This window comes from Lepidochelys olivacea (assembly GCF_965140295.1).
Source record: "Lepidochelys olivacea isolate rLepOli2 genome assembly, chromosome: 7".
Taxonomy (NCBI): Eukaryota; Metazoa; Chordata; order Testudines; family Cheloniidae; genus Lepidochelys; species Lepidochelys olivacea.
The window spans coordinates 24,162,510-24,299,674 of NC_140417.1; the positions used below are offsets into that span (position 1 = coordinate 24,162,510).

General features: G+C 56.1%; 1 protein-coding gene across 1 annotated transcript; it reads right to left on the reverse strand.

Annotated features, from left to right (window-relative positions):
* Positions 1–2,102: 2,102 nt before the first annotated feature.
* Positions 2,103–116,651, reverse strand: COL7A1 (collagen type VII alpha 1 chain). Its single transcript, XM_084634206.1, has 122 exons — positions 116,466–116,651; positions 105,669–105,750; positions 102,819–102,999; positions 102,055–102,214; positions 101,462–101,555; positions 100,769–100,924; positions 99,989–100,152; positions 99,478–99,607; positions 98,532–98,651; positions 96,718–96,867; positions 95,633–95,752; positions 94,068–94,214; positions 87,666–87,782; positions 87,232–87,381; positions 86,524–86,652; positions 84,425–84,571; positions 83,777–83,899; positions 83,183–83,329; positions 82,778–82,903; positions 81,537–81,680; positions 81,305–81,430; positions 80,774–80,920; positions 80,147–80,278; positions 79,922–80,068; positions 79,398–79,517; positions 78,643–78,789; positions 78,073–78,209; positions 77,712–77,838; positions 77,192–77,335; positions 75,849–76,021; positions 74,601–74,630; positions 73,927–73,953; positions 73,722–73,766; positions 73,073–73,165; positions 71,201–71,272; positions 70,745–70,780; positions 70,611–70,664; positions 69,802–69,870; positions 68,813–68,926; positions 67,714–67,740; positions 67,299–67,352; positions 66,923–66,985; positions 66,535–66,594; positions 65,750–65,785; positions 64,974–65,018; positions 64,259–64,294; positions 63,665–63,709; positions 63,148–63,183; positions 61,850–61,885; positions 61,351–61,383; positions 60,159–60,230; positions 59,502–59,561; positions 58,918–58,953; positions 58,411–58,491; positions 57,722–57,757; positions 57,577–57,621; positions 56,937–57,008; positions 56,799–56,843; positions 55,873–55,899; positions 55,740–55,784; positions 55,291–55,371; positions 54,751–54,786; positions 54,573–54,608; positions 54,034–54,114; positions 53,113–53,148; positions 52,586–52,657; positions 51,864–51,908; positions 51,181–51,216; positions 50,697–50,732; positions 49,714–49,818; positions 49,035–49,070; positions 48,329–48,364; positions 47,137–47,184; positions 46,866–46,901; positions 45,959–46,090; positions 44,860–45,069; positions 44,331–44,366; positions 43,484–43,528; positions 42,304–42,375; positions 41,323–41,367; positions 40,386–40,448; positions 40,034–40,078; positions 39,005–39,040; positions 38,196–38,231; positions 37,616–37,660; positions 36,619–36,651; positions 36,267–36,329; positions 36,088–36,123; positions 35,673–35,753; positions 35,025–35,093; positions 34,475–34,510; positions 33,954–33,995; positions 33,822–33,866; positions 33,640–33,684; positions 33,196–33,231; positions 32,348–32,407; positions 31,098–31,223; positions 30,231–30,302; positions 29,219–29,254; positions 28,123–28,182; positions 27,535–27,579; positions 27,405–27,440; positions 26,822–26,857; positions 26,204–26,260; positions 25,318–25,389; positions 24,558–24,629; positions 24,336–24,371; positions 24,169–24,249; positions 23,683–23,736; positions 22,780–22,833; positions 22,632–22,694; positions 21,803–21,865; positions 20,641–20,757; positions 19,357–19,434; positions 19,083–19,136; positions 18,699–18,747; positions 18,286–18,318; positions 15,875–15,964; positions 14,794–14,889; positions 13,274–13,390; positions 6,093–6,272; positions 2,103–5,901 (listed from the first exon to the last, which is right to left on the reverse strand). The coding sequence occupies exons 1-122, from the start codon at positions 116,559–116,561 to the stop codon at positions 5,852–5,854; spliced, it is 9,471 nt and encodes a 3,156-aa protein (XP_084490332.1). The 5' UTR covers positions 116,562–116,651; the 3' UTR covers positions 2,103–5,851.
* Between the last annotated feature and the right edge of the window lie 20,514 nt (positions 116,652–137,165).

Consider the following 137,165-nt stretch of genomic DNA (forward strand, 5'->3'; position numbering starts at 1 on the left):
GTTATACTGCCATCTCTGATATTGCCCCCTTCTGTGGCTCTGGGCAAGTTACTTTCCCTTTCTATGCCTCGGTTTCCTCTTCTATAACAAGGGACAGCAGATACCTGTGGATGCCTCACAGTCGGGTGTTAGGGGCAATTTGTTCATGTCTGTAAAGTGCTCTGAAGATTAAGTCTACTATAGACTCAACCATTTGGTTGCAGAGTAAGCACTGCACAGAGGCCACGGAGTGGCTGGACTGGGGGAATTGTAGGGTAAGAGACCAGAACCTCACTCTGCTCCCATATGGGTTAAAGACTCTGCTGGAAGCACAGGGCAATGGGTGGATTCTTCCTTGGTGTGTCCAGGAACTGTTTGGGACCCTGTTTCATCCTTTGCACAGGCTGCTTTCCAGCTCTCCTCCCATTCTCAGTGCTGAGCCCAACACAGAAACCTGCCTCGTTGATGCCTCTCACCTCTGCAGGTAATAGAGAATCTTGTGTTGTCGCTTACAGGGTCTGTCATGGTCCTATGGCTTTCATTGTTGGCCTTTAGCGAGGGCTGGATTCATTTATGTACCAACAGCCTGTCCTGCTTTACTAGCTGAAGCCACAAAGAGGGCAGGAGAAAGAATGCAGGGAACAGAGGCCTTCCTTATCAAGTGAAATCTGCCTGCCAGCTCGTCAGAGCAGCTGAAATTAGACTGAAGGCATGGATTCATATAAAGCATCGGGAACATTATGCAGAGCCACAATCGCAGTGACACAGCATGTGCTGGACACATTAGCATTGTAGCTCTCATGCCCTAGCCCTTGCTGATGACTAAGTTGCTGATGCGGGCAGAGTGTCACCCAGGAAGTCACATGCTTGGTCATGTGAGTGAGGTGCGCAGCACTGCTGAGTGGGGCCAGAGCGCAATACTAACCTTAGTGGGCTAGTTTCTGTAATTAGCTGGCTGCGACTGTAAAGACACGCCAAAGAGGCAGAAATGACCATCATCCACTCGACAGTTTGCTGGGTGAATGTCATTTGGCATGGCACCCGCTCTGGATTCCTCAGCAATAAACCCCACATGACAAGGGTCATGTCCTCACAGCCTTGGGGCCAAAGTGTGTGCACCAGGGAGGAGGTTACCAAGTGCAGCCTTCTCGGAGCTGCAGCGAAAGACCCTGCTTTTGCTCAGAAGATAAGACTGCACGAGTCTCACTACTGACTGCACCCTGGGCACCAGAAAATGAGTGGGGAGAGCTGGCACATTTTTCTGTTATTGTAGGGTTGCTCCCAGATGCTAGACTGCATTTACTGGTCAGTTATTGAAGGGAAAATTGCAAGAGTTGGATCATCTTAGTAGAGTTGCATGTGAGCACCAGGCACTTATGTTGGTTTGCTATCATCAGGTCACTTATGAGTCATGGCTTTTTATATAACAAGGAAAAAACAAATTTAAGTTTGTTTTTTTCAAAGAAATAAAAACAGAGCAACAAAGATTTAGATGGACTTTGTAAACAGACTTAAGAACAAAGATTAGGCGTATTTTGGGCCAACAAAACTTCAGTGGTTACTCTTTCAAAAATAATTTCAGCCTTGGTGAAAGGCCTTGAAAGAGAGCAGATCCTCTCCCATTTAGTTAACTTAAAATGGGGATGCTCGCCAGCAAAATGGACAATTAGCATTTGATTCTGGTGCTGTAATGCCCACTCCCTGGCCTGGGCATACTCCATGGAACTCTGAGGGATGACAGGCTATGTTGATCATTTCATTGCAGCTGACTGATGACAAGTGTATACTCCTGAACCCAGACAGATGGGTTTTGCTTCTTTTCAGCCAGTCACAGTAGCAAGTTTAGGCTTGTGCATCAAATTGGGAACAATCCTCACATACTCTCTGTGGGGCTCTTTAATGGCAGCTGAGAGTCTTGGCACCAACTTGCTCCTCTCTATTAGAGGCCAGAAAGCAAAAGGGCTGGATAAAGTGATGGAGAGAGACACAAACATTTCTAAAGGCCCCAAAATTCCAGTAAGTGAAAAGTGCAGATACAGTGTGACGTAGCGATGAGCAAGAGGTTCTGGGGTGGGTAGGGAGAGGCACAGCATTAACAGACAGACTGGTAAGCCCAACAGAAATGAGGTATCACAAACTTTTATTTGCCAGATTTTGAGTTTTTGCACCATGTCACGAGAGGCACTTGACAGAAAAACAACAACCAAACATGACTTGCATCTAGATTCTGCAGGACCAGTTCAACATCAGGCTCAAGGACAAGCCTTGTACAGTGTGTACCTGAGCAACTGGAGTGACACAATGTAACACGCTCTGGATGGTGCTGCGAGCTGCCTGCTTTGCTTACATCGCAAGCAGATTGAGCAGCTACAAAAGCAACAGAGGGTGGGAGGCTGCGATTGTAGTGACCCTTCTCTGAATCTATCCAGACAAATCTTCCTAAAGTCACTGCCAGGCAGGGTGGTATTTTTGCCTCTTTCACAGCTGTTGAGAGGTGACACGGAAGTGAAACTTACCACTGGATGCTGACAAACACGTCCCCAAAAAAGATGCAGGGAACATGCTGATAAGTTAAGTTTATCTTTAGTAATGATCTACAGCAAGGCCACGCGGGCCCAGATGTAAGGAGGATGGTGGTTCTCCATTTCCAAGGGACCTTTATGGAAAAGCTGTAAGATTGTGCAAGAACGACAATGGAAACATTGCACAGTGCTGTGAAAGCACTGGGCACTGACTCAGGCATCCCACGGGAGTGAGCAATCCATGCAGGCTGGGAGAAGGTCTGTCCTCAACCGAGTCAGATGTTTTAGTGCCCATTACTGTAACAGGGGGCTTCTCACTCACACCCATGCTTTGAAGATCTAAGCCTGACAACTTCAGAGGAAGTTGCTGGAAGCATCACAGCACAATTCCGGCCAGCTGGGCAGGTGACATGACACGTCAGCAACTCTAAGATATTGCCGATTACTTAGGGCTGCGTCAGGAGCCAAGACCTCAGAACTGTACTCTCTTATTAAAAGAATATCACAAATAATGCCCTCACCAAGCCAATTGGTATTAGCATCACTAGGGTATATGGGCCATTACCAGAAAACACAGTAGTAGTAGTCGTCTTTAGAGAGGATCTGAACTGTAATCAAAATGGAGATCTACAGTCAATGCACTGAGATCACAACAGTGCTGCACACACACACATCTTCCCAGGCATAGTTCTTACTTTGTACTGTTCAACAGCAAGTCTCTCCCGCCACACGAAGCCAGGCACTTGAAACACCAGTCACATTTCCCTCAGCTACACCTGTTGCAAGCCACGCCACAGGAACATGACCCGATGACTACAGAAACAATCTTTTAGAGCCACAATGTGGCTCCCTAACTTCTGTCCAGCCAGTGAAATCTCTCTGTGCCTGTGTCTTAGCCCAGGATGTTTCCTCACTAGCGATCATTACAATAACTGCATCAGATTCAAATTACCGCAACTTTAAATGACACCTCCTTTGCATTCAGACACACAGACACATGTTGTATACATATATACACACACACACACACACACACTGCAGCAATATATAGATATCATATATACACCCACCCATTGGCATGGTTTCAGATGTGACGGTTACCCTCATTTCCCTTTTCAGAACAGCTGTGTAAAGATGGGAGGTTTGTATTGGCACTTTACATAACTGAAAGAGAGTGCGAGTATGTCCAACTGTGGGCACAGTGTTTTGGGTGGGGAAAAGGGCAATGGTATAAAACCGGGATTGCAAACAGTCTTTACAAAGCTTTTTAAAATGCCGTATGATGGCAGGAACTTACAAGAGCATAGCACCATCCTCAGTGTTTCCCTGATTATTCTCATAACAAGGTTCAGCACCACTGGGTTAAAGAAAAGCATTGTTAAAATGGGTGTGGATCAATGTGCATCATACAGACAAATCCACACACACACGTAGACTTAAACACGCTCTGGCCTTTGTTTAGGTTTCTCCCAGTGCTGTCACTCTTGCTTGAGAATATTGGTTACTGTTCAGGATTAAGGTGAAACTTTTTCAAATGAAATTTATTTTGGGCGGAGGCGGGGAATGTTTCCTTTAACGGGTCTGTTGCTCTTTCACAGCTGCCTATGCCTCCCCCAGTGGCATAACAAGCACAGACGTTACAGCCTTTACCGCTGTGAAGCCCCCGCCTGGAACCTGAGAGGTTAAGTCAATTAGTAATTAAATAAAAATCATGATTTTCCAAATCCCAAGTCTCTACATGATGTCAACTTTGCAAATGGTCCCGACTAGAGTTTTTCTGGAATCCAAAATTAAATTTTTTCAACATCCTGATTTCTTTTCTTTAATCGGAGGTCTTGGATATTCCCAGGGACCTCTGTAAAATCACCTTTGCCTGGGTACAAAATTGCACTGGCGGTCCAGGCCAGGTGTGAATTGCATTTCCCAGCTGTTTTATACCAACTGAATGTTTGCAGGCATCAAGCAGTACACAGTGCAGGGGAGCAGCGCACGGGAGATGTAGCTAACATCCAGGATTTGGTGGAGGCCAGCAGGAAAGTGCCTTGAACAAGCCCCACCCATCACCCTTAGTTACTATAAAATGGTTTGTTTTGATGATGGCGAATGGAGTGTGCAAACAGTCTGGTCCTACCGGAGCATGGAGGTCTGAGATACCAACCAGGTCCTTTCCTTTGGCAAATGCTGTTCTGGAGCAGAACAGATTTCTTGGGGATCCAGAGGGAAATGCATGGACCAGGAGAGAGAGGCTGATCTCCGCTGCCAAGCCGTAAGCCACATTTTGCTATTTGCCACGTGCTTGTCTGTGAGGGCTTCTGAGCATGGAGCTAAGAGAAGAGTTATGCTGAGAATGGTGGAATTGCCTAGAGAGAAGGTCCCTTCTGGCTCAGGCTCTCGCTGGGGCTCGAGGAGAACTGACACCTGGCCAGTTTCTTCCAAGCCATGAGATCACATCTCTAAGATTCAAGGGCTGCCCAACTGGGTTGTGTTTCCTCCTCTCTGATACAGTCCAATTGCCTGGGATATGCCAGGAGAGGAGGGCAGCCTGTATGTTCTGTTCCTTTGGCAGCCCCAAGGGCGGAATTGCCAACAGCCCAACGAGTCCCCCCAAAAGACAAACAGCAAGAGAAAAGAAAGCACAACGCTACAAACCACGAAGAAGTATTTCCAGTGCCTGGGGGATGGGAGGGGACAGTTTCCAGGCAGAAACCAAGAAGATTTTATCCTTTGGAGAATTGACATCATGCAAACTTTGGCACTGAATCCAGGGGCTTTGTGCCTTTATGCTGCCATTCACAGCTGTGCTCACTGAGTGAGTGGGTCGCCAATTCCACAGGAGCAGTTTGGCTAGGAGACAGTCAAGCTGGCTAGTCCATTTCACAAGCAGTGGCCCACAGGCCTGTGAACCAGAAATAAAGCAAGTGGCAATACGAACAGGTTTGGTCTGGCTAATGCATTCTGTGTGTTCTTAGTCAGCATCAAATAAATTAAAAAGCTCTAATTCAGAACTGTTGGCTTTTTAAAGAGGTTACAGCTATTTTTTTCCATTTGATAAAAATTTCACCTTAATTTAAAAATAATAAAAAAAAGTAAAACCACGAGCAACACAAATACTCATTATGAAATAGCACCAGGTCTCTGCTCCGGCAAGCTGGCATGCGGGGCAATGCTGCAGGGAGCAGAGATGGCAACAAGGAGAGTCTCAGACCAAACACACCATGTGTGGCCAGGACCTGGGGCAGGCCCAGGGTAGGTTCCCCTGTAAGAGTCTTTCACTCAGAGGGCAGGTGGGGTCTTCTCTCCCTTTGGTCAGTTTCCCCCCGGACGGGAAAACCCCACTAAAACAGGGCAGTTTATGCATTCCTCTTTCCATCAGACGTGTTGTCAGCAGCAATTTGGACATCTGCAGAAAAAGAGGAAAGAGTGGTGAAAGCAGACGACTGGGAGTCAGGACCCCTACACCCCAGCATCTAGACACACTGGTGTTACAGCCTGCCCGTTTTCACCGACATTCTGGGCTGAATCAGCACAAAGGGACATTTACTGTCCTAGATTTATTGGCAATGGAGAGGAGCGGCACTGCTGGTCCCCTACCTGAATCTGCCTGGTGCCTGCATTGGAGATCACAGTCCTCCTTGGTGTAGAAACGGTTGAGGTTCCCCCTGCAGCCGCTGTAGATGAAAGGCCGGCACTCTGCCACTTTTTGGTTATAATACCACCTGAGTGTGAATCTGCTGCAGTCTCCCTCGTCCAGGGGCAAGCTGCATGGATCAGCTGGGAGGGGAAAAAAGTGAGCAGAGTTGCTGGTTAGGTTCCCTGGGGCTGAGGGAAAAAAGAGATCAATGCTTAAAAATCTGCTCTGACATCATACCTAGCAAAACATCATCAGAAGACATTAGGATGCCTCTTGCCCTTCAGAACCCAAGGCGAACCCCCAGTAAGGTACCGCTAGAGAGAAATGGAAAGGAGCCAGATGGGATTGGCAGTTTTATATGTGAATGGAAGACACTTAAACATTTTGCATTGGTCAGACCTCTGTGGAAAGGAAAACGGAGGCATACCACCTCACTGATTTAATGGCTGAATGCCAAACTGATTCAACTCTGGAAAGCAATGGTATCTGCACTGTGTTCACACCCGCTGAAAGGGAAGACGTGTTGTCTGTGCTGCAAAACCACAATGTATTTTCTAACAAGCCACGAAAGTCACCCTTGGCTGACTCAAAATCATTACAGAAAGACCACAGCCACCTCCCAGCAGAGCTACAGGGCCACTGGCAAGGTTCAGGAACAAACTTGTACAGAAATACAAAGCATGTTAGACCTGGGAGTAATTAAAGAGTCTGACAGCTTTTGGGTACCACCTGTGGTCTTGGTCCCTAAGAAAGATATCACTGTAAGGTTTTGTGTTGATTACAGATAACTCAGGGTGGGCACAGTACTAGATGCTTATCCTATGTCTAGAATAGGTGATATGCTAGATATCTTAAGCAAAGCTAAAAGATCTCAGCTTTTTTGATTTGGCAGAGATTATTGAAATATTCCCTTAAATGAGGCTGCACAGAAGAACGCCACTTTCATCACTGACAGGGCTCTCTGAGTTCACAATGTTACCATTTGGGATAATTAATGCAGGGGCCACCTTTCAGAGGCTTTCAGCCAAGTGTTAAATGGTTCAGAGGTTTGCAAGGGCCTATGTCAATGACATTGCAGTGTTTGGCAACATTTGTGCTGAACACAAAAAACACTTACAAATGGTGCTGCCAAAGCTCAAAAAGGGAGGTCTACCCATAAAAGCCTCTTAAGTGTCAAATTGGAGCAGCCAGAATTCCTTATTTGGGACACTGGGTAGGGAGAAGACAAATATCTCCTGAACCCTTGAAAGTTGAAACCACAGTAAATTGGTCTGTACCCAAACCAAAAAACAGGTTCAATCTTTCATAGGTCTGGTAAACTATTACAGAAGGTTTGTGTATCTGCAATCACAGGCCTATGTAAAAAGACAAAGCCTAACAAAGTTGTATGGACAAAGGCAGGTAAGAGAATTTTGATAAGCTAAAGAAAGTCTTGTCTGAAAAAGCCCCTTCTAGCTAGTCCAGATTTTGATAAAATGTTTGAACTGTGCACAGATGCATCAGACCCTGGGTTAAGGCCTATCCTGATGCAGACAGGGTAAACAACAAGAAACACCCCATTGCTTTCTTAAGCAAGAAATTATTCTGTCATAAAGAAAGTATGTTATGCAATTGTGTGAACAGTCAAGCAGTTTAGGCCCTATCTTCTTAACAGGAAGTTCAGAGTTTTAAGGAATCATTATCTGTTGATCTGGTTAAACAAAATTAAGGCTCAAATTCCAAGCTTCTGCACTAGAGATTTATACTACAAGAACTTGATATGAAGATTGTGCATACCAAGGGAGAAGAAAACATGGTGGTAGATGCCCTGTCCGGGAAAGAGGGCCCTGACCTGCTGCCTCCAGGTCAGTCAGTGGCTAACCCTACTGCAGCTTTGTAAGGATGGAGGTCTGATGAAATACACCCCTGTATTCACACCCTATGCACTATTGTAATCATCTTTGTATAAGGTATGCCTTGTAAGGTATCATTTCAAAACTCAATTTGCTGGTCAGTACTGTCCAGATAAAATATGTGTGGAAACACTGTATGTGAAGTTGTAAGTGTTACACTACACCCTATATTTGTCATAGTAATATTATGATGATACGATTATGGCATAATTATGATGCATTTTGTAAAAGATGGGTCATGTAAGGTGTCATTGGAAAAGTTATAATTTGCTGGTTATGATTATCCTATTTGTATGCATGTATCATTTTTGTATCTGAAGTGATGAATACTGACTATGGATCCGAATTTCAAATGGGATTACTCTGGAAGACACCCACAGCCAGCCTTTCAGGTACAACAATGAAGAAACATGACAGTTAATAGGTCATCAGCAAAGACAATGGGCTGTGGAATAGCTTAACCTTCCTGTGGATGTTTCAGCCAACCTGTAAGTAATGGCTGCTATGACTCTGCAAGGGCATGTGACCAGACCACATTTCTCTAGACTCCATTTTGGGTGCCTGTATTTTTCCACAAACTGGGCTGGGAACTGTTTTTGGCACAAAGGGTTCCTGCCATATGGAATAGCTATATAAGGCAGGGAGTGACATCATCTGTTGTTCTTCACTCCCCCACAACTCAATACCTGAGAGAAGCTCCAAAAGAAAAGGACTTGGAGCGGGGGTGGGGATCCCACGCTGCAAAGCAAGTGCAGCTTGTGCCTTGAGAATCTGTAAGACTGCTTGTATCATCAGTCAAGGTGAGAAATTGTTAATTCAAATCCTATTCTTCTAGTATGTTAATCTTAATTTGCTATAATTTATACGCACTTAAAATCTATCTTTTTGTAGTTAATAAACTTGTTTTATATTTTAACCTAAACCAGTGTGCCTTTAAGTGTCTGGGGGAAAACCTCCGCTTAGTTACCACAAGTGTGCATACTCCTCTCCCTACTGAGTGAGAGGCGAACTGAGTAATAAATTCATATTGGTCGGGATTTTGGTCTGGGCAGAACAGCTCCTTCGTTCGAGGCTGGGAGAAATCTTGGCTGTAGCCTTTCTATTGTTGGTTCATGCAATGGCTGGTCAAAGCCTGCATGTAACTGCGGCTGGGTGTGTCCCTGCCTGTGGAAGTGTAAGACCCGGAGTTGTCTAGAGCTTGTCACAGCAGCAGTGTGAGAGGGAGCCCAGGCTGATCAGTCAGAGGGCTCAGTGGTACCCCAGTTCCAGGTGGCACTCTGGGGGGAACCCATCACAATAAGGTTCCCCTGTATCATGTTAAGAGTGCATGTTCAAGACCCACGTAGCAGCAAACTGGTCAAACAGGCCTGCTGGGAACAAATAAGTGTATGTTTGCCTTAATTTGCATTTAAGCAGTAAACAGAGTCATCAAGCAGGAAGGGAAAACAAAGGAAGCTTAAACATATAGGAAAAACAGCAGGGAACATCCTGCCCCACAGATGCCGTCTCCTACTTCTCACCTGGAAAATGTTTTTCAAGAGAGGGACAAACTATAAAAAGAAGGGTCAAACACCCCAGGACACCACCTCTTTCTCTCTCCCTCCGTCTGTCTCTAGCATTGCTCCTAAGATGACCAAAAAAACCAGCTGTTGGACTCTGGGGGTGGGGCATGTTAACATTGCTGGAAGCATGTGGTGAGAAATTTTGCTTGAATCTAATATAGTTTGTTAAGTTAGGCACTAGTAGGCGTTTTATCTTTATTTCTCTGGTAACCATTTCTGACTTTTATGACTCAATAGTTGTACTCACTTAAAATCTATCCCTTTGTAGTTTATAATCTTGATTTACTGTTTTATCTAATCCAGTGTGTTTAAATTGAAGTGTCTGGGTAACTCTATTTAAGATAATAAGCCAATATATTATTCCCTTAAAGGAATAACGGACTTAAAATATTTGTACAGTCCAGGAGAGGGTGGGCAGTACAGGACATACATTTATGGGGGGAAATCCAGGACTGAGGGCACGTTGGGGTCACTCCGCAGTAGAAGCAAAGCTGATGAGAGCCAGGGTGTAACTGGCAAGGTGTGGCTTGCATGCAGTTTGTGAGCAGCCCAGGTGGGAGCTACTTCAGCAAGGTATTGTAAGGCACGCAAGGTTGCATGGCAAGGATGACGCAGGCCCTCACTGGTCTGAATCGTTCCCCGATATGTCACAATACCGTCTCACCTAAACCTGAAGGTCAGTACCTGGATCCTATGGTGACTCGCACTACGTCAGCACTTTGGATAGCTTTCTCAGCCCTGAACCCTGATACTAAGATTCGCATCTGCTGGATAAACCACCAGCTCTTGAAAGCCTATGTGATCCATCCCTATGCTTCAAACCTTGTACTGGATTGGTAGCCAAAGCACTGTCAGAGAACCAAATGCAACTGCTGATCACCCTCACCTTTACTGTGGCTCTAAAACAGGGACAGGCAAACTTTTTGGCCCGAGGGCCACATCTGGATATGGAAATTGTACAGCGGACCACGAATGCTCACGAAATTGGGGCTTGGGGTCAGAAATGAGGAGTTCAGGATGCAGGTGGGGGCTCTGGGCTGGGGCAGAGGGTTCGGATGCAGGTGGAGGGTGAGGGCTCTGGCTGGGGATGCAGGCTCTGGGGTGCAGGAGGATGGGACAAAGGGGTTTGGAGGGCAGGAGGGGGATCAGGGCTGGGGTGCTGGAGGGGGTCAGGGGTGCAGACTCCGGGCAGCGTTTACCTCAAGCAGCTCCTGGAAGCAGTGGCATATCCCCACTCCGGCTCCTATGTGGCGGTGCGGCCAGGTGCGCACTGCCCCATCCACAGGCGCTGCCCCTGCAGCTCCCATTGGCCGCGGTTGCCAGCCAATGGGAGCTGCGGGGCGGTGCTTGGGGCAGGGTCAACATGCGGAGCCCCCTGGCTGCTCCTATGCATAGGAGCCGGAGAGCGCACATGCCGCTGCTTCCGGGAGCCGCGCAGAGCCATGGCACACGTGGAATGGGGCAAGCCATGAACTCCGCTCACCGGCAGGAACTCAAGGGCCAGAATAAAATGTCTGGAGGGCCGGATGTGGCCCCTAGGCAGTAGTTTGCCCACGTCTGCTCTAACAGATGCCACAATGCAGTGCTGTGATCTGGATATTTGAAGCATTGCAGTTTGGGACCTGTAGTCTCTCTCTGGGTGGCTGCTATCTGCTCCATTTCATGCAAATTAAAAGAAACATTGCTTTTAGCAACGTGCCAATATGATCTTTGCTGTACTGTACTAGATGCTTAGTATTTAGGGCATTGCTGTTTCTGGGAGGGGTAAGAATCCTCTATAGAATCCTCATTAACAACATGGCAGGGCACAGAGACTATAAGAGGAGGATCTTTGTTTTCCACCCAAAGATTTCCTTTTTCTTCCTTCCTTCTGCACAGTACAAAGAGTTTTATTCACTCAGCCATGATTGGACACTTAACAGTTGGGAGACCGGCACCATCTCCTCCCTGCAAAAAAAATGCCAGATCTCTACCACACTACTCAGGGGTCACTGTTAGCACAGACCACTAAACTTATTAGTCACTTTACTGGGAGGTGGGAGAAAAAAATCAGATGAACAGTTTCAAAAGAGGGTGGAGGGGGAGAGTGGTGGCTCCCCCTTGTGATAGGAGAGTTATCAGGCAGGTCTGCTTCTTACCTGCCTCAGAGGTCTCTCTCCTCTGCTGGCCGTGCTCAGGAGCTGCCCTGGGGATGATCACTTTTACAAACAGAAGTAAAGTACTTGTTTAGGAAGTCCTTGTTTGCCAGAGGAGAAGCCTCCTAAACCTGACTTCCCATATGTGAAGAAGAAGTGGAAAGGCTAATGGATGGACTGTGGGTTCAGGAAAACCTCTGGGTTTATTTCACAGAGGCAGTGCAAGATAGGAGGATGAGTGGGTCATATTCCAGAGCTGGCTTGCCCACAAGTATCAGGAATGAAAGGCGGAAGATGCTGGCTCCCCTGAACTGTAACAAAGCCCTCTCCCTGGCCACACCATGCACAGGTCACCTGCCCTTTCACCTCAAGATCAGAAGTCACAAAAATGGGGTCCCAACTTGCATGGGGACAAATCGCAACACGTAAGCAGCAGAGTTGCTTGAAAATCCTTCAGAACTTAACTATTGTACATCATTACTATGCTATCTCCTCTCTTGGTGGCAACCTTGTGGTCCTCCTTTTTGCTGGAGCTTTCTGTTGGAATCTACTTTTCATGAGACAGGGAAGTCCTGGAACCCTTGTGAAATACCTTCAGGGACCAAATTTCCACACCCAAATAGCCTTAGAGAATATCAGCAGCTTCAGACCTTAGAGAGAAGTCTTTTTCTCCTGATTATCCAACACCATTCAGTGAGGTCTCCATAAATGGCAGTTTCAGAGTCATCACGCTTCCCATCAGATGTGGCATCTACAGTCCATGCCAAAATTATGGCTAAGTCCTGGGCTCATCTACAAGAATCTAGGCAACTAGCTCTTAAATCATATTTCTAACGTGTCCCAAAGCAGGGCATAAAGGCTTCCTTTCTTCCTCTTTCAGGTTACAAGGACTTCTTTTCTGCCCCATTGATTTGGGAGGTGTCCACCTTGTTGCTGTATTACAAGAGTTGATTTTACTAAATAGCAATTACAATGCACGCGGGTTTTGAATTTTAAATGCAGGATACATAAGCTAAGGTTTCACATAAAATACTACCACCGAGCATATTTAACAGGAGGATCCCGCCTTTTTTTCTGAAGAGGCCACTTCTGTTGTGCCTGAGAAGGAGTTCGGCCTCCATGGCCCAATGAGCCCTTGGCTTCTCCGTCACAAGTGAGATCAAGCTGGAAAATGTTTGCAGCTGTGCTGTGATTTTGTTTTGTGGATGCTTGTCCACTAAGAACTGGACAGAGATCCACCCACTCCTTTCACATAGGCTGCCAAACACCCTTCAGATGGTAACAACTTCCACTGGGCAGGCTGGGCACAGTGACTGAGAGGTGAAAGGCTCCGTATCCTGTTCCCACCTCACATGCCAGCCAGCCTCACTGCAGGAAGCAGTCACGCACATCGACTTTACCGACCCCTAATGACTAGGTTAGAAAGGCAGAGGACCACATAAAACCAAGTCTGCTTCTTTTTCTCTGCTCCCCCCTCCACCCCCACCCCCACCCCGAGAGTGCTGGAGGGTCTCATTTTCCTCAGAGCTGTCGGAAGGTTAAGGAAACTCACCATCACTCAGCATGGTGCTCTCTGTCCCATCAGCTTCCAGGCTCTCTTCATAGTCCTCCATTGCGTAGACATGCTCGTACTCAGGGTCATTTGTGTTCACAACACGCACCTCGTGCCCTGGAAAATAACACCGGCCATATCAGAAGGGCCACAGGACAGGAAAGTGCAGGGTGGGAAGGGCAGGTGGATGAGGTCACTGGGCTAGTTGCCCGAGCCATGTGGGAATTCATCCCTCATCATTCCTAGGATGACGACAATTAGCCTGCAGCTTTGATCCTGGGAGCAGATTCAGTAACAGGCCTGGTCAACATGCCACTGAGTTGCCTGGCTGGTGCACTGGCTTGTTTGCACAAAGGTAGCCGGAGGGAGAGGAGTTGGCTGCACTGCTCAGTAACTAACCGTGCCACAGGGGTCACTTCCCTGAAGGTGCAGTGTCACAGCACAGGGACCGGTGTGGCTACAGCTACACTAGAACATGTTGTGCTCATTTTACTGGGATGGACACTATGCCTGGAAAACAGATACAAAATGTTCTAGAGCAGACAAGGGGTGTGTGGGGGCAGGACACAGGGAAGCGAAGAGGCTGTCACTGAAAATGCTAACAATTAAATAAATGGGGAATGAACACCCTCTCTGGAGACTTATCTCTGCAAATCTCTCTGTGCCCTATCTCAACGGGACAACAGAGAAGCTGGAAAAGGAGCTAGAGGGAGGATTTGTGCCACCTTCACTTACTACTGGATGCAATTCAGGTTTAGATGTTTACCCACCAACCTATGCTGCTTTACCAGCCATGCTGTAGCATCTGGCCAATCAATCCTTCCAGTCATTCTACACACTTGCCTTCACATTCCCATCATTCTTCAGACATTCCCTCTTCCCATTCCTTTCACCCCCTCTACCTATGAGCCCATCCATTCATCTACTCTCCATCCATATTCACTCATCCACGCACCCGTCATCCTGGACATTCACACACCCATTACATTCACATACCCTTCCATAAGCCATGTGACCATCCTGCAGTATCTATCCAAGCCATACACTTACTCCTCTACTCAGTCACTGTTTATCTTTCCATGAACCTACCCATTGATCCTGAGCACCTTGTGCACTCCAGCTGTTTGATAAACAACACTCCCTTCATTCTGCACATCACTCTCACTCGCCTGTCCCTCTGATCAGTTGATCCAAAGGTGGTTGGGGTTTGACATCATAGCAAAGACATCCCTATATGTTCTGTGTCATTGTGAGAATGCAGATGCCCTTCATTAAGTCATAATACAATGGCCCATATCTAGGTGCATCTTAGCATTAAGGTAATAAATAGCCAGAACTCTACTTTTAAATGGCCTGCAGCTGCCTTAGGTTCTCTGAGTTACTGTTACAGAAGGTGGGTATTGCAATCCCTTGGTACCCGCAAGTGAAGGACATTGTAATGGCAGAGCTTCCATGCAGGACTCACAAAGTCAGCACTGGAGAACGATTATGATGACAGGGCACAAAGAGACAAGACTCACCCTCCTCTTCTTCAGCGTGTGACAACTTAAGCACAGGGACTAGATGAGCATTAACAGACAGGAATGGTTGGGTGGATGGATAGTTGGGGAGAAGACCTAAGAGAGGCAAGGACACAGCACAGACATCAAACAGGACATAAGAATGACTGACATGGCTCCCCTCCCCCCGACAAGTCACGGGCTAATGCTCAAGAGCAGCATCAGTACTGTCCACTTCCAAGACTGCTAACAGCCAGACAGACATGGTGCAAAACTAGCATTGCGTTGGAGACCTAAGGGAAGAAATAGGCATTATGGAGAGAAGCACCATAGACGGGCAGGTCTGGACCACCTCTTGCGGCTCGCCATTGGACACTGAACAGCAGCACTTTGTTTGCATCAGCCCTGGCCTGTGGCATAATCTATGTAATTGTATCCTCCTGCCTCTGATGGGACAGGACCTCCTGGGACAGAGGCTAAATAGAAAAATTCACCCTACTGACTTCACTGCAAGGTGATGGCAATATAGATGCTGGAAATACCAGCAGAAAGAGACCTATAGGCAGGATGCATGCACAAAGGGAGATATATTCTCTTCAGATTCCCTTCATCCTAATCCACCCAATCCCCTCAGCAGAACTGGGCTTCCTGGAGCGGGCAGACATGCTCTTGAACACAGCCCTTGGTGAGTTAGAGTTTGAACAATATACAAAAACAACAAGGCAGCTGTCAAACACCAGTGGAGGACAAGACAGGACACAGACGAGCACAGCAAAGGTCTTCCCAGATATGAGGCAGGCTCACTCATGGCTCTGGATGAGGCATGTGGTCACAGATTCTACACACAAATAGGAAGGTACTACAGGAATGCTGAGAAGCCTATGAACACTGTGCCCTGTACGAATGATGCCTCCAATACTAAACTCAGCCTTTCCCCAGCTTGGTACAGCCTGCTGGGTCTGGCTGGAAACAGTGTGGAATTATCTACTAGAAGATAATCTCTCTCACTCTCTCTTGCCATTCAAGGATGGAGTCTGCTTGGCTCTGCTCTGGACCGGTTTGGCATGGGTGGTTTAGAAAGATGCTCTGCTTTCTCAATCACCTGTTCTGCCGTGATCCTGATTTCCTCTGGTATTTCTTCTTCCTCTCCTGGAAGATTTATGTCTGTTCCTTGCATGTGTCCCCCATCCTCCTTTGAGAACAATCAGGCAAATAATTCATTTCATGTTTGCCCAAACATTACCTACCTCTGCGTCATAGCTCCTCCTTGCCAGGCTTACACTGCTGGCTGCCCTGCTGGCCTCCTCTTCCCTACAATCTTCAGCTGTTTTTTTACCATTTCTGGGAACCTGCTATGAAACCCTCCTTCCTCCTTCCCCTTCGCTTTCCTCACCAGCCCTCTCTTCCCTTCTCTTCCCTTCCCTTCCCCCACTCACCTCTCTCTTCCTCCCCTGATCCACACCAGGCTCAGCCCTTGTGCAGGAACAGATCTTACCCCGGATGAGTCTGTCAATGTCCTTGTCCCATCTTATTCTCCTTACTCTAGTGCAGGGGTCGGCAACCTTTCAGAAGTGATGTGCCGAGTCTTCATTTATTCACTTTCATTTAAGGTTTCACGTGCCGGTAATACATTTTAACGTTTTTTAGAAAGTCTCTCTCTGTAAGTCTATATATTATATTACTAAACTATTGTCGTATTGTAAAGTAAACAAGGTTTTCAAAATGTTTAAGAAGCTTCATTTAAAATTAAATTAAAATGTTGACCTTATGCTGCCGGCCAGCTCAGCCTGCTGATGGTCTGGGGTTCTGTTCACCTAGGCCAGCAGCGGGCTCAGGGGGGCTGGTGGCCGGGACCCCAGCTGGCAAGGGGCCGGCAGCCAGAACCCTAGACCGGCAGTGGGCTGAGTGTCTCAGCCCGCTGCCACTCAGGGGTTCCATCCGCTGGCTCCTGCCAGCCGGGATCCCAGCTGCAGGACCTGCTCAGCCTGCTGCCGGTCTGGGGTCCCGGCCCTGCCCACATACAGTGGGTACCTACCTTCTCCCTGGTTCTGGCCATTCTCTTCCTCTCTCTCTGCACTGAGCTGAGGGTGGGAGTGAAGGAGCAGGCTGGGGGTTGGGGTGTAGGGTCTGGCCAGGTGCTAGAATGAGGAAGGGGGCTCAGGGTTGGGGCAGGAGGTTTGGGTGTGGAGCACTTACCTGGACAGCTCCCATTTGGTGCGAGGGATGCAGGTGGGAATGTGGGGGGTGGGGAAGGTGCAGGAGCTCCCATTTGGTGCTCAGGGTGGGAATGTGGGGGTGCAAGAGTCAGGATGTGGGGGGGTGCATTGGGTGTGGGGGGCCTGGGTATGGGGGGGTACAAGAATCAGGGCATGGGGTGTGGGGGGCTTGGGTATGTGTGGGGGTGCCAGAGTTAGGGCTGGGGTTGTGGGGGGTGGATGAAGGAGTCAAGCAGAGGGCTGGGAGAGAGGGGCAGGAAGCCAGCACACTGCGGAAAGAGACAGGGGAGCTGGCAGGACCAAGCTTCTGCCCCCTGCCCCCGTGGGATGGGGTGGGGAGCAGAGAAGAGCGGGCCAGGCAGGGCCAGGCCGAATTGGATTTTTAATGGCACGCGTGCCATACGTTGCCGACCCCTGCTCTAGTGTATTTGCTATAGTGATTCCTCAGTCCTGGCTTGCACAATAATTGTTCTTTTACAGGCTTGTTACCATGTATTTGGTGCCTTGGTATCACAAGTATTGGCTTCTCCAGGCACGACTACCCATAAGTTACTCTGCCCACTGGCAGTCTGTTCAAAGTGAGTCGGGGAGAGCCGCATTAGACCCTGGGTCCAGAGAAGGGATGGCTGCTGTGACTCTCTGTTTGCTAATCTTGGCGTAGCATGTCAGATGCTGTCTCAGGTTGGTTGGGGACGCCCAGTGCAGCACTCTCCTTTTGCCATCAGATGCTTGGCCACGCATTCCTGTCCGGCCTCTGAAGCTCGGCTTTGAAACTGCCCTATTGGCAGTTCTAGGCTTGGAGTCTACTGAGTCCTCCTTGCCTATAGAGATTCGCTCCCTGGTGCTACCCCCTCAGAATCCCCACCGCACTCACTGACACCCCGAGTGCTGCCAGACGTGAGACCTTGCTGAGGAATGTTTCAAACTGCAGCATGTCACTCATCACCTCTTCTGCCCTTGCTACCCCAGTTTCCATTATCTCCTGCTCCTGGCCTAGTCAGTCACCCTCAAGGACAGCTCCCCTACCAACCCAGCCACTCTCGCCAAATCTCCTAGGGCTCAATGCCAAACCAGCATCTCCACAGGGCTGCCTCTTCTGTTGGCAATCTGCCAACGTGGCTGGTGCTACAGGGCTGAGCTAGCTGCATGTGACCTTCCAGGACGGGCCATGGCCCGTTCGTGAAACCTGCTACATATCTGGGAGAATGGACCTGCTCGTCAATGACAGGGCTGCTGCTCAGCACTGCAAACTGTGCATCCTTTAATCCCAAAGGGGTTACAAGAAATCAGTGCTCACGTGGTTCAGAAGAGGAGAACTGCCCGCCGCAAGCTGTGTGGAGAGAAAGAGAGAAAAGAGGAGGTTAATCCATGGGGAAAGCCTTCTCTAGCATCCTGGCACTTGGCACAGACCTGCCCCACCACCAGGTATCAGGAAAGGGACATACTAGATTGATAGGCCCCTAACACTTGCACGGGGCTTGCACATTGTACTCTGAACACCTCCAGATGTGGGAGTCATGGTACATGCAACTTAACCAAAAGAAGGAGAGAGGAAGGAACAAAGGGACAGAGGGCAGAGTAGGAGACAGTGAAGGAGACAATTTTGTTTACCAGTTTCTGCCCAAGGAGCCCTGGTAGTGATAAGAGATCAGAGCCGGGGTGCTGCTGAGAAGTCAGTCAGCCCCAAGTGGAAGGTGAAGCCTCACTTACCGCAGTGCTGACTCATTTCCTGCCTGACAAATGCACGGATCTCTTGTTCCTGCAGAGAAAACCAAGGGAATGAAGAGAGGGAAGAGATGCCTTCCGGCCCCCCCCAGCCCATCATGAGCCTGCCTCAGCTGCTTTGGGGATCACAGGGAAAAGAGCAGTCTCCCCCCACTCCAACAATCCAACATTTGAGCCAGACCTGGAGGGAAACCGTAAAGGGGAAAAAGGCCTCAAGCCTGCCATGCAGGAAGGCAGAACTCAAGGGCCAGTCCCAGCCCCTGGGAGAGGGAAGTATCCCACTTCTCTGACTGACTGCACAGTAGCACGGATGTGTTGTCATTGTGGGTCAGGGCTTTGCTCCAAGACCTCAGGGAGCTCTCTTCTCACCGTCATGCCAGGGTCCCCCTTCTCTCCTCTCGAGCCTTCGAGTCCTGGATTCCCCTGAAAACAAGCCAAATGGGAAATCAAGAGGCGTGCTACATGGTCAGCAACTCCCTGAGCCAGGAGACACCCACCCTCTGCAGAACCCTGTCAACCCCCTAGGAAGCTCTCCTCTTCACCTGACGGGGGCGGGGTTCAAGGTACAGCGAATACATCCAGGCAGAGCCAAGCATTCAGCCAGGCAATGCACATCCAATGGGTCAGAAACATGCTTACACACCTGATCTCCTCTCTCTCCTGGAATCCCAGGGACACCTCGGGTCCCTACAGTCGACTCCCCTGGGGGGCCTCTTTCACCCTGCAGCAGGAAAATACACACTGAGACACTGGCCGGCAAGGGGAGTTCTAGGATTGGGCCATCCAGAGAAGGGCAGTAACTACCATCCCCCACACGCCCCAGAGCTCCCTCTTGCAGGGAATGGGGCTGTTCCCTAGACGCAGCTCTAAACGAGCTGGTACACATGACAGTCTCACTTATTTCGAGAGAGATTTCTCAGCCGCTTCCAAAACATTAGACTCTTCTGCTTTCATCTCCCTATCCCCAGTGAGAAGCCCTCAAAGGCTGGTCCCCGTGCCCTTGTAGGTGAGAACTGTCCCCTAGGGGAGCAATCCAGCCTGATCAAAGATGCAGCTCTGGGGAGAGACATCACGCATGGTGACCTCGGGCTGGGTTCAGGGCAGCCCTGAAGCTGATCTTGTGGGTGAATGGGAGGTCATGAAATAGCAGTGCTCCAGAATACAGCCAGAATGAACACACTGCACCCCCACGGGGCACTTCCATCTCAGGGTCGGAGGCATGCTGCTAGCATTCATTAATGAACCCCACCGGCCCTGGGAGGCAAGGAAATCATCCCAGAGATACAGAGAGAGGTTACGAGACTGACCTGAGTCAACGCGTGAGCCAGTGACAGAGCTGGGAATAGACCTCAGGAGTCTGACTCCCAGCTCCCTGCTCTAACCAGTGAGTAACACTGCCGTCTAACCAGTGAGTAACACTGCCTGTCACTCTAACAGCCTCTGCACATCACTCGCGTGGCACCGTTCATCAATTCAGAAGGTGGATGGAGCTGATCCTGCTTGAACAGAGTCTAACTACCACCTCCTTGCTGCCTGCTAACTGCAGGCAGGTCCGGGACCTGCTCACTGCCCTGGGATGGGGATATGACCAGGCAGAACTGAAACAGACGGGAGGGGAAGGGGAACTGCTTCCTCCATCCTGTGCCTGCCAAGGGACCCCTGCAAGCTCACTCTCGCCCTTCATGTGGTCTCTTGTTCCTGAATACTGCACGGAAAAGGGGTGGTTGCTCCCTCTCAGACACTGGTGCCTTTGCTGCCAGGGCTGGGAGTGCACTGGGGTTTGTCATCCAGTTTTGGTTTCCTTGTGGAGTTCCGGGGACAGGAGCTCGCCACCTGCTGGCCATTCAAGGGCAACACTGTCCTGGTCTGGAGGGGTGGGTAGAAGCTGTAGGGAAATGGCCATGCAGAGTGGGGAAGAGGTTCTTACCTTCTGCCCTTGAATCCCCTCAGGGCCCTTAGGGCCAACGCTACCTGGTGGGCCGGGTGGGCCAGGTGCTCCATCATTGCCCCTAGGGCCTGGGGAGCCAATAATGCCTCGAGCACCCTGAGAAAAGAGGCAGGGGTTAGGAAGGGCATGACCCACACTGGGCAGTACAAACTGGGAGTGTGACAGACTGGCACCTTGGCCCACGCCGAGTCAATCTCCCGCAGCACTGACCTGCTCTATACCCTTTGAGATAGGCGTCGTCTATTGACAGAGAAGTGTGGCCAACACTCACAACGTCATCACAAGACCCAGCATATCTGAGGGTTTTCTTAGAACCCCAGCTCCTGACATTCTGTGATTACGTGAGAATTTCAACTTGCTTTTTAAAAAGAGTGAGGGCCTCGCCCTCCTGGTTGCAGAGAGAAGCTGAAGAAGGTGTCCTGAGTGCGTCCTTAAGGCCCCCCAAACCAGAAGGTAAAGAACCCAACATTTAGTCATTTAAAAAAAAGCCAGTTTTTCAGCCAATCTTGGAATTTTTTTACGGCTTGACGCCTGATTTTTGAACCCTTGGGGATGGCCATACAGCATAGATGCTCTACCCCCACCCCCATCACCCCCGCCCCCCAAGCTGCAGGACAGCCATGGATCTGTGGGGAGGCACCAGACGGTGCCAGTTGTCAGTGGGAGAATTGCAGCTATTCTCCATCAGGCCTGTGACTGCTCTCACCAGCTGGGAGTTCTAACAGTGAACTGACCTTGTTCCACTCCCACTTTTGCTACAGCCTGAAGCACCGGTTCTGCTGTGCCAGAATCCTCTGGAAGGGAGGATGTTGAGGAGTTTCAAGTCAGTGCTGAGACCCGTGTCTTGGTTAGAGAATCACGGTTCCCCAGCTGGCCAGGCATATCCTTACACCCTACTGGACACGTCAGTGTCCAGCTCTAGTTAACAGGCAACGAGCTACTGATGGTCAGCGTCTGAAAACTGTCCAGCAATTAGCAAGTCGGGGCACCAGAGCTTTGCCATCATGCTGGGGTTTGCCGCAGCAGCAGAGGGCTCCTGTGGGGAAGTTTCCAAACTCCTAAGCATTTAGGTATAAGCCCTGATCCCACCAACACAAGCTTCAAGGGCACTGAGTTTGGCCCTTAGTAAAGCACAACTCACCCGGTCTCCTTTCTCTCCCTGGTCTCCTTTGGCTCCCTGCTGACCATCAAATCCCCTGTCACCCTGGGAAGGCAAAGAACAAGGTGTTTTTTCTAGCGAGATTTGGGGTAGGGACACTGGCGGATTACAGTTTTGTGGGGCCAGAGCAGGGCACCATTTCTGGGACACTGCCCTGGGGAGCAGGGTCGGGGCCCAGGGGCTTGCCCCACTCTGCCAGCCTGATGCTCCAGCCGGGGAGTGGGGTCAGGGCTCAGGGGCTTACCCCGCTCCACCTGCCTGGCGCCCCAGCTAGGGAGTGCTGTCAGGGCACGGAGGCTTGCCCCACTCCGCAGGAGCGCTGGATGGGCAAAGCGGGTTGGGGCACAGGGTTGCTCATTTTCCAGGGCCCCCCAGTTGGCTGGGGTCCCTGGGATCAGGCCCCGTGGGCCCAGTGGCTAACCCACAACTGGGTAGAGGTGCCATTGTCAGGTGATCTTGGGCCCCAAATGTCAGGTTTGTACAGAGTCTAACAGCAGTTAGGTTAGAAACATTATGTCCCAGCATCTAATTACTTCCCAATGCTCACTGAGTGCACTGGAAAGGGCTGCAGGGTCATCTTAATGCAGAGCCTCTGGCCGCTTTGGAGCCTCTATTAGCAGCACTGGAGAAATCCCACTGTCTGCACATAACATGGGCACGTGCTGTGGCGTGCTATTAACCAACAGTCAGTGAGGCAGCTCTGGCCAAGGAAGGCCATGATCTGAAGAGAGTGATCAGCAAGCCCCACAGCAGCCCCTCATCCACAGGCCTCACTCCACCACCCCAAACATTATTGCTCTTTAATCCCTACCTTGGGTCCCATGAGACCTTCTTTCCCGGGGATTCCTGGGGTTCCAGGCATGCCCAGCTCTCCCTAGGAAAACAAACCAGATGTTCATTCTGGCCAGTCCAGATGTGCTCGCATCACATTGCCCTTGGAGCCAGCTGGGTGCACTTACCAGTTCGCCCTTCCTTCCTGGAAGTCCCATTCGGCCTGGAATCCCTGGATCCCCCTAGAGCAGACAGAAGGAGACACAGGTCAGTGGGAGACAGCAGTGTAATGGAGAACCAGACTGGACAGTGCCCTAGCCCCTCCATACTGGGCTCATGTCTAGAGCACAGACTGCTTTACTGAGGGAGTTATATCTAGCCCGTGGCTTCCTGGCCCTCCTCTACTCCAAAGGAAGCCAGTCCACTGAGCAGTGCTCTGGGCGATGCCACACAGCTCCGCCCGCCCATGGACTCGCCCCTCCTGGGGTTCAGTTCCGGTTGGGGGTTGCTGCACCGTACAACCCCAGGGCTCCAAAGGGGTGGGGTTGAGGGTCCCCCCGCCTTCCTCAATCTCCTCAGTAGCCTCCACAGCATCCCGGGGGCCCTCCAGTGCTGCAGGGCAGGGCTGATACTTGGGGCTTCTCAAAGACCCCTCCCTCGTCGGCTACACAGACCCCCGCTGGTGGCTCAGAGGGCCAGTGCTGGTCTAACAGAGCTCAGTTCCATAGCACCCCAGCCCCTCAGCCAAGTGACACGACCATGCTGCCCTGGGGCTGAGACTGGGCCCAGAATTAGCTCCACTGGGTTCTACCAGATGGGGATTGAACTGTCACCACTTCCCATAAGCCTCTTGGCCCCCAGGGCAGCCTTTATTCCCTTGGAAGCCCTTAAGCATCAGTCATTTCCCCAGGGATCCATTCAGCTCCGCAGGGAGCACAGGGCTCTTGGGCGGCTCCACTGGCAAGTCCCAACGCACTGTCGTCCCACCTTCCATTAGCGTGGTGGCTCTGCCGCCTCTGGAACCAAGCGTCCCCACCTCTGCTGTCTGGCTGGAGAAGGGGAGTCACCTGTGCAGACCCGTGAACACTCACCTTCTCCCCCTTATCTCCATCCTGGCCACAGGCGCCTTTCGGTCCCCGATCCCCCTGCAGTGAAGAGAGACGTCACAACACCGCTCCATGACCCGCTTCGACACTAACCCCTGGGGCAGTGGGCTGGTTTTGCAGACAGGGTCTATGCTGGGTGTCGGGTATCGGGGGGAGAAATTCAGGCTATCAAGGCCATCAATGTCTTGCAGCTGATGCCACTGAACCCATTCTTGGGAGGCTACGCTGCCCCCTTGGAAAGACCCCACTGCATCCGAGCCCATTCCCAGGGGCCAATTGGTGGCCTGGGGGTTCCCTGACATTGATCCTGAATGCACACGGGGGGTTCCTCTCTCCCCAAGGTGCTTGGTCCCAAGACACTGCCATGAGTGGGCTCAGCGTCCCTCTGGTCTGCCCTAGGGCTACGTTTGGCCCAGGCAGGCAGGCTCTCTCAGGGTCACAGGAGGACAGACAGACACAGGAAATGCCCACCTTAGGGCCTCGCATTCCCAGTGGCCCTATGTCCCCTTTCTCCCCTCTTGTTCCTGGGATTCCATCCTTTCCTGGCAGGCCCTGGAGAAAGAGGAAAACACAGAGTGACTCTCGGGCTTTACTCTTGGACAATGGGCAAGAAACAGCAGCAAAGGACAGTTCCTCACCGACTCTCCGGGGTCTCCCGATTCGCCAACTTCACCCTGGAAAGGCAAGCACACCAGGTCAGGGATGGAGGGGCTGAGTGCCTGAGTGACGCCCACGTGTACATGCCAGGATGGGGACAGCAGATGTTCTGGCAGGCCTGTGTGCACACGCACTTGCCAGCACACCTACATCTGCGCACAAGTGGCACATGCAGGGCTGTGCACACCTGTGGCTATTCTTACCTTCTGGCCCCCAGGGCCGCGTGCTCCTGGGAAGCCTGTAGAGCCCTTCTCCCCTTGCTCGCCTCTTCCTCCCTGCGGGTGAAAGCACACATCAGTGCACAGCCTGAGGAAAACTCCCCCTGCTCACAGCAGGCAGCTGGAGTGACAGAACCAGCTTTTGAAATTATATTAGGTTCTAAAAAAAGGTCCCCAAATGAGAGAAATAAAACGTCCCTGATTTGCTTCCCCCACCACAGTGACTCACTAGCCAACTCCCCTCCTGGTCAGACTGATGCACCTCCAGGAAAGCAGGTGTCCAGAGGCCACTCTCTGCTGAGCACCCCACCACTGCCAGTGGGATCGGGGAGCTGGCGCTGGCCAGTACAGGGTGCCCCGAGCCATCAGCAGAGTATAATGCAGGTTGGGACCAAGCCTGTTCCGTCACATCTCGGCCCGTTCCCCTGTAGTCTCCAGTGACACGCCCCTCTCTCGTTCTCCTCCTTGCCAGTCTCCATTCCATAACCAGGGCCTGCAGCTCCCACTGCCGCCAGCCCAAAGCCCCTTCTCTCTCAGTGGCTGCGCTCACAGCAAGCAAAGGGCACAAAGCATCCAGCTCCTAGCTCCTGGGGCCAGCTGTGCTCCACAGTGCCCAGTCATCACAGCACCTGCTCTCAGTCCTGCCAAGCCTTCAGTGCTCTGTGGCTTCTCCCAAGCCTCTGGGACAGCTTTCAGACAGGCATGCTCCCATACCTGCCTGTCCTCCAGCTGCTCGCTCACGTACCTTCTCTCCTGGGAGGCCCGGGTCACCCTTGTCACCTTTCTCCCCTTCCATCCCCTTCAGGCCACGGTCTCCCTGGGCAGGGAAAAGAGCGGAGGGTGCAGGGAGTCAGCCCCCTGACAGCACAGGGAGGATGACCCATAGGTGGGATTCAGAGAACAGCAAGGCACACATTGGGACTGGAGGGGAGATTCCTGGGGTGGAGTCTGGTCTGTCTGGCTAAAGCGACATGAAGACTTGGGGGAGGAGGTACACAGGGGAAGTGTCTGCTGAGATCTGGGGTGTGAACCCCAAGGCAGGGGCAGGTCACGTGCAGTGCGGACTGAACCCCAAGGCAAGAGAGGATCATGGCAGGGGGATGCGAAGGGACGGACCTAGCAGCTACAGGTTCAATAGCAGGAAATACCTCCAGGCTGATGAATCTCAAAGCATCCTGGGAACAGCCCACTCTGGCCCCTGGGCAATGGGCCCCTTCAGTGGTTTTCAAACTTTCTGAGCCAACCCGCACTTGGAGTTATAATTTTTGGTTGCACCCCGCCAACCCAGACAAAAATAGTCACAATGCATGCCCCTCCCCACGAGGGTTTTCAGGGTGGGGGAAGGCTCATGTGATGGTCTCTGGGGGCAGAGCCAGCGCTGGGCACAGAGGCTGCTGGGAACAGAAATCAGCGCAGCCGCGGTGGATGTTGACACTGACCTGTAGGCTGGGTGGCTCGCTGAGGTGCGTCAGGGGGTGGAGATGGTGTGGGGCTGGCTTGAGCCCCACTGTGCAGGGCTGACCCAAGCCGCCTGGCGTCGCTGCTCACCCCCCCAAAACGTTCCTCCACACCCCCCTAGGGGGTGCACCCCACAGTTTGAAAACCTCTGCTCTATGGGGTAGGGCTCTTACCGGCTCCCCCTTGTTCCCCCGGACTCCAGCCGGCCCCTCCACAATGACAGTATCACCCTGCACATGGGGAAAAACAAACAAACCACACGGTAGCCAATGAGAGGTCAAAATAAACCACAGACCCATGCTGCAGTTTGCAATCCCATGGGTTTAAACAGGCTCATGTGCCCAAGGGCCATCAGCTGCTGCCCTCAAGCCAGTCAAGAGTCCAGCTCACACCCTACACGCACCACTGCGGTGCATGGCAGACGGCTTCCCACGCCGCCGGAGACCAAGGACCTACACAGCCCAGCAGTGAGAAACCCAGGGTTACGGGAGCAGCCCCAGGGCTAAGGACTGTCCAGTCAGGGCAAAGCCAAAGCTGGCCACTAGCACTGGAAGGGTTCATGTAGGTGGACCTGCTGTGGCAGCATTTGGGCAGGAGCACCTGGTGTGCAGGCGGCAGATGGAAAAGCTCTGTGCACTGCAGCTTTGCCAGCACAGAATTACTTTTTCACCTTCCTCTGGGGACTGGCTCAGACAGTCCCAGGTCTGAAGGCAAGTGGGCCTTTCTGGTGTGGCAGTTGGGGCTAGAGGTCAGCCAATGAGCCCCTAGCAGCATGTAAATGGGGAACTCACCTTGTCTCCTTTGGGCCCCATAGCTCCAATGTCTCCCTAGAAGGGAAGAGAGCGTTGGTGAGAAACATGCCTCGCACAGGGACATGTGGGTCTCACGACTGTCAGGCCACTACCAAACCCGAGGGCCTCCCTCAGAGCATCAGGGAGACCAGCCAGAACCCAGACCCTCAGAGGGGAGGAGAGTGGTTGGAAGGAGCCCCAAACCTGGGGCCTTGGGGACCCCAAACCTAGGGAAGTTCATGGGGTCCTGAGAGGCATGAGTGGAGGGCTCAGGATCAGAGAGAAACGGGTTCATACCTGACTTTATTAGAACTAGGAACTGGGAGAAATGAGAGCAAGAGGGAGAACAGGCCATGAGCTCCCCTGGAGAGGAGACAGCCCCTGGTCAGGCAGCAGCCCAAGCAGGCTGGGGGGTGAAATCCAGGGGCAGCTCTGGGCAATACCCTGCCTGACCCCATCCCATCAGCGTGGGATTGTACCCCATGGGCAGGTGCTTGTACTTCAATAGCAGCCTGATGGAGGGGTAGGTGGGAGAAGACTCCCCTCCCCCGGCCCCACCGCTCCCCACCAGTAGGTTGCTTACTTTGTCACCTCGCTCCCCTCGGTTTCCGGGAGGCCCCTAAAGGGAAAAGAGAAGGGGAATCACTGGCGAGCGGGAGCCAATCCCAGCCCCTGGTTAAAGAGCAAGGCAAAGGGAGGAGGAAGGTATTTACCGCAGGCCCACGATCTCCCTCCAGCCCTGGGCGCCCGTCTTCACCCTGCCGAGGAGGAAAAGAGCACAGTGAGACAGAGCACAGGGCCGGGAATGGGAGAGCTGGGCCCTGAGGGCACAGCGGGTCAATTCCATAGCCTGCTATCCTGATCCATGGTGAGGGGGGTGAGAGGCAAAGCCCCAGAGCAGTGACCTCGGCCTTGGGGAGGGTCCTGGGCACAGGATGCCTCCAGGGTACCCATTTGTGGGCTTTCCGCAGCCCCAGCCAGGGTGTGCGCCAAGGGGGCGCTCTCCTCAGGGAGATGGGCTCATAAGTGTCTTCTCCATCTCTAACCTCCAAGACTGCTCCACATACCCCTGGCCCATGAAGAGCCGTGTCAGTATCCCAAAGACACAAGGCCTGGTAGAGTCCTCAGTGCTGAAGGGGAGCACAGGCCGTGCTCCCCACTGCTGTACCGCAGGCTGGAAAGTCTTTCTGGCCCCATGGGATCGATGCGCTTGTCCCCTCACACACAGCAGTGCTGGGGAGAGGGGTGGGTTAGCGTGGTCTGCACTCACAGCTGGGGGAGGCTATAAGGGAGATACGTACCCGTGGCCCTGGGTCTCCTCGCTCACCTCTAGGGCCCGGCTGTCCAGCCCCCACGTTCCCCTACAGGGCAGAGAGACAGAGCATTAGTGATGCTGTAGCTAACAAGAGCATTCTCTGAATGAGCTGAGGTAAGCAGCAATCCTGCACACCTTGCCCAAAAGGCCAAGTCAGGCACTACCCGGGCCCTGCTGGATCCAGCCACTGGCTGCCCCTTTCCACGCCCTCTGCCTGCTCACTTTGTCCCAGCTCTGGGAATCTTCAGCATTATGGTCCATGGGACACTGCCCTGCACTAGGGTTGCCAACCCTCCAGGATTGGCCGGGAGTCTCCAGGAATTAAAGATGAATCTTTAATTAAAGATTATGCCATGTGATGAAACCTCCAGGAATACATCCAACCAAAATTGGCCACTCTACCCTGCACATACATGAGATTGCATGTCTTGACAATCAGACATGTGGCGAAGCCGGAAAGCCATGGCCTCTCCTTGCTGCTCCCTTGGTGCTCAGAGGTTTCCATGTGCGGGGCAGGATCCTCATCCCTGCACCCCTAGGGATGCTGCTGTCTGTTGGCTGCTTGAAGGGGATCCGGCTCTGCTTGCCCATGCCCTCAAACTGGGAAGTCAGGTCATGCAACAGGACAGGAGCTCATTTGCTCCTTGGTACCTGTACTGTAACAGCATTGCCAGCCCCAGGATCAACCGATGGGGCCTGGCACCACAGTCACACCCTACAACAGGCTTCTTCAGAGAAAAGCGACTGCACCAGAGGCCAGAGGAAGAGAGAAGAACGGCCTTTGCAAATGGGTCAGAGATACACTTGGCCCCAAGGACTCCCCCTGTAGGTAGCTCTGAGATGTCCCTGTACCTCCGTCTATCAACATCACAAGCCCAGAAGCCGCACTGGGGGAGAAAAGTCTGGATTCCTCCAGAGACCCATCCCCCAAAGGGGGACAGGTGTTATTTGAAGGCAATAGGGAACATCCACCAAGCAAGAAAAAGAACACTCTAGCTGTGGCTCTTGGAGAATACATGCCCTTCTCCCGCACTCCAGGAGCCACAGAAGGCTGGCGCAGTAAGGGTTAAAGCAGAGCCTACCTTGTCACCCTTCAGTCCTGGGATGCCTTGTGCCCCCTGAAACAAGAGAGACAGATCAGTGGACCAGGCCCAGCCTGGGGGCCTCTGAAGCAATCCCCGCGGGCTTGCTATATCACAGGATACAGAGATCAGCGCTGCCCTGGTCTAGGTGCCAACCACAATTACACCAAGGAGAGGGGTCAGACCTTGGCCATGTCACTTGTACGACTCACCTCACTTCCCTTTCATTTGTCTGGCCCTGGGTAGCACTAGTGGAACAGGAGGTTAACACAAGAGAACAAGCAGATGGAGGGAGTTTTAGTTGAAGAAATGCAGATAGTCATCTGTCCAGCCATCCCTCCCCAACCCCAACCCACTCAAGGGAATAGTTCAATGATACTCATGTAGGCCTCTCACCCAGCTCTGAATCTGGATGCAAAGCTGCTCTGGCTCCAGTCCACAGGGAGACCCCTAAGGGTGTCTGCACTGGGATAAGCAAGAGATTTTTCTGTCACCCAAAGGTGAACCCCATGCTTGGAGGTGAGGGCTGGAAGATCTCACACAATCCTTGGGACTGTGTGTGCAAGTGATGAGCAAGAGTCACAGCTATATGCGTAAGCTGACATCGTGCCCACACTGTGGCAGTGGCCCAGGTGAATTAGACACCCAGCCTGCCTGCTTTTGGGCACTTGACCTTTTAAATCCCTCCCTTTGCAGCTGTGCAAAGTGGCATTGGCTTGGGTTTCAGTGGCCTCTCTCCTGGCCCAGGGCAGCTGCCTGTCACCTCCTACACTGTTCATTTGCTCCCCGGAAAGCTTGGCAGTTTGACTTCTCTTGCCTGCTGCTCTGTCAGGGCAGCAGGCTCTTTCCAGCACCCTGCCCAGTTCTCCCTCCCCGAGGCTGTGCAGGGCACCTTCAGAAAGACACAGGCAGAGGCTTAGTTAGGGGGAGCAATAGCTGCACCTCCTGGAAACCATCTTCCTCCTCCTGGCTACACACCCAGCACTCTAGGCCCCAGGTGCCCAACACTCACCGCTGGCCCTGGGGGCCCTGGGGGCCCTGGTGATCCAGAGGTACCATCTCTTCCAGGGAAACCAATCAAACCCTAGCAAGAAAAATACATCAGTCAAGAGAGGCCTTGGCCATGATGAGGCCCCACTTCACAGCTAGCGAAGGCCCAGGAGTGGCCTTGGCTGTAAAGGGAGCACAGTTAAGGCCTCTCCATGGCAGAGGTCAAGCCCCAGGGCCCTGGGGCATCTCTCTTCACCGACCCCCGCCATGGCAGAGTTCACACTCAGGGCACCAGGCAACTGCAAGTGCTCTCGTGGGAGGGGAACTGTGCAGCTCAGGGTAAACTCCGAGGTCCTGCCAGGAAAGAGAGCCCAGTTCAGTGCAGGGAGGAGTGAGTGGAGAAAGGACATTTAATTCTTCAAGGGGGGTGCTGCAGACTCTCTGCACGTCGCAGGAGGGAGCTGATGGAAGCTGCTTTGCTGAAGCATACTTCACACTGGGTCGGAGAAAGCGCTGCAGGGAAAAGTCTGTTGGGGGTAGCCAGGATGGTCCTACATGGGCTTTTCCCTTGCTTCTTTCATCGACCCCTTGCACTCCGGCAGCAGGAGGCCCTGCCTGCTGGCACCAAGGAGTCCAGGACAGGAAGCCTCAGGGCTCTGGAACATCTCATGGACTCACCCAGTGGCCTCCCTTTGTAATCTGGCTCCCCTGCATGAACCTCCAGGGCCAGGCCCAGGGAAGAAGCTGAGGCAGCTGGACAGTCATGCTGCTGCACTGGCCCTTGGTGCTGAGCAGTACGTGCTGTTGGGGCGAGTGGTCCAAGTGGCTGTGCTTTAGCAGGGGTCAGATGGGCCAGAGCTCAGGGCCGGATGGTAACTGCACCTCTTACCCTCTCTCCTGTAGGTCCTGGTGGGCCTGGCTGTCCATTTTCTGCCCTCAGACCTGGCTGGCCGGGGGTCCCTGCAATGCCTGGCAAGCCCAGGGATCCTGGTGGGCCAGGTAAGCCAGTGTCGCCCTGGAGGGGAGAGAGAAGTGCTGCTGAGCCTGCTGCTGGGGAAGGACTCCCCCAATGCCAGACTGATGAGAAAGGAGCAGTGGGATGGGGCCCACACTCCTCAGGGGACTTCAATTTCAGTCTGGAGGGAAATGCAGTACTCTAGCAGGGCAGAGCACTCAGCCCTGGGGGGAAGGAATGAAATGGAGGTGGGCTCAGCCAAACACCCACATGCTGAGGGTGGGCAGAAGCAGGGAAAAGGATCTCAGGCCTATACAGGTAGGCAGCACAAAAGTGAGGGGGTCAGGCCTGTATATGGAGGATGGCTGGCGTTGGAGTGGAGACATACTGATCCCAGCACTTGCCCACTCTGCGGTTACACTGGGGTAGCTGGCTTTCCCTGGGTGTGCATAGCGGAGGGAGAGGCAGGTAATTTTCATTGGTAACTGGGCGCTGAAGATCTCTGCTGGGGGATTGGTTTGGAACCAGGAGTAGAGTGTCCCAGCTCTTCAGGGTCTCCAGGAGGAGCTGTCCAGCACCCATGGTGCTGATGCCAAATGAGCTCTGTAAGCACCCGTGTCTCTCAGCCCTGAAGCTGTGAGGGGCAAGGTAGGCGGGGGGAGTGGGGGGATCCAGCCCTTCCTGTCCTGCTTCTAGAGTGGCTCCTGCCACCTCCCCATCTAGAGCTGTCCTGTGACTCACTCAAAGGGCTTGGAGAATCTACCAAATAATCAATTTCTCATGAAGGGGGAGATTATGGGCGTCTTGCTCGTGTTCACAGTATTCACAGTATTTCCTGGCTTGGCTGCGAGTCTGTGGGCTGGACAGGTCACACACAGCAGGAGACAGCAACGCTGAGCAGGGAGAAGTGCCAAGGCCAGCATGTGGCGTTTCACTCCATGTTTTAAGTTGATAACAATAATAATATGCACCTTCCAAGCAGGTGTTTAACAACAGAGGGCAAGTGTCATTAACCCCATTATACAAAAAGGGAGACAGGCACAGAGCCAGGGAAGAGGCTTGGCCCAAGTCACTCAGCAAGCCAGAAGCAGAAGCAGGAAGAGAACCCAGGAGTTCTGATTCCCAGACTCCCCGTATGACTAAGGAGAGATTCTCTGTGCTAACAAAGTCTTAGGAGATGTTACCTTCAAACCTTGAGGCCCATCTTGTCCAGGGGGTCCCTGCAGGCCAATGCCAACTGAACCCTGAATGGTGCAGATGGAATAGAAATGGTAAGTCATGCCCCATGGAGGGGCAGAGGGGTGGATACATAGGGACATACAGGAGTTAGGAGTGGATGGGAATGGGACAGAATTATCCTCCAGTTAGCTATGCCCAAGCTGGTGACTAAGCACGGTTGCAATCTATGGCTGTTCACTGGGAGGCCTCAGTCAGTCCCTAGTGGGAAAGTGGCCACATCACAAGAACCTCACCAGCACACCCTGTCAGTCACAGAACAGGGTGCGTTCAGCTTGTGGTCCCTGGAGAATAAACTCCCCTCTCAGCCTTGGGGGGGTCCCGCCAGGACAGGAATGAGACACACACACTGTGACAGCCATTTCCACAGCCATGAACACTACAGTCACTGTTAAACAATGCAAGAAGAGCTCTGATTAGCCCATTTACATCAGCCTTTCACCCAGCCAAACACCAAGCAGAGCAGGCCAGCTCGTCCCAGTAATTCTGAACACACAGCTGGCGGCTGCTCCTGCTCCCAAGAGCTCTCTCCCTGTCTCGTGCTGACTCAGAGACCTGCCCTTCTCACTGCTGCCACAATCTTCCCTGCTCCTCAGCCACCAGCACATGACAATCAAACTGCAAGGGAGATACCTCAGGTATATGAACCCGAATGCCATATGGAAGGTAACGAGTGACAGATGGGTGTTTGAGCCACCAAGTACTGCTAAACGCATCCCGTTCTGGGACTGACAGGGCATACCAGTGAGTTCTAGGCTCAGTACACTGGAGCCCAAGTACCGGGGCTGCTACTTACCTTTTCCCCTTTGACTCCAGGGGATCCTCTGGCTCCCTGTTAAAATACAAGCACAGGAAACAATGAAGAAAAACCATGCTCTGCTCACGTACACATTTGAGGGCATGCACACACGCTGTATACCATTTTTCAGAACTAGATTACAATACACCAAGGTAGCTTTTCCCTGGAGCCAGATCTCAGACACGCTGGAGCTGCCCCATGCTCAGAGGTTTACTATGGTAAAGGCCAGGGCTTCCCATTCAGGTGGGGCAATGAAACAAATCAAAACCGCTCATATACTCCAGTGCTGGGCCCAGGACAAGAACCTGAACAGTACCAAGCGGGGGTTGAGCAGGTGGGCAGGGGAAGAGCCTCCCCCAGCCTCTAACACTGGGCCTGGACTCAGCATTCCTACAGTGGGGATCCCAGCCATTCCCAACACCCCATCTACGTGGTACTTACATCTTCCCCAGGGTCTCCAGGCTCCCCCTGTCTTCCGGGCTCCCCCTGGCAGGAAGAAAGAGAGTGAGACTCACCAATGGGGATTGAAATGGATCAGGTCACAAAGGCACCATGAGCCATCACAGGAAGGTGGCTAAGAGTGGAAGCCCCTCCCTGCACTGGGGTGTGAGGAAGTTCCTCACCTTCTCTCCCCTGGGGCCCGGTAAGCCTCGCTCGCCCTTGGCACCCTGCAGGTAGAGAGCAGAGTTAGTGTTTGGCTTTGGGCACAGAGTCTGAGATATAACAGTGGGAAGGAACATGAAAGGCCAACTTACCGGTTCACCCAGCAGGTTCCCTTCAATCCCTCCGGGGGCGCCCTATACAGCAACACACAAAGGCTCAGCACGTCAGGCATCCCTCCTGTGCTCCCTGCATCCCAACCCCTTTCCCATCCTGAGCTAACATCTGGCCTCCCTTCTTCCACTGATCCTGGTCACCCCAAACCATCACTCCTGGTGCAGCCTGGGATCCCTGTGCTCCTGCTCAGACACTGGAGTGGCTGAAGAGACACCGGGAAAGCTGGCACTGGACAAGCCAGAGCAGATGCAGCTCATGGCGCATGGGCAGCATGGCACTGAGAAAGCCCTGCACCAAAGGGCTGGTCACTCACTCCAGGCTGTTCCAGCCCCACCCTCTCCCTTTGTAGCTTTTACTGGGCTCTAACAACATTATTAGTAATGCAATTTCTGGGTCAGAGTTGGAAAAAGAACCCAGAAGTCCTGGCTCCTAGTCCCCACACTCCCCCTCTGAAGCTTTCTGTGCAGATTTCTCCTGAGCTAACCCCCAAGCCTCTTACCTTCTCGCCTTTCATCCCAGGAGGACCGACAATCGCCTAGAGACAGGGAAGGGGAAATATGGACATTTAACAAAAGAGTGACATCAGGGACTGAGGGAAGTTTCTCACTTCAAGGGCCAGGGTAGGAAGTGAGTGAATCACACAAAGGAGGACAGCAAGACAGCACAATGATAAGCATCGTTGCTTGGTCTATGGCTTAGGCAGGGGGATACAGACTCCCTACCCCCGTGTGGAAGGGCTGTCCAGCCCTGCTGAACCCCGGCTGCTGTCACCATTTCCTCACTGGGTAAGCTATAAAGTGATTAAAGGTCCCGACACCATCCCCGTATGGGACCTGCGTTCAGAATTCCGGCAGCAGGGGATGTTGGGGTTGGGGGGGGCCTCTCCACAGCCCTGGAGAGGGGCCAGCTCAGCCCACCCCACCCAGCAGAGCTGGGCTTTGAATGCGTTACTCCCACCTTCAGAAGGAAAATCCACTGAAAGGAGCTAGTAACCTACCACAGCTGGCTCAGAAAATGAGCCAAGGGAGATAGGAGAATGTCTCACACACCTGTCCTGGGAGCCCGGCGTCCCCTGGCTCTCCTTTAGGTCCGGCAGGGCCTGCGGGTCCTGGCACACCCTGTCATGCAATCAACACAGCTGTTAGGCTTGGCCTGAGATGGACATGATGGGTGCTGCTCTGCCCCAACTCCATGCTCCCTTGGCTGCTCTGCCATCACCAGCTCCCTCAGGAGGTGGGGCCATCACAGAGGTAACCTGGCAGATCATACACGGCTGCTGACTTAGCTCTCTTCCATACCACACTCCCAGGGGTTGAATTTAACGTACTCTTCCACACACCATGCTGCCATGGAAAATCTAAACCATGCTGAATTCAAAGCCAAGCTTTCAGTGCCGATCAGAGGTGCCACATCCCCTGGAATTTGTGGTTTGATGAGACCTCCTGTGTCATCCAAACTGGGCTAGAGTCACTGGGGCATCCAGCTGCACAGACAGATGTAGAACAACTCCTGATCCACATGGTCTCCAGTGCCAGACACACAATGGGAGGGAAGGGCAGAGAGGCTCAGTGCAGCAGGATTGTGGCATTTCTAACTCCTCTGTCACCCAAGTATCTGGGGAATGCTGCCATTCCCCTTCCTGCTGGAGCTCACTGTAGCAGACACACATGCCCTGCCAGCGCCTGTGTGGGACATACCATTTTCCCAGGCAGCCCTGGTTCTCCCTCCTTCCCTGGCACTCCATCTCTCCCCGGCACTCCAGGCTTTCCAGTCTCACCCTAGAAAACAGGAATGGAACAGCTGGAATTATCACAGGGAGAGAGAAGTAGACAGCACTGCTGACAATCCACTCCACAGCTAGCATCTCTATCGGACTCCTCCTGCCACTTCCAGGCCTCGGAGAAGGGCTACCTGGATCCTGCCCACTCAGCTAAGGGAGGCCCAGCTCTGCCAAATGAATGTGTACACAAAGGCAAAAGTTGCCAAGAGAAGAGATGCCAGTGGCAGGACATTGGAAGGGCCATACGCAAAGCCAGGCAGGTTGGGAAAGGCAATTCATACCCCCCATGGCAGCAAGGGAGTTATCGGGCACTGTGAACAAGCAATGCTCACCACTTGTCCTGGCAATCCTTGGGTGCCCTGCGGCCCCTGTTGGAAAACAAACACAATCAGGAATCAAAGGCAATGAAGGAGGAATTGCAAATCTCCCACCCTGGGCAGCAGCACAGAGACCATTCAAACTCTGCTCCCTGATGGCACCCAAATGGGAGAGAACCACACCAACTACCTACCACAAGGCCAGGGGGGCCTGAGGGGCCTGGGAGGCCGACGCTTCCCTGGGGCCCAGGCAAGCCCTGCAATGGAACAAAGAGGCATGTGTTAGAGACCAGGGGAAGCCTCTCCCTAGGATAGTGGGTCTCCCACTGACAGCATCAACCCCCAGGCAGTCACTCTGCAGGCTCCCAGGCCTTGGCCTGACACGGAATCAGGACACACCAGTTGTCCCCTGAGGAAAGGGGCCAGCACTCCCTTTAGGGCAGGTGTGTACACACTGGGTAAGGTCCCAGAAGTGCCTAAGATCAGGCCAGAGCCAGCCTGACTGGGGACGGGGCACAGAGGGCAGGGCATGGCAGAGCTACTCACTCGAATGCCGGAGCCAGGCTCACCCACATCTCCCTGCAATAAGAGAGTCTGTTACAAACCCGCACTGGACAGGTAAAACAATCCCAGATTCAGCTGCAGGTGTCCATGAGGCCTCAAGCCAGCGTGCACGGGCATGTGGGTAAGTGGGTAGACGCCCACCCACGGACGGGGGCAGGTACCCCCCAGGGTGCTCTCTGCAAAGACACACTCAGTGTCTCCCAGCCCTGGACTGCTGCTCTTTCCCTTCCATGGGCTTTGTCCTCGCCATTACTTTCCTACATTCAGCCCTGGGCTCACTGCGCTGACTCCAGGAACATGTCCCAAGGTGAATTTGGTCCATTACTGTGACTCACGCTCCCCTCACCTACTTGGCTGGAGAAGTGGAGCCTCCCCTGCTGTCACCCCTTCCCCATGTCCCTTGTGCTATGGAGTGCCCAAAGGCTCCATCCAGTCTCTCCTGCAAGCCTCCCCCTCACTCTTTCCATAATGTGGGACAACGCCATGTAGGCCTTCCAAACATGTGGCAACCCTTTAAGGGGACAGCCTGCATCTCACACACACTGTGACCACAGTGGCCAGGGGATGGTGTAACCCATAGGTGTGCAGTACTTGACCTGGAATCAGATCCTTGCAATCCCGGGTCTAAGCGGGGTAGCAAAGCCCTCCAGCTAGCACAGCATTCTGCATGCTCTGCAGCTCCACCCCCTCTGGCTTGCTCAGGGATGTGGCTATCACCCAAGCCTCATGCGTGGCCCTCTCTCAGCCCACATGCAGCTCTGCATGGAACCTGGTGCTCCCGGCAGCTGGAGGCCTTCCCCAGTGGATGCACAAGCCACGCTTGCGGGTTTCGTATCGATTCATTGATTTGCAGTGCTTCCTCCAGCTAACTCAGCCTCCTGGAGTCCCGAAGCCGAGCAAAGGCAGCAGGACTCCAGCTTCCTCTGGCCAGAGGTTCCAGCCTCCAGTGGGTTGGAAGCTGCTGCTGTCTGGGATGTACCTTTATTCCAGGTGGGCCCTGAGCGCCTGGTGCTCCAACAAGCCCCTGCAAGGAAAGAGAAGATGGTTATCCCAGGTACAGCTAGAGCTCAGCAGTGCAACTGAGCCGGTTCTGGAGCGCAGCACGAACAGCACTGAGGTGTTTCCTGTTTGGTTCACTGCCTTGTAATCTGCCACACACACAAAAGCCCTGTTTAACATCCTGGGCTCAGGGCTCCGCATCTCCCTAGCCCTGTAATACCACAGAGGGCTGTACCTCCGGCTCTGCAGGACATCATCTCTTGCAGGCCCCGTGGGGAGGGTTGGCAGGGAGGTGAATACTGAAAGAAAATGCTTTGTGTGCCTCTGGCAGCTCCAATGGATGTCACTGGGATTCTATTTTCTGTTCCCCTTTCCCAGTATAAGCTCTGTGCTGGGCTGACATCTCATGCCAGCAGGTTTCAGCCTCCAGGAACCATCTGGACTCTACTATGCATGTTGGGGTTGAGGCACTGGCAGATTCCCCCACGCCACCCGAGATGTGGCTCTGATACACACACGGCCATAGACAACAGAAGGTACAGCAGGCTGGTGTTACTTACAGCTGTGCCTGGTGGCCCTGGATCTCCCTGGTTGCCCTGCAGGACAGGAGAGAGATTGTTAGTGCTGGATGGGGGCTCTGATCACCTCTTGCCATTGCAGAGGCTAGATAGGCCAACTGACTTCTGGGTTTAACTGAGTTTTGGTTGGATCAGTATTCTTTAAAAAGGGTTGAGCTCTGGACTGAGTTATCCTCATGTGAAGTGTCCCTGCCACCATACCATAGCCCCCTCTCACGGCCCTGCCAAAGGAGGGAAGTTGCACTCAGCGGGCGACAGGGTTGCACCCACACTCTCCACACGCTGTTGTGCATGTCACACCGTGTCTGGGACGATATGGGCAGCAGTGCAAACCCAGCCTGCTTTAGGTGATTTACAACCAGGGCCAGGCACAGACAGACAGGATTTTAATCCTCTCACTTTATCTGCTGTCGGCACTTCTTAACCAGCTGTGCGCTACATAGTCCGTCATTCTGGGCCTTGCTCTAGCACCATTATCCAATGATCGCTGAGCTCTTTACACCTGTGAGGAGCCTCAGAGTCACTAGCCCCATTTTACAGATGGGGCAACTGAGGGCCAGGAGAGAGTAAGTGACTTGCCCGAAGTTGTGAGTCAGAACCAGGACTAGAACCCATATTTCTGGAATCCCAGTCCCTGCTCTAACCTCCAGATTCCCGATCTCTGCCTCCCTGTGAAAAGATTACAATGCAGACTGCTCCTGAAAGCAGAAACGCCCCAGACTCTGCAGGAGAAGGATGTACTTGCTACATGCAGAAGGGGCCCAAGACAAGAGGGGAAGGCAATCACCTACCGGTCGGCCTAGAATTCCGGGAAAGCCTGGCATACCCTGCAAAGAGGCAATTCAAAGCCGGAGAATTAGCGAAACCACAGCAGCCCCTGAAGCAGCCCCAGTTCGGGCCTGGCCTTCTACACAATATGATGCCAAGACAGAGCTGCTGCACAGGATAGACAGAGAGCTGGGGAAGCCAACCTCAGCCAGGGCCCAGAACCAAGGCCTACCATGAAGGGTTACTTACAGCTGGGCCGGGAGGCCCTCTAAAGCCCTGCGGGCCCTGGATGGAAGGGAAGGACACAAAATGACAACACGTGAGCTGGCAGCAAAACGTCACAGTGGGGAATGCTGCTCATGGGGGTGCAAAGGGACTGGAACAGCGATGCTGGCACCTTGTGCAGGAGGGTTTGCTGCACAGCTAGTGTCTCCCGCTGGTTAATGCCGGCAGACGTGTCCCAAGAACAAACTGGGGGCTGTCCGGGGTCCCCCACCAGCTCGATCACAGTCAGCACCGGGTACCTGTTCCAAACCCTCCCGGCACCGAGAGCACCAAGATACAGCACGACAAACAGAACAAAGGCAGCTGGTTTGGGGGCCCTTAGACATGTGCTGAGCCCTAGTCTCTCCTCCCTGCCTGAATCACATCCTGTCTCCCTGTGCTGGCAAAGGGCACCTCACCCACCTGCACGTGGGCCAGTGATGGTCTCAGCCATGCCCGCTCAGTATCCTGAATCCCTGCCGGCCCAGGGAATTGTCCCACAAACGTTCCAGAGAGCCCAGCTGTGGCACTGGGGAACTGGCAGTGTACTGGGGTGCTGGCATGTCTCGCGAGAGCCGCCCTGTGTCTGCAGCTGGGAATGACAACCTCCGCCCGCTAAACCCCCCGACACAGGGACTCTGGCTCCTGAGAAAACCCCAAGTGACCAACTCACTCCTCTCTGAGCAGCCTCCCAGCCAGCCTGTCACACACTCCTCCGGCCTCCCCATTTCCATGCGCTCCCTCCCACACCCCGCACTCCCAGGCTGACGCTTCCTTCCTTTACTCACCGGTTTCCCTTCCGGCCCAGCAAGGCCTCTTTCTCCTGGGAGGCCCTAAAGCAAACAAGGCAAGGAACAGACAGTAAAAAACAGGCACCGAGGGGTTAAAACTCTTGGAAGCACTGAGCCCCCAGCTCTGCTGAAGCACCTCATTCTAGCCCTGGCTGATCCAGCCTTAACACCACCCCCAGCCCTGCCAATGCACATTAACCCCCCCTGTGCTAGACCAGCCTCGCCCCCCCAGCTCTGCCAACACACGCCAGCCTGTCAGTGCAGCCTCGCCCCCCCGAGCTCTGCCAATGAACCTCAGTCCCAGCCCTGCTGCTGCTCCAGTGGTTCTGGTCCCACTAGCGGTACTCACCGGGCTGCCATCCCTGCCTTTCTCGCCAGCTTCTCCTCTCTCCCCCTTCTGCCCAGGTTCACCCTGCAATTGGGACATGCAGCACGTCACAAAGACCGGCAGGAAATCACCATGACCCATCCCAACCCAAGATCCTCTCCGGTCCAGGGCAGGGGGAGGCTCACCCGCTGGAATATTGATCTGTTTGCTCCCTGAGGGGAGGCCAGAGTCCCCCCATCTCCCTAGTGCTGCCCAGCTCTTTGGGGAGGGGGACCTCACATGGGGACATAAGGTCTCAGCACAGCCCAGCCTTGGGCATTTATTGGAAATCGGCAGGGGAACTAGCTCCTATGGCTGCATAGGGAGTGGGGCTCATGCCATAGTAAAGCGCAGGGTAACAGAAGCGCTCATGCTCCTTTGTTTATATGTAGGGCCTACAGGATAATGTGGACTTTTCCTTCTTTTTGAAAGAATAAATCCAGCATGATTGTGTGTGGAAGCTGCTGGCTTGACAGCCCTGGGGCTGAAGTCCACTGTTTATATGCTGAACAGGCAGTGGCCAGGCCAGCTTCCCCCGCACACCATCACCTGCTGACATGCTTTACACTTGCCCTGGAGGGCCCCCCTCGGGAGATGCAAGTTCTCTCTCCATGGACCACTCAGACTTAGCCTGAGGAGCTGCCATTGCCAGGAAAGAACCATTCCAATGGGATGATGAGCCACCAGTAATGCCTTGGCAGGGCACTGGAGCCTGGATTCCAACACAGAAGGGCCAGCTCCAGAGACCTGGGCCTGCTGAGCAGTGGTGCAGCCAGACAAAAGGATAGCGAGAGAGAAGCTGAGGGATCAAAGACAGAGTCAAGTGCCCCAGGCAGAGGAGATCCCCCGATGTGAGCGAGACAGAGTCAGAGAGGAAGCTGGTGAAGTGCAGGTGCCAGAAGACTTACTATACTCAGACCTTATCTCCTTTGGGTCCTCTCTCGCCATCCACAGCGGGCTCTCCCTGCACAGGAGAGAAGTTAGTATCAGAAAGCCCTGGCTCAAACCACAGACAGTCAGTCACCCGGCTCTAACCGTTGGACACACGCCCTCACAGAGCAGGGAATAGAACCCTGGAGCCTTGGCTCCAGACCACTCTCTCCCTACATCTCTCCTGAGTGGCAGCTGCCACCTCCTTCCCCAATCCAGAAGTACACAGCATTGCTGCCTCTGCTCCAAGCCCCACCATTGTTCCCACTTCGTGTTTCATTCACATTTTGTCCCATTTCACATTTTGTCCCATTTGCTGCTTTGTTCCCTTGAAAGTACATTGATGGTTGTGGCACCAATGATGTCACCAGGGTGGGCTGAGCTCACCGTACCACAGTGTCCGTTTCCAAACTGGGCTGAAGGGAGACCCTGGTTTGGGAAATAAGGAGCTTATGGGGTGATCCCTATAACATTATAAACAGGGATCATTTCACCCACCACTGAAATGCAGCCACCTCTGGGCCAGGGGGGCTGCTGAATATCACACAGCACATTCACAAGAGTCTATGAAGGAGAATCTCTTAGCCAACTGGAAGTACAGGAGGAATCTAGGCACGCCCTGCTCCACACAGGAGTCTGGCCAGGACACAACGGTTAAACCCACGCTTGTGCGGTAAGTGCCATTAGCTCTCTGACGACCACAAAGGACCTCGAACATCCCACCGGAAACGCAGCAACGCAGCACCTCTTAGCACCATGCTGGGGCACTGGGCCAAATTCAGGGAGAGGGAAGAGTTACCAGCTCCATGTCCTGCAGCACCCTGGGAGATCTGGGGAGACAGGGGTACTGTGCGGTGCTGGGTGAAGTTGGTGATGGTGACAGACAGAGGGTCTCGTGGTTCCTTTGGGCCTTAAACTCTGACTGAGACATGGGTACAGACAGGGCTCCTCTCTCCTCCTTGGCACTAACCTTGGCTCCCTTGGGTCCTGTGGGTCCACGCTCTCCCGGAAGACCAGAGAGGCTCCCTTCCACCACATCTGCCTGGAGACACAAGAGCACAGTGAGAGGCAGCAGCCCAGGGCCAGCAACTCTGCTGCCAACAGCACTGGGAACCCTCCATGGGAACCTGGTTTCTTACAGGGCACCTGCCAACCCCTCTCCCCACATGCCCTGGGTAAGATTCCTGTTTGTCCCCTGGAGCCACAGGAACTGCCAAACCAGATCGGACTGATGGGTCCTTCTTGTCCACGGGCCAATGGCCAGACCCAGCTGCTTCAGAGGAAGGTACAAGAAACCCCATAATGGGCAGCTCTGGAAGAACCTACCCAGCCTCTTCCAGCCCTGGGCATGGAGTGGCTGGCTGATGCTGTGAAGCAGCAGGGCTCGTACCTCCTCTATGTTCTGTACTAGATTAATAGACCTGGGTGCCCCTTAGACCCACTGGGTCTGGAACGTCCCTTTCGGGGCCACATCCAGAGTTCAGAGCTGACTGTCACTGGTGGCCTCCTCTAGAACCCATGCAGAGATGTGCTGATCCTGTTAGATGGGTCTGAGGGAGACCAATCCTGCCAGGTCTCAGGGGTCTTCCCATGGCACCTGCTAGCTAAAAGGACAGGTCCTGGGGCAATTTGCCCCAGCTGCTGTCTCCTAGTTCAACTGGGGCTGCGCAATGGCGAGGCCCCTGCTAAACAGAGTGATGTTAGTCACCTGGTTGCTGCCTGCAGTGGCTTCCCGACACCTGTGTCTGAGCTGCCTGAAGAGCAGGACCCCATGATAACACGGGACAGTAGGGACTCAAAGGCCCAAGGCCTGGGGAGGGTGGGGGTTGCATAGGAGCTGCCCTGTGTCACAGTGGCTCTGTCTCAGTTCTGGCCAAAGAGCGATGGACAAGGCTGTCTAGACCCAAGCATCTCCCAGGGGCAGGAGGCTGTGGGGCAGCATGGGGCACTCCCTTTCCCAACAGCTCAGCATATGGCCTTCACAGCTCTCCCGTCCCGGTCAGCCCAAGGAGCAGGGGAGTCAGGTCCTTTGCAGATGGCCCAGAGCCAAACAAGTCAAGAGGGTCATGTGCCACAACCTCCACGCACCCAAACCCCTCTGGTTCCAGTGGGCAGACCTGGACGACACTGCCAGGTGGGGACTTACTCACCTTGGGTCCTGGGGGCCCTGGAGGACCCTGCACACCATCTCTGCCCTGAGACAAGACAAACAGGACATGGATCAAAGTCCCAGATGATCCCCCAGAGGGCAGAGCGGAAGCCATCCCCGGGGGGAGACAGCCCCTCGCCCACAGTTCCAAGAGAAGGCAGCCCCTGTACACTGACCCTGCAGCAACACCCCAAGGGGGAAGGGTTGGGAGGAGGTGAAGGACTGTCCTTTATGCACCTCTTGGCCCGTTCTCCCCACCCTAGTTTGGGCCCAAGATCACAGGGACCTTCCATTCTGTGCCCCACAGTCAGTGCTGGGGCCTCCTCCCTTCAGGGCCGTGGGCACTGTCTCTGATCCCAGCCCTCCCAGGCGCCACCTGCTAGCCCAAAGCACAACACGTGTGGACGATGGTACTGCAGCACTGTCAAACACCTTCCCTGCTGGTGCACGTGCCAGCCAGCTGGGGGCTTCTCTGTGTGCCCTGCGGATTCCTGCTGGATTTAGGGTGGGGCTACACGAGGAGCCACTGGACTTTGAATCATCAGTAATATGCGTGGGGGGGTACAGAAGACAGCACCCCTGCCCCATGTCTTTGGAATCTAGCCCCATGGCCACAGGCTACATGCAACCGATGGCCTCTGTACCCCAATGGAATAATCCTGAGCCCCCTAAGTCAGAGGGTCAGTTTCCCCTACTGGCAATCTTGCATGCACGTGCAGGCACGGGCAGTAATAGCTGCCTCTGATCCCACAGAGATACAGATCGTGGCATGTTTTCCAGCTGTGGAGAGTGCATGATATGGAAAGGTGCAGCAGGCTGCGTGCCTGGTGGGTCCAGGCCTCACTCACCGGCTCTCCCCGATCGCCCTTCTCGCCCCGATCGCCCTGCAAAGCAAAGGTGGGGCCAGGTCAGCAGTGCTGTCTCAGGAGTTCGGTTCTGCTCCCTCCTCCCCTCCCCAGCAAGGGTCAGTAAATGCCACAGGAGGGCCCCAGCTGACAGCTTTCAGAGCAGTCTCACCGGGAGCCTGAGACAGGACTAGGGGCCCTCAAGCAGCTGAGGTCCTCGCCTGGAAACCAATAGTCTGGTCACTGTGCAGCAGAGTCCTCTCAAAAGGATCCTTTCCCCCTGCACAACCTCCTCAAAAAGGCTCCTAAATCCCTGGGCTGCTCCCACCCACAGAGGCACCAGTTGAGCCTGAGAGAACAGCCATGGCAGGCAGGTGTCGCCACATCCTTGGGTTTCAGGGGAGAGGGGTAGGGAGGGAAGCCCCCTCCATCCCTGTTCCATCCCCTAGCAGCTTCACGCACTGGGCCAGCTGCATAACTGGCCACCACTGACCTTCCAATCCTTGTTCCCTCTTTCCCACGTCTCACTCACCTTCTCGCCAGGCCTGCCAGCCTCTCCAAGCTCCCCGGCCCGGCCCGGCACCCCTGGGATTCCAGGCTTGCCAGGCTCCCCTGCCTGGCCAGGTGGCCCCTCTGGACCTCGCTCTCCGATGGCACGTCCCATGGGGCCTTGAGGGCCAGCAGGGCCTTGGTCTCCTTTGTCGCCCTTGGGCCCTCTCTCTCCAGGAAAGCCCATCACACCCTGAAAGAAACACACCACAACTCAGCTAGTCCGAGGACTGGCGCCAGCAGGTGAGATGAAATGATGGGGAAGCTCATGGTCTGAGAATGGATGGACAGCATTGGAGATGGAGTGCTGCTAGTGGATAGACAGGCTTCCTTCATGTGTTGCCCCGTCAATGGGTTTCAGCCCTGGCTTGGAGGGAGCCCTTTGGGGCCAGCGGGGAGTTCAGTCTCTAGCCAGCAAGAGGCTAAGTCCGGGCTGGCTGCCAGTGGAGCACTGGGCACAGGAGGCAGGAAAGTCTCGCTCAGTCTTGGGCAGCACCAACAGGCTAGGGTTGCACTTTCTAATGGAGTGTGATGGCAGGACTGTGCATGGGGAGACAAGGGTTAACCAGCAGGGCCCAGAAGCAGCATGAAGCAGATCTATGAAGTGGCTGGAACTGGAAAGCCCCAGTGAGGGAGGCAGCTCCCCAGAGGAGATGTTGCTGAGATTCATTGTATCTCTGAGCTCTGAGGCAGAGAGAACCAGGGAGCCATCGGGATTTCCCACCCCCTTCCCCCCAATCTTCCCCAGGAGACAGGGGACTCCAAAGCCATGTGTGTGAGAGTCCTGAGGAGAAGGGGCTAGGGACTCAACATGTCTCCTCTCCCGAGGAAAGAAGGAACCTGAGGAGCTGTTTGCTTGGCCCTGTCCACCGAGGGACTCAGAGAGGCTTGATTTAACCCAGGCCTGAAGTGGGGCCCATTGGGACCAGGTATAGAGCAACCCCTAAGAAGGGCAGTGTTTTATTTCTCTGGGTGCTGGCTGAAGGATCCCTCGCCCACAAGGGGCAGCAGAGAGGCTCCAGAGGAACTCACCACCTACCCTCTGTACCTGCCCCAACCCTCTGTTGGTGGCTCCACCTTACCTCTTTGCCTGGAGGTCCCCTCTCCCCCGAGTCTCCCCTGTCGCCTTTTTGGCCTCTCCGGCGGTCAGGGTAGGGCAGGAATGGATCGGTGCTCCCGTCATAGGCTCCAGTGATCTCTCTGAGCGAGGCAATCTGAGAGAGACAGAGCGCGGTAATCACAACAGAGGGCAACGGAGGGAAGTCCCAGACCGTGGGTTGGGGGAGGGATAATCTATCCAGGCTCTGCGCCCCCTGACAGAGGGACAACCGGGACAGTCCATACAGCCCTGAGCAAGTGCTTCTCGATCCCACCACTGCACAAGAACAGGGTCCCCAATGAATACAGACAAACATGCTGGGATCCCATGATTTGTTGGGGGAAGATCAGTGCCAGGGACAGAGAATGGTAGGTCTGACCTTCACACTCGGATAACTTCTCCCCCTGGCACACATGGGAACGATACCATCATAACACCCTGCAGCCATGGCCTACCACTGCCAAAAGCCTGCCACCAGCAGAACTGCTGGGATACCAGGCAGATGCCGGCCAGAGCCCCTGGCCTTCCCCACCACTACCCCATGGCCCAGTGGCTGGGGACCCTAGGCTTTCACTCCCTCTCCCCTCCCCAGCTGCATCAGCCAGTATCCCAACCTTCCCCACAGCACATGCTCGATGGCTCTGGCTTCTCTCTCGGTTGTGCACTCACCAGGCCCTGGTCTCCTCCACCCATGAGCCTATTGGCCAGGGCTCTGGCATCCCCCTATATCTCAGTCTCCCCTTGTTCCTCACCCACCCTGACCAGGCTCAGGCCTCCCTCCTGCTGGTTTCTTAATGGCCAGGGACAGTGTCCCCACCCCAAGTCCCGTGTTTCCCCTTCCCCTTTACGGATGCCCTGTGAGCAGAGCTGGCTGTTGCTTTGCTTCCTACCTTAATCCCATAGGCTTCCAGAGCACGTTCAACGTTCTACGAACAGCAAGGGAAAGACAATGAGAACAAAAAGAGGGGCAGCCCCCAGACAGGGTTGCTGAGGCATAACCCCAACCCCCAACACTGCCAGCTGTGAGACCCCAGGGCCTTAACCCTCCCCACATCTGCCAGGGCTGAACTGGTTGCACCAGCAGATGCCCAGGTTATTTTGCGGGTGTAAGTAGCTTCCCCACTCTGAGATGGAAGGGACTGGCCCCACACAGTGACTTACCGAGACCGTCCCAGGCTCACCACGCTGTCCAGGATCCCCGGGTCTGCCCTAGTCACCATGAGAAGAAGCAGAATGACACCAGATTAGAACAGTTCTGCTCACTGACCACCTGGCCACGTCACATAGAAACCCCAGGGAAGGAAGCAGCAGGAGTTGGGGGGCTGACCTAGTGAATGCGGGGGAGAGAGAATCCTCCCCATCCGGCAGGACAGGCCTGAGATCTCACCCATCAGTTAGTGCGATGACGCCGTTCACAGGTCACTACTGCACTCTCCCTGGTACTGCAGGTCTTACACAGGCCCCGATCAACTGCCTTCGTAAAATACGCAATCACTTGCATTAACTCTTCATACCTTGCATACCCTTCATACCTGCTGCAACCAGAGTCTGCTAATTCTCCAGCAGTGTCACACTCAGAAAGTGAGTGCTTGCCTGAACTACCCAGGGGACTGGATTAGCCCATCAGCTAGAGGGAAGACGCAGTAGTGACTTCTACCCCAGGGACACGTGGGAGCCCACAGCACGTTGGGTTAGCTATTTGGATATCAAAGTCCATTTTACACTGCCCCCATTTTCACTGGGCTGCAGGCATTTGTATTAACGCAGAACCACCTAAGCAAAGCCGTCGGGGAAGATGGAGATTGGGACAGCTGAGGCGGTTAGCACCGTAGGAGGTGGTTTGGAATTGTGAAATAGCAAGAGCTTCAGACAGATTTTGCTGCTAAAATGATCAGCAGGGAAAGAGATACTATGTTGCTATTAAATTGACCTCATTAAGTTCCAGAGTTAAACACAGGATCGAGATGAGTGGGGCAGAGTTCTTTCAGGCTGGCATTGCTGCATCGGCTATGCTCGGGTCACACTCCCAAGCATTTCTTCACAGTCACCGGGGCTAGGAGAAGGCTCCCTTGGCAATGAGAATGAACACTGCAGGGCAGTGTTCTGCTGCAGGGGTGGACTCAACAGGCCTATAATCACCCTGTTCTTCCTGCTCCCAAGTGGCAGTGACTGGCAAGGGTCTATTTATCTCAGCTGATGGAGCTGCTCCAGAGTCCCAGAGCTGTATTCAGAGGGGATACAGAGGGGCTGACCAAGCTCTGGGTTCCCCCGCACACACCCCAAAGGACATTGCACTGTGGGGAGGGGAGGACTCAGCGCTGGTGGATCACCCCAGGCAGTGCTGGGTATTCACCTGTTCTCCTTTGGATCCAGCCTCTCCTCGGTCGCCCTGAAACAGAACAAGAGGAGTCAGGATCTCCTCCAGCCCTGCGATGGGAGAGTAAAACCCCAGAGGAAGAGTTCAGCCCCGCCTCCTCTGGAAGAGCCCCCACTTAGGCCTAGGCTGAAGTGATACAGCTCGGGGAGGGCCCTGGGGAGGAACAGTGCCAAGGTGCTGGAGGAAGGGCAGATACCCAAGTTCCCTCCCCAGACAGGTGGGTGAACACACAAACCAGTGCTCCACTCCCAGCTAGCCCAGCACATGGGCTCTGCAGCCTCAGAGAACTTCCACCTGGAACCAAGTCTGGGCCAGACATGCTGGGAACCCCCACTGGCCTATTGCAAAGCCTATGGCACCCCAGAGAATGTGGGCAGAGCTCCCTTACCATTCACACCTGGGCCCCACTGCTCTCCACGCAGGCCCCCCAGGAAGCACCTTAGTCCCTCCTAGCCCCCAGCTCCTCCAAAGAAGACAGCTCACAGGAGGACACAAAACCACACCCACCAGCTGGACACAGTGGGAAAGGGGCTCAGGGAACTCACAGGATTAACCCTTGAGGGCCCAGAAGTCTGTGCTCTGGCACAGCAAGCCAGCCCCTCTCCAAGTGGGGTCTGCCAGGAGAGGCTGTTCTGCTCTGTTCGTTTTCCAGTGGCCTGATGGGGGCTGGGAAAACACTCACCTTTTGTCCAGCCACCCCGGCAAGGCCTGGAGCACCCTGGAAGGAATAGAAGAAATGTGAGCAGACCGTGGACCTGCAAGTAGTGGGAGAGAGCAGCTTCACTACCAATGGGTGGGGTCCGCAGGCACTCCCAGGGCTGGGGAGAGGAGGCCACACAGCTTGGGGTGTCTGTGAGCACTGAGACTGGGAGGAGGAGCCCACTCAAGCTGGGGTACTTTCCCTGCCCCGGGGTCTGCCCCCTGAGGCAGGTCAGCAGTCCAATCCCAAGTGGTCCTGCATGGCTGGAAGGAGCTTGTAGCTGCAGCTGGAGAGGAACAGGATTTCCCCAAGGAATCAGAGAGGGATCCAGGGTATCCATGCCATGGCACAATGAGCCATTACTCTGCTGTCCAGACCCTGGCATCTCTGGACTTGGCCAGGTCTGTACTCCAAGCTCAGCCATGGGCATATCATCTAGTGGCTAGAGCAGGGTCTGGGAGACAGGAGTCCTAGGCTCTGAGCTCAGTGTGATTTTGGGCCAGTCTTCTCTTCTCTCCTCTGTCTCTCCACTCCCCCAGCTAGTGCTCTCCCCACCCCCAGTTCCCATGCAGGCTATGGGGCTCCATTCCCAAATGACCATGGGCACAGCAAGCCATGCCAAGCAGCTGGTATTAGGAGTATTATTCTGGAGGTTACACACCTGGCCTGGGGGTCCAACCTGCCCAGGTACACCGGGGACACCAGGGGGTCCCAAGGGGCCTGGTGCCCCACGGTCTCCTCGCTCGCCCTTGGGGCCTTCTTGACCCTGCCAAAGAAGAACAGACGCATCACCATCTGGTGCTGTTCCCCCTGGCCATCACCCCACATTCCTCCTTACCCTCACCCCCTCCCAGCTGGGAGGGCTACAGAGAGGTACTGCAGCCAGACGCCTGCTGAAAGGCCCGTCACTGTCAAAGAGTGCCAGCAACCTGGGGTGCCAGCAGAAGGCATGTACCTCCCCTTGGCACTAGCACCACTTGCTGTGGGTGGGGGCACCAACTGGGAGCAGGCCAGCCTCTTTTAGCGACGCTTTAATGGAGGTGCCAAAAAAGGTGCCCAAGAAACAGCTAGGGCCTGTAAGCAATGGAGTCACTGAGGCCCCAGTCCCACCCTGATCCACTCCCACCCATCAGTATCTCATTAGCCAGAGCTGGAGCCCCCTCTGCCCTTTCCAGCTCAGCTGAGCCTGCCATCTAAACCCAAGCCTCTATAAGCCGGGGAGCATAGGCCAGAAGGCGCAGCTCCCTTCATACAGTGTGTGGTGGGGGGAGGCCTGAGGACACCGCCTGCACTCCCCTCCCCTGCCGGTGGGTAAAGGTCCTGATGCACTGGATCACTACCGACCACCCCTGCCTGCCTATGGGCAGCAAGCTGGGGAGACCCATCAGAGTTGCCCCCAGGTTTGCTAGATGGGGTCTCTGCCACTGGCACCATCCAGACGGTGCAGCCCCCAGTGTGATGGATTATCGGAGCAGAGAGAAGGGCCTAACTGACTGTGTAGGCAGCACATGGAAGAGTCACATGTGGAGCCACCAAACACAGACAGACCCTGCACCAAGCCCCTAGGCTGGGGGGCAATTTGTGACTGAGGTAAATCCAGGGCAGGTGGAGGAAAGGAGCCGGGGGAAAATCATAGGTACTTACGTCTCTGCCAGGGGCTCCAGCTTCTCCTTTGTCCCCCTAATCAGGAAAAGCCAAGAGAAAATGGCTACATTACAGCCTCATTCCATTTCCAAATGAGACAGTCAAAGGGACTCAGGTAGGGCCCAGCCACTGCGTCCGCCTGCCCTGCCCCCACTGAGGCAGGAACCCTCGCCCAGAGCCTGGGTCTGTCTTCCCAATGGCCCCTCTCCTGTAGCCAGCAAGGTCTGAGACTGCTACTTAGTGGGGAGGAAGTAACATCAGGCCTGACCTCACCCACCCCTCCTGCTGGGTAAGCAAAGCTGGAGCAGCCCAGAGCTGCATGTTGGCACCAGGAGGAAATGCATGGTGAGAGGTGCCTGGCAGTGACAATGGAGCAGCAGGAGAGTCGGTTACCCAGGGGAACCCCACCTGCTAGGCCGCTCGCAGGCCTGCCTAGAAAAGGGGGCTGGCTAGTCCAGGGGAGAGGGGCACTTGAGCTCATTACCTTCCTCCCATCTTCTCCTGGAGTCCCATCTTCTCCCTAGGAGGATAGAAACCATTAGTCAAAGCCCTGTTCCACACAGGCCCTGCACACTAGGGGGCTGGGCCTTGGGCAGGTGTGGGGAGAGAGCCCAGATCAGACTGTCACCTCCCCACTGGGGAGCACAATACATCCCCTTGGATCCCCCAGCACTCCTGACATCTGCCACACAGTCCTCAGATGAGCCAGGCTCCCTCAGGGCTAGTGGAGCTGAGGAATGGCGGGCAGCAGGGAGATGGCAGACTCTGGCCCTGGTGGTTACCCATTGCACACTGGGTGCCCCACATAGGAGGGTTGGGGAGAACCCACACTCTGGGCTTGGGAAGCCCTTTGTTATGCCCCTTTGACAACCCATCAGTGGAAGATCCTGGCAAGCTGAGGATCTGTTACAGGGGTTGCCAATATTTGGTCTGTCGGGGGCGGGGGGCGCAGCGGCACCAGCGTCTGATAAGGAGCCCTCTGCCTGCGTTCAGTACAGTCTCAAGGACGCTATAGCTTTACAGGCAGCAGTCTCTTCCTCGGTCCCCACACCATTGCCAGCACAGCTCCCTCTCGCCTGGGCGGGTCCTTGCATGTCAGGCCTAGAGACCCTGCCCACCACAGCCAGGAGCTGCCCTTCTCCAGCAGAGGCTGGCTCCTTTACTCACGTTCTTCCCATTCAGGCCGGGTTTGCCGTCGTCTCCGGGTTTGCCCTGGAAGGAAGCACAGGCTGTTAGGAGAGTGAGGGGCCTTCCCCGTGCCTGAGACGGCAGCAGGCTCCTCTGCAGGCCCCCTCTGGGCTCACCCTGACCCGCAGTGTGGCTGGAGTCCAATGCTGTCATACCACAGGGCAGCAGCTCCTAGGGGAGGCTGGGTCAGGATACCTGCCTTCACTGTGACCCTGCCCAGAGAGTGATTAGCTGGGGCATGACAGCCGACTGGAGAGAGCCAGACCCAGGCGAATAGCATGGGCTGAGCTGGCAGAGCAACCAGCCAAACGGGGCCGCTGGGAGCTAAGGGCTGCCAGGAGCTAAGGCTGCCCTAAACCCTCCTGAGAGATCAGAAAGTTCTGGGCAAGCAGGCCTCACATCAGACTTGGGTCAGGCTGCTCAGGGCAAAATGATGGGCCAATGGGGCAGCATGAGTCCTGGGAACAGGCCTCCCACAGCATCTGGGACATGGTGTGGGGCAGGGTCAAACCCCTCAGGTCAGGTGCATAAGGGTGAGTGGAGACCATGGATGAGAGGCTGCTGGAGAGCAGGAGTGACCTCATAAGGAAGCCCCTGGTAGGGAGGCAAGGCAGGTGGTGGGTTATCTGGGGCCCTGCCAGTGCAGGGCAACACCATAGGAGATGCAGGGATGGCCCACAACAGTCAACCAAACTACTTACAGCCAAGCCTGGTGGTCCCGGGGGGCCGATGGCTCCTGGGGCACCTTGCTCCCCTCGTAGGCCTGGCAGCCCCTGCAACAATAAAAGATCAGGTGAGATGCAGATCCCAGCTGGGTCACAGGCAGACACGAGGGGCAGCAGCTCAGCAACAAGGGGAGAGGAGGACTGGTGATTGTAGGGGTAAGCAGTGCTCTCGGGCCAGGGACTCTGCAGGGTCAGATGGCCCCCGGGACAGCTCCACCATGCTCAGGATTTCAACACACAGCTCCAGGCCTTGGGCCCACAGGGTAAAGCATCAGTTGCTGGTCAGAGGAAGGATACTGGAATGGATGGACCCCTGTGACAGGGAGGTGGGGCACAGAGCTAGCTGAACCAGTGCTTTGCTCTGGTGACTCCTGGGCCCATTGCTGCAGTGTTATTCAGATACTGGCCTCGTGCATGAGACTTCGGGGTGCCCCAGGGAAAGCGGGGAAGCCCCCTGCCTTGTGTGACCCACCACCCCTCAGAATCAGGAGCTCCATACTTACATCTCGGCCAGGATCACCCTGCTTGCCTGGGTCACCCTAGAAAAACAACAGAACATGGCCATGATCATTGGGGCTGGGCTCACGCCTGTCAGGGTACTGCCGGGGGGCTCCAGAGAGGCCTGGCTCATTTCACGGCATGAAAGCAGGAGAGGTCACCACCACACAGGCACCTCTGCTAATAGGGCCCCTAGACTCACTGGAAGGGAGCAGCAGCCACCCAGGGAAACCCAGCAGCACCCCTGAGCTAGCCCGGCAGCAGGCACTCAGGGGGCACAGACACAAATGAGCACAGAGCACCACATGGCTCAGCGACATAGACCCTCCCTCTAGGCACCGACTCAAATCCAGCTCAGGCTCCATGGGCTCTGTGGCTGAAGTGAACGAGCTGATGGTCTCCATCTAGGTCCTCAAGGACAGATGCCTGCACTACAGAGCCACCATCACAGCTGGCACTAACTGGTGCCGTTATTGGCATCTCAGCAGAGAGGCCAAGGATTGGGTGGGTCACCCTAGAGACTGCACTTCCCTCCCACCCTGGGGGTGTTACTCCAGGGTGTGCTGGTACGGCTGGGGCAGCTGTCAGCCTGTATGCGGAGAGCCCCACATGGCCCTGCTAGGCAATGCCTTCTCCTGCCTTCCTACCACAACCCTCAATATTGAGGTAGCTCCTTCAGCTACAGCGGGGGTCCTGGAGCCTGGGCAAGGGGTCTCCTGGGCACCTGCACAAGCTGCTGTCATATGGCAACGCTATCAGGGGGCAGGTCACGCTGCTGGGGGCATGTTACATGGTTAGTGGGACCTGGCGATACACCGATACTCCGGTTAGTGGCTCTCCTTGCAGGGAGCAGAGCCTCTCCTAGGCCCCTCTGAGGGGCAGCCTCACGCAAGAAGAATGGGACCCCCCAGCGAGGCCACACTTACCCTTTGCCCCGCGGGGCCCATTTGCCCAGGTTTGCCATCCAACCCGTTCCGGCCATCCAGCCCCGGAGGGCCTCTGTCTCCCTGAAAGAGAACCAGGCAGTGACAGCTTTGCCCCGAGGCGCCCCTGTTCCGACCTCCCCCGAGAGTCCACCAGTGGGGCAAGCAGCAGCATTAGCCGGGAGAACGGATGGTGCAGCACCGGATGCAGTGGAAGCAAGGACCCTCCAGCAACAGTGCTGCAGGCCAACCCTTCGGCCCTCAAGCTGGATGCCCCCTCCCTGCCCCCTGCAGATGGGCATGCTGCACTCTGCACCCCTCACCCGGGACTGCGAGCACAGGCCAAGCAGCAGGGATATATCCCTCCTTCCCCACAAACAAGGCAAAGAGGCTCTGCCGGTTGCGGGTCCTGGTGAGAGCTCCACTTATAGACATGGTACGGCCCAATGGGGCCCCTCCAACACACCCCAGCTCCACCCTCCCACCCACCCCATGCTGGGCCCAGGCAGACCTGGCATGTCTCGTGGAAGTGAGGCTCTTACCTTGTCTCCTGATTGGCCTCGGTCTCCAGGGTCACCCTGAAGGGTACGAAACAGAAGAGAACACGGCTGATCACAAGGTGAGGGGCAGAGCCAGCCAAAGCTCCCCAGCACCTGGGTGGGGAGCAGAAAGTGCTGCATCCCTCCAGAGCAGCAGAGAGGAAAGGGAACAGGGACTCACCCGAGCTCCGGGGGGGCCTCTGGGGCCTTCGATCCCCTGCAAGAGGAAGGAGATGGTTCTGCTCCAGGAGTGTCAGGAGGAGATGTCTGGGGCCCACTTTCCCCCATATATTCATCACCCTGCCCCTCACTACATGAATACCTGAGAGATGACCCAGTTCTCTGTGCAGGCTCTCCCCACATGCACACGCTCCCCAGAGGTACCAGCCCCCAGCATGCTCCCTTCTTATGTGCACCTATGCCGCAAACCCAGCGCTACAGACTCCCCAACCCCTGCAATACACCCCCTCTCCCAATGCAGCCTCCCCACGCTCACTGCTCTCCTGGCAGGCATTCCCCCACCCCCCACATGGGCATCCCTTCCCAATGAGACAGCCGCCCTTATTCTGTGCTCCCAGGAGCTACACCCAGACCCCCAGCTCCCTCTGCCACACCCCCCATCCCTCCCTTAGAGCTCGGCTTGCAGAGACTTTCAATCCAAGGGCATTTCAGTTCCAAGCGGCACCTCCTGAGACAGATACTCCCAGGCACTAGCACCTACCCTCTCTCCAGGCAGGCCAGGTACCCCGGCCTCGCCCTTCGGACCCTTCATCCCGTCCTCTCCAGGGTCCCCTGGCTCCCCCTGAAATGGAAACAGCCAATCAGAACAGATTAGACACAGGACCACTGACGTTCAGTGTTTTCAGGCAGGTGGACCAGCTCTGTCACTCCCCTGGAACTAGATTGTCCTGTATCCTCCTCCAGGTGCACCCCCAGAGCCTAAGCCCAAGTGAGCCGTGCCCCTGCCAGGCAGGGAGGGAACAGTTCCACTCCAGGACAGGTGTGGTCCATACTGCAGAGTCCTGAGTGGTACCAGAACATACAGAGTGCTAGGCTACAGCCCAGCCTCAGGCCTGGGGCCCTCAGCTGGGCTGTCCCACTCCTGTGGAGAGAGGGCAGCTCCACCGCGCTCATCCTACGGCAGCCCTCAGGAGATAGTAGCAGCGTTACCTTCTCGCCTCTCTCTCCAATTCCTCCTACAGCTCCTGAATCGACCTGTAGGGAAGAGAGGGGTCACATGCTATGGGGCCCAGGGCACAAACCCAACACAACCAGGGCAGGGACAAAGAAATGCTGAGCTTACTATTCGTCCTGGGGGTCCAGGCAGCCCCTGCAGAGAAGAAGAGAGAGCCCAGCATTAATGGAGGCCTCCAGGACATCTTCACAGACAGCCCAAGACACAGCAGCACCCTGTGGGGGCAGGGGGAAAGCTCTGCAGGGCTCCAAACCACCTTAGACATAGAAGAGCTAAACAAGAGCTTTGGGAGCCCCCACCCAGCATGGAGCCTGAATGGAGCCCAAGCTCCACATCTTGCCCTGAATCAAGAAGCTGCACTGGCAGGTTCTCATGGCCAGGACCAGCTGCGAAGGGGTGGCAACTGGTGCAAGCTTCTCCACGCTGCCCCCTTGCCCTCACCTGGCCCATCTCTGGGGACCAGCTAGCCTTTGGGTACTCTGCTGAGACTGCCCATTAGAGACTGGGCGAGACATCAGGCTTAGCACATCAACTTAGCTGCCAGCACTGCTAGCCTGGGCTGGCTCCAAACCAGAGACCTGGAAGGGAAAGATCATCAAACCCAGGTGCCATCGTCTGAGCTTGGGATACTTGTGCAGGGTCTGGGCGAGCATGAGGGAGGACACGCGCAGGCCCGGGCAGCACCACACGGGCCAGGGCAAATCAGTAAGTATACAAGTAAGCCTGCGTCTTTGTGGGGTGAGCGTGCAACAGGAGCAGGGGTGTGCGCATGGAGCATGCAATGGACACCCTGAGCCTGCAGTGGCTCCTCTCAGAGGATAGCGATCCCCCTACATGCCTGGATTTCCATTGTGTGTGGGTCATGGTGGTGCTCCTGTGCCCTGTTTGCAGCCCTCTAGGTGTGACACAGGCAGCCCTAGCCTCACCCTACTGCAGCGCCCCAAGGAGAAGGGTCTGTGTGGGGGTGGAGAACCCCCAGGCTGAGCACTAAATGCTTCATTCCAAGCATGGCAGAAGGGGGTGCAGCTACTCACCGGTTCCCCGCGGTCGCCCTTGGCCCCTGGTACTCCAGGACTGCCCTGCAAGGAGAGAAGGGACACAGTGAGGGGAGGGGAGAGTCAGGCAGCCGGCTGCTGGGGAAGGAGGAGGTGGGCTGCAAGTTGGGAACTTACATTTCTGCCATCATCGCCTGGGTCTCCCTGGTCACCCTTCTCCCCGGGGAGGCCACGGTTTCCTGGTAGGCCCTGGTGGAGAGACAGCAGGTGAGGCAGAGCACTATGGTGACCCCCACGCTGGAGTGAGAGGCTGGGGAGCCCAGACCCAAGGAACAGGGCTGGGGAGGAGCAGGGGCACTCAGGTCTGAGCAGTTAAGGAGCAGGGGCCAGGCAGAGGCCCCTCCAAGAGGTCAATGGGACACGCAGCGATGGTGCTGCTGCCCCTACAGAGGTTGGAATTCACCAGGCTCCCCAAGAGTGGAGGGTACCCAGCAGCCCGGGCGGGGACAAACTCTACTGTAACATCATTCCCCCAGGCTGCGCCTTCTGGAGTTCACCCCAGTCAGTATCTCGGCTGCTGTCTCGCCCTCAGGCAGCACACAGGGCTCAGCTGGGCCCTTTCTGCAGCTCCCCACTCACATGAGCTCGGGGAGCACGACAGCATGGAGTCCCATGGAGGGGCAGCATTTTGTCCATCCTCATGTCCCCACTCAGTCCCAGCAACCCTGGCCCCTTGGGGAGCCCACATGCAGGCCTCCCATGATCTCTTCCTCCCCGCCACCCCACGGGATACACCCCTCACAGCCCCCTCACTTACCCGTGGGCCCCGGTCTCCAGGTTTGCCAGGCTGACCCGGCTCTCCCTGAGAGGGAAAGAGAGGGAAGTAAGAGAATGATGGGAAAAGCCAAGTGTGGCCAAGCAGGGGAGGGGCATTGCCACAAAGCGACAGACTGATCACTTACCAGGGTCCCCTCATCACCCTTCTCACCACGTTCACCCTGCAGCACACATAAGAGAAAAAGAGAGTTACCAGTAATCTTCCCTGACCAACAAAACAGAGTCACCCACTCAGTGCACCCTGTGTGCAAACCCAGCACCCTAAATATCTCCATATGCACAAGCCCCCGTCTCCCTGGAACATGCCTCCACTCCACACAGCCCCTGCCATCACCCTGAACACATCTCTACTCGCTACACCCCCAGGAACACACCTCCCCTCGATACACCGCCAGGACCACTCCTCCCCTCCACACAGCCCCCACCATCACTCCGAACACTCCTCCACTCGGCACACTCCTCCACGCCACACAGCCTCCTCCCCAGGCATATGCCTCCACATAACCCCACCCGCACCAGCCCCTCAAACGAACCTCCACCGGATACACTCCACTGCACACAGCCCCCTCAAATACCTCTTGGATCCCCTGTTAAAAATAGCCTGTTGATGTTGTCATGACAATCTGGCACAGGGTCTCCATGGAAACTCCACCATGTTGTATAATCACTGTGGCCAGAAACAGGCTCTCCACCAGCAGGAACTGTCTGAGGCAACAGTCAGAACTGTAGACCCAAGAGCCCCATCTGCCTGCTCATGGGCACCCTGGAATGCACCCAGGTCATGCCCTCCTCATCCAGAGCACCTCTACATTACCTCCTTCCCTCGCAGGCCCATCTGCCCTGGAGCTCCTGGTCTCCCCAGCTCCCCCTTCTCACCGGGTTCCCCTGGGTCACCCTGGACAAGAGAAAAATCACAGCAGAGAGAGGAGAGGCTGAGTCAATGTACAACCAGTTGGCTACAACCCAGCACCCAGCTAAGAGAGCCCCAACCCACAGCACCCATGTGAACAGTGTAGAACAAGAGGAGCCCACCAACACACCCCACAGTAACCAGTGAGCCCCCCCGCCACACAAACAGTGAATGCCCAGAGGCACCTTCCCTCCCCCTCACACAACACAACCCCCACACATGCAGGGCAGGGCAGGGCGAGCCCCGCTCACAACACAGCATCCATGCAAATGGGGCAAGTAGTAAGGAACCCCTCCTCCCATAGGACAGCACCTGCGGAGAGGAGCCCAGTGCACACACACAACGCAGTTCTCAGGGCAGCCAGGCAGAGGAGCCCTCCCCGCACCCCCCATCACCCCACAGAGCCATTACCTTTGGGCCACTCTTGCCAGTGAGGCCGACAATCCCCTGGTTGTCCGGAAAGAGAGAGGTTGTTATTGGTGACCTGGCTGCCTGCAGGGTCTGTGCCGCCCCCACTGGATGTGGTCTCAGGGGAGGCTGTGGGACATGGAGCAGAACTCGCGGGGCCCTGGGGACTGCTCCTGGGCCTTTCCATAGAGCCTTTCTTGCACATGGGTGGTGGGGGTGCAAGTCCCCAAATCCCTCCCACACCCAGAGTGCAGGTGAGCCAGGGCCCCACACCTGTGCAGAGATGGGCTCCCACCTGTTCTTGCACCAGCCACTTTCATATTTACCAGTGGCTCTCTAGCCCTTTACCCACCATTTTGAGGGAGAGAGGGGCACAGCCTTGGGCTGATCGATGCCACCCCAGCAACCCTGGCCCGAAGGATAGAGACCAAGCAACTCCCTCCTCACAGAGAGCTCTGAGTCAGACATAATCCCAGGGACAGAGACGAGTGGGAGCATAGCCCCATGGCCCTGATAGCACCTGGCCCAGGATGCAGGGCACAGCCAGCTGTGGGATGCCAGCCACAAGGCAGGCAGGCAAGACTCACCCTGTCGCCCTGTTCTCCTTTGGAGCCAGGTGGGCCAGGGACACTGAATCCAGGGGGGCCCTGAAACAAAAAGAAAAGCAGGTCAGAGCAAGGCAGGCAGGACAAGCCCTTTCCAGGCTCCTCACCTGGCCAAGCCGTGGTTCTCTCTGCGTCCCCCCAGCGATGTTACACCCAGAGAGGATGGTGTAGCCTGGCCTGCCCTCAGGGAGAGATGGATTCCAGCTCCCAGAGCACGGAGCTACACAGGCATGTTGGGGAGCCCCAAGCACAGGCCCAGATTTCAGACTCACCCCTGAAGAGCCTCTAAGCCACGGCGCACTGAGGGGCCACCTTGCGGGATGCAGCATTGGTGGCAGAGACCCTCTTTCCTACCCAGCTACGAGAGCTGTACCCCCCTGTCCCAGAGCGATCACCCTCTCCAGCGCCAAGAGCTACTCCGGTCTACTCCCAGCAACATCCCTGCCCATCCTGAGCAGGCTGCTGGCTGCGGGACTTGGGCTTCTGCCCACTAAGTGGGGAACTGAGCCCCAGACTCACTTCAGCGAGTTGGCCCTGAGCCCGGGTCTCAGAGGGGACAGGAGAGATGGCTTTATCCCCTGGGCCCCCGCTGCCTCCGCCAGAGCTCCTGGCTGTGCTGACGGCCTAAATGATACTCACGCGGGCTCCTTTATCTCCTGCGTCTCCCCTGGGACCTGGGGCCCCCTCTGCTCCTGCAGGGCCTCTGTCACCCTGGAACAGAGGAAACAGCACCATCAGCCACACAGAGCTGATCCCCTCTGGACCCCAACACTGACCCTCCCCCCACAGGCGAGACAGAGCTGCTCACCTGCTTCCCAGGGCAACGGGGGCAGGCGGGGCTCAGGATAGGATGACACTAAAAGGAGCCGGCTGGACTGACCACAAGTGACTTGGAGCCGGGAGTGGCGGGGGGGAGGGGAGGGGGTGGAAGGAATGTGTCTGGGATACTGGAGAGAGCAGCGTCAAAGCTGCCTCTGTGCAGGTAAAGTTCCCACACTGCCCCCAGAGAAGCCAAAGCCCCCTCTGCCCCTGAGCATGGGGGCTCCAGCCTGCCTGGCCTCAGCTTTTATTACAAGAAATAAGTTTCCAGCCCTCCCAGCTGCAGAGAGCCTTCCAGTCATGAGCTGAGCACAGCCACTGCAGCGATGGCTGCCCACGTCTGCAGAGAGCCTGCTGCGATGACCCAGTGGGTGAACACCCCTGCCGATCTGACTGGAGCGGCAACTCTCAAGCCCAATGACCTCACGTGAGTGTCAACTCTAACTTTTTCACTGCTGATGATTTGAGCAGACAGAAGAGGATGGGAGTAGGAGTGACACCCTCAGGTCCTGAGAGTTGCTGCAGGAAAGGCAAGGCAGTGGGAAAAAGAGAGACATAGAACAGAGTGGGTGAAGAGGGGAACACAGGGCAGGAATATGGCAGCCTAAAGGAGGTGTGTTCTCTCACCCAAGGCTGACCCGAGTAACAAGGCACTGAGCTGATAACAGACCAACCCTAAGCTACTACACAGAGACCTGGCCTCTCCCCTCGACCTTTGGGAGCATCTCCTGGTCACTGTGGGAATGTGCCATCCTAACCAGAAACCCTGGCCCACGGAGCAGAATCAACATGTAGTTGAGCTCGCCAGCCCTGCTGGGTAACTGCCCCCTTCCTGGGTCACATCAGCCACCACCATGCCACAGGCCCAAGCCCCATGGCTGCACTCTGCCCTGCCCTAACACACAGTGCCAGCTGGGAGTGCATCTTACACACTGTACATTTGCAAAAGAACTAAGAGAGGCCCCTCCCACGCCAGCGCCCCACTTCTGGGGACAGGATCATTTTCAGTTACCTTCTCTCCTTTGACCCCAGAGACGCTGGAAGCCTGGAGGAGAAACACAAGGAGAGAAACTGCTGAAACCTGTGCACCGCTCCCTGCTGGCAAGGACACACGGAGAGAGCCCTGCCTGCCCTTCATGGGAATTGCTATGTCTCACAGCCACCAGGGGGAGCACTTCCCCTTGGCCGGGTATCCACAGAAGCAGCCTTCTGCCCATCCCCTGGCTGAGGTCAGCACTCAGGAGAAGGGTGGTGGGGTACAGAGGAAGAACCTCAACTGCTGGGTGCAATAGGACCCAGTAGGCAACGCCCCACTCCCTGAAGTGAGTTATCTCTGCACCGACCTTCCCACAAGCACCAACGCTGGGGGCCATTGTCCCAGCAACACGGTCCCGTGGTGCCTCTCCTGCCCCTTTGAGGGTCAGTATCCACCCTACGTGCTGGGAGCCCAGTAACACCCTTCCTGGCCCTCAGGAACGCAGTTTCTGCCTGGCAGAGAGGAGGCCACTTACCGGCTTTCCAGGTTCCCCAGGAGCACCTTGATCCCCCTAAGGGAAAGAATGACAAAGGCCACGGGTCAGCCATCCCGCCCAGGGGGCAGAGCCTTCCCGAGGGGCAGCAGCCCACCCTGTCCTGGGAGTGTGAGGAAGCCATCAGAGAGCCCCGCGTGCCGAGGGTCTCTCGGGATTAGTTGGATTTCCTTTGAAAGCCATGGCCCTTCAGCTTATCTGCCAGCATGGCTCACTCACCAGCCCTCTGCACCTGGCTGAGTACCGCAGGCCAAGGTCCCCATCGGACAGCCAGGGACCCAGCTGCCATTCCTTGGGCGTTACTTATTGACAAGGAGATTCCCGAGGGGCTTGGTGCCAGACTGGAGGGTTGCGGTATTGTTTTCCCTATTGCCCCACACCACAGACTTTAAACACCCAGATCCAAAGAGCGCAAGGATTCCCCTTCCCCTGCAGCGCTGGGAACCCACGCCCAAGGGCACTGGGGCTAGTGCCAGAGACCCAGACAGTGACAACGGCCAGGAGAGTGCTGTTGCCCCAGCTGAGTGACAGAGCATCAGTGGTCCCATTCTCTGTGCCCAGTGAGCACAGATGGCACAAGTCACACAGGGAGGACATCTGCTTTCTGCCCTACCAGCTCCTCTGGCTGGAGAAGACAGGCTGGTATTGATGCGATAAGCCAAGCTGACTGCACGCAATGTCACCTCCCTCTGCAGGGCAATCCCAGCACAGGGGAAGACACCTCCTCTCTAGAAAGAGCCACCTGGGGAACATTACTTCTTCTAAGAGCTTCTCCAAGATCCAACAGCCCTGTCCACCAGTCTTGCCTATCAAGGGGGATTCCCAGCACTTCTCTCCCCCAAGACCTAGAGCCCTTCCCTTCCTACCTGGACTCCTCCTCCACTCCTCATTTAGCCTCCAGGCACCCACCAAATGCCAGTGATGAATGCAAAGGAGCAGCAGTGTGGCAGCTGACTCCTTGTCTGTTGCATTAAGGACACTCTGAGTATTTTCTGCACTTAGACCCAGGGTTCCTGGCCCCTGAGGCCCAGATCTGTGGGAGGGACATTGACGAAGGCAACACTCGAGAGGTGCAGGCCCAGAAAGACACGCAGAGGAAGAGAACTCTCCACATTAGGAGCAATGTTGGGGGCATGGGGGGAAAAAAATCAGTGCAGCTCAGGGGCGGGCACTGTCATCTCTCACTTCATGGATGCCCCACAAATGCTCTGCTCACCCCAAGAACTGGCTAAGGGGCCCAGCAAGCAGGCAGGATACAGGCCATGTCAAAGGGTCCCTACCTTTTCCCCTCGCGGGCCGGACGGTCCTGGCAATCCCTGTTCCAGAGATTAGAGAGACAAGAGAAGCCCATGAGAGAACTGGCAGTACCCTTGTCTATCCATGCAGGGAATGCCAGCCGCCCCAGAGACTCACGCCCCAGGCCAGAGCCAGACTGACCAAGAACCATGGATGGGACTCCAGCCCAATTTGTGCTGGGGCCCATTGCTTAGGAGCTGGAGGGAGGATCCCTGATCGCCGAACTCTCCCAGTGACTCAGTGTACTAAGCCAAGGCCTCAGCAGGGCAGTTACAGGAGGTTCCAATAGTCATTTCTGCTCCTTCTCTGTCCCCTCCACCCATCCCCTGGGCCTGTCAAGCTCAGCGGAGGGGTAGGGGAGAAAAAACACAGTGCCAGATCAGCAGGGGGCGCTGCAGCAGACACATCTCAGCACAGGCGCATTCCTGCCCAGGCTCTGTGACAGTGTGGGGCTGGCACTGCCATGTTCCACCTGGGCTAGGCGGGGTTCCCCACACTCACCTCTCTGCCTGCTGGGCCCAGGCGGCCTGGGGCTCCCGGCTCCCCCTGAAACAGGATAGAAGGTGTGAGTGGAAGCAGGACAGGCTCTGTGCACACTTGGCATGTAGAAGTGAGGAAGGACCATCACACCCCCACAGCCCAGCAGGAGCCAACCTGCACCCAGAGCACACCCCTTGCTCAGCCTCCCCACCTCACCCAGTTCTCTGCTCCTCCCCCAACCATTCCCCGGCTGGGATCACACAGCACTGCTTGATCTAAGCCTCTGGCCAGCGCTCCTGCTCTCCTGAACTGCAGGACATGGGTGGGTTTGGGGGAAGGGGACCCTTTTGGTTGTGCAGAAGCTTCCAGCATCCTGACGGAAGCACAGAGAGCAAGCGCACTGACCCGCTGCATTGGCACAATAGAAGAGCCACTCTCCCCAACCAGCTGCTGTCCCTCATGTGCTGATCAGAGGGGGCCACAAAGCTGAACAGAATGAGCCAGGGCCATGGACGGGGCTGACCCAGCTTCTCTGGCAAAAGCTGTCCTGCCTACTACCCACCCCCAGCGATCGCAGGCCCTCGGCTGTGAAAGGTTAACCCAGAGCGAACCTACCTTTGTCCCTTCCGGCCCAGGGAGTCCACGATCGCCCTGCAGAGGAAATGGAAAGAGAAAGGACATTTCAGCCGGGCGCATACTCGCTGGGGCCCCTCGGATAACCCTGCCCCCTGCAGCAGCACCCTAGCAGCCAAAGGGCACCCTCTTTGGAGACCTGGTTGAAACAGACTAGGGCAGAACATCCATCTTCTAGAGAGTCTTCTGCAGGGGTACATGGCCACAGCACAGAGCACAGTCCTGCCCATCCCAGGGCCCAGCCATCCACATCCAGTTTGTCCACGTCTCTAGCGCACCTGCAGACTGTGAGCCAGTCTGTCACTGGGGAGGCTGTTGGCAGACAGGGATGGTCACAGGGAAATCCCAGCCTCTCCCGTTCAGGGCTCCGGTTTTCTCCATCACTTCTGGGGCAGAGCTTTGGCTTGGAGCAGCAGTAACAGGCAGGGGACCAGAAAGCCCCAGGGGTGTAAACTGCAGACCCCTGTTCCCTGTGCAAAGGGGGCACTCTCGGGAGGTGGGAGCAACAGCACTCAGCCTCAGCTCAGGAGCCCCGAGTGTGGTGCCTGCTGCAGTAGGTCACCTGCTTGGTCCCAAACTCTCCTCTTGATTGGACGGGATGTCGTGACTCAACAGCACTGTCCCAAGGGCACAGGTGAGGCACTGCCCGATACCCCTGATCCCCACAGCAGAACCCTGTGCTCCAGCAAACTCTCACCTTCTCCCCTGCTTCTCCAAGCTCTCCCGGCTGCCCACGGTCTCCCTGTTACAGAAGAGATAAGTGCATCAGTGTTGGAGGGCACAAGGACCACGCCCGGCTATGGGACCTAGGTGGGAGGAGCCCCAGGGGCAGCAGAGGTCTTCGGCCTATTTCATCCTGCAGAGTTTCCAAGAGGCAGGAAGCACTGGGAGAGCAGCCAGCAGATGCCTCCTGGGGGGACCCCATGAGCAGAGTGGACTGTAGCAACTCCCCACCTGCGTGGCCCTGCCTTCACTCCCCGGCACAGGAACACACAAGAGGCTCGTGGCCTCAGCAGCTCGTTGGCTCCCGCTGACTTTCCCCACTTGAGGCTGCAGTGCTCTGTCTCAGACTGTCCCTGGGCCATCACAGGCAGAGGGTTTCTGGCCAGGAGCCCATGCACCAAAGAGCAGGGCCTGGGAGCAGTGCCCCATCACATCCAGCTTCCCCAGAGAGTTCAGGGGGAAAGGCTCAGACAGGCATCCTTGTTACAGGGCAGTGACCATGTACAGCGGGCAGGCCACCTGGGTAATAACAATTCACACTCAGCACCTCCTTCTGGGATCTCCAGGCATGTTATCCCCATGGCCCCAGGGACACAGACAGCATCCCCTCTGTTTAGAGGGGGAAACAGGTGCAGAAGGGAGGAGAAGGGGCCGTCCCAAGGTCGCAGAGCACAGGACTGCCAGAACTGGATACACCACCCATGAATCCCAACTCCCCGTCTCCACCTGAACCAGCCTTCCAGCACCCACCTTGCTTCCTTGTTCACCTGGAGGTCCTCTCAGGCCCTAGGAAAGCGAAGCAAGAATGTTACATCTCTCCACCAGGGAGTCCCTGGCAAAACCTGCTGAGGTGTGTTTTCAGGGGCGCCTGGACCTATCTCCCCGCTTGATCGGAGCGAGGTGTGAGCTGGGTTGTCTAGGGGGCAGCCCGGTGGGTCAGTGGCTGAGGAGGTTGGAATCCAGGACCCACTCCCCCACTCCTGCAGGCTTAGCCTCCGACTTCCTCAGGATACCTGTGACATGACTATTTCCTGCCCCTGTTCAGGCCCTGTTGCCGGCGGTCTGAGCCAGGGCGTGAGCAGCCCCCCAGCACTGCGCCTGCTCTGTGCACACCCCAGCTGGAAGGCTGCTTTACCAGAGCTGAGAACGGGGAGGCTCCTGGCTGAGGAGGCTTTTAGGACTGCCATTGGACTGGTGTAAGAGCAGCCAGCCGAGTACATGAGCTTCTCCACCCCGGGGCAGGGCTTGCCAAGCTGCCATCCAGCTGAGGAGAGGCAGGGCTGGCTCTAGGGAGACAGCCAGCGGAGCGCTGGCCCAGTGGGCCTCATGCAGTCTCTGATTTAGAGGCTCTCTCCTGCCCTGCTTGGGGCATGGACTCACGGGTCTAATTGGCCTTTCCCAGCTCTGACCACGTAGCCCTAGAGCGGTTCGCTGTTCCCCACTCAGGGGGCCTGCTGTTCGAGGCTCCACAGGTGCTCCATGCCAGCTGGGTTCATTCCACCAGGGCATGGCTTACCTCCTCTTAGGGGACTCACCCGATCTCCTGGGTCCCCTGGGCGACCCGGCGGCCCTGGAAAGCCTTCTTCCCCATCACCCTGGGGACAAAGAGCAAAGGAAGTGTCCAGAAAAGACAAAGGCATCATATCTCAGGGAACTTGAGGGGACAGGAGCCAGCGAGGATGGCTCCCTTGCTCCTCCAGGTTAGCAGGGTGGGATCCAGGGAAACGAGGTCACTACAAGCCACAGCAGTCTCCTACCATGTGTGCATCGCCCTGGTCATGGCATCAAGTGCCTTTGTGCAGAAGGGAGACCAGAGCACAATCCCACAGCGGACTAGGGGGTGAGGGATGGCAGCAGATCCTGTACTAGCACAGCCTGGGCTTTCCTGCGACCCCTGCCTCTGACCACAGCCACTCCTCTTACCTTGTCTCCTTTCTGTCCTGGGGGCCCAGGAGGTCCCCGTGGCCCAGGATCGCCAGGCAAGCCCTGAGGAATGAGAGAGAAAGAAAGAGCTGAGACCAACCTGAGCAGCGTGGAGACCAGCCCTGAGTGACATGGCGTTCATGGGAAACCAGCCTCAGCACAAGATTAACACTGCCCACATCTAGCAAAGGGGATTTCCCTTTCTATGGAGCCTTATTCTGTGTCTTCCCAAACTCATATCCCCCCCTAGTCCTCCTTACCCCACTTCCTCCGCACCACACACCACCAACAGAGTCACCCTCACCCCATCCCCACCCACCTCGCTCACCCATGCATCTCCACTCCCAGCCCTGGCGTGGCACGGGGAGGTACTCACCGGGGTGCCTGGCTCTCCTCCGGGAGGTACCCCATCAATCAGCCCTGGGGGGCCCTAGAGAGACAAAACACAGGGAGCTCAGATATCACGTCACACTCCTACTACCCCTCTCACCCGGCTATGCCCTGACGGCCCCACGAGCTGGCTCTGCACCCAAACACAGCCCCTCCACCCAGGGGAGCGTGTCTTGGCTCAGCCCTGTGGCTAACTGGCTGCAGCTCCCACAGGCCAGCTCTCCACAGGCCAGCTCCACAATGCAGAGAGCAGAGCCCGCTGCTGCCCTGTCACAGCATTGCGGGACCCCACCAGCTGGCATGAAGGGGCAAGTGCTGCTGAGCGTCACAGCCTGTCAGCCTCCCCCAGGCCAGAGCGCAGCACGCAGGGGAAGAGCCAGGGAAGGAGGAAGGTCACTTACCCGCTCCCCTCGCTCGCCTTTCGCCCCCTGCAAGAGGAAATACACAGGGTTAAAGGGAGTGATTCCTGCACCTGGCAACCTAGTGGCCCCTGGGCGGCCCTGGGAACGCAATGCTCAGTGAGCTTGGTGCATTCACAGCCCAGGGCACCTGGCAGGGAAACCACAAGCAAAGATAAGCTCAGCATGATACCCACTCACCAGGAGCAGCCTCAGAATATCTGGCTTGTGTGTACACACCTGGCCAGGGACCACGGTGGAGCCACGTGTGCACGGGTGAGAGATCCACAGGCACACACAGTGTGCACACGTGGTGGGATGACGATGCACATACAGCAGGAGGCAGCAGAATCAGGGCGGCAATGGGGGCTAATTTTCATTGTGGGGGTGGATGTGTTTCCACCCCTGTAGCCAGGGAGGGTGTGAGATGGAGCATCCTGGGGAGAGGGAATGCCTGGAGAAAGGGGCTGGAGCCGAGCTGAGCGGGGAAAGGACAGCTGGGCAGACCCACATCATTTAGGGGACAGAGAAGGGTTGTTTCCCTTCCAGGACAGGACCCACTAGCTGTTGCATAAGAGCAGCAGCCAGGAAGGGGAAGAAGCAGCCAGGCGGGTGGCTGCTCTGGGTGCCCGGATTCCGTGCCACCGCAGCTGCCCTAACCGTACCGCTTCCTCAGCCTGCCATGTGCCTCCGATGCTAAGGTGAGTGCCTGCCCCACCACCTTTCCCCAGCCCCGCTGCTGCCGGCGCTTCTTCTGCAGTTCAGGCTTCTAGGTGCACACCCCAACCTGAAACCTCAGCCCACCCCAGGCCAGGCGAGCTTACCACAGGCAGGGCATGGCTGTGTGGAAGGTGCTGGGGCAGGCTGCTGTATGCATGGGGTGGGGTGGGAGCTGCATGCCCGGGGAGGCAGGGCATGGCGGGGCCTGCATGCATGGAAGGAGCTGTAGAGGGGTTGCATGGGGGCTGCCGTGCGGGCGCACGGTGTTGTGGAAGAGGCTGCTTGTGTGCATGCACAGGGGAGGGGGCACGATGTGCCTCAATCTAGCTGCCCGGGGCAGAGCCTCTGAACAGCTCCTCCCAAGCGGGAGAGGGAAACGCACCTTGACAAACTCTCCGGCAGGTCCTGACGGCCCTGGAGGTCCACTGGGCCCAGGAGGTCCTGGATCACCGACTGCTCCTCTAGGCCCAGGGTTCCCAGGCAGGCCAGGATTTCCCTAGAGAATCAGAGAGGCTTCATCAGTGCTCTGTGCTGGGAAGAAAGCGCACCATGGACTGGGGACCCTGGATTTTGGGATGAGCCACAGCAGCCAGCCATGCAGGTCTGTGAGTTTCCAGCCAGTGCTCAGGGTGTTCATATACTGCCCATACGGCCCAGCATGTCTGCGTGCAGGCTCTGCTGTAGCCTGGCACAGCTTCACCCTAGAGGCAGGGCCCCCAGTCTCTGTGGAATGGGGTTATGGCAGAAGGCCTCAGCCCTCCACGTGCTAGCAGCCCCAGAGTTGGTGGACCGGCAGCAAGGAGTCTAAGAACCACAGTGTGAGGCCTAGAGGGTGACAGACCCAGGCAGGAATGCTGAGAGGGTTGGATCCCTGCTCATCTGGCACTGGGCAAGCCTGCGAGTCCCTCAAACCTCCACCCCTAGGCAGGGACAGCACAGAGAAGCACAGGCATAGTTTAACTTCTATATCTGGGGGGGCAGCTCCAGTCCGGCTAACGGGGCTGCGTGCGAGGGGCAAATTCCACGCCTGCCTGAGGCTTGCACTTTGGGGGGGACAATGCCCCCCCACCCTCCCAAATGACATCCATGTTGAGGAGGCCTGAGAGGGCAGGGTCCATAGAATAAGAGCTGAGCACAGATCTATTCAGAGCAAAAGTGCCCTGGGGGCACCAATCCTCGTGCAATCAGAGATTCATTGGAACGCTCCTGGTGCCACTGAACGGATTCCAGAGGCTCACACCATGGGGCTGAGAGATGCAAAGCCCCCCCTGCAGTCCCACTGTGGGTGCCAGGGCCCTGGGCTACAGGACCTCTCCTTTCGTTCCTGTACCCCAATGACCACACAGTCCAAACCTGCTTTCTATTACGTACCGGACTCCCAGGCTCCCCTTTCCGGCCAGGCAGCCTCCCTCCTCCGTTCACAATCACCCCTGGATCTCCCTACACAAAACAGAAAGCCAAACCTCAGTGCACCAGCCCAGCCCCATATACAAGCCTCAGCTTCTCTGGGAGAACACATGGCAGCTGTACAGCGACACTGTACCACGGTTCAGGACAGGCAGTGAAGAAGAAATCGGGGAAGACTGCACAGAGTCACCAGAGCTGGACTCTGGCCAGGACGTGGAGGAGAGCACCAGACTCTTGGGCAATGGGCCAGGGGACCGTTAGTGATCACAAGTGGCCAAGAACTCAGTTTTATGACTTATCCAGCAGCACAGTGCCCTCGGCACCAAGATCAAAGGAGAGCAATCCCTACTGAGTTGTTCATTTGCTCTGGAGTACTGTGGAGTCTCTGCTCCAAGCATTGAGCTGGCTCCACCCTGCTCAGCTTGGGAGCGCTGCTGTGACCCCAGTATGACGTGTGTGTAATTTACAGGGAGGTGTCTAACTGGATCTAAGGTGGAAGGCCTCCCTCTTGCCAATGCCAGAACCTGCTCACGGCAGCACTGCCTAGTAGGGCTGCGGGACACAGAGCTTGGAGGGATCAGGGGTTACATAAAGTTGGGGGGGGGAAGGGGCTGTGGACCACCCCACATGGCTAGGCGCCGGCAGAGGCTGCTGCAGACAGAGCTTGCTCTCTCTCTCTTTCCAAGCGGAGCCTTTGGGATTGCCCTGCTTGGTGGGGAATCCAAGATGGTGGCCACGTTAGGCGGCACTGGACGGGATGCACCTCTACCTACCGGCTCGCCTTTCTCTCCCCGCAGCCCGGGAGGCCCCACTGGGCCCTGGTCCCCCTGGAAGGCAAAAGCAACAGTGAGCAGGGGTGCTCCAGAGCAGGGAGCAAGGCTAAAGGGGAAGCGGGAGCTCTACGTACCGGGGACCCTCTGAGGCCAGGAATGCCTTGTCTACCCTGAAAAAAAAACCAAAAAAAAAAACCAACAACAACAAGATGAGGAGCATCCTCCAGCCAAGGGAGCAGGAGACTGAAGCCGAGAGAGGAGGTACACACGTGGTCTGCACGCCATGCATGGAGCAAGACACAGACACAGGAACCATGGAGCAGGGTAACCGCTACAGTCCATGGCACTGAAGTTAGCCACCACAGGCAGGAGACAGCACCTGGAAGGGGATTGACACGGGGCACAACAGGGGCAATGTGGGTCTCAGAGACCCATGTAATTTGGACTTCTGCAACCCTTGTTACATGGGATGAAGCCAAGTAATAGCTCAGTGCTGCAAAGCATCATGGGAAGGGGGATGTAAATCACCCGGCAGACAAAGAACAATGGTAAATATGGCCCAAGAGGAGGAACTAGGAGGAATTACTTACCGGCTGGCCAGGGGAGCCAGAGTTGCCAGGGCGACCAGGGCTTCCTGGGATCCCATCCACCCCTGGGAATCCCTGGGAACAGAGAGGAGAATAAACCAGCAGGTCCTGGCTCTGCTCTGGCCACTGGCCTCTCCATTCCCAGCCTGGTTCACGCCCCAGAGTGAAACCCATTTATGTTCAAAGTCACCCCAGAGTGCTGATCCATGCCAGGGCAGCCACGGGGGCTGAATTTGGGACAGGGCATCTCGGCTTAGAGGGTCCCCTCGGCTGGGATTTGGCCAAAGCTCTCACTACAGAGCCCCATTTGGACTTGCTTTTAGCTCCCCAAGGGATTCCATGGGGATAGGATCCCTCCTGTGTCCTAGTGCCAGAGAAACCCCAGAAGAAAGGGGGTTGTGAAAGATAGTTGCATCCCCAGCACCGCCAATGGCCCCAGTACCTCTGACCCAGCCTGTCCATGCCCCTGGCACCCAGCACCGCCAATGGCCCCAGTACCTCTGACCCAGCCTGTCCGTGCCCCTGGCACCCAGCACCGCCAATGGCCCCAGTACCTCTGACCCAGCCTGTCCGTGCCCCTGGCACCCAGCACCGCCAATGGCCCCGGTACCTCTGACCCAGCCTGTCCGTGCCCCTGGCACCCAGCACCGCCAATGGCCCCGGTACCTCTGACCCAGCCTGTCCGTGCCCCTGGCACCCAGCACCGCCAATGGCCCCGGTACCTCTGACCCAGCCTGTCCGTGCCCCTGGCACCCAGCACCGCCAATGGCCCCGGTACCTCTGACCCAGCCTGTCCGTGCCCCTGGCACCCAGCACCGCCAATGGCCCCGGTACCTCTGACCCAGCCTGTCCGTGCCCCTGGCACCCAGCACCGCCAATGGCCCCGGTACCTCTGACCCAGCCTGTCCGTGCCCCTGGCACCCAGCACCGCCAATGGCCCCGGTACCTCTGACCCAGCGCTGTCCGTGCCCCTGGCACCCAGCACCGCCAATGGCCCCGGTACCTCTGACCCAGCGCTGTCCGTGCCCCTGGCACCCAGCACCGCCAATGGCCCCGGTACCTCTGACCCAGCCTGTCCTGCCCCTGGCACCCAGCACCGCCAATGGCCCCGGTACCTCTGACCCAGCCTGTCCGTGCCCCTGGCACCCAGCACCGCCAATGGCCCCGGTACCTCTGACCCAGCCTGTCCGTGCCCCTGGCACCCAGCACCGCCAATGGCCCCGGTACCTCTGACCCAGCCTGTCCGTGCCCCTGGCACCCAGCACCGCCAATGGCCCCGGTACCTCTGACCCAGCCTGTCCGTGCCCCTGGCACCCAGCACCGCCAATGGCCCCGGTACCTCTGACCCAGCCTGTCCGTGCCCCTGGCACCCAGCACCGCCAATGGCCCCGGTACCTCTGACCCAGCCTGTCCGTGCCCCTGGCACCCAGCACCGCCAATGGCCCCGGTACCTCTGACCCAGCCTGTCCGTGCCCCTGGCACCCAGCACCGCCAATGGCCCCGGTACCTCTGGCCCAGCACTGTCCGTGCCCCTGGCACCCAGCACCACCAAAGAGCCTGGTGCTCAGTGCCTTGTGCCCAGCATTGTTGGTGCTACTGGCACCCAGCACCATCAATGGGCCTAGTGCCTTGTACTCAGTGCTGTCCATGCCCCTCGTGCCCAGCACTGCCAATGGGCTTCAAGCGTCCACAAATAAGGACACCAAGGGGCTCCATAGGGGACATGGGCATGGAGGATGCACCCAGAGGGACCCTCAGGGCACCAGCTCTGAAAGAGATCAGAGTTGAACAAAGTGGATGTTCTGCCCCTACAATGCAGCCATCCAGTGCCCTGGCCCCTCCCCCCAGCGTGGAGCGTGAAGGGCACTCACTCACTCTGTCCCCCTTCTCGCCGGGCCGCTCGATGATCTCGCCTGGGGCACCCTGGGGCCCCATTGGTCCTGGGGGGCCCGGAAGCCCATTGAGGCCCTAGAAAGAACAGAGGAGAGAAAACAGCCAAGGAGAAATGACATGGGGTTATTACGTGGAGATGCACCCCCGTGGTAAGGGCAGGCTCGGGGCCTTGGGAGGCCCCTCTGTGCCCATCACCCTGCAGTGCCTCTATCTCCTGCTCTCTGCATCTCTCCAAAGAAGCAGCAGGACGATTGGCTGCCACAAGAAGCTTTCCCAGGGCAGGCCAATGAGGACTCCTAAGGAGCTCAGCACAGCAGGAGGCCCAGGGAGGGGTCCCTAGATCTCCTCCTCCCTGCTTACTGGGGTGACACAGGGGCTTTGTAATAAGGCCCCCTAAAGACCCCTGCGCTACTCCTCACACAAGCCCCCACTGCGCAGAGGCCTTGGGACTGCCAGCGGCAGCACCCCTTAGCTGAGCTCCCCAACCCCAGTCTATTTCCAGGCATGCCCTGTGCCTTGGAAAGGTCCTGACTCTAACACAGGGTCTGCACCCGACCCATACTGAGTGCAGGGAGAGCTCAGCACCACAGTCCCCCCAGCCCAGGGACCCACACACAGAGGGAAGTATTACCGGGTGTCCAGGGGGGCCGGGCTGCCCCACACGTCCTTTCTGCCCCTGCACAGAGAAACAAAGACAGGAATGTATGGCCATTCCCACTCCCAGGACGCAGGCTGATCAGCAGTCAGAGCTTCTAAGTCCATCAGCTAAGCCACTAAACCAAAGTGGCCTCGCAGCCCCTGGGAGGGGAGCACCTCAGCACCCCTGTAATACTCACAATCTGGCCGGGCTCCCCCTTCTCACCCTGCAGCAAAAACAGCAAAGAGGCCAGTTAGGGGGCAGTGCAGCAACAGGCAGAAGAGCCACCCGTGAGCATCTCCACCTCCTGCACCTCGTCCAGCCATTCCCCAGGGCAGCACAGACAGTGATGGGGCTGGCCCGGCTGCACCAGGAGTCAGTGCAGAGCTGGCAGGGAAAAGCCATCACCCAGCCCACCTCTCCCCACTTTCCTGGCCAGAGGCCTGGCGCTCTCACCTCCACCCCCATGGCCCAAGGCTCTGGGCTGGAAGCAGCCCACTCCCTCTGCAGATACACCTGGGGGTGGAGTGCCCTCCCCCCAGGTGTTTGCTCACCTCCCAAGGGCACCTCAATGTCCCGACTCCCCACTTTACCAGAGCCTGGAGTCCTCTTTGCAGCCCCCTCTCCAGTACGCTCCCCTGCCCCAAACAAGCCTTTCACACAGCCTGATTCTTCCACGCTGCCTCCCCTCCCACCGCTCACTGCACTGATCCCCCACAATAACTCCATGCCGGCCCATCCCCCCCAGCTCCAGGGGGGCTCCCATCCCTTCCCCCCCAGCTCCAGGAGGGGTCCAGCTATCTTCAGTCGCTCTCCTGCAGCCCCCTCTTCATGGGAGGAAGCTGCAGAGGTGCTGACTGGTGTGGGACTCACCTTGGGACACTGCACCGTGCAGGGCTCCAGCTGAGGGGGAAAAATTCTGCATTAGAGAGGGCCTTGGGCAGCCATGTCAGCTCCACCCCATGCCAAGCTGCTGGGGCAGGGAGCAGCACCCCCCACCTGCAGGGGGACATTATACACATGGGCCACGGAGATGCTGCATGTGCAGGGGGAGGGGAGAGCTGCCCCCAGCCCCACGGCTTCAGTCACCTGCAGCTCCCTATGCCCCACCCGACAGCAGCTCCAACCTGGCTCTGGGATAGCTCCGGGCCTGCAGTTGTGGGCAGCCCTGGGGCTAGGGTTGCCAACTGTCTAATCACACAGACCCAAACACTCTTGCCCCACCCCTTCTCTGAGGCCATGTCCCACTCATTCCATCCTCCATCCCTTGCTCTCCCCGACCTTCACTCACTTTCACCAGGCTTCAGAGTAGCAGCCGTGTTAGTCTATATACGCAAAAAGAAAAGGAGTACTTGTGGCACCTTAGAGACTAACCAATTTATTTGAGCATAAGCTTTCATGAGCTACAGCCTCACGAAAGCTTATGGTCAAATAAATTGGTTAGTCTCTAAGGTGCCACAAGTACTCCTTTTCTTTTCACCAGGCTGGGGCAGGGGGCTGGGGTGCGGGCTGCAGGCTCTGGGAGGAGACTCGGAGCTGGGGCAGGGGATTGGGGTATGGGAGGGGGTGAGGGATGCAGGCTCTGGGAGGGAATTTGGATGTGGGAAGGGACTCAGGGCTGGGGCAGGGGGTTGGGGTGCAGGAGGGGGTGGCGGTTACCTCAGGCAGCTCCCAGTTGGAGGCGCAGCAGGGCTAAGGCAGGCTCTCTGCCTGCCCTGGCTCTGCGCCGCTCCTGGAAGCGGCCAGCATATCCCTGCGTCCCCTGTGGGGGTGGGCAGGGGGCTCCGCATGCAGCCCCTGCCTGCAGGTACCATCCCTGCAGCTCCCACTGGCCACAGCTCCCAGTCAATGCTGGGGCAGGGGCAGCACATGGAGAACCCTCCCCCCCCAGGGGCTGCAGGAACATGCTGGCTGCTTCCGGGAGCAGCACAGAGTCAGGGCAGCCTTACCCCTGCTGCGCCACTGGACATTTAGCGGCCTAAAAATCTCCCACTTTGGCTTCAGTAGCCTCCAGGAGATAGAGATCGATTCTGGGAGACTCCCAGCAAAACCGGGAGGGTTGGCAACCCTACCTGGGGCAAGAAGGCAGCGTCCCTCTTGCAGGCCGCTCTCCCCTCTTACCCTGTCCGTGACAGTCACCCTGCAGAGGGTGCTGGCGAGCCTGTCCTCCAGCTCCGACAGGCCGGCCCTCGAATCCTTGACATAGAAAACATGGCGCGGGTCTTCACTGGTGACAATGCGGCGCAGCTGCTCGTGATCCGCCCCGTCCATGCCCACCGCCAGCACTTGGATCCCTACACAGAGCAGAAAGGAGTCTCAGGGGGCCAGCCTGGTACTAACCCCCTGGACTCACCACTCAGGGGGGTGAAGGGAAAGGGGTTAAAGGCTCTGGCACCGCAGCAAACTGCCCTGGGCAGGGGTTTTGACCAACCCAGCAGTAAAGAGGAGAGGGAGAGGGTTCCCACACAATCCCCTCCCTTCCTGTCACTCCCCACCCCTCCCCACACACACCCCTCCCTTCCCACCATTGTAAACTCCTTCCCTACCAGCCTGCCCTCTCCCTTTTTCCCCACACCTTCCCCTGCCCCCCAGCTATTGCCCGATGTGACAAAGTGGGAACATTTTCTAATACTTTTATGAGTCTGGCTGGTGCCTCGGTTTCCCCTATATGCTGAATTGTTATCTAGTGGGTAGAAAAGGACTGTTTGCTCTTGGGGCAGGCTAAGACATAGATGTGAATGGCGCCTAGCTGTCTGGGACTTATGCCCTATATCAATGGAGCATCTGAGAAGACAATGGCAAATCCAATTGCTCAGACACTGGCACTTAGCACCCAATGACCCAGAGGGAGATGGATTTTCCTGCCTCTCTTTAGGGAGGCTGAACAGCATCTCCCTAGGACGAGAACAAAGGACTGGGAAGGAGTGAGGTGGGGGATCAGAGCTGGCTGCTGGAAGGAATCTAGGCTCTCACCTGGGGTCTGATGGAGAAGATCAGACGGAGGGAGACAGACACAGCTTGAACCAAGGGGTCACTACAGCTTGGCTGGGCTCTCGACTAACCAGAACGGTCTGTGCTTTAACCTTCAGTTCTCTCGACTACCCTAAGGCCTTCCTACGCTGTGCTCCAGTTAGCGAATTAACCCAACTGTGGAAGTATCACTGCAAACACTCAGCAAGGTGCATTGATCCCCCCAAGAGCGCACAAGTCTCCCGTGGGGTCTGTCTCAGTTGGACTTGAACAATGTGAAACAGGAGAGCTGCAGGCACTGAGGACCAGTCAAAGGAGGCGGTGAAGCCGAGTGACTTACCCTGGAGAAAGGGCGAGACCCACAGGGGGACCAGCATGCTGAAGGGGTTCCAAAGCTGGGGGTGTAGCACCAATCATGTGGGTCTGCGACACCCATCCCACCCTCTCCACCTGGCTCAAACGCCACATCCCAGCTCCAGGGATTCAGTTCTCACCTGTCGCCTTGATCTCCCTGGCCGGCCCAATGGCATCGTCACCGGAGGGGCTGTCTGCCAGCACCACCAGCACCCCTGGCACACCAGGCCGGCGCCCTGCACTGGGGCTCAGCATGTAGGTCCTGGCAAAGTTGATGGCAGCTCCTGCAGAGAGAAAGGGTATCACTACCAAGCAGGTGTGATGCCACCTCTATCTCACCCCCCATAGGGCCCTGCCACCTCCATCCCCTTCCCCATCACCACTCACCCCCACCCAAGGTTAACTCCAGAGTGGGACCCCAGCCAACTGGGAAGGTGTTCCCATGGTCTGGGGTTGCAGAGTCCAACCCGCCACTGCATAGGGCTCTTGGAGTACAGGGCCCCCTCCCTTCCTGCCCCCCCCAGACAGTGTTCTGTCCTCATCCCCTGGCACTGTGGCATCGAAGAAGCACGACATCCAAAGCTGGCATCACCCCCACCCCATAGCGGGCACCATGGGGCACCATGGGGGAGCCCAGGCTGCAGGCATGGTGCCCCTTACCCAGGGCATTGCCGCTGGGCTCCTCATAGTGCATGGTGCGGATCCGCTCCAGGACAGTGCCCAGGTCACTGGAGCGATTCAGCAGGACCCACGGGATGCTGCGGTAGCTGTAGATCACCAGGCCCACCTGGGGAAGAAAGCAAGAGGTCAGCCAGGCCACTGAGATCACAGCCATGATGTGGTCCCAAGAAGGGGTGGGACCAGCCCCAGGGCGGAGGAAGGGGAGAGACAGGATGGCCCAAGGCAGCCCCCAGGGCAGGTGAAGGAACAAGGGGTATGTGTGCAGGGTGCACGTTCCACCCCTCCACATCAGTGGGGAGAACCAGAGCTCTGCTCCCAGGCCAGCCCTGCCCCCCAGTACCTGGGCGGCATCAGGGCCCAGCTGGCCCAGCGCTGAGACGGTGTTGGAGAGCAGGGCTCGGACGGCCTCGGTGCTGTAGGCACTGTCCCGGGTGCCATGCACTAGGAAGATGATGTCACCACGAGCATCCCTGCAAACTGCACAGGAGAAGGAGATGAGGGAGCCCCTGAGAGGCAGGGGGACAGGAAGAAAAGCCCAGGGCAGCTCACCTCCTGTGGGTGGGTTTGACGGAGGAGCTGCTCCCCGCACCTCTGCTCTGGAGGGCCACTCCCCTGTGTGCAGGGCAGGCTCCTGCCTGCTGCCCCACTGCTCAGGATCAGGGGCAGTGAGTGCTGAGGAAGCCTCCACAGCCACCAAAAAGACCCAAGCGGTAGCAGGCTCCAGTTGAGGCCTCACTGCCGTGCGGAGATGCCAGCTGGCTAGTGAGAGCCTCTGTCCCAACAGCGACCAGGCTAAGCCCCAAACCGCTAAGTGCCCCAATGGAGCAAGGCCCCACAGTCCAGTCCCTACCCCTCGCACAGCCGAACTGGAGCCGGACTGGTCCTGGGAGCCAGCCAGGCTGCCCTTTACCTGTGCGGTCGGTGAGGGTGGACTCCTCGCCCTTGGCGCTCCCGAACAGCGGCCGGATGGTGAAGAGGTATCTGTGCCCCAGCCGCAGCCCCGACACCTGGTGGGAAGTTGCTGACCCGGGCAGTGTCCTCTGTGTCTCGCCTCCCTCTAACCCAAACAGGGACAAGGGACCTCAGCATAGACAGGGTCTGAGGGAGATGGCCCTAGTGTGGGCCCTGCTACCCATCCCCTCTGCCTCCCACCTCTCTGCTCAGTGCTGTCTCTCTTTGAAGGGGTATTTGAACTGGGGATGGTCAAGATCCCACAGCAATGGAAACAGAGACCCTCTTTCCAGACTGGGCTCAGGCCAGAGAGCTCCACCCCATTCACCCTGCCGCAGAGCGACCCCCCAGCAGGTCCCCATTCCCAGCAGTGACCTGGCCTGTCTGGAGCAGGCTGCCAGCTGGGGGAGTTGGGCTCCTGCCCACTAAGGGGGGGCTGAGCCCCAAACTCACTTCAGTTCGCTGGCCTTGAGCCTGGGTTTCCTCTAGGGCTTTGCACAGCCTTACCAGGACTTCTGCAGACCTTGTTTTGGGCAAGCAAGGGAGTCCCAGAGGTGGGGGCTAGCTGTGGCCCAGCACGGAAGGGGGGTTCCTATCTCTTCAGGGGGGCCCTTTCTTCAGGCAGCCATGGGGCGCAGCTCCATGCAGGCTCTAGGTGTCCCTGCTGTAGCTCTGCAGCCCCAGAGGCAGCCGCGCTGGAAATCTGTTCATTACCTCGGGGCAGCTTCCAGGTGAGGAGGTAGCCAGTGGCCCCGGGAGCCGGAGTCCAGGCCAAGGTCACAGAATCATCTCGGGTCTCCGTCACCCGGAAACTGGTGACTCGGCCCAGAGGTGCTGGAAGGGCAGGAACGAATAGGGTGTAGAGTGTGCCTCCCACTCCAGCCCAAGGGACTGGTGTCACCCCAACCCCCACCAACAGTGGGTGAGGGCGTGGGGAGCAAACCCAACCATCAGGCAAGGGAGGAGGGGTCGGGGAAGCGCACTTCTGCATTTCACCACAGGGTGGCCCCCTGGGTCCAGACATGGCTCAGCCAGACAGGGTCTCCAGGGGGCAGAACTGGGCTCCCCTTAAGAGAGACGCCCGCAAGGTAGTCTCAGACTCCAGAGAGGGCAAAACCTGTCCCATCCCACCCCCCCGATGATATGCCAGTGAACAGCCGTGGTCGGAGGTTCCCTTCCAGGCCCTCAGACCCTGCACTGGGTGAGATGGGGCTGGCCTGTGGGAGAGTTGCCCATACCAGTGTTGGCAGCGATGCCCACAGTCTCGCTCTCCCGGCTGCCCACCAGGCTGGTGATCCGGATCTCATAGCGCTCTCCCGCCTCCAGACCTTCGATGTCATAGGAGTTGACGTTGGGGGCGAGCAGCTGGCTCCTCTCCGGCCCTCCTGCCCCAGGGGAGAGACGGGGTTAAACAGGGCAGGGCGTGCCAGGAGAGCTGCGGGGAAGGTGGGGAAGGAGCTCACCATCTGCTGGCCTCCAGCTCAGGCGGTACCCGGTGCTGCCCGGCGCTGGGCTCCAGGTGAGGCGAATGCGCTGCTCCGAGGAGTCAATCACCCGCAGGTTCCCCACAGGCTGGGCTGGGGCCACCTCTGCCGCTGTGGGGCAGCAACACAGAGGGACAGGGTCAGGGGCGTAGTGGTCTTGCTGCAGCTGTCAAACCAGGTGCACAGAAAGGCTCCCCACTGGGATCTGGGTGTCCTGGCTCACATGGGCAGGATGGGGAGCACTGGGCGGGGTTCCTCAGCTCTCTGTCAGGGATCGGAGAGGTTCTGGCAGGGCTGGAGCTGTGTCACAGGGCCTGGGAAGAGCTCTCTGGGCTGCATGGGCAACTCTTGCCGGGGCAGACTTGCTGCTAATTCTCTGGCACAGGCATCATCACCTCCAGCTCTCACAGGCACTGCCCACCAGCTCAGGCCACAGATCTTAGAGCAAGGAGCAGATGGGAGTTCCAGTTCCCTGCCCACACCCCGCTGGGAGGGCACTGCCCAGGGTCAGGGGACCCTGGACAATGGAAGTCACCAACTCCACCCACAGCCCAGTCTAAGCCCAGCAGGGATCCAAGACTCCCATGGCCAGGCATCAGCACCTACGTGTGGTGACGACGATGGAGACAGGGTCACCCTCGCGGTTGCCAATCAGTGCTGTGACCTTCACGGTGTAGCTGACCCCACCCTCCAGGTTGAGTATGTCAAAGGAGCTGGTGTCACCAGAAACCACCTCGCTCGACTCAGAGCCCCCTGCAAAGGAACAGAGGGTTAACATGGCACCCAGAAGGGGCAGAGCCAGCAAGGATGCCAGCCTCACTCCAGGTGCCCAGAGGGGGGGGACAGAGCCAGGCTCTCCACTAGCTGATGATGGCGAGTGATCCCATCTCATCAGGGGAGGGAGAGATTCATCTCATGATGCCCAACTCCAAGGTTTGTGCCAGTCAGAGAAGAGACTCCAGGGCTGGAGGCAAAGGCTTTCTGTCCTAAGAGCACAAGAGGAGTGGCGTGATGGGATCTGCAGGCCAGGGCAACCACAGGATTCCCGGAGCTCCCAGCACAGCCAGGACAGAGCTGGGCAGAGGTCTGGGGATGTGGGCACCACAGGCAGCGTGTTGACCTGGCTGGGTACTTTACCATCTCGACGGCTCCACACCACCTTGTAGGCTGTCGCCCCAGGCACTCCAACCCAGGTGACCCGGACAACATTGCTCCTGGACGAGAGGATCTTGAGGCTGGAGACCATCCCCACCTGCTCCGGAGCTGTGACAGAGGGCACACAGGAGACCTGGGTTACTAAGAGATCAGTATCGCACAGAGTCACAAGGGGCAGGGAGGAGCTACACCCTGAGGCCAGGCGAGGCCTCACCTGTTCTAGCAGCAATGGTGACAGGGCTGCCTTCCCTGCTGCCAACCAGGGCCGAGACCCCAATGACATAGACGGCCCCAGCCTGCAGCTCCTCGATGCTGAAGGAGGTCCTGTCGGCTGGCAGGACCCGGGAGATCTCCTGGCCTGCGGGAGAGAAACACAAGCTGCAGGGGTTGGATTTCATAGGCAGGGCAGGTCTGGGAGGGCGGAGCGGGCTAAGATGCTGCGGGAGGGACTGTGATGATGTGACGCAGCAGGGAGGGGGGAGTGTTGACCTGGGAATGTGCCCTGGGGATGGGAGACCTGAGAGCCTGTCACCTGAGCCAGGAGGGGGAGGGGGAGGTGACACCTCTGCCAGGAATGTGGACGGAAACTGCAGCAAGGAACCTGCTGGGTGGGTTTAGTTTCAGTTTGGGGCTGGGTGGAGGAACACAGGGAACCCCAGGGCTGGGGTCTAAGCTCCCTGCTCCCCCAGAAGGACTTGACTGAGGGGTCCTGGGTGTACCCACAAGCTCTGTTTTGGACTGTGTTCCTGTTGTCCAATAAACCTTCTGTTTTACTGGCTGGCTGAGAGTCTCAGTGAATCCCAGGAAGAGGGGTGCAGGGCCTGGACTCCCCCACACTCCGTGACAGGGACACCCCCCAGGCCAAGATGCTGCGACAACCAGGGAGGACCACGGCCAATCCAGCGGGGAGGGAATGGCAACAGCAGCTGCCATTTGGAGGTGAGCCACCAATCTGGAAGCAGCAGGGGCCAGGATTCCAGTCTGTGCTCTCCCCAGGGAGCAGCAGGATGGGGTCTCCTCAAACAATGAATGGTGGGTTAGCCAAGCACAGGCCATTGAGCATGGAATGGCCAAACCAAGCCCCACCCTGCCTGCAGCAGGCACTGGCCTGCAAATCTCCGGCAGCAGGATCTGCTCTGTGAGGCTGTAGCTTATTCCCACCTATGGCACAGCCAGTCCCGCTGGCCCTAGAATAGGTTGGGGCAGCAACATACCCCAGGCCAAAGGCACTTCAAGCTCTGGGCTGCCAGTGAGCAAGGGGGTCCTGTCACCAGCTCTAAGCAAGAAGCCAGGCACAGACACCAGTCCCCTGCTCCAACTGCTAGATCATGCTGCAGTTTGGTGCCTCCTAGCAGAGGCAGACGGGTAACGGGGGCATCTCCCAAGGCAAGGAGCCAGTCTGGATAGTCTCACCTCAATGGCCCACCTGAGCCCACATGCATTCAGTACACCTACCATCACTCGCCCGCCATGTCAACTTGTAGCCACTCGCCCCAGGAAGCCCACTCCATGAGACCCTCAGCTGATTGGGTCTGATCTCAGCCACCCGCAGGTTGGTGACGCTGCCCACAGATGGGGGATCTGCAGGGCCGGAGACTGTGTCAGCCTGGACCCCAGAGACTTGTCTGTCATGCCCGGTCTCCGCAATCAGCCCAGCCAGAGGGCAGGAACAAATGCAGGTGCTAACCAAGGGCTGCATACCCAGAGCCTTCACTGGGAGAGCCGGACGCCCCGCAGTGGTGACACTCAGCCTCACAGGCTTGCTGGGAGAGCTGGACCATTCAGCCCAAGTGCTGAGCTAGCTTGGTGCCCCCCCAGGTGCTAAGCCATGCCCCTGCACAGGTTCCCATGCAGACGTACCCAGCTGGACAGTGATAGTGGCAGGGTCACTCTCCTGGCTGCCCACCAGGGTTGTCACCTGCACCAGGTATGTGACTCCTTCCTTCAAATCCTGCAGCTCAAAGAAATTCCGGTTGCCGGGGATGCGCCTGGTCTCCTCTGAGCCATCTGCAGCAAGGGAGAGCACTGGGGAGTTGGCCTCTGCGCCCCAGCAAGGAGCGAGGCTCCCACAGCACGGCTACTGCGGCATGGGGAAGGGCTCTCAGACACCCTGACGCTCCCAGGGGAGATGGCCCTAATGTACTGGTGCATGCCAGGCTTGCCCAGTACAAAAACCCCCATCACAGCCATGTCCTGCTCCCCCTCATAACTCCCAACCCCTCCGCCCTGCCCAGTCACAGCTGCCTACAGGCCCTTCCCCTCTGCCCTGCTCAGTCACAGCCCCCCATTCTGCCCACCTTTTATCCGTGTTCTTCTGACGTCCCTCCAGGTGCCTCAGCAGACACCCCTGCGCAGCAGAGCTCTGCCAGGCAGAGAAGTGGGTACCAGCAGGTATGGCCCCCATACCACAGCCTATCCAACACCCATGCCCACACGCTGCAGGCCAGCTCTTACCCTGCCTGTTGGTGATCACCAGCTTGTACTCAGTGGCCCTGGGCATGGCACTCCACAGAAGCCGCACACGGCCCACACCCACAGGCACCACTTGCAGGTTGGACACGCTGCTCACTGACGGCTCTGCCATAAACACACAAGGGAACCCCCCAGTCAGAGCAAGCCCAAGGGGCCTGGACCAAAGCCTGCTCGGGGAGCAGGCATGACTGCCCCAGGGGAAAAGGGAGCGTTCCCAGCCCCTGGGCAAGGGAGATGCAGCGACCAGGCCCCCGGAGTGGGGGTAATATCGGACATAGCACGCACAGCTCATAGAGTGGGGCTGGGTGCAGTGTCCAGGGCTCATGAGCACCCCTGTGTGTCTGTTCTAGAGAGACACTGCTGGCTGTGCTGAATGCCAGCTGATGACTGCTGAGCCTGCTGCTGGGGGAGGGAGCATGGGAAAGGAGCTAGGGAAAGAGGGACCGACCCCTGTGTGAAGGGACAAGAGCCCATCTCCCACCCATGCCCCCGGCAGAGCCCCCAGGGTTGCTAGTAAGAAATCCCATCTGACTGCCTGGGGCCAGCTCCATGGGAGGAGAACACTCACTCTAGCCTATCCTCCCTGGGGCCTCAGGTCCCACCCACCCACCGGGGCTAGCTGGCACTCACCGATCCGGACACTGATGGGGACGGCGCTGCCTTCACGCCTGCCAATCAGGGCTGACACACGCACTACATAGGTGACCTCCTCTCTCAGGTCCTCGAGCTCCAGCATGGTCTGGGTGCCTGGGATCTGCCTGGTCCTGTCAGTGCCATCTGCAGGGGTGACAGGAATGGGGAGGCTAAGGGCTCCCTCCAGCTCTGATGTCACATCAGCTATGACAGAGTCCCTCTGTGACATCCCTGCTACCCTCAGACCCAGGTACAAAGCACTGCACCCCCACCCACAGGGTGAGCGCACTTCCCTCAGAGCCCACTTGCATGGCCTGGAATCACACATACCATTCCATATCACCCAGCAGAGGGTGGCCACACCAGTAGGTGCCCGGCCAATGGTGCTCTGGAGGAATGCCAGGCCAGGGGTGGCTAGAGCAGCTGAGGCTAGTGGACTGGGGACTGGTAACTCCCCCCACTACTGAGCATGAGTTTGTGAACACGTGCTCCCAGTTCACGGCATCAGTTCTGTGTCACACAATTCAGCTGTAGCCTGACAAGTGCAAGAGAAACCTTCAAACTGTGACCCCAGGGTAGCAGACAGCAACGCCTGCCTGAGTCTGCCAGCAGCCTGAAACAATAGCTCAGAGGTGGGAACTGCTCTATTCACATGAGCATGTACTGTTGACACTGGAACCTAATGATAACATTGTACATGATAACTCTTAACCATTTCAGTGTTGCTTGTTTTGGCAAAAGCATCCTGCTAATGGGTTTGTGCCACTAATCCAAGCTGCCTCTTTCAATTCCCCAGGGACAAAAGTCCCAGCTGGCCCCTACCAGGCTCCCCCATCACAGCTTCAGTGCAGCCTCAACACAAGCCCGTGCAGCACACAGAGAATTGAATGGAGGGACAGCGCAGAATGCACTGCAGTGAACAGCCAAATCTCAGCACCAAGGAGAAAGGGGGAAGCCGGGGGCACTGCACTGTGGGCTTTAGTCACTCACAGACTTAATGCCATCAAAACCTGCGGTCTCAGATTTAGCATCTACCTCAGAATCTCAGCCAGCTGCTCCCAAGCACTCAGCACAGGGCTAGTGCCAGCCAACTAAACAGTCAGGGCCGGCTCTAGGATTTTTGCCGCCTCAAGCAAAAACATTTTTGGCTGTCCCCGCTTTTTTTTTTTTCCCATGTCCCCCTACCCCCAGCTCCGCCCCTTCCCAACCCCTTCCCCAAATCCCCAGCCCCGCCTCCTCCCCCGGGCGTGCCACATTCCCCCCCCCCCCATTGCTTCCTGCGGCTCCCCCGCCGCAACCCCCCGCCCTAGCTCACCTCCGCTCCCCCGCTCCCCTGAACACGCCGCCGCTCCACTTCTCCCTGCTCCCTCCCCAGGCGAGGGAGAGGCAGCGTGTTCAGGGGAGCAGGCAGAGCGGAGGGGGGGGGAGGGAGCGCAGGAAGTAATGGGGGGGGGTAGAGGAACTGCTCCCCGCCCCAGCTCACCTCCACTCCGCCACCGCCGCCTCCCCCGAGCGCCGTCGCTTGGCTTCTCCTCCCTCCCTCCCAGGCTTGCCGGGCGAAACAGCTGTTTGGCGTGCGGCAAGCCTGGGAGGGAGGGAGGAGAAGCAGAGCGACAGCGGTGCGCTCAGGGGAGCGGGTGGAGGCGAGCTGGGGCGGCAGGGGCACATTTCTAGGGGCGGCATGGCCGGCGCTGGACTGCCACGCCTAGAAATGGGCGCCCCAAGCACCTGCTTGTTTTGCTGGTGCCTAGAGCCGGCCCTGTAAACAGCGAACAAGCTCCCACCCGTCCTCCCAGCAGGATCGGGAGATAGAGGACTGAAGGGCTGCTTTGCAGAAGCACTGGTGTGGGGTGGATCTCTAACTGTCTGTGCGGGGGTCATTCCCACGACTGCAGTTAGCCTCCACTGGGTAGCTAGACACCACGGTGTGTTCTCCGGGGCTCTGGCCTGTCCCACTCCCCCCACCACTGGGCCTCAGATGCCAGTCAGGAGGCAGGTGGCACTCCAGAGAGTCAGCTCTGGACGGGTCTGGAGTCCAGCCTGCAGCCACAACTCCCCTGTGGCCCCCAAGCACTGGCTCCCCGCTGGAGACTCACCCTGGGAGCTGCGCAGCACAATCTTGTACTCAGTGGCACCCGGGACCCCAGTCCAGGCCAGCCGGATCCTCTTCCCCACGGTATCAATGACCCGCAGGTCAGAAATGCTGCCCACTGGGGGCTCCGCTCCTGCAAGACAAGACAGCGCTAACGCCATGGCTCACAGCTGGGCAGGCACAGCCTGGGGACACCAAGGAGCACTGGAAGGAGGGGCAGGGCACCACAGACCTATGGAACAGTCAGAGCAGGCCTGGCAGGGCCAGGAGATCCTGCCCTCGCTCAGTCCATGGGGTTCCTGGCACCCCCGTTGCTGAATGGACGGAGGCTCCAGTGTAGGGGAAAGGGCAGGGCAGGGATCTGTTTGATCACTGTTTGCCCAGCACCCAAGTCGCTTCCTTTGAAAACCTACAGTCAAAGAGCCTCCAGGGAAGGGGGCGGGTCTTTTAGCCCCACACAGTCTGGGCCTGGCAGAGGGCCCAGCATTCAGCAATGACTCCACCCATGCTGCCATGCCACAGCCCAGCGGAGTGAGCCGGGAGAAGAGCAGGGGCCCTGTGCTGGGGATGTCACTCACTTGGAGGGCTACCCATCCCAAAAAACGCTGGTAGGATGTCACAGAGCCACTTGCATGGTGCACTGGGCACCTCTAGGCTCTGGGAACCCTCCTCTGCCCACTCCACCCAGGTGGGCCCAGGGGCGTTCACTCACCTGTCTGGGAGATGGTTACGGGTGTGGCCACCTCCCTCCCGTCATACAGGGTGTAGAGGGTAATGCGATAGTCCGTGGCTGGCTGCAGGCCAGTGAGCTGGTAGCTGTTGATGTTGGTGGGCAGGGACACAGTCTGTGGGGGGTCAGCACCTGAGAACCAGAATGGGATGGGGGGGGCGGAAATGAGGCAGTCACTTGCTGCTTCCCAGCCCTGAATCTCAGCACCTCTCCTCCCCTTCATCCTCCCAGGGACTCCTGCACCAGCAGCTGGATCCCCCTGAACCTGGCTGGCCTGTGAGCCAGACCTGGAGCCCAGCTGAGCCTGTGGAGATCCGGGATGGGGATCTATCACCCTACCCCCACGCAGACACAGGGCATTTCAGCCTCTCCAGTAGCCTTCCCCACTCCCTGCCCTGGGGACCTGGCCAGCCTACCTGTTGCTCTTCTCCACTCCAGCCGGTAACCACGGGCATCGCGGATGATATTCCAGGCCACCTGGATGGAAGTTGGGCCCAGAATGACGGTCCTCAGGGACTGGACTATGCCTGTTTCTAGAGGAAGGAGAGACAGGCGGCCAGGCTGAGCTCAGCGGAATGAAGGCTCTCGACAGAGCCTGGCGCCCACCGAAGGGAAACACTTAGGCTTCCAAATCCATCTCTCAAGCTGAGCCTAAAGCTGGGCACCCCGCCAGAGTAGCCTTTTGGGAAGTGAGGTGGTGGGCCTCAGTCCAGTACCCACCACCACAGCTGTCGCTAATTACTCCCCAGCTGGGCTGCATACCCTCCCCAAGGGAGGGTCCTTCCCTGGCAGCTCATGGGGGAAGCCAGCTCTGGCACTGCCTTGGCGGAGCCTGCTCTGAGTAGGGATTCAGTCTGCAGGGCTGGCAAGCTGGAGGGCTGCACTGGCAAGAGAGCCACTATGCCAAGAGAGGGGATGAAGAGCCAGGCCTGGAACAACTGACGCTCCCAGCCAGAAAAAGACACAGGGAAAAATAACTCCCCATCTCCCTCTGCTTTAGAATGTGTCCAGAAATATCTGTGCCATGGGGGCACTCCCAGGGCTGAGCCCCCCTTACAATAGGGGCCTCCCTCCCCAGAGACCTGTGGGAAAGGAAAGGCCACGGTGCCCTGGCCTGGAGAATGGCATTAACCCCCTGGAGACCCGGCCAAGGGCACCAGGGATGGTACTGCTGGGGGCAACCAGCAGGGGTACTGTCAGGACTGTTTCTGCAGGAGCAGCCCCAGTCCCAGCCTCCTCCCCACTCGACTGTAGGTGCCACCTCATCCCGCTTTGTGGACATTACAAAGCGCTCTCTCAGCCAGGATCCCTTCAGTACCATATCAATCCGCACCCAGCCACACCAGGATGCAGAGCTGCTGTCTCCCCCTGTGCATCGCTCTCCCATGAGAGGGACACCAGCCAAGCCTGGGGCCATGTGCATTGCTAGTACTTTGTGCTGCCCCAGCTGCTTGTCCTGTCAGCCCTCTGGACATTCTCAGAGCATAAGCTCTTGGGGCCTTGACCTCTCTCTTCATTGCATGTCCATGGGTGTTTATCTGCGTGACACAAGAATCTCTTCTTGCCAACTAGCAAGGAGCACAGAGGGGGTGCACAGGGCTTATGGGGATCTCCTGGATCTGGTACATAACTTCTAGTTCACCAAAGAGTGCCGTGCGAGGTCACAAACAAAAGCCAGTGTCGCACTCATCATCAGTATCGGGAAACGCATGTACAGAGGTTTCGTAAGAAGTTGTTATGTACATACACTGAAAATTATGTTCTCTAGGTCAAGTCAAGGGGACTGGTCATCCGCAAAGATGAAAAAACAGGTTTTCCGTCAGTCAAGAAATGTTTCTGTCTAGCTGCTTACATGGATATTAAGTATTGTCTGCTTCACATTGGGTCTCCCCTCAGCCGGCTGAACGGAATGCAGACAAAGGGTTGCAAAGGCTTCAGCAAGGAAAAAGCAACAGGAAGAAGTAAAGCGTGGGCAGGGAGAACAATACTTGAAGTGCACATGTGACGTTATGGACTTGAACTGAGACCGTATAGATCACGGTTGCAACCAAGGTCCTGCAGTGGCACCAAATCCTATATAAAGGGGGTCAAATAATAAATTTCTAAATAAGAAATAAGAAGCGATGCAATGGGTAAGACCGAGTCCGTCTGGGCAAAAATTACATTGGGGAAGAAAACTATTAGAGCCTCCCCTGGGATAGTGCTTGGGGTGTACGGATATTTGGATACGGATAGAGCCCTTTTTAATGTTTTTAATAAAGTAAATACTAATGGAAACTGCATGATCATGGGAGACTATAACTTCCCAGATATAGACTGGAGGATAAGTGCTAGTAATAATAATAGGGCTCAGATTTTCCTAGATGCGATAGCTGATGGATTCCTTCATCAAGTAGCTGCTGAACTGACTAGAGGGGATGCCATTTTAGATTTGGTTTTGGTGAGTAGTGAGGACCTCATAGAAGAAATGGTTGTAGGGGATAATCTTGGTTCAAGTGATCATGAGCTAATTCAGTTCAAACTGAACGGAAGGATAAACAGAAATAAATCTGCAACTAGGGTTTTTGATTTCAAAAGGGCTGACTTTCAAAAATTAAGGAAATTAGTTAGGGAAGTGGATTGGACTGAAGAATTTATGGATCTAAAGGCAGAGGAGGCCTGGGATTACTTTAAATCAAAGCTGCAGAAGCTACCGGAAGCCTGCATCCCGAGAAAGGGGAAAAAATTCATAGGCACAAGTTGTAGACCAAACTGGATGAGCAAGCATCTCAGAGTGGTGATTAAGAAAAAGCAGAAAGCATACAGGGAGTTGAAGATGGGAGGGATCAGCAAGGAAAGCTACTGTATTGAGGTCAGAACATGGAGGGATAAAGTGAGACAGGCTAAAAGTCAAGTAGAGTTGGACCTTGCAAAGGGAATTAAAACCAATAGTAAAAGGTTCTATAGCCATATAAATAAGAAGAAAACAAAGAAAGAAGAAGTGGGACCGCTAAACACTGAGGATGGAGTGGAAGTCAAGGATAATCTAGGCATGGCCCAATATCTAAACAAATACTTTGCCTCAGTCTTTAATAAGGCTAAAGAGGATCTTGGGAATAATGGTAGCATGACAAATGGGAATGAGGCTATGGAGGTAGATATTACCATATCTGAGGTAGAAGTGAAACTCGAACAGCTTAATGGGACTAAATCGGGGGGCCCAGATAATCTTCATCCAAGAATATTAAAGGAATTGGCACACGAAATTGCAAGCCCATTAGCAACAATTTTTAATGAATCTGTAAACTCAGGGGTTGTACCGTATGATTGGAGAATTGCTAACATAGTTCCTATTTTTAAGAAAGGGAAAAAAGTGATCCAGGTAACTATAGGCCTCTTAGTTTGACATCTGTAGTATGCAAGGTCTTGGAAAAAATTTTGAAGGAGAAGGTAGTTAAGGACATTGAAGTCAATGGTAAATGGGACAAAATACAACATGGTTTTACAAAAGGTAGATCGTGCCAAATCAACCTGATCTCCTTCTTTGAGAAAGTAACAGATTTTTTAGACAAAGGAAACGCAGTGGATCTAATTTACCTAGATTTCAGTAAGGCATCTGATACCGTGCCACATGGGGAATTATTAGTTAAATTGGAAAAGATGGGGATCAATATGAAAATTGAAAGGTGGATAAGGAATTGGTTAAAAGGGAGACTACAACAGGTCCTAGTGAAAGGTGAATTGTCAGGTTGGAGGGAGGTTACCAGTGGAGTTCCTCAGGGATCGGTTTTGGGACCAATCTTATTTAATCTTTTTATTACTGACCTCGGCACAAAAAGTGGGAGTGTGCTAATAAAGTTTGCAGATGATACAAAGCTGGGAGGTATTGCCAATTTAGAGAAGGACCGGGAAATCATACAGGAGGATCTGGATGACCTTGTAAACTGGAGTAATAGTAATAGGATGAAATTTAATAGTGAGAAGTGTAAGGTCATGCATTTAGGGATTAATAACAAGAATTTTAGTTGTAAGCTGGGGACACATCAATTAGAAGTAACGGAGGAGGAGAAGGACCTTGGAATATTGGTTGATCATAGGATGACTATGAGCTGCCAATGTGATATGCCTGTGAAAAAAGCTAATGCGTCAGGAGAGGTATGTCCAGTAGGGATAAGGAGGTTTTAGTACCATTATACAAGGCACTGGTGAGACCTCATCTGGAATACTGTGTACAATTCTGGTCTCCCATGTTTAAGAAGGATGAATTCAAACTGGAACAGGTACAGAGAAGGGCTACTAGGATGATCCGAGGAATGGAAAACCTGTCTTATGAAAGGAGACTCAAGGAGCTTGGCTTGTTTAGCCTAACCAAAAGAAGGTTGAGGGGAGATATGATTGCTCTCTATAAATATATCAGAGGGATAAATACCGGAGAGGGAGAGGAATTATTTAAGCTCAATACCAATGTGGACACAAGAACAAGTGGATATAAACTGGCCACCAGGAAGTTTAGACTTGAAATTAGACAAAGGTTTCCAACCATCAGAGGAGTGAAGTTTTGGAATAGCCTTCCAAGGGAAGCAGTAGGGGCAAAAGATCTATCTGGCTTTAAGATTAAACTCGATAAGTTTATGGAGGAGATGGTATGATGGGATTACATGGTTTTGGTAATTAAATATTCATGGTAAATAGGCCCAATGGCCTGTGATGGGATATTAGATGGGGTGGGATCTGAGTTACCCAGGAAAGAATTTTCTGTAGTATCTGGCTGGTGAATCTTGCCCATATGCTCAGGGTTTAGCTGATTGCCATATTTGGGGTCAGGAAGGAATTTCCTCCAGGGCAGATTGGAAGAGGCCCTGGAGGTTTTTCGTCTTCCTCTGTAGCATGGGGCACGGGGCACTTGCTGGAGGATTCTCTGCTACTTGAAATCTTTAAACCACGATTTGAGGACTTCAATAGCTCAGACATAGGTGAGAGGCTTTTTGCAGGAGTGGGTGGGTGAAATTCTGTGGCCTACATTGTGCAGGAGGTCAGACTAGATGATCATAATGGTCCCTTCTAACCATAGTATCTATGAATCGAGGTGTCCCAGAAAAGGTTATGGTTTGCTGGTTATGATTATGCAATCTGTATGTGTGTATCATTTTTATAGTTGACGTTATGAATATTGGCTCTATACTGTCTGTATTTCAAAAACTTATGCTTCTGTGTGACACCCCAGAAAAGTTGGTGTCAGCTCTGCTTAGCCTGCTTGATGGCCCATTAAGGACCATCAGCTGTACAACTGACCCATTGAGAGAAGGCAGACATGCCTTGTGACTCAGCAAGGTGTGCAGGGACATGCCTATGTCAGAACGCTGAGGTTTTTCCAGGCCACGTGAGAGACAGCTTGTCTTTGGAACAAAGAAAGCAGAGACCACATGGCAAGAGAATATAAAAAGCTGCTGCAGCTCCTCCATCTTGTCTCCAGTCCTGCTTCATACCTCTGGAGGGACTTTGCTACACTGAAGCTTTGAACCAAGGACTGAAAGACCCATCCCAGCTGTGGATGTCCTCCAGAGACTTGATTTGAACCTGCAGTTTATTCTACCACTGCTGCAAGCCTGAACCAAGAACTTTGCCATTACTGTGTGTAATTGATTCCATTTAACCAATTCTAGCTCTCATCCATCTCTTTTTCCTTTTATGAATAAACCTTTAGATTTTAGATTCTAAAGGATTAGCAACAGCATGATTTGTGGGTAAGATCTAACTTGTATATTGACCGGGGTCTGGGGCTTGGTGCTTTGGGATCGAGAGAACCTTTTTTCTTTTACTGGGGTACTGGTTTTCATAACCATCTGTCCCCATAACGAGTGGCACTGGTGGTGATACTGGGAAACTGGAGTGTCTAAGGGAATTGCTTGTGTGACTTGTGGTTAACCAGTGGGGTAAAACCAAAGTCTTCTCTGGCTGGCTGGTTTGGTTTGCCTTGGTGTGCATAGAAACCCCAGCCTTGGGCTGTAACTGCCCTGCTTTAAGCAATTTGTCCTGAATTGACACTCTCAGTTGGGTCCTGGCAGAACCAGCATCATTACAGCACATCAAAAATTTGCTCTAATAAAGACACCCTGGCATCCTTCACCTAGGAAGCTAACAGACCGTGAGTTTACTTCATGAAAGAAGGGTCTACATCAGGCTTGGCTGACAACACTGGAAAGCATGTTGGGCAAGATCTGCTTCTTCAGACAGGAGGAGAAGTTGTTAATGTAGTTACCTAGAAAGCTGGTGATGATTTTGTTTTGTATGTAACCATTTATTTCTGATACCCTTACTCACTATTACAGGAATCTCTGTTCTAGTTTTCATTATCAATATATCTCAGTGCTGTGTGTTAAGCAAAGTGCTGCTCCTGAGCTGACAAGCTGGTGCATACGATTCCTTTGGGAACAGCAGGCCTGGTAATTCTAGGTGGCCGGTGAATCAGGGGCCGGACGGTGCACTGCACGCTCTGAGGACTCAGGCATTGGTGTGTGCCGATTGCTACCTGTACAGAGAGCAAGGCCTGCGGGGATCTGGAAGGCAGTGCTTGGGCTGCCAGTGGCTGCCGGGAGCTGATCCACAGCACGCACAGACGTGACCTCCTCATGCTAAAGACAGGTGATGGTGAGGTGCCTCGCTCCTGGGGAGTGTCACAATCGAAACAGGGCTTGGCACAATAGAGCCCTGACTGGGGTTTCTGGGTGCTACTAGAGTACAAATACTACAGTTATCCCAAAGAGCCACCAGCTTCCTGGCACAGACCCTGCCTCCTGCCCCTCAGCGGTGGGAAGCCTCTCCCATGGCCATGCACCCACCTGTTCTTCTCCTAATAGAGGCTGGGGGCCCCTCCACTTGCCCGTAGAGTGAAATGACCGTCAGCAGGTAATCTGTGTCTGGCTGCAGCCCTGTCAGCAGGTAGGAATTCTTGCTGGCATCCACATCAAATTTCCGAACGTCCTGGCCTGAGATAATCCAGAGAAAAAGGGTTTAAGGCACAATTCCAGGTCGTCCGTTCAACTGAGAGCCCCATGCAACACCAGGGACTCCACATCAGACCAGACCAACAGCCCTTCCAGTCCACTATCCCATTTCTTGATTGCACGGGGCCAGAGCCGCGCTGCTAATCCAGTATCCTTGCGTCTACGACATAGCAGATGAAGTCTAGTCTGGCATCCAGCCTCCCCCCATACACCAGGCCATACCCCAGGCCCATCTCATCAGGTTTTGGATTCTGGGCTGCCAAAGGCCAGCAAATATCCTGACACTACTCCCACACCCAGCCGTAAGTGGCTTTGTCAGTAAAATCTGTTCATGTTAATAGAGAACATGGGGGGTGATTGAACAAGAAAACTCCCTGCACTCCACCCCACCTCAGGCACAGGTGACTAACATACAGGGCCTGATCCTACCCATCCTCCACAAGCAGGACTCCCAGAGTTCTATGCCAAGAGGTTTGCAGACCTGGGCCCTGCACCTGTGACCCAGATGTGTGGGCCTTCCTGGAGGGATTCAGCAATGGGCTCTGTACAGACAATGTGGCTGACCTGGCCAAGAAGCTGCGCAAACCCCAAAGCTCGTGGTGAGGTCATTTCCAGGAACACATGGACCCCTTTCAGTCTGGTGTGATTTGGCCTGGTTCTCCGTGTGTCTCGGGGCAGAAGGAGAGATCCCCAGTACTCCAAGAGCAGGGCCGCGCAGAGTCTCCCAGAGAACGGACAGAGAGCCTGGAGCATGGCCCCTCCCCACCATTCCCCCAGGCTGTTACACCCCTAGGACTGGCACAAGGCCCAGCAGGAGAGCAGGTGTGGATCTGAATTGCCTTCAGAGTGATAAAGATTCTCTTGACAGAAGTTCATCACCCCAGCCCCCTTTGCTCATTCCACCACCCCGCCCCCAAACTTTCTTCCCCTCACCCCCAACTTCTCAAGCAGCTCTGCCACCTGCCCTCCTCTTCTCCCCCTGTATGTGCTTGCCTGTCACTTGGTCCCTTTCTGTCTTGGGCATCCTGCCCAGCCCCCTGGTCCCTTTCTCCCCTCAGCATGCTGCCTCACTCGCCTCTCCTCCAGCCACTCTGGACTCTCCAGTCTCTCCACACTTCAGCAGCAGGTGCTCCAGAGAACACAGTTTGGGACCCTCTGCCCCATAATGCACCTGACTACAGACGAGTCCTGTCCCATGGGAGGGGTGTATCTGCTCTGCTGGAAGAAAGGCATGCCAGCCCCCCACCCACACCCACCCACTCCTTAGAGCCTGCACCACAGCTCAGCACCCCACCATCCAGCCAGAAGGTCTAGAGAACCGTGTCCACCGTTCAGTCTACAGCACCCTGCCACTGGTTTTTGGGATGGGGAGAGAGCTCTAGTTAGTCCGGTAGACTTACCTGAGGGGAGCCCCCAGGAGACCCGGTATCCAGTAGCTCCACTCACACCCCGCCAGGTCACCAGCATTCTCTGCTGGGAGATGTTCTGAACCGACAGCTGCTGCACCCCTTCCAAACGCACTGGAGGGAGAGGGAATCAAACAAAACACAACCATGGCACAAATGTGAGACCCAGAGAGCTCAGCCTCCATGCAACCTGCAAGGCAGCCAAATATACTGCAGAGTCCAGCCCAGCCCAGCCCAGCCCCACTTCTGCATTGCCAGCTCACATAAGAGACACAATAACCTTAACTCTGCCCCTAAATAAGCACAGTTCCCTTCACCGGTAATCTCAAAATATAAATACCCCACAAAACTCTTCAGAAAAATACACCCAGGAATGATGCATGTGCACTTCATGGACATGCACCAATCAGCTTCAAATGCAAGTCCACACACATGCATTATTTTAAAAGTGGATTGCGTCACATAAACCATATATCCAATACTAGTCTCAAAATACATCAGAGATACTTTACCAAAAAATTCTATGCTCAGGTGATTAGAGAGAGAGAGATCAAAATCACTTCTTCATTTAAAAATCCCCGGGTCAAAGTGAAGGGTGTTATGCTGCATCTGAGATATGCACGTTTTGTACTTGACCTGAGTTAGATATGGTTGAAAAAACACAAGCTAACAATTTCACAACATGTGGGAGTGGTGTTCATTTCACCGGGTTCGAAGTGGGCCCATTTTCCAGTTTGCCTGACACTTTTCACACAGCTGGATTGACATTTTTATCAAAAGCGTTTTAGAAATGTTTTGCCTATTGAAAACCATGGTTCCTTCCTGGAAACCAGGATTTTGGCAAAGAGAAAATGTTGATGATGATTTTGAGAACTATGTTGATAGAGTTTTTATAAAAATATGGAGAAAAGTCCTATGAAAAACTAACATTTCAATAATCGGACAATTATTTTACAAAAAAAAAAGAAAGTTCCTTTTTAAAAAAAAAGAAATAAAAAGTCATTTTTGGCCAGAAGAAAACCCAGTCAGATGCTCTCTGGCAGCCCCAGGCTCTGGCTGTCTGAGCAGATGGTACTTACGGGTTCGGCCAGTTAGCTGGGCCGGCGCTGCTGTCTGCCGCTGGGAGATAGGCTGAAGTGTGACCATGTAGTCAGTGTTGGGGCGCAGATTGCTGAGTGTGACAGACACAGCGTTGGCCCCCAGGCTCATTTCCTCCGCTTGAGCCTCACCTGGGATGGGCACAGACAGCGAGGCATGAGTGGGGCCCAGCACGAGGGGGGACTATCCATTGGAAGGCAGGGGGCTCTGGTGCTGCCGGACACCACCCCAGCCTTGGGCAGGCTGCAGAACACAAGCTATGTGGGGCTTCAGACAGGCCTTTCCTTCATGCAGTAGGTCAGGACTGGAACACTCTGGTGCCCAGGTGGGTTGGCGAGGGGGAGCACATGCAGGCACGTGCAGCACAGAACACACTTGGCCTCCCACACGTGTGCAAGCACATGGCTAGCAGCATGAGCAGACATGCTGTGTGCGCTCAGTACGTTCAGCCCAGCTCTGTGCCCCCATTCCCAGCAGCAGGGCTCAGCCAGTGCAAGAAGCTAAACAAAGATCAGGGGCTCAACCCAACCAGGCAGGGCTGGGAAAAGGGAGCAAGGGCCCTGCTTGCACTCCCTGGCAGGGAGCTGTAGGCAAGTCCTGGCACTCCCTTGCAGATGCCATGAAAGGAGGGGAAGATGGCAGGGAAATCTCCACACACAGTTCTAAGCTGGCCCCCTCAGTTAGGCACGGGGTCTGGGCAGGGCACAGGGGTGGTTCAGATGAGCTCAGCAGTGGTTTTGTGCCCTCAGGGCTAGCATTCTCTGCTGGGGAGATGCACTGCCATGGCAGCCGGGTGTGGCAGCATGTAGGGTGAGGCGCACTGGGAGTGCTGCCAGGGCCACATGCACTGGGATGGCTGCAGGCTGGGGAGGGGCAGCTCCAGGTGCAGCTTCCTACAGAAAATAGCACTGGGGTGGGGGGCTTGAAACCATCTATACCCCTGCCCAAACCCCAGCATGCTCAGAGAGCCCCTGTACACACACACACACTTCTGAGCACACACTGTACCCCATGTACATACCTCCACATGTACACCCCCAGCACATGTACTGATCTCCTCCCGTACACACAAACCAGTCCTGTACACCCACACCCCAGGACACCCACCCAACCCCTTCCAACCCCCTCCCCCCTGCCACACACACACACAGGATATACAGAAGCACCTGGGCCCACACATTCCCCCACAACAAATACAGCTGCAGCGAGAGGAGAGCTGGGGCTGGAATCCGCTCTCACCTATGGGGTGCCTGGGCTTCACTCGGCCACGTGAACACCACACACCACATCACAGAGATCCTGGCAGCACCACCCACCCCCTTTGGGCACAGTGGATGCCCTGCACTGATCCCGGCACAGCACGGCCTCCCATGGGAACAAGAGGCCATTCAACTGGCTCTGTGTCTGTCTGCCTCAGAGGGAGTTCATACGTCACAGCTGTCTGCTCCTTGGGGTTTGTGGCTAACAAAGTTGCTGGACAGACAGGGTGTGGGGAGGAGGTGGTGCAGCCAAAGAGCGAAGGGAGCAGAGATCCGTGCTCGCTGATTTTCCTCCAACCCTCCCACTCAGCCGAGTCCTAGGGCAGTGGAGAAAGGCCTGCCCAGGCTTGGATTCCCCTGCCCTCCTGGAATGGATCCAGGCTCCACACCCTACACATGAGGGACAAGGGTCTGTAGCTGGGCTGGCTGGCAGCTCTCCTGTGGCAGAGAACACAGCCCAGGGGGATGTTCCCACATTGCAGAGCCACAGGAGAGGCAGCGCCTCCCCGGCCCAATCGCCCGCACTCCGCCCTCACCTCGGGCCATGTAGGTGATCCGGTAGCCCTGCAAGTTCTCCAAGACAGCTCCCCAGGCCAGTCTGAGGAAGGACGGCCCAGCCTCCACCACTCGGAAATTTGACACTCCAGACAGGGCCCCTGAAAGAGAATGGGGGCAAGGCCATCACCCTCACACACTCCTGCCCCAGAGAGCCGCCAGCCCTTCGCGCGGGCTCAAGAGGCGCCTTGGTGCCAGGAGAAAAGCAAGCTGCCCTGGGGCGATGCAGGAGGGGACAGGGGCGGTCACTAGCCAGTCTGGGGCCAAATCCCAGCATGTTCCGGAGCAGCCCTAAAACTGTCACGCTCCCCTGGGCAGCATCCTCGGGATACTAAACCCTGACTCAAAGACTCCCCATATACAGTTCATCTCTCCGCTGCCAAGCCCACCAACGCCCCAGAGCCAACGCTATTGTGGGACCCACCAAAAACCATCAGCGCGAGAGCCCAGTGCCCGGCTCGGCAGCGGCACTCACACCCTATCAATCCCATCCCAGCACGGTCACCCAGCCACAGAATCCAAGATGGCGGCAATGATGGAGTGAGCACATGGTGAGGCCAGAGGGAGTCACCCATTCCCATGGGAAGCCTGCCAGGGTCACAGGCATGAGGAGTCCCACTCACCCCAAACTGAGCTGGAAGCGGGTCCAGCAGCCCTGTCCCATCGTTGGGTGGGCTCAGCCAGGCCCTATCCCTGTAATGGGGCCCATCCTCAGACAATAGTGCATGGACATGGTAGCTGACCTTTCTAGCCCCAGGCTGGACTCCAAGCTCACCAGGCTCTTCCATCAGGAATCCCCCTGGCTCAGAGGTCACCAGGGAGCCTCGGAGTGCAGGCTGGCTCCTGCTCTGGGCAGGTGGACGAGGTGTGGGAGTGTGGGGAGTGTCAAACGTGCTGCTTAGATGGGGAGCAGGGCAGGTTACTCACCAGTGCGTCCTTTGCCAGAGACCGACTCGCCAATGCTGTTGGCATACTGGGCGATGACAGTGACCAGATAATCCGTCCCTCCTATCAGCTGGCTCAGCACGGCACTCGTCTCCCCGGGGCTCAGGTTGACCTGTTCAAAGGCACCCAAAGGCATTCTCCTCTTCAGCCAGAGAGATCGAACACCCTGCCTGCTCACCAGCCTCCTCCTGCTGTCCAGATGGCATGGCCCACTGAGCCAGGCCCCACAGAGCAGGTGGGCTCCATATGAGATTTTGCACCATTCACTTCCCTAAGGGGTTTGGTGCTGGAGCAGGAGTCAGAGCTGCCGCCACGAGAAGCCAACAGGCTCTATTCACCCAGAGGGCAGGCTGCAGGCACACCCTTTCCAATGTGCCTCAGCCAGAGAAACCCCCTTTCCCAGCAAGGGGGGGCAGCTCAGTCCCACTGGCCTCTCTGCCGAGCCTGTCCAGCAGGCGGATTTCCGGCCATAGCTGGGAAGGGAAGCTCTCACCTCTTGCATCTCTGCTGTAACTTGCTGCCCCAAGCCCGTGAGCGGCACATACTGGACTTTGTAGCCTGTGACCGGGCCACCCGCCGCAGTCCAGCGGATCCTCAGCATGTTGACCGCCTGCTCCACGAAGACCAGATTGGATGGGCCGCTGTACACCCGCGGACCTTAGGGGAAGGGAAGCAGCAGTCAGGCTCCCTGCTGGCACCCCGCCTTCCCCAGGGCTGACACGCACAGAGCCACGGTGCAGACTCTAAGTCCCAGCTGCCCAACGCAGGGAGCCCGCTCGGGGACGGATGGCCTCTGCCACAGCGAAGGACGCCATCAGAAGAGAATCATGAAAACGTTCTCACTCAAACTTTCTGGGTGGGGGGGAATCAACTGGGTAGGGCAGCGACCGTGGGGCCAAAGCGAACCGACACAGCGCCCCATCACCACAAAACAATGCCACAGCGTGACATAGCACTGAGCCCTAGACGCCGGGATGTACTTCCAGGATGGGGCTCATCTCCAGAAACACAGGGGAAGGTGGAATTTAACCCTTCCATTGCAGCATCAGAAACAGCTGCGACAGCCAGTGCCCGAGACTCAGAAAGAGAAGTATCTTGCCAAGCAGAGCCAAGTGGGGAGACTGCCAAAATCCCTCAGGCTGTAGTGGTCTCGTGGGTTAGAAGGGCACAGCAGACAGGAGAGATGTGATCAAACACGGCATTCCAAAGCACGTCCAGGGCTGAGCCATCGCAGGGGGGAGGCCGAGAGCCCTAGGTGCAACACGCCCCTTACCTGTCTGCAGGACCCCTCCGGTGCTGGCACACACCCTCTGGGACACCAGCGGCAGCAGGGTGCCCAGGATCTTAAAGTCATTGACGTAGAAGAAGTAGTCCTCTGTGGGAGTGGAGGCCACACGTGTGAGCTCCGCGCGGTCTGCGTTCTTGATCCCTGTAGGGGGTGGAGAGCCAGTGAGCGGGTGAGTCTCTCTCCTAGGAATAATCCCCAGGTATGCCCTGAGCCATGTCCCCCTCCATCCACCGGCTGGCACAGTGGCACCCCCCCATTCTTACTCGCCCTAGCTGGCTGCTACAGTGTCAGACATTCACAGCGAGCTGCAGCACATGCCATGGTGTGCTGGGTTCCCGGGGCCCTTGGCCCATCGCCTCAGACTCTCCCACCTCCCACCCCCCTTGCAGTGCCCTGTAATGTCCTGCAGTGGCCAGCAAGCCAGAGCTCCCTAGCCTCACACCCCTGTACCATCCACTCCCCCTGCCCTCCCATGCTAGAGGATCAGGCTCATTCCAGGCCTGGCCAGGTGCTTCCACTCTCATCCAGCAGCTGCACTGGCCAAGATCAGAGGACGGATGCATGGCTCTGCCTTCCTCCTAGAGCTCCCCTGCACCAAAGGGACACTTTGGCCAGCGGTGGGAGTCCTGAGCAGCCTGATGAAGGCAGACACACCCCTGGGCTCCTGGAGTCACTTACCCACAGCAAAGACCTTAGTGCCCTGAGCCTTCAGCTTCACGGACGGCTGCTCAGTGTCATCTTGAGACTTGCCATCTGTGATGAGGATGCAGACCTGCCAGGAAGGGGCAAGGGCAAGTCAGGCGGGGGCTGGCCAACTCCACACCAGCTGCCAGGCTCAACACGAGCCATGGGGCCCACCTCAGGGAGGAAGGGCCCCAAGGCCAGTGCCCCCATCTGGCTCAGCCAAAGCACAGCAGATGTGAGACTGGGACCCCCAGAAGCTGAGTTTGGAGGGGCCCACACTGGGAAGAAGGGGAGCAGCAGTCAGACAGTCCCACTGGGCTGGAGCATGTTGCCTCCCCATGGTCTCCCCTGTTATGGAGAAAGACTTGGAACTGGATAGATGTTAAACAGGGGTTCGAAGAAGAGAGGATGTAGCAACCCACCCGCTCCTGCCAAGCGCCCAGCTCTGCTCCCCTCCAGCACAGAGGGAGCCGAGTGACCGGCCTAGCCATCAGCATTCTCTGGCCCCACTGGAGGAGAACCGATAGGCCAGCGTTTTGCTCTCACATTCCCTGGCCATGGCATAAGCAGGGTCTCTCTAGAGGTACCTTTGGGACTCCAGCCCGGATCTGAGTGGGCCCAAAGAAGTTGTCAGCGATGTACCGGAGGCCGGCACCTGTGCGTGTGTTCCCGCCCTTGTAGCTCAGCTGCTGGATGGCCCTCTTCACCTCCGTCCCATTGGGATGCTGGGAGAACGTGAACTCGACCCTGGGGACAAACGCAATCCCAGGGGGATGGGGGAAAACCACAACACAGCCAACTCCCGCTCTGAGCAGGATCCCTACACAGTAACTGCATGGCCCACATGCTTCCTCAGGGGAAGCTACCAGGGCACCCACAGGGTTTCTGTAGGGGATGGGTCATTTTCCATGTATCCCTAGGGTGCGGCTCCACGGAAGCGAGGCAATGACACTACAGAGGTGGTCAGTGGGTTATCTGTAATGGGGCTCCTTAAAAAGTGTGCTAGGGGTTGCAGGGGCAATGGGGGTAATTAGATATCTTATTCTCCCCCTCCCCCTGCCCAGCCTAGGACAATGAAGGCGTTTCACTGGCTACCAAGGGGCACCGAGCACAGTGCCCATGAGCAGAGGCTGGGCCTCCTCTGTCAGTAGCAGGTGTGAGGCACTCGCAGCACTCCCTCCCCCAGCAGATAGCTCTGCGGCCACTCCAAGCATCCCGAGCTCCCTTGGCAACTGGAACCCCAGGAGCCACCCCCAGGAGCACAGAGAGGCGCCCCCACCAGGGACAGGGCTGCAGGAGCCTCCCGCACCCCGTGTGCCTGGCAGGGGGGAACAGGACCATTGGGACTCACCTGGGGTCGTCGCTGTACTGCACTGCCCCGAATCGCACCGCGCTCTCACCGACCACATGGACAAAGGGCCTGACCAGGTCCTCCATGAAGGCTCGGATCATGCGGAAGTTGGCCCTCCCAATGCTGGAGGATCCATCCACCAGGAACACGATGTCGGCCGCATAGACATTGATGCATGTCCCTGCAAAGCAACCATCAGCAGCTCAGGGCTGACTCCCTTTGTCCCAGCATGCGAGGGCCAGAGGGAACTGTCCCAGCCCTGCCATGGAAGCTCCCTCTGCTGATTTAGCCCTTCCAGCCTCTTACCCCAGGAGCCCTCACTCCTCCCACAGAGAGCTCTAAGACTGCCAGAGTCCATGAGTCAGGGCAAGGAAGCCCAGACCTCAGGGCCACATTCTCTAGCAAGGAGACAGGTTCAGTGCCAGAGGCCATGACAGCCTATCCCTCTATAGGAGTTTCAGGGCCAAGCGGGTGTGGAGCAGACAGGGCCAAGCAGGTGTGGAGCAGACAGGGCCAAGCGGGCAGGGGTGGGGATATCCCATGAATACGCAGGGGATGAGCACTGCCAGCAGCCAGTGCTTGTGGGCTGACAGCTCCCCGAGGGCTCACTGACTAGAGGCCCCCTTAGCAGAGAACACAATGGATTTTCTCAGACTAGTACCCCATTCCTCCCTGCCAACCACAGGCCTTGCAAAGGGGCCAGGGACTCACCAGCGAGGCAGCAGCTGCCCCTCCCCTGGGAATCACTCCAGCCTCTCACACATCCCACATTCCTTCAGGGATAAGTCCCTGCCAAGAGGCAGCTGGGACTCCAGGTCCTATATGGGCTGACAGAGGCAGCTCCATCACCCAGGACCATGCATCCTTCCTCCTCCTCCCCCCCTCATGCCACAAGCATAGGTGCTGGAGCTCGGGGTGCACCGCACCCCCTGGCTTGAAGTGGTTTCCATGGGTTTACAGTTTGGTTCAATAGCTCTCAGCACCCCCACTGTACAAATTGTTCCAGCGCCCCTGGCCACAAACCTCCTCTGAATGTCAGCACAGGGCACCTCCCAGCCTCCCCCAGGATAAAACCCCTGGGCCCCTCCATGCCCCAGCTCATGGGAGGGGGCAGTCATCAAGCCTATGGAGGAAGGGAGAGACACCAACTCCCAGGCTGAGCATCAGGGAAGCGCAGTCTACACCCTGGAGCAGAACAAACCCGCAAGGAGCCCTCTGGCCTATCCCAAGAGCACAGGGGCAGCAGCAAGTCAGCAAGGGAGATGCTGCACTTCCCCCACTCGCAGTTCTGAGGGTTGCCAGCTGCCTAATAATCACACAAACCCAAACACCCTTGCCCCACCCCTGCCCCAAGGCCCCACGGCTGCCCCGCCCCTTCTCCAAGGCCCCGCCCCTACTCACTCCATCCCCCCTCCCTCGCTCTCCCGCACCGTCACCAGGCTGGGACAGGGGGTTGGAGTGCAGGAATGGGTGCGGGCTCTGGACTGACGGGTTGGGCCAGGAGATTCAGAGTGTGGAAAGGGGCTCTGCGCTGAGCCTGGGGCAGAGGGTTGGGGTGCAGGAGGGGGTGTGGGCTCTGGGAGGGAGTTTGGGTGTAGAAGGGGGTTCAGGGCTGGGGCAGGGGGTTGAGATGCATGCAGGAGGGGGTGCAGGATGTAGGCTCCGGCTGGGCAGTGCTTACCTTGGGCAGCTGCTGGGAAGTAGATGGCATGTCCAGCTCCTAGGCTCAGGGGTGGCCAGGCGACTCTGTGCACTGCCCTCACCCCAAGTGCCGGCTCCACAGCTCCCATTGGCCACTGTTCCTGGCCAATGAGAGCTGCAGAGTCAGCACTCAGAGTGGAGGCAGCATGCAGAGACCCCCTGGATGCCCCTGTGCCTAGAAGCTGGACATGCCGTTCACTCTGGGAGCTGCGCAGAGCCAGGGCAGGCAGGGAGCCTGCCTTAGCCCCGCTGTGCCGCCAGACTTTTAGCAGCCTAAAATCTCCCGGATTGGCTTCAATAGCCTCCAAGAGATGGAGGGTTGGCAACCCTAACAGTCCTCGTTTCAGGGACGGGGGCTCTCAGTCTGGGGATCTAGCCCTTATCCCCTCCAAGGAGGGGACCTCCCAGGTGGTGCTGAGAGTGGGATTCCAACCTGACCTTCTGTAGGGAGCAAGCAAGATCCTGACAGCTCACAGGTGGGGCCAGGAGCTGAGCACTGGACAAGCCCCACTTCACCTTGCACATCAGCAAGCATGGTGGGGTGGGGTGGTGGGCCAATAGAGATACCAGAAAGGCATGAGCCGGAGAACTGCAGAGAGCAGCAGATTTGTGACACCTAACTATGCAACAGCATGCCATGCTCCAGGCAGACATCCCAACCACAGACACAGAGGCCAGCCTCGAGGCAGCAGGGGCGCAGAGATCCTCTACTCTAGATCATTTCTCTGCCCCATCCAGTCCTGTGTCCGGCATGTGGGGACTTGGGGAACCATGAACCACTCAACAAAGTCTGTGTCCCATCCCCTCCCCCACATACACCCCACCCACCAGACCCAGTACAATTCAGCATGGTGACGACTCAGATCTGCCTGGGCAGCCTGCCAGCGAATCTGTGCTGGGAGGAGACACCTGGTATCGGACTACAGGGCACAGGCTGGTTTGAGGGGTGGAGCTGGGACCAGTCTGAATTCACCCTCCCAGCTGACTATGTGGGCCAAATGCCCCCATCTTCCCTCCCCCAGCTTCTCTGGGGCCACGCATTGTTTCCAGCAAACCCAGTGATGGTGCCACAAATGGGCCCAGCCCCCAGCCCTTGCCTTACGTACCCCCACCCTCCCCACCCCCTTGGAGAACTCAGACAGCACCAACCTTGGTTTCTTTTTTGTGCCGTAACTGGTGCTGGAGCTAGGAGCAGAGTGAGGAGCAGGATCCACCCTCTCATCATGGGAGCCTGCAAGACATAACAAGTGGGAGGAGTGGATGCCCACCAGGGAACAGGAAAACCAATGGGGGGCTCATGTCTCAGCAAAGCAATGGGATGGGGGCAGAGACAAAGCTGAGTTTCATGGAAAAAGCCCACCGGACCCTCCCAGACACCTTACCCCACAGCAGGGGTTGCCACATTAGGCCAGTGGCCTGTCTCTGATCAGTGGCCAGATACAAGAAACCCCCCTAGTGAACACTTATGAAAACCTCCCCCAAGGGAAGTGCCTACTAACCCCAGGTGGTTGGTTCAGGGCCTGAAGCAGGCATTTTTATGCCGAGTAACCGTGGACACTCTTATTGTCGATATAAAGGTCTAATCTGGGTTTGAATTGTGCTGAGTTCTGGGCCACAACGACCCCTCCTGGCAGCAGGTTCTCCAGATTCACTGGGTTGAAAAGTGTTTCCTTTGGTAAGTTCTAAACAAGCTGGCGTTCAGTTTCCCTTGGCCGGCCCTATGTTCTTGTGCCAGGAGGCAGGGTGTATAGGCGACCCAATCTGCCATCTCTAAACCAGTCACTATTTTGCATACGTCTAGAGCAGTGTTTTTCCAACCCATGGGGGCAGGAGTGTCACACAGCGCTGCCAATTTCATTGCATTCTGAAGCTCCCCTCGCCTGGCACATCCAGACCCTTCATGGTCAAGTTTTCTCTGGCAGCCTCTGACCACATGCACATACTGAGGCAGCTCAGCATTGCTACCTTCGATACTCTGACTTCTGTAGCCAATGTAAGTGATGGAAGGGGATCACCAACAGTTGTTATTTCGGGTATGGGGTCACTACCTCAGAAGGCTGCGAAACACCAGGGGAGAGCATCCCTGTTCTCTGAAATACAATGTCCCCATCATGTCACCTCTCCGTGGGCAGCCTCTCCCCATTGCTGGATCCTTTCTGAGGTTGCCAGAACCGAAAACACATTCCAGTTGACATGTTAGTACTCATTTACATGGAGGCATCCTAGTCCTTGCAGCATTATTATTATTCAATATTGTCTCCTAGCCCACTACTTATGCACCTTGCCATTCGGTTTGCTTTTTCTGATAGTCAGATATCTCAGAGCTGTCCACAGTGCCATACATGACTTTTCCCTGAGCTGTCACAGTTCATTTAGAACCCAGCAACAGGTGTGATTCATTCAAATGATTCCCTCCAGTGTGCATTAATTCACTCAAGCTGAAGGGCAACAAATTTAACTGCTAAAAAAAAACCACTGTTAATCTATGGGACTTGCTGATGCAGGATATTACAGAGGAAAGTAGTTTAGGAAGATTCCACTAAGGGTTAGACATTTATCTGAAGAAGAACAGCATCTGCAGTGACACCAGCTGGGACAAAGACTACCCCAAGGGCCATTGATCCTGATGCTTCAGGAAATAGAGTTATCACCAGCTTGAGTAGGTGAGTGAAGAAATCTCTACCCCAGGATAATGCTGTGCACTTATGCATAGGCCTGGGTGTGGGAGGGACAATTTCTTTTCTATCAAAAGCACCATCCCCCATTGGCCTCTAGAGAAGAGCAGGTAATGGTCTAGACGGACCCTCCATCCCTCCTGCAGTCAGACACCAGACATGACAGGCTGTTGGGCCCACTCCAGTATAACATTCCCCATACTGCTCTGGCACCATAGGAAAGAGCTAGACTACTACAGAATTGGCTTGTTTTTATGTCCCTTTCACTTATTTCTCTCTGTTTGAGCTCTTCCGTGTCCCAGCCCGGACCCCAGCAACCCGGAAACAGAGCAGAGAGATTGGCAGCAGCGCAGAGACTGGGGGAACTCACGGAGGGGCGAGAAAGGATGACACCTGGCACCAAGGGCTCCCTGGAACTTTGGTGGCAGTTTGTAAGAGCTCCCATTTCCCCGAGCATTGCACCCCAAGATGGAGAATAGAGAGAGGCTGCAGTAACCATCATTAAAGGCAGAGGGTAACTGCAAGCTAAACCCATCCCCCACCATGTACCAATCCTCTCCCCTACCCCACCTCGGGCTTCAAGCATCCACTAATGCCCATAAAGGGGATACTGAGGCTTGCTTTGCACACAGCGTTGCACTGGTTTGACTAATGGGGGATGTTGCACTGGTTTAGATGAACTGGTGCAGCCCCATGTGGACACACTCCCATTGGAGTGGTCTGCTATTAACTGATGTGAGCCAGATTTAAACACAGACAGATTGAAAGCCACATCCAAAGCTTCCCCAGTTTAAATTGTCCCACGGTTGGTGAAACGGGTAGGAGTTCAGCCTGAGGACGAGCCCGCGGAAGGCAGCAAGAGCCCAGCCCATTTGGGGAGGAAACTCTCCCCCGCACTTAGCTTCTCTCATTTGCCTTGAGTTCAGCGCTGGCGAAAGGCCTGACTGACAGCCTGGCTGATACTTGGGCCTCACACTGCACTTTTCCACTGCTAGCTCTCAAAGGGGACGGTCAGCAGCGTTCTTATCTCCATTGTGCAGAGGGGAAGGACACACAGCGAGTCAGCATCAGTGCTGGCAATGGAACCCAGGTCTTCCCACTGCCCCATGCTCTACCCATGGGACCGTGTTGCCTCCCCGCAGAGCAGCCAGCAGCAGTGCAAGCTTTACCCAACACTCCCTTCCCCCTGCCCCCCCACCCCCGAGCCAGTGGGCCTTAGCCATGTCATACAGGGATCTGCTCGAGGGGGCAGAGGGGCGTTTGTTCTCTGCATCTCAGCCCTGGGCTCTGGGATCCTTCCCTCTGGAGCAGCTTGTGCAGTTCTGCATAGAGCTGTAAAAGGGAGATGCCTTGACAGGGCCCAGGGAATGAGTCAGATGGACCTGGGCTGCGTTATTGCATGTTGCAGTGGTTTGGTGAGGAGCCTGGAGTGCCGCACATGTGGTGCCATCCAGAACAGGGAGGACAGGTATTGGCAGAGCCAGCCAAAGAGGAGGGGAAACTCCTCTCAGACCAGGGGGCTCCCTTCCAACATGGGCTGAACACATGCCTGGAATCCAGGCCCATCAAAACTCTGCAGCTGGCAGAGGCTCACATGAATTAACGATGGGGGGCACTGCTTCTCTTGCCCCCACAGCTGATGAACACCAGATCGTACCCCAAAGTCCACAGCTGGGGCAGAAGAGCTGTCAGTGCTGCAGGCCAGGAGTGATGGGAACTTCTCTACAAATCTGCACTGGCAGAAGCCTGGGAATCGAGGGCTCTCATGCAATGCAAATGGGGCTCTTGCTCCTCCCTCTAACATGTAGCTGGAGTAGTGCAGCCCTGAGACAGCTAAGGAGGGTCATTGCACCCTCAGCAATGCAGAGTCCAGCTTTCCAATGGGGACAGAGGCATAGCCAGGGCTGAGGGCCCACACATGCTAGCCATCACTTTCCACCTCTTGCTTCAGCTGCACAGGAGCCCCACACCCCTTCTGCTCCTAGGCAAAACCAAGCAGGTGCTTTCCCCCATGAGACTAAGTAGGGTCTAGAGACTAACAAAGTAGATCAAACCAGAGACACCTGAAAGTAAGAGCTTTTGGGGCACTGACAAACCCTGCCCAACACAGCCAGGCCAGATCAGATGCCCCCTCCTCACTGAGCTGAGACAATCCCAATGAATCCAAACAGGAGAGAGTCCAGGCTCACTTACACATCTGTGATCTGTCTCCCCAGGATTCCCATTGACACCAACAGGAGGTGGGGGGTGGAGGGGAGGAATGCAGGGGAAGAGGGCAGAGAAAGTGAGGGGCAAAGGACAGGAGGCAGGGGTAGAGGCACAGGTCCCCTGTTGGAGCTTTTAATCAGCAAAGCCAGCACCCCTGATTCCAGCCCCAATGAGGAGGGGCCACCTCTCCAGCATGGCACAACTCTGTCCCCCTGGGAAGGAGAGAAGCCAAGTTTCAGCAGGACATGGGTGCCCCAGCGCCAGGGAGAGGGGAACGGGCAGGGCAGGTTCCCCCGGCAGAAGTGTCACTGCACACACTCACACCAAGGCAGCGAGCTAACAACCCCACGCCGGCCTGCCAACCTCAGGCCTTCCTGCTTCCCAGCGGCCATTCCCAGCTCTCTCCAACCAGGCTGTGTACACCCAGGAGTGCAAGTGTGCAGCTGTGAGCGTACGACAGCATGAGCGTGCGCTGTTCTGACCCTCAGAGGATGAGTGGATGGTTGTGGTTGCAATGCAAGTATGTGATTGTGCATAGTTGAGAGCGCAAGCACGCACAGCGGCGTGAGCGTGCAGTAGTGTGCACTGCTATGAGTGTGAATACTTGGGCGGGATCCCTTCGGATCTTACCTCTCCTGTTTCCTCCCTGTAACTGTTTGTTAACGGTTGCCCGGCTGACGTCCCTCTCCCCTCGCGTGTTCCAGGGCCCAGTGAAAGTCAAGGCAAACCCAGAGCCTGAGAGAGATGCTCCAAGGAGCTCTGTAACCTGTCCCTTCCCCAAACCCCTGCCAGCTCCAGAGTGGAGAGTCAGCTCAGCTGTCCAGGATGCATTGCCCCTTCCTGCCTCCCCATCCCCATCTTTTGGCCCCTGTCCCTCACCAGGCCCAGGTAAGCAGTTCCCCTGACATACCCTGGGACAAGCTTTATACAGGGAGCTGCAACAGGATGGGGACCACAGCACCAGTGCACACTGGCTAAGCTTCCCACTCAGGGCAGCTCCCCCCATCTCCCCACGGAACTGGTCTCCTGCCCGGGAGGCCCTGTCGGGGGGACTCTGTTCGGACCCAAGACCACCCTTCTGCTGGGGGCCTGCAAAGCCACGGTGCATCCAAAGAGCTCCCAGACCGCGCGGGGCGGGGAAATGGGCAGAGGCTGCAGGGGCAGCGCGTGGGAGGGGAACTGGAGCGAAGGGGAAGCCGCAGCGGATGAACGGACCAGACCAGGGGTTTCCCCTGGAAAGTTCCCAGCGCTGGTGAAGAGGGAACCGTGTGTCCAGGGCGCTCTGGGGCTAGGGAGACTCCTGCTGGGGCTGTTCCCCGCCCTGGAGAGGGGCAGAGGGGGACACGGGCAGAGGCGCACGAGAGACAAGCCCGGCTGCACAGAGAGGCCCTGGGATTCCCCGGGGGCGCCCAGCCACCTGGTTCCCGTCGCAGCCCTGCAGCTGCTGCCCCCGCCCGGGCTCCCGCAGGGAGCGGCGCGGCGTTACCTGCTGCCCGCCAGCATACTCCGCAAATCCCGGCTCTCACGCCCCTGGGAGCCGGGCTGGGACCCGGCGGGCGCTCGGCTCCGGCCCCTCAGCGAGATCGCCGCGCTCCTTGCCCGCCACGCATCGGGGAGGAAACTCCCGAGGCTCCCCGAGCAGTGGAGAGGGAGGCTGGAGAGAGTCTCGGAGAAGCTGCGGCCAGGGGGGGCCGGTTCCTGCCTCCTTCCGGCTCCTGCCTCTCTCCTCCGTGCCCCCAGAGCCCCTCCACCAGTAAGCCGGGGCCCCAGCTTTTGGGCAAAGCGCTGCAGGCTGCACCCCCGGCCCAGCCCCTGCTCCCGCGGCAGCCAATGGCCACCCGGCCCTCCCAGGTGCAAGGGGCTGCTCCCCTGCTCGCGTGTCAGGGCGCTGGGAGTGGAGCTCAGCCGGCCACACCCGGGACGGGAGCCTCCAGCTCCAAGTGGGACACCGGGCCTTCCCTGCCGAGGAAAACGGGACATCCCCTTTGAGGGACAGCGATGGCCTTTGATCTAGCAGAGCAACTGAGCCGGGGCGGTGAATGGGGCAGATGGTGGCCACTGGAAGCTGGGTCCTGGCCCACACTGGTGGAGACCGAAGGGGCCGTAAGAAGCAAGGATGGGTCTCTGCTCAGATCCTTCTTTGGCCAGATCAGCCCACAGCTCCTTGTGGGTCGGGGGCTGAGGAGACTGCACCCACCTCGGGACCCCAACAGGCAGGGCTGGTACACATAGACTCAGCACCCCCCCACACGCACACCCGCCCCCGGAAAGGCTGGTTGACAAAATGAACATTTCCCAGAGAACTTTCCCTTGGCTGGAAATGTTTCGGATTCCTTAATGAAAAATCAGCACTCAGCTTTTATAGTCAAACTATCTAGGTTCTGTTAACACTTGGGGGGTTGGGTTTTTCACCGCTCAGCATCTTTCCCCAGAAAGGTTTTTGACAACTGAAAAAATGTAGGCATTTGGGTTCCGTTTTTGTTGAAAAACTGGAAAAATTCACTAGAAATTCGGGGGGGGGGGATTTATTTTTGGTTCAAATTTCCCATGAAATATTGGCATTTGGGGCCAGCTTTAACTAGAGGGTCCCCCAGGTCAGGGCAAAGGTGCACTGGTCGTTTCCCCCCACACACTAATCTGGACAGGGTGAGAATCATAGAACTGGAGAGGTCACCTAGTCCAGTCCTCTGCATTCATGGCAGGACTAAGTATTATCTAGACCATTCCTGACAGGTGTTTGTCTAACCTGCTCTTAAAAATCCCCAACCTCCATAGGCAATTTATTCCAGTGTTTAAGCAGTGCTGGCCCCTCCTCCCCATCCCAGAGCAAGGACCTAGGATAGTCAGTTGGGAGAGTTCTTTGGGCTTTCAAATCCCACTTCACCCCACAGTGCCGGGTTTGCAATGGTGCCCGTGGCTCCATGGAACCAGGCCATGCTCAGAAGGGGCCCAGGCCTGCTCTGCTTGCACTGTGCCCTGAGATCCCGCCAGCCTGCTGGCTCCCCTGCACACACATAATTGCTCCTCTCAGGAGGGTTCCTCTCCACCCCCTGGCCCTATCTGCTGGCTTCTCACTGCCCCCTGGCTGGACCCAGTACACCTCTGGCTCCAGGCAGTCTCTGCTTCCCAACACCTGTGGGGATTTGCCTGTCTCCCTAGAGCTGAACCGCCTGGAGACTGGTGTAGAAGCCTGGCCAGTCTTGGCCAGTTGGGGCAGGGGGACAGTGTGGGGGGCTTGGCTGGGCCCCTTCATGCAAGTGGGTCCTGAGGGAGCCTGGCTGGGGCAGGCCCTGGCCTGGCTGATCACACCACTCCCAAGGGGCCAGAGTGATTCCCCACCCCGGGACCAGCCCTGGCTGCACCGCTGGCTCAGCCCAGCAGACACAGTCACCTCCCAGCAGGGGTGGTGAGTGTGGCCGGGAGGCAGGACATGGGGGAGTGGGTCTCTGGAGGGCCAGGTGTGTGTGTGTGTGTGCTGGGCTGTGAGGGGGCGGGGAAGATCTCTGTGTGTTGGGGCACTAAGGAGTGGGGGTTCTGTGGGGGAGGCTGTGGGCAGGGGGCCCTGGGCAGGGGTGATGAACAGGGTGCTGTGCAATTGTGGCACAGTCCTTGGGGGGCCCTGAGCATAGCAGGTCTGAGGGGGCTCTGGCCATAGGAAATTGGGGCAGGGTTCCGGTGTTGGGTGGGAGGGCTGTGTGGCGTGGCATGGCATGGCGTGGCGTGGCATGGCATGGGCCCACCCCTGCCATATAACCTCACGAAGGATAATCAGGTAGTTCTGTCTGTCCAGTAGAGCCAGCCCATTTGGCCACACAAACGGAGTCGACACTGGCCACATTTGAAACAATAGACTGAGAAACCCGAGGCCACTGACTCCATCAGCTCTGTGCCCTGCCTGGAAGAAGCCAGTAGCTGATGTTCTTGGGGAATGTGTAACCTGCCCATTATGCAGCTGGCTCATTGTGTAATACTGTACATTATGTGTATGTGTGGGGAGGGGGGTCTTCCTGACCCTTGCTGTGAGCAGTTTATGTATTAGAGCATGAAGATTGATTCTCCTCTCATTTTAGTTACAAATCTTACGGATCGGCGTAACATTATCCAGCTGCATTTTCAATCCAGGCACCGGGAAGTCGCTCAGCGAGAGACAGCCAGCAACTTTTCTAAGCCAAATCCCAGCAAGAGAGACTGGATCCGTTCTGCTTCTGGTGTAAATCCCTGGCTCTCGTGAGCTAACCCAGCCTGGGGCTTCTTGGCCTAATGCTAAAATAAAATGTAATCAAGTTACCCCACCAGAACAATCCTGTCTCCCCTTCCCTCCCTTACCCAGTCAGAACAACAGTCCGTCCAGACCAGGGTCTACTTCACTAGGTATTTCCACGGTGCTCCCACCCCTGCAGTACTTAAGCACTTCAGGGACTCACAACTCGGAGCGTCAAGTGTTCTGTAGCCCTGGTCATGGTAGATCAGACTGATTAGCCCATCTAGGCCAGTTTCCTGTCTCCAGCAAAAGCCAGTACCAGATGCTTCAGAGGAAGGTGCAAGAATCCATACAACGCCACTGTATGTACTATCCTTTCCTACAGGAAGACGGGACAGTGTGGTCAGCTAATGCTCTGAGTCAGGCAGGGGACTCAGAGCTGTCTGGGGAATGTGCATTATCTGCTTTTAAATCCAATTCACCGTGCACCCCTGGTGATTTTGCATTGGGTTGTCTGTCCATTACAGTTCCACATGACCAGTCCTATAAGGAAAAAGGCACCTTTCAAAACTATTGCTGTAGGGTATGATTCAACCTCAGTCCCTGCGATAAAGCAATGCTAGCTCCCCCCACCCTTGGCTCTCTAGGGCAGCAGGCTCACTCCAGGCACTTTGCCCTTTGACTCCAGCACTCCCAGCTTCTGCCTTGTGAACTAAAGGGAAGCTCAGCTGGAAGAGACGGGACTGACAGGCAGGTTTGAGGCAGGTTAACCAGCAGAGGGCGGTGGGGCCAACACCTCACTGCAGCATGAGGTGATCAGGTATCATCCTGCTCTCCTCACAAGCAGAGAATTACCAGTCATCTGCCTTTGGGCCCCCAAGTCAGTTAGCACTCTGCCTCCCCACCCACCAGACACCACCTAACATGGAGAATTAGACCCCCCTCAGCCCGCACCAACTGGAGATCAGCACATGGCTCCATGCCCACACCGCTGGGCTGCCATTCATTATGTAGAAGCACCTAGAGGCTCCGGCTCCAGACTAGGAGCCCGTTATGCTACAAGGAACCTTGAGGAGAGGCCATTCCCTGCCCTCCAGGAGCTCTGTGTCCAGTTCATGAGAAGGCTAGAAAGACCCCACTTGGTTTCAAAGCAATTCCCAGGGTCCCTTTTAAAGCACCTCTGCCTTGGGAGTTTCCACAAAGGCGATTAAAGGGCCCAGGACCCCACCAGACAGGACAGGCTACTTCGATCACTCCAGCAGCACGGAAGGTTAATTCTCCATTGAACTTTCATTGGACCATTTGACCAACCCCTGACTGCCCCCATTCCGCGGGCACCAGTGTACTCCATGGCTAAAAGCCCTCTCCTGAGCCTGGCATGCTCCAGAGGGCAGTCTGGACAGGGCTGTACCAGGCTGCAAGGGGGAATGGAGCCACAGAAGGGCTGGACTGGGTAAGTCCCATCCTCCTGATCTGGTCCTAGCCATGACTTTGCAAGCCTGGTAAAGTTCAGCAGGAGCTAGAGACATCAGCCATCCTGGGCTGCCTGGCATTGGCCCAAGTGGCTTTGCTGTTCCCATCCCGTCAAGGGAGTCTGGGGAGTTCCGGGAGCCTCGGCTGCAGCCCCGCTCACATACTCAGATCGGTTCAGCCACCAGAGAGAGTCACCAGAGAAATGTCTTCAACAAACAAACAGCCGGCGGGACGGCTCCAGCATTTAATTAGATTATCCAGAATGACCACCGGAAAGAAAACAAACAGGAGATGCTGGGGCTCCCAGGCTGCTCAGTTCCCAGCAGTGTGCACACTGGCCAGGAAGCCAGGGGCCTCTCTTCCCCACATCCCTCAACACTGGGACAAAGGGTCACACACCTAATCAAAGGAACAACTTCTTATGTAACTTGCAGTTAACCCATGGAACTCACTGCTGCAGGATATTACAGAACACCACAGAGTACATTTCAAAACAGAATTAAACACTATCAGAGACAGGCTGCCCTTGGTTCTGTATGGCAGGATGGAGAAAACTAGACTAGATGGTTCCCACGTGGCAACTCCTATGGAGAATGGTGCTGGGTTACTGTGCAACCAGCCCTAGACATGCGAGTCCTGGAATCTTAGCTTTCGGAAAGGCCAGGTGCAGAGGGAGACTAATGATCAAGATTAGTCCATGATGAGGGGCATTGTGGAGCTGTTATGGGGAACATCACTGACCTCGGGACCCCAGAGGGCATGCTCAGTTTTCCAGGCTGTTGAGCTTGTGTTAAGTCTCATAGGGAGCCAAACTGAGAGGAGATGGGCTATGGAATTCCCTACTGGGCTGGACTAGTGATCCAGCGAGCAGGTATCCCGCCTCCTACAGTGCCAGCACTGTCTGCTCCAAAAACCCTACAGCAGGCAGCTCTGGGATACCCTGCCCACAGGGAAGGCTCTTCCCAACACCAGGCAGTTAGTGGCTGGGCTGTGCCCTGGGGCAGGAGGGCTTGGATCTCTTCTCTAGCATAATTGGGAACATTCTCATCACCTGACAAACATCAGCTCCTTTTGGGGATCTTCTGCCCTCCCCACCCCAAAGGGTATCCCTCTAGTCAATCCCCCTCCCCCCACAGTGCATTTAAGGGCACCCCCAAATGCTGCGTCGTGTTTCCAGTCCTGTTACCACCCCATGGCTTCTCTCTGGCTTAGCTGCTCGTCTCCTCTATCGTGGGTCCCACCCCAGCAGGGCAAGAACCCAATGGCTTCTCCCCACACTACAGCAGCTCAGGGCAGGCTGCATCTCAGAAACAGCTTCATTGGTGCCACACCTTCCCAGCAGGTACCAAGCCACCTCCCTCCTCCTCCTCCTCCAGGCCTTTGGTATACCTGTGTCCTCACCTCCTCTCTTGGAGACACAGATCCTGCAGGCTCAGGAACTCCCCCTTCCACGCCTTCAAGAGCGATAAGCAGGTCCACGTGCATCTTCCAGCAGGGGGTGGAGGCCCATTACCCTGAGTAGCACCATGGAACCCCACAGCCAAAGCACCTTCAAAGCTGTGTCAATGGATCAGTGCTATGCACTTGGGGCCTTCTGCCCTCGCAGAGATGCAGCCTGCCCGGGGCTCCTGAAGCACTTTTCCAGACACATAGTTTCAAAGGCCGGGGAGGGGCTGCCATCTCCCAGCTCCCTCTTAAAGGCACAGCACCAAGAGCACCCCATGCCACCTCATTAGCACGTCTTTGCATATAGACCTGTGTTCAGTCCCCTCCCCCACACGGTCAGTAGCTCTAGGGCTGGTGGCCTTTAGCTTCCCTTGTTGACTAAGCTCTGGGTGGGCCTGGCTCTGGGTGTTGAGGTGGCTAACAGCACAAACACACACACTGCACCATGCTCTGTAATCAGGGTGATCCCTGTGCCCTCCTCCCATCTGCCATCCAAATGGGAGCAGCCTCCTTCTCAGCAGCCTGTCCAATGAAGGCAGGGGAGCCTGCCCCAATTAGAAGAGGGGCTTCATTAAACAAGGAGCAGAGGCAGCTGCCAAGAGCTCTGAGGCTGGCCCCAGGCCCAGAACAGGAGTGGTAGATTCGTTGAGAGGGGGATTGCCTAGATGTGATGGCTGAAACAGCTCAGAATTTGACACCCCCCCATCGCTGATGTCCATGGGGCAGCCACAGTAAAGGGTTCAGTGCCTGGCAGCAGTGCGCATCTCCACAGCATGGCGTTTACCCGTGTCCTCATGGCCCTGCTTGTGGACACAGATCCTCCAGGCTCAGGAGAAGCACTGCTGGGAATTGTGGTGTCGCGGTGGGGGGAAGGTGTGTGCCAAGAGAGGGGCCTCATGCTCTTCTCAGAAGCTGCCAGGAGCCAAGGGCATCCCAGCTCCCAGTGGAAGGGAGTCCTGGCTGAGGGCCTGCTGCTGTGAAAGCGCTGCTCCGAGAGTCACCCCGGGCTCTGCCAGCCACCACGGGCTCCAAGAAACCAGCTGGCATGGCAAGGCTTGGCCAGGTGCCCACACACAGCAGGGGCTTCGTAGAGAGGGAAGAGGCCTTGCAGCATCTGGATGGCATCACTGCAGAGCGCAGCACAAGCCACACAGCCTACAAGAGAAGGGGCATGGGCCTGCACAGGTGCTGCATCACAACTGACTCAGACCCCATGCAGAGTGGACGGAGGCCCCCAGGCCAGGCCACATCTTCCAGAGTAGCCCCAGCAGCCCCTCTGTGCCAGTGGCATCACAGTTTCAGTGTGGGAGCAGCCCAGCAGCCCCTCTAGGCCAGTGTCCTGCAGTGCTAGGACAGACTGGGGAGCCATCTCCACTAGCAGCAGTGGCTGGCGACAGAAAGTCAGAAGGGGGATAGCAGTGGCTCTGAGTTGTGAGGATCCCAGGGCAAACCCCAGAGAGCTGAGTGTCCCCACCCCATCAGGACCACAGGAGATGGGGGGCTGCAGCAGGCAGCCCGTGCTGCTTTCCTAGTCACCAGATCAGATGCTTCATGACCCCCACCACAGCGGTGCCAGGAAAGGAATCCTGCATGTGGCCTCCAGGCCCAATGGCTCCCTTCTGCAGAGGGAGGGCACCAGGTGTGAATGACTCACCATGCTCCTCCTTCCCCTGCCCCCTCCCTAGCGTTCCTCCAACTGCCAAAGCCACGAAGGGAAAGGTATGCGTCGTCATCAACCTGCCCCATCTCTCCCCTTAAACCCCCCCACCATCCTGCCTCCTGCCAGGCATGTCAGTCGAAGCGCAGTCGCTCCGGGGCCCGGATACCTCACCGGGAGAGGAACTCAAGGAATCTGCCTGCAGGCAGCTTGCATGCCTCCCTGCTCCACAGGGACTCAGCAATGGGCCCGTGGAGCGAGAGCCACACACTCGGAACAGGGCGACTACTGGGCAGCTGGTGCTGGCATCAGACCCTCCCTTCATCAGCCTTTGGAGCTCCCTTGGGTTGGGTTAGGTCAGCCCCCACCCCCCCATTCTAGCCCTGGGACCCCACACAGCTCTGCCAGTGCCCCTCTGTTCACACCCCCAGAACCTCCCCCCAGCTATTCTAGCTCTGGGACCCCACATAGCTCTGCCCGTGCCCCTCCGTCCACACCCACAGCATGCCCCCTGGCTATCCCAGCCCCAATCTTGCTATGCAGCTCCGTTGATTCGGACCCTCCTATCCCATGCACATGGGGCTAGACGGGGACTGGAGCATGCTCAGGGAATGCTGGTCAAAGTTCTACTGGATGGGGGGCAGGAGGGCGAGCTGGACTCCAGCTGCTGTGCCCCAAGGAGCTGAGCATGGCATGTGCTCTCTCCCCCTCCCCCTTGGCGTGTCACTGAGCAGAGCAGGGAAGGGGATGAGCCAGCTGGGCAGTGGCTGAGATGGGAGCTCTGAGCTGTGAGGGACCTGAGGCCATTTGTCCTGTACCTCCCACTAGCCCAGGGGTACTGCCTGCAGCACAGGTGTAGCCAGACTGGGGCTGAGGAGGGACTCATCGTGCCCTTTTCCCTGCTAATATCAAGTGGAAAGAAAAGCCCCTGATGCTCCCTGCTCAGGCCTCACCTCCATGGAACAACTTCCCCTGGGCTCCAGTCTTCGTTCCCCACAACTGAGCTGGGAAAGGCCTTAGGGGCAGGCGGGGCAGCCATGCAGAGCTCCCAGAGACACACGGCTAGCGCACTCACTGTGCCATCTATTATCCAGAGAACCCCCATTACAAAGTGGGAGCCCTGTCTGGCTCAGCTGCTACCCATAGCCCTCATGAAGAGCCAGGGGTAAGCCTTGGCTGCAGGACCCTCACACAGGGAGCCGGGGGGCTAAGGCGTTCTATGCGGCTGGCTGAGATCGGGGAGGGAGAGGGGGCTGTGACTCATGCTCAGTGTAGTCAGAAAAGGGCCCTTCTCTGTCAGTCTGCATTCACCTGCTCACTGCACCAACCCCAGCAGCTTCCCTTCAACACCTTGTTTCCTTCTGTTCACCAGGTGGTTCCCCCTCGCAGTTCTTCTGTCTATGCTCCTGCCCAGGGGAACAGAGCAAACCCAGGACTGTGCCTGCTGGGCCACCACCGATGACTGGGGCCAGGGGGTCCCGCATGGCAGCAGAGCTGCAGTCGCTGTCCTTCCCTCTGTGCCTACAGTTAGCTCCTCCCCACTGCAATCCCTCGAGTCCCCCAACCACCAGTGGACTAGCAGACAGAATCGAGCCATGCAGGTGCCTATGCCAGGGCAGCACCTGGCACGCCCTGGGCACTGCATATGTGGGTCTTGGCCTAAGACCGTACACTCAGACCCTTGGTTACTGCAGTAATGGGCGTGAGGCAAGGGCGGGGATACTGGGCTGGCCACGCTCACTGAGTGGACTGGACTGGTTTCCATGCTGTTCCTGTGGGCCCAGAGCCTTGGGGAAGGGAGGTTTCAGACAGCACCTTGTAGGCCAGGGTTAAGGCTTCCTGGCTGGGAGTGGGCTCAGCTGAGCCATGTTGCACCCTCCAAGCAAGGCTGTGCAGGCTGCAGTTGCTCTGGGCTAAGCTGGGAACTATGCGGGAGCAGCTCGGGGCAGGGACACTAATTCTCTCACACAAGCAATGACAGGAAGGCGCTACACTGCCAGAGTGGGACATAGGGAGGAGGAGGGTGCACAGAGTATGCCGGGTGGAAAGGGGCTCACAGCTCAGCTTACATTGGTGCCAGAAAGCTTCTGCAGTGGTAATTACTGCAGAGCGAGGAGCAAGGTGAGAAAATTAAAGGGAGCAGAGACACCACTTCCCTTTCTGTAGGGGCTGCTCACCTAATTGCACCCCTGCTTAGAATCCACAGGCCTCACCCTCCACCACCCCCAGCTCGTCTGGTTCCAACCTGCCCCAGTTTGCAGCGCAGCAGCAGGCAGGGACCCCTACCATATTCAAGCTGCTGATGGGATCTCTCCCTCCTGCTGCAGAGAAGAGGGTAGGCAGTGGTGGCTCCCCTGGACCAGTAAGGCTGGGGGTCTTGCCAACCCTGTTGTGAATTAGACACATTACCAGCTTTACCCACAGCTGCAAACAGGCTGTGCGTGTCAATTTCAGCTACTCCCCTTCTCTGTTAACAGTCTCCCCAGCCCGACAGGAGCCAAAGCTAGGTAGGAAAATCCAGCAGCAACCAAACAGGTACTAAAAAATAACTACCTACCAGTTACTTTCTGCCTGGCAGGTCTGCTGCCTTCCCACCTGTCTGTAACACAGTCATTAAAGTCTCAATGATGGTCTGTGTATCTGCTCCACAGAACTTGTGGTAACGGGCCAGATTGTCAAATGTCTGCCCCCAATATGCATGAGCAATTACCATAACTGCACATGCAGATCATGCCCTTGCACTTACAGCTGGTTAATTAGGCCCATTTGTACACACAGTTATTTTATTTGGGCACATTATTGCACACCTGGTTTTGGAAATCGGGCCTACAGCCCTAGTAATTGCATCTATAAATGGCCATTGAGACATAACTAGTTATAATTTCTGCGACTGTGTGTGCAATGACATCAATCACATGTGTCCATCAGGCACATGCACACTGATAAGACAAATCCGGCGCAATTCCTGCAGGTTTCTCCACCAGTGCTCTTGAAGGTCAGGGGACTGCTCCCTGCCCTGGGGACACTGGAGAGGACAGCACGGAAGAGGACAGAGGGAAAAGCTCCATTTTCCCCCACCTCTCCATAAGGGTAGAGGACTCCTGGTTGAAATGCCAGGGAGGATAATTCCAGGACAAACACGTCCCCACACTGCCCTTAGTGTGCTTACAAATGCACAGAACAAAGCCTACGGGGTTAACTCCATGCAATTTCCCTAACACTGGCCTTTACAAACAGCACCAGAGGTCGTGTGCAGTCATGCCCAAGCTTTCCAGCACATTCTTCCTGCAGTAGCAGCAGCCAACCTTCCCACCCACTCACCCTTCAGAGAAAAGACCCTCCCCCTCCCACCAAGGATTGAGCAAAATCAGGCAAGAGGCCCAATTTTCTACAGGGAAGGTGGCTAGTGACCTACAGCGGAATGGTTCCCAGCGGGGAAGTGGGAGCTTGCTTAGAGCTATAGTGGGGACAATAGCAGGACATGGGTTTGGTCTGGCCTCAGAACAAGGGTCCTTTGCTTCTTCCTCATATCCAGCCTGCAGCAAAACTTTGCCCTTATTTCAGATAGGCAGATAACAGTCAGCTCAGATCCCCTCACCCCCAAAGCATAGAGCTGACCACATTCCCACTACAGGTCACACAGTGCCCTGCCTCTCTCAGGAGACTAAACAACCCACCTAGAGAAGAGGAGCCATGAAGGAGAGTCCTTATGGCCTGTACCAGAGGGCTCCCTTGTGAGGAACAGGGACTTTCTAAAGCGCACAGCACTGGATGATCTCTGCCCTCACTGAAACCAATCCAAGTTTTCCCTCTGCACCCAGAGCACAAGAGAGAGAGAGTGCCTGTCACACGTTTCTGCATCTCAGGCCTAGCTGTCCGTGGGGGAGAGGAGGGAGCCTCTTGGGGCTGGCTGGTGGGACTCGGAGGTGCAGACTGGCAGGATGCAAAGATGCTGGCCCTACAGCAACAAGCGGCAATAATGGCATCTGTTCAGTGAGAGGGAAGGGACAGCAGCAATGCTGGGCCCCGGCCTCCTGCTCGCCCCAGCCATGCCTGAGCTGAGCTGTGATCTTCACAGTGAGAACATCTGTCTCCAGGTGGGGGAGCGCAGTGGGTAGATTGGTCACCTTCCACCTCCACAGCCAGAGGGCTGTCCAGGCGAGGTGCCCTGTGTGTACAGCACCCAGAACAATGGCGGCCCAGGCCTAGCTGGGGGCAGTTGGGGCCAGGGCCAAGGCCAGGCTGGTGGAGATGAATCCTTGCCAGTGAATGTAACGGCATCCTTGGTCCTTGCCCTCCTACTGCTGGCTCAGAGGAGGGGAGGCAGGGTCACCTCAGGAGACACTGGCTTAGTGTGAGCTGAGCTGGTGAGTGGTATTAATACTTTGGGCTCTCACCTGCAGCCCAGAGTTCCCCTGTGCTCTTCATTTCCCTGGCCCTGGCCTGGGCACTAGTACTACAAACACACTTACTGTCCAGCCCCCAGGGCTCCTCTTTGCCTCACCACCATGGAGCTCTGCCCCAGCCCCAGCCCCCAGCTGCCTGTAGTCCAGCTCCCCCCTGCTGCAGCTTGGCACAGCCAGCAGCTGCACGCCAAGCCTGCGCCAGGCAGGAAGGCAGCTAGCCCCTTGCCAGGCAGCCGTCCCCCTCGGGGCTTGCACTGATTCCAGGAGACTCACCAAGGCTGGTAGGAGGGAGGCCCAGAGCAGACAGTGACTCACGCCAGGCAGTGGAGATCATGTACGGATGCTGCGTCAGGGCAGCCCTCGGCTTGGGATCCCCACTGCTGGGCAAACGCAGACACAGCTGCCGAGCCCCTGGCGGGGAACGGCCTCGTTAACCCCCAGCAAGGCTCCAAGCCTTGCCAATGGCTGACACTGCGTATGGGAGGAACCAAGAGCAGCCACAGAAATAGCTCTGGGCTCCTCAGCACCTGGGAAACTATGGCCTGAATGGTATGGGCTGAATGGGAAACAAGCCCCTGGAAGCTCTGAGCCAGTGCCCAGCCCCATGCTGCAGCTCTGTTATGATACCCAGAGAGCCCTTACTCAGCCCCCAGAGCCATGTGCTCTATTACCTTGAGATCCCTTCCCCCAGCTGGACAGCTGCAGTGAGGGTAGAGACCAGCTGTCACAGCTGTGGGGAGTGTGAGGACAGGGGGAGGTGCCTCCTTTCCCCTCCCATCACTTGGGTGCCCCTGATAGCAGTAATGCTGTGGGACAGAACAAAGCAGGGAGCCCCCATGGTGCTCTCCCTGCCTGCCCGCCCTTCCGGCTGTCCCCAACACACTGTGACGCTGCACACCTGAGACAAAGGGGCCTGGAGCTGCCCTGCATGCCAGATTTGCAGGCGTGGGGGCAGTGCCAGGGATCCAGGAACCCCAGCCCTAGCACAGGAGGGTCCTGGACTCCTTGAGCTCCTGGGTGGGCAGCTCCAGCATTGCCTGGCACACGGCAGGGCATTTCCCAGCACTGCAGCTTCTCCAGAGCAGGGGATGGGCAGCCCCTGAACCTTATCTCCTCTGCCTGTTCCAGAAGGATGGTGACCATAACGGGGAGGCTGTGGAGGAAAGGGGAAGTGTTTCAGTGCTCCGGCAGGGACATTAGAGACCCTGGGGCAGGTGGGCAAATCCAATAGGGAGGCTATTCCCTGCTCTCTCTGATGCTCTGAAGCAGATGGTATCGGCTCCGGCAGGAGACCGGGCTGATGGGCCAGTGACCTGCTCTGACACGGCATCTCACATCTTCCTGGCTGGGGCTTAGATGCAACTTGGCCGCAGAGTCTATTAGAGGGGAAACAAAGTGACCTCGTCTAAGGTCAGTGAGCAGAGGAAGTGGGGCGAGCCGCAGGGCCAGGACAGAGATGGCCAGAGAAGGGAGCTGCAGAATCTGTGCTTTGCCTCAGGGGCTCGTTGGGACATGCTCCAGGAATGTCTCCAGAGCACTTCCCAGCCCCTGGAGCTCCCCCAGCAGGGCTACCTCACCCGCTTGCTCTGCTGAGAGCAGGCCCGGCAGAAGAGTCACTCTCCCAGAATGAAGGATTCACTCCAGCTGGAGCCAGCTTAGAATGGGGGGAGCCACTCCAGAAAAGAGCCTGTCTTCACAAACTGGCTGCTCCCCAAGGCAGCCTGCAGTACATTCGGGGAGAGCAAGAGAACGCAGTCATGTGTCCAGGGCCTGGCAGTGCGGGCTCGGAGCTCCGCCCAGTGGGAAGGGGAGAATCTCCTAGACATCCCTAAGGGTCTCTCCTTGCACTTGGCTGTGGGACAAAGCAAAGGGCCTGCAATCAGCCTCAGGGTCATAGCTCTTCCCTGCCCCACTGTTAAAGCTCCCACGCTAAGAACTGCCAGCTGAGCCAAGTGCTCTGCATGCAGAACACTCTCCTACCCCTGAAGCATGGTGGGGAGACCGCATGGCTGCTGTGTGTCACTCCCCAGCAGCGTGCCTCAGCCCAGCTGGAGCACAGGTAATCTCCTCTCCGGCCATGAGTGCATCTAAGCCAAGGAAAGAGATATCCCACAACACAATAGAGGCTACTGCCAGGAAGCAGCCACAGAGGGTGCATTCTAGCACATGGCACGCCGCTCATTGGAAGTGACACACCTGGCACTGTCAGCAGCCTGTTGCCAAGCATCTGGGGGTCTGAACTGGCATTTTCCCACTCATCTTCTCCCAAGAAGCCTGTCTGGTCTATTACAGCTACTAACCAAGTCAATGCAACATGCTAGGAGCCGCTCTCTCCCTCTGAGAATCAAGGCTGGTGTTCTGCTGATGCATTTCTGTGTCTGGGGCCCGTGCGGGGTAAGAGGGCTCAGTGCACCATTCAGGGCTGGAGGAATTTTAAGCCCACTTGGCCATTTCCTGGCAGGCCCAGCCCCCCAGGGGCTCTTGGACAAGCCCTCACCAGCCCACACTTCCCAGGGGCCCAGAAGCTATGGCAAAGCAGCTTTTCTTCTCATAAACTCTTGAGTCTGGAGTTCCAGAGGCAGCCAAACTGACATCCCAGACAGGCAAAACACTGACCTGTGGCTCCAGACCAGCTTCTCCCTGGCCACCTAAAGAACCTCCTACAGGCCTCACTGCCCAGGCTCCTCCTCCCCCCAGAAGATGTTTACCGTGCTCAGCACTGAGAGCTATCAAACAAGGCTGAGGAGCCTAGCCCAACCTCAGTCAGACAAGCCAGCTCAAGTTCAATGTGGGACTGGTTTGGCCGAAGATGCAGGGCCCCAGCCCTGCTGTCTGGGGGGGGGAAGAGTAGCAGGAGGGACAGTACTGATGGCAATAGTTAGAGGGCTGCTTCTGTGCATCGGAGGGTACTTCAGGCCTGGATCCATCACTGCCTGTCATTATGGAAATGGGAGCCATGACCTGGAATCGTGGGCCTGGTTCCACTGCTGTACAGCAGCTGGAGTCGTTCCCACCTGTGCAGAGTGCAGGCTGGATGCTGCCACGCTGATCTGGCCATGCTTTACACCCACTCTGCCTAAACCGGGTGCCAGGCAGTGCAGCCCAGAGGGTTGCCCCAACAGTGAGGGTGGGTAGCTACAGGTCAGATGGAGAAGCAAAGTGAAAACCAGGCTCTTTGGGAGCCGACATTTCCCAGGGCACATGAACTGCTGTTTGAGGTCAGCAAACCTGGGGCTGCCAGGAGCACCGGCTGATTTCAGCATTAGCTACTAGGTTCCCGCTGCAAGCGCTTACACTGTGGCGGGCACTAGAAAGGAACAATAATAAGAGAAATGCTGCTGCAGGAGTCGTCCGAGCCCTACCCACTGCCAGGAATCAGCATGCGGGGCACGAACTCAGGCGACGGCACCGTATGGGTGCTGCAAGCTGCGGCCAGCGTGCCCCTGGGAAATTCTGACCCTTTGCAAGCTGGGTGGGCAGACACAATCCACCACTGACTGTAGCTGCTGAATCATGGGAGACAGAGAGGGGGCATGCAAATGAGGGTTCCCCTCCCCCCAAGCAGAGCACACATCCTCCCCCTGCCAGGTGACAGATCTTGAGTGAGTCAGTATGGAGGACCTGGCAAGTGCTTGAGGCTGGGGTCCCAGCTCAGAACAGCTGGGCTGCTCTCTGCCATTGTTCAGATCTCTCAGAAGCTCTGCCAGCCAGCAAGGGGGAGAGGAGCCAGTGCTTGGCAAAGGCCTGGCAGAGCAAGAATAGAAACAGGGATTGTTTGGGCAGGCGCTTCCCAAAACTCCATTCCAAAGGATCCAACAGTGACAACCCCACTAACTGCCCCTGCAAGGCAGGGTTTGTGTCTGGCTCTGGGCTCCTCCCATTTAGCAGGCTCCAGCAGCCAGTACCCTCTCCTGCCCCGGCTGTGAACCTCACCCCAGTCCTGTGGCCAGAGCTTGCCAGCCCCTCAGAGCATGCGGGGGGGAGGGAACGGAGGGTGGACTCACGTATGTGTGCTGGGTGCTGCCAGGCCTCCCTCTCCCTTGTCGGGAGCCTCCCTTCTCCCTCCCTTAAGCCTGGAAATGCTCCTTCCTCCGTCCTGGTCTGTCTGCAGCCAGCACAGCACGGGGAGCTGGGGGCTGTTCTCAGGCAGATATTTGGGTCTCCTAGGTAACGAGCCATCTTCACTGGAAACATCCAGGCCTGGCACCGCTCTGTTTCTGCCAAGCAGGCTGCGCCCTTTCACTGCAACAGCGGGGTCTGGAGACTGGCCCCTCCTCAGCCCGGATTCAGAGCACAGCTGGGTTGGAGCGCACATGTGGGGCAGTGCTCTTCTGTGCAAATGCACGTGACTTTGGTTCTTGTGCTTGTTTGTGGACGTGCGCATGGGTCCGTGTGCAACCCCCTCTCCCCCATGGGGGGGTTAGTACGTGGGGCAGTGCACATGCACTGAACAGTGTGTGAGTGTGCACATGTGTGGCTGTGCGGACGAGGCAGGTTGGTGTGGAGGGGCCTGTTTGCTGCTCAGGGCCAATTCCATGCAGGAGAGCTCCCCAGGAGAGCTCTGCCTTTCTACCCTCTGCTGAGCGCAAGCATAGCACAGACCCTGCTCTGGTAACCTCATGGGCCAGATTCAGGGCAGAGGAGCGAGGTGCAGGCATCTCAGGAGCCAGCTGGAGAGGCCAGGGCTTTCACTCAAGGAGCCAGGCTGAGCAGAGGTCACTGGTGCTGCTGTAACCAGTTTGGGTTCATACTCTGGGCTCCCTGCCAGGAACTGCCTGACACACCAGCCCCTGAGGAGAGGAGAGGCTCCCTGGGCAGCCAGCTCCCTCGCTCCCCAGGCCTGAGAGGAGGGACCAGCTTGCAGTGCAGCACAGCGTGCGAATGCAGGCAGCGAGGGAAGGCGGGTTCGGGGGGTCCTGCAGCAGGCAGCGAGGAAAGGCAGCCCAAGAGCCAGGGACATGGGGAGTACCAGTGCCGGCTGTAACTCCCCTGGGGACAGTGGGCCATGCTACAGTCGTGCCAGGCCTCCCCTCAGTCCGTCTTCCAACTAGACGGGCAGGGACCACCCACGCAGTTGAGCAGTGTGAGGCTCATCCCAGAGGAATCTGCCATATCAACAAAGCGTTCAGGAAAACTCTCCTCCCCCGGCCCGCGCCCCTGCACCACCTCGGCAGGACGAGCACCCCGGTGCACGCGCTGTTTTGTTTTCAGCAGCTGTTCCTGTGGAAAGCGTCTGGCTCGACAAAGCAGCTAGAGAAAGGCTGGTGGCAGGAGAAGGAAGAGCAGAGTGGGGGGATAACCGCAGGGCTTGGCTACCCCTCTGATACGCACAGTGTAACAAGCACAGCCTTTGTCTGCTTTCCACCAGGCTAAGGACCCCAAAGCACAGCACTCCCTGAGTGGGGCTGGGGGGCAGCAGTGCTGTGAAAGACAGCACTGCAGCCGCCGTAGCCTCAGAGCAGATCCAGCAGCACGGCAGTCTCCGCTCCGTGCTGCGCCACGCCAATATGGGCTCAGCCCTGTCCTGGAGAGGGAAGCAGCAGTCATCTCCACGCCTCTTTCAATCCTTTGTCACTCAGCTGAGGGTGCCTACAAGGGGGCCCACTGTGTCAGGGCTGGGATATGGACACCTGCCCAATGCCCATTCTGGACTGATCCACCCACTCCTTTCACACGAGCTGCCAGACAGCCTCACTGATGGGCCACTGCAGACGGGGAACAGAAACACGAGGGGATTCCTCTGAGCCATTCAGCTCCTTCAACAAGGTAGCCAGGCAAAGTGGCCATGTGGAGGTCATGCAGCACCTCCCGCCACTACCCTAAGACAGATTAGAAAAGTGTCCCCCACCCTAGGGAGCGGCGGGGGGTTGCTGTGCACTGAGAGGGATCCATGCCCCAGGACTGGAAGGGCCAGCGTTTCACTGGGGTGTTCAGGCCTTCGGCAGCAACGCTAACACCCCATCTGCAAGAGCAGGGAGTAAGGGTACGTTGACAGAGGTTGTCTGAACAACTGCCCAGGCTATCGAGCATCCACTGAAAATCCTGCCTCACAAGCCCTTGGGCAGAAGAGCGACTGATCCCCTTTGCTTAGCAGCACGTACCTAGGTACCTAACTAGCCTCTGTTGCTGCTGGATCTGCGCACTCAGGCCCTGTCCAGGGACGCACAGGTTAGAAACTGCACAGCTCCGCCTCTTAATTACTGATGTGCTGCAAGAGGGATACGTTCTGTACCAGACGGGGCGGCTCACCAGGTGGGTCAGACCCACGGCAGCTCTGCAGGGAAGGTGCGCGGGCTTGGCTGGCCCAGATAAATATGACTAACAGTACTTATCAGACCATAAAAGGGAAACTCTTGCCTCTAAAAGGCAGCTTAATTAGCAGCCTTGAGGGCACTTTGGCACTGCTTGAATTAAAGCTGAACAGACAAACCCTGTCTCTCGAGGCAAGCATGCTCCGTGGACCTGTTTTATAGGCAGCATAGGGTGCCAAGTTGCTGGCTCCTGTCCCAGGGTACAGGCATGTTTAGTGCAGGATGAACGGCTCTGTGCTAGTCCTTGTACCTCACTTGCTGCCATGCAGGGAAATGAGGTGCAGGAAACCAAGAGATTGGGAACTGACTGTGAGTGGGGTGAGCAAGGAGGGACAGGCGTCTTGGCCAGTATGGCCATTAAGTCAGCTGAGCTGCTGTGGTGGGTTGTTTGGGATCTTATGGGGCAGCAAGGGGATTAAGTTCTTGGGCAAATGTTAGTGCTTATAAAAATGAGGGAGTGACAGAGCTAGCTGGAGTCAGGCACAGCACACAGCTCTGCTGGCGCCCCTTGCTCCTGGCCTGTTGCACCACCGTTATTCTAGGTCCCCCATACCTCGGTCGATGCCCCTCGGTCCTGCTGCTGTTCCACTCCCAGAGCTCCCCTTGTGCAGAGACCTGCAATGCTCTGCAATTGGGCCAGGCTTTACAGATGCAAACAAACAGCCCCAAGAGTTAGGCTGAGCCCCCGCGCCCCAAACTCATTGCACAGAAAGCCAAACGCAGACTGGAAATAAGGTTTCTGGCCTTTGTGGATGCAGCCTTTTACATATGGGACATGGCTTGTAAGCACCCATCTCAGCTGGTGGCAGCTGTGATCAGGATTAACCCACTAGCCCCTCAGCAACAGCTGTGTATCTGGTGTGTCATCTCATTCCAAGACTGGACCTGTGTGGCTCTCACGCAAGAGCTCTCCCAACAAGGACAGCACAGAGGGGCTGCAAGGAAACAGGCAGGAGGAGCATAAGGGAGAGGAGTTCTCTGCGGCCCCTGCAGCCAGGAAAACATGAATGAATCCAGCTGCAACCGCTCATTCATTCAGACTTGTGTAGGCTGCAGCTTCGTATCTGCAGAGCGTGACTCAACACGCGTCCTGGCTGAGGCAGGGGCCGGTGTCCAATTCAGCAGCTGGGCCAGGGAGCCGGCTCTGACAATGCCGTCCCAAGAGCTGCATTCCTTCTAGACCTACGTAGCCTGATAGCCACTCCTGCTGTACAACCCAGCCCACTGGTAGCAAACCTCAGGACACAGCCACTTAGCGCACCCCTGCAGGACCCTGAGCCATGAGCATGGTGGTGTGAGTTAGACATGCTGCCCCCTCCCCAGGCCACAGCTCAGCTGTAGGCAGGAATAAGGGCAGCTGTTTAGGCCAATAGCCAGAAGAAGGCCTGCTACCTCCTGGCTAGCCCAGGCAGGGCCCCTCAGAGAAGTGATGACAACCACCACCTTACCTTCCACTAGTGCAGGGGTAGGCAAGCTATGGCATGCATGCCAAAGGCGGCACGCGAGCTGATTTTCAGTGGCACTCACACTGCCCGGGTCCTGGCCACCGGTCCGGGGGGGGCTCTGCATTTTAAATTTAATTTTAAATGAAGCTTCTTAAACATTTTTGAAACCTTATTTGTTTTACATACAACAATAGTTATGTATTATAGACTTATAGAAAGAGACCTTCTAAAAATATTAAAATGTATCACTGGCATGCGAAACCTTAAATTAGAGTGAATAAATGAACACTCGGCCCACCACTTCTGAAAGATTGCCGACCCCTGCACTAGTGTCTTATGTCTCAAAGTAACCCAGAGCCGTTCCAGGTTGCTCCCATCACCACACACACATACACGAGGGAGATAGAGCCTGGATCAGTGCCCCAGGAATCCATTTCTGTCACAGGCTCAGGTGGGTCTTAGGCCTGAGGGCAGTGGGTTATGGCCCCCTCTGGAGCCTGGGAGTACAGAGGCGTGATGCCAGCTTGCCCTTCCTCTGGGGTTGACTGCACTCATCCCAACATGATGGCCGCAGGGGGAGAGGCGGGGTAAGGAAAGCCCTCGAGAGTCAATAACGGACTTTGCAGTGAGGCCTGGGTTGGTGCATTGGGTCCCATCCCATCTCATCCCCAGAGACGCAGTTCAGCCCAGGGGAGCGAGGTGGCTGGAGCTGCTGTCACCTGGTACAGCAGTTCAGAGTTACACAGGAGTGTCAGGGTCCGGCCTCAGCACTGCATGGGGAGGCTGGGTTGCCGATGGAGGTACGGTGCAGGATGGGATGGCCCTCAGGCACTCAAGCCCTTCCCTTTGTGTGTGCAACAGGATGTGACCAGACACCCCTTCAGATGACTCACTGTGTGCGCATCGCTGCAGTTCCACCTTGCCCCAGGCTTTCGGTGGCATCCACAGGCAACAGCTCTAGCAAACCAAAAGAAAGTTTGCCCCCAGCCGAGCTGGAAGCTGAGCTCAGCCCAGCCGCATGGTGGTGTAGGCAGGTCTTACACCCACCAGTTGCAGGAAGAGGGCTCTGACATTCAAAGCATGCAAATATAGTTGATTGAGAAAGCAGGCAGCCCCTGGGAGCTGGAGAGGAGGAGCTCTTCCCCTTGGTGCTGAGGGTCTGGCCCAGGAGATTGATGGCCTAAGTGCATGGCAGTGGAGCTGTGAGGATCTCTTTGAACATGTGTGCATGGGGGAGGAGAGGACTCCGCATCTGGGTTAACTCCAGTGCCAGATCTGGATTTCCCTGCCTTTGAAAGCTGTAAGCGGCAGGTCAGCTCCTTGCTTGGTTTACGTGGCCTAAGCCAAGTCTAAGGAGCAACATCTGCCTCCCACTACCTCCAGGATGCAGCACAGGGCCCTGGCCCAGCTGGTTATCCTCTGAGTGAGATTGCAGGAATTGCACGCCCCTGCCTTGAAGGCTGCTCTGGCTAGGTTTAAGATTCCTGCCTGCCCACGCAGCCCTGCAGCGCCCCACGCTGCTCACAGGCCCAAGGAATCACCACAGCTCCAGATCATGGGGGCTTGGGCATGACTTAGGGGGTTGGAGAAACTCCTATTAGGGCAGTTCTGAGGCAGGGCCCATGGGTGTCACATTGGGCCCTTTGCCAATACCCTAGCTGTTGGGTAAAAACCAAAGTGGCCTTTAGAAGCAGCTGGCACCTGTGGAAAAGCAAAGGGGCTCCTCTTTTCTTTTAGGCAGCTCTCACTGTGCCCCAATGAACAGGCTGGAAGGAGCTGTTCCCCATTCTGCTTCCCAATTCACTCTCCACCCTGCTCTGGAGCCAGGAGTTGCCATAGACCACGGGGTGGTGAGCGTTGGTGTGCTTTGAATAGACCTGCAACAAGCAGAGCTCTCCCTAAACCCTGCTGTTATGGGCCCTGCTGGCAGGCATGGGGGGAGGGGAAGATGCTCCAGGACTCCTGCTCCAGCCCCTGGACCTTGGGGGAAGAGTAACACCGCAATGGTGAACGCAAGAGGGAAATTAAAGGAAGTGAGGGAGCGGTGGAGAGGTGCTAATGAATGGAATTGAATGAAGGGGGAAGCTGCCCTCCTAGGTTAAACTGGAGCTCAGCAGCCATTCATCCTGCACCAGAAGGAAAGGACAGCAAAGTGCTGAGCCTGGGAATCTGGAGCCGTGCCCCGTGTGCAGCTAGTGCCTGTACTTTACTAGCTGCTTGGCTTCCTGGGGCAGTAATGAGTTCGACTGAGATTTATGATGATCTTATTCAGGAGCTGGGTATTTTTCCCCAGAACCATGGCACTGGGCAGTTTTCCAGATGCCAGAACACAGGGCTGGTGCATTCCCATGTTGGAAGGGAAGGCTGGTTACTACGAATCGTATTTAGAGCTTGCAGGAGCCAGTGCAGCCTCTGCTGCTCCTGCACTAACTCCATACTTGCCAAGATACAGAGGTGGTGGCACTGGGTGCTCAGTGCCAGCCTCCTCTAGCAGCAGAATGCCAGGGGCTGGGAAGGGGAGCAGTCCTATGACCTCATTTCTATAGCACCTGCCCTTTGGAGACGTTTACAGCATTTCATGAGGGATTGAAATAACGTTCCCCGTAATTTATAAACAAACCCTTCCAACCTTTCTGGTGCAGCGCTTGGAGCCCAGCAGCCAGAGCAGCCCTGTACTCCCACACAAACAGGAAGAGAGGGGGAAGGGGTATATGGAGGCAGGCCTGCTCCCCTACAGAAATTCTCTGGCTAGGTGCCCCAAGGTGGGAAGGGTCATGCCCTCGCTAGTTTCCAGCGGGCAACGTCGCAGATTTCTTCACACATGCCGCTGGCAGGCCCAGTGTTAGAGGGGAGAGCTACCTTCTTTTGTTTGGCCTCCAAGGGAATTCTGGGTAACCCAGACTGTGAGACCAGAGGCACTGGTGCCTCCTGCTAGTCTACAAAACCCCCATCCAGTAACAGGTTTCCAGAGGAGTTGACAGATCCACGTGACACAGGAAAAATTCACACAATTCACGCACTTTAACGTCCACAGACACCGCCTCCACTCTCCAATTGCCTCAGTCCTGACCTCTGGGGACTGGGAAGGGCATTCAGTCGCCACAGCCCGTCCAAGTCTTCTGCACAGTCTGCCAAGATGATGGCCAGTTACTACCAGCAGCGTTGGCTTTGTGACGAGGAAGCCTCCGAACCACCAACTTATCTCACAGGCTAGCAAAACAGCCAGGAGATGGTTCTGGCTTTGGACCACTATCATCTTAGGCTGGATTAGAACTGGCCTACTAGGGTAAAAGGTTCCATATCTCATTCCAAGATCAGCCATTCCCCCCTTTTATTACTGACTTACAGATCTCTGTTGAACAGTTCAGTGTTATCACATTGTAACTGCTCAATGGTGTACCTGCTTCTCCTGCAAACATATTTCAGACTTCACATTGTGGATCCAGTAATTCAATAAAATCACCTCAGGACCCACTGCAGTTTATGGTGAAAGCCCCATTTTTAACAAAGGTAGATCCTAGTGTGACGAAGCGGGACTGTTCTTAATGTTTCCTCTGAATAACGTGGGTGTGCCTCAGTTTCTCCTATGCAGTTCTTAAGTATCGAGGGGGTGGGATAAGGGTGTATGATCATTGCAGAGCCCTAGAGGGCAGGTGTGTCAGGGGTCTGGACACAGAGAATGGCCGACACCCTCTTTCCTGGCAACTGATGGCCTGGGCCCCCCCGCAAGGTGAGAGCTAAAGAGTTGGAGAACAAAGGATCAGGTGACCTCCTGGCCCGGGAAAGGGACAAAGCCCAGAGGAGAAGGGGCTGGAGAGAGTTTCAGTTTTGGGGCTGGCTGGGACATGGAGTGAAGTGCAGATGTGGTTGTCTGGCTCACTGCCCCCCAAAATGGATCCAGCTGAGGGGTGCCGTTCTCTGCACCTGCAAGCTCTGTTTTAGACCATGTTCCTGTCATCTAATAAACCTCTGTTTTACTGGCTGGCTGAGAGTCACGTCTGTCTGCGAAGTTGGGGTGCAGGACCCTCTGGCTTCCCCAGGAGCCCTGCCTGAGCGGACTTGCTGTGGGAAGCTCACGGAGGGGCAGAGGATGCTGAATGCTCCGAGGTCAGACCCAGGAAGGTAGAAGCTGTGTGTCTTGAAGACAGGCTGCTCACAGAAAGGAGACTTCCCCAGAGTCCTGACTGGCTTCGCAGGGAGCATTTCCACAGCATCGCCTGGGGACTCCGTGACACCTAGTTTGACCCCCAAAGCTTAGAACGTGTTCTTCAGTTCTCTGTACCAACAGGTGTCTAGTACTCAGTGGCCCCAGGTACCTATGTCATTACAATTCATAATTTGTGTAAGTTAACCAGCGAGTATGGTGACAGGCACTTTAGAAAGCAGCTTAATGGTAAGCAGGAGGAGCATGCCCTCACATGGATCTGAACAGGATAGCCATTGCACCACATTGTAACAACAGGACACTTGACCTGAGATAGGCAGGGACACATCCAATGTTAGCATACACGCCTAGAATGCAACGTATCCTATAGGAAGCTTCAGGAAAGAGGGTATTTTTAAAAAGTCCCATGGAGAGGATGACTAGCAAACTGGTCAGAGATCAAACCCAGGAGAAGGGTGCTCTGATAGTAGAACAAGGAGGTCTCTGCCAGAGATTTGCTGCAGCCATTTCATAGATGGGGCAGAGCAGGCACATAGATGGTGCATGCTTCTTTGCAGCAAGGCTGCTTTTCCAGCCAAAAATAGAGTTCTGCATTTTCACACCAATAACCTGCCTATTAACACATGGTATTGGGAAATAGGAGGATCCCCACCCATGAATCCAGCTGTTTTTTGTTACAGCAGTAGTCATTTCACACATCAGCAGCTTATATAAGCCCTCATCAGAGCCTAAGATAAAGTTTTTATGGTCATTAGGCAATCAAAGCAGCTGAAGTACTGGGCTAAGGTGGCAGAGAGAGAAGCAACCCCTCAGGTTTCCCAGGAAAGTCTGCGTCTCTTGCTCCCACCCAATGAGACAAGAATATACAGCAGCAAGCACAGCCGCCCATAGTACTGTAGTGAAGGGACCCAGGTGGTGTTTAAGGAGATTTATGAAGTTGGCATGACAAGGCATGTCCCAAGTGTTCTGCCTTCGGAGGCTGGTTCTTCTGTTCATCCTTCAGTTTTTTGGAGGGGTGCCCATGCAAGAAGAAAGGACAAAAGACCTACCTTGCCCCACCAGGATGAATGTCTGTCACCTCCCATGCACAGCCCCATCCAAGGTGGCCTCATACTGCCACAAAATAGACAGACCACATCACCCCGCTCGGCTGTTTTGCCAGCAGCATATTTGATTGCCTGGCTGGGGTGTGGGGCTTTGGAGAGTTTTTCTTTCCTTAGGAAGTGGCTGGCAAATGCAGCACCATGGCATCCACTTTGACTGACAATTTTTTGTACTTGCTTACTTCCCCTCATTGGAGGAACTTGAGTGAGTCCTTCACTCTAACAGCCATAAGCCGGCTGGAACAGTATGGGGTGCTAGACCACATCCAAGGACCACACAGTCAGACCAGCCCAACACCTTGGCTGGAATGTAATGCTGAACAGTGATTACATGGCTTGCAACACAAATTCACACCCAGACAGGATTTCTGTGCTGGTGCATGAACTTAGGCCTCTTTCAATGTCTTAACTAACGGAGGAGAGGAACAGCTTCTCCTGCATGTCTGAACCTCTTGATGCAGTATCCAAGATCTCCATCATTCCCCAAAGCAGCAGACAAAACCCTGCCTTCAGAAAACAAGGGCCACTGACTAACTCACATGAGACTTCTCCCAACCTGAGCTAGAGTTGCTTTGCTGAGGCCGTGTCACTGAAAGTCACGCAGTGTAAATGCTGTTTGTCGGCACTTTTGCCAATCAAATACTTCCATGCCCTGAGTGGGGTTCCTGTTGTCGACAGGAGAGCGCTCCTGCCGACAACGAGCTGTTTACACTGCCACTTGCTGCGGCAAAGCTTTTGGCTTTTAGAGGAAAGGGGGTTAAGCATCTCTGAAGGACAAAATTGTCGTCATTCAATTGGCAGTGTAGACAAAGCTTAACTCATCATCAAATCCTGCTCCTTCGGACGCCTGGAAACCCAGGTGCCAGCTTCAGACATGAGGTCTCTAGTAGAGAAATCCATGGTTCACACTCCTGTCCCTTTAAGCAGCTGCATGCACCAGACTGCACTGGGAGATGTTTATATTACAATGTCACAACAGCCCTGCCAAGTTCCGCACATCTGGAGTCTAAGTACACAAAGCCGGGAAGAGCAGGTCTGGGAGTCACAGCATCCCAAGGAGTGTCTTCTGCTCTGCAGTCCCCAGGGTTAGGGGCATTAGTACTAGTGCCACGTGGATCCCAGAAAGTTGGGTTATGCATCAAGAGGCAGATACTTAGGCAGAGCTTAGCAGATGCTTTGGTCTTAGCCTCTCGAGAACCAGCACGCTGGAGATTGCCGATTGACCCTTCTTGGATTTGTCTAGGCTGCACATCTCTGGGGAGAAGCTGCTTCTGTGGATCTTGTGTCACTTCTACTCCCAGTCGAAGGCAGAGGCAGCGGCACCCCTGCAAATACTAACTGACCCAGCTTCCGTGCACCTAAGGAAGGCTGGGTTTTATTTCCTATAACCCTGCTCCCTTCCCACTTTAACTGCTGCAGGAGCTTCCCCTTTGCCAGAATTCATTCAACAATCCAATACCTCACTTATCTATGCATCAATAGCATCCCAAATCAGTGTTTTGTGAGTGGACCATGCCTTCTGACCTTTGACCTCTGCTGAAAAACAATCTTGATTG

Excerpts from the sequence above, each read along its gene's own strand:
- COL7A1 (XM_084634206.1), bottom strand. The coding sequence starts at position 116,561 with ATGCACGTGGACCTGCTTATCGCTCTTGAAGGCGTGGAAGGGGGAGTT. Across the intron at positions 49,071-49,713 it reads AGGTTGGACCCCCAGGCCAG|GGTGCTCCAGGCCTTGCCGG; the intron begins GTGTGTAACCTC and ends TATTCCTTCCAG. Across the intron at positions 19,435-20,640 it reads AGGGGATTCAAGGGCAGAAG|GGTGAAAGAGGCCCCCCAGG; the intron begins GTAAGAACCTCT and ends TTCCTGCTGCAG.